The sequence below is a fragment of the Prionailurus viverrinus genome, chromosome B2 (assembly GCF_022837055.1).
Source record: "Prionailurus viverrinus isolate Anna chromosome B2, UM_Priviv_1.0, whole genome shotgun sequence".
NCBI classification, from domain to species: domain Eukaryota; kingdom Metazoa; phylum Chordata; class Mammalia; order Carnivora; family Felidae; genus Prionailurus; species Prionailurus viverrinus.
The window spans coordinates 114,987,665-115,109,560 of record NC_062565.1 but is presented as its reverse complement, the minus strand read 5'-3'; the positions used below and the strand labels follow the sequence as shown (position 1 = coordinate 115,109,560).

General features: G+C 37.4%; 1 protein-coding gene and 1 pseudogene across 2 annotated transcripts; one reads left to right on the top strand and one right to left on the bottom strand.

Moving 5' to 3' along the window:
- Positions 1 to 6,421: 6,421 nt before the first annotated feature.
- Positions 6,422 to 93,152, bottom strand: RSPO3 (R-spondin 3). 2 transcript variants are annotated; one of them, XM_047859471.1, is made up of 5 exons: positions 92,595 to 92,712; positions 60,083 to 60,274; positions 58,349 to 58,495; positions 52,824 to 53,021; positions 6,422 to 6,677 (listed from the first exon to the last, which is right to left on the bottom strand). In XM_047859471.1, the coding sequence occupies exons 1-5, from the start codon at positions 92,689 to 92,691 to the stop codon at positions 6,577 to 6,579; spliced, it is 735 nt and encodes a 244-aa protein (XP_047715427.1). In that variant the 5' UTR covers positions 92,692 to 92,712; the 3' UTR covers positions 6,422 to 6,576. The 2 variants fall into 2 exon arrangements, with proteins under 2 accessions (XP_047715427.1, XP_047715428.1); XM_047859472.1 differs by lacking the exon at positions 6,422 to 6,677 and adding an exon at positions 7,063 to 8,235 and having other exon boundaries at positions 92,595 to 93,152.
- A 28,129-nt stretch (positions 93,153 to 121,281) lies between these two features.
- Positions 121,282 to 121,716, top strand: LOC125166499 (60S ribosomal protein L27a-like; annotated as a pseudogene).
- The last annotated feature ends 180 nt before the right edge of the window (positions 121,717 to 121,896 follow it).

Genomic DNA, 121,896 nt, shown 5'->3' with positions numbered 1-121,896 from the left:
GTTACCACATGAAGAAATTTCCTTGTATGTTAAATACCAAGTGTTTTTATTTTTATTTTCCTAGTTTCCTTTTGTTTTGTTTTTTGTTTTTAAATTTTTTTAAATGTTTTATTTATTTTTGAGACAGAGAGAGAGACAGAGCATGAGCAGGGGAGGGGCAGAGAGAGAGGGAGACACAGACTCTGAAGCAGGCTCCAGGCTCTGAGCTGTCAGCACAGAGCCTGACACAGGGCTTGCACTCACGAACCGTGAGATCATGACCTGAGCTGAAGTCGGATGCTCAACCAACTGAGCCACCCAGGCTCCCCTCCTTTTGTTTTTATTAAACTACTGCTTTAAGAAGTGTAAATAATATTCTTTCCATAGTTTTATATTAAGAGTAGAGGAACTTGCTAAACTATTTCTTTTCCAACATATGCCTACATTAATTTTTAAATCATTGGGTAATATTTTTTCTTCTTCTTAAACTAGTCAACCAAAAAACATAAACAAGCAAAGTACAGGACCAAAGTGGGGAAAGAGGCCAGAGGCTAGGATGATTGACATTGCCACCAGGGAGAGCCCAGTCCCAAGGCTAGAAGTATGTTTTTTTGTTTTTTGTTTTTGTTTTTGTTTTCTTTTGTTTTGTTTTTGGCATAGCATTTTAGGTGAGAGGCAGTGCATGGTTATCAGAGTACCTATAGATAAGGATGAAAGTAAGCACCCCCTCCTTCTTTTCAGAATCAGAAGCTTTGTATTTTCTTTTCTTTTGCTTTCTTGCCTTGCTTTGCCTTGCCTTGCCTTTCCCTTTCAGATACTGAGACAGTCATGGCCAAATGCTTGACTGAGCTGGTATAGAACTTCCTACCTCTTGAGAGGTTGGGAACAACCAAGAGTATGCATGATCTGGGGAGAGAGAGAACATGCACAGTACCATCAACTGACTCAAAAATATTCCTGGTATAGATTAAAAATTTCGTAGTAGCTTATGTTATTATGTCTGAGCACCACAAAATTTGCGAAGTGAAGTGGTGGTGATGTCTCCTGCCCCATTTTTGACAAAGTTCCAATGATAACAGTTAAAGAAAAATATACCAGAAGGAAAGGCTGCATGCTGCATTCTTAAATATGTGGTCACCTCAAGTATTAGTACTTTTATTGACTCCTTCTTGGGAAAGATATGGGTAATTTCCTCTATGAATAAAGTGTCCAGTGAGGTCAACAGTGTGAAGAATGAGGGAAGGCAATCAATCTGTTGCTGCAGCGAGTGACAGGCTAAAAACAATATTAGCTTATATATTTATTGTGTTTATAATTTCAAAACATTTATAAATGTGTTGTATTATTTTATTATAGAGGTAGATGCTCCTATAAAATTTTTAATGAGCTATTAAATTGGTTGAAGAATATATCTCTTACTTAAAATCCATTTGCGATGGAAATTTGATAGGGGGAGCTAAAATAGTAACAGATATTAATAGTATAAAAGCTAGTATATCAGTTAAACCTCAACTAACCAGAAATCTTTGGTAATTAAATTTATTATTTATTCCACTTAGCTTGAAATTTTTTCTAATGCATATTTGCCAATTTTCTATTTTTAAAAATAAAATTTAATCTTCAGTAGATGATTCAGTATCTTGTATGGTCTCAAAATAATTTTCTTTTTTTTTTTTTTAATTTTTTTTTAATTTTTTTTTTTCAACGTTTATTTATTTTTGGGACAGAGAGAGACAGAGCATGAACGGGGGAGGAGCAGAGAGAGAGGGAGACACAGAATCGGAAACAGGCTCCAGGCTCTGAGCCATCAGCCCAGAGCCCGACGCGGGGCTCGAACTCCCGGACCGCGAGATCGTGACCTGGCTGAAGTCGGACGCTTAACCGACTGCGCCACCCAGGCGCCCCAAAATAATTTTCAACAATATTTTTCATTGCATACAACTGTAGATATAGAAGCATAAGATTATTTTTCAAGCTGTTGGCATATCAGATTATTTTATGGTCATGCAATTCTGTCTTCTGAAATTACCATGTTTCCAATTTTCCAGTGAATGAAATATTTTTACTAGTTGAGGTTCTCTTAAAACTATATTTTAATGACTATAAATAAAAATGGTTACTATTTTTTGTCTTCTTTCTTCTTTCTTCCTTCCCTCCTTCCTTTCTCTTCCCTTTCCTTTCCATTCTTTTTTTAACCTGTTTATATGATGAATATGTGGGCCTCTAAAATGCTTGAGAGACAAGATGGGCAAGAAAAGGGGTGTGGCAATTAAAATATTGATACTTATTGTCTGAAGTAGCTGGGAGAAAATGAGGCATTATCTAAAGGAAGTTGTTGGGGCAGGTCCAATAGCAAAAAGACTTGTTGATGTTTCTTCCTGTATCATTTTAATTCTAACCAGAAACTCAATGAAAAGAGGGTCATGTTGGCAAATACCCTGCTTACACTGAGAAAGAACTAAACAGAGCATCAGTTCACAGTCATAAAGGGCTGCAGTAATCCATGACTTTCCCAAGGAGCCATACCTGCTGACGTGCTGTTCCTTTTCTGTTCAAACTATGGTCTTTTCTGATGGCACATATTTCTCATTTTTCCTTACCCTCTGAACATACTTGCCTGCTCCCATTCACTTCCCCACCAGGTAGCCCACAGGCCCTCTGGAGCTCACGCAAAGAGAGACAGACACGGATATAGGCACACACACACATTTATACACACATTCAGAGTTGAGTCTTATCCTTGGTTAAGGCCTTTGTGATTTGACTTCTTAGATTCTTGTTCATGAGGTACTGATTCAGATCACAGGAAAATACTTCCACAACGTGTGCCATGGACATTCTTGGAAAGAATAATAAATATGATTTTAAAGGGACATAATGTAGGGGAAGGAACATGGGCTTTGGAGTCAGCTAGAGCGAAGACTGATCTCCAGGCTTATTGGTTGCTACTTGCGTGACTTTGGACACTTCCCTGTGCCCCAATTTCCTCATTTTTTTTCTTCCAAGATTTTTTTTTTTAATTCAAGGTAGTTAACGTATTGTGTAGTATTGGTTTCAAGAGTAGAATTTAGTGATTCATCACTTACATATAATACCCAGTGCTTATCACAACAAGTCCCTTCCTTAATTCCCATCACCTATTTAGCCATGCCCTACCCACCTCCCTCCATCAATTCTCACTTTGTTCTCTGTATTTAAGAGTCTCTTATGGTTTGCCTCCCTCTCTGTTTTTATCTCATTTTATTTTTCCTTCCCTTCCCCTATGTTCATCTGTTTTGTTTCTTAAATTCACATATGAGTGAAAAAAGGAGATCAATAACTCACTCAGACTGCTTTGGGGATAATTACAGAATATAATTTAGTCAAAGGGTAAATGGCTGTACAAAAGAAGCTACAATTTTATGAACTCTCTATTGTAAGAAGCAACAAATCACCCTTAGAAAGAGGACTTTTCGGGGCACCTGTATGGCTCAGTCGGTTGAGCGTCCGACTTCAGCCCAGGTCATGATCTCACGGTTTGTGAGTTCGAGCCCTGCATCGGGCTCTGTGGTGACAGCTCAGAGCCTGGAGCCTGCTTCGGATTCTGTGTCTGCCTCTCTCTCTCTGCCCCTCCCCCACTCATGCTCTGTCTCTCTGTCTCTGTCTCTGTCTCTCTCTCTCTCTCTCTGTCAAAAATAAACATTAAAAAAAATTGTAAAAAAAGAAGAAAGAGGACTTTTCCTTCCTAATTTGTATAGAAATAGTGCCACTGTTTTGAAAAAGTCTAGTCAGTTCCTCTGCTATTAAAATATATCCATGGGAAAGAGGGGGTGTCTTTATTTATGCTAACTGATAAAATACATATGCATACTTGAAAGTGAGTAATTTCTCAGTTTTAAGAAGATTCAAGACAAAACTTGTGTTTTTAGTTATTATTATTGATGTAATTTCATGGTTCTCACATATATAACTTGAAATTATTACATGTGTACACTTATATGGATATTATCACTTATCATTAGTCAAGAAATAAAATTGATTTATATGTGTGACTTGTGAAAGTAGTCATTACTTTTTTAAAAGTAAATGTGTAAACATTTGAAAAGAAGTTTATTTATTTATTTTTGGGGGGGGGGGAAGGGCAGGAAAGAGAGGGAGAGAGAGAATCCCAAGCAGGCTTTACACTCAGCACAGAGCCCACTGCAGAGCTTGATCCCCTGATCATGAGATCGTGACCTGAGCCAAAATCCAGTTGGATGCTCAGCCGACCAAGCCACCCAGGGGCTCCAAAATTAGTCATTACTTTTTTAGTGATGTTTATTTATATTCAGAATAGTTATATTGAGTGATGACCATTTTAAATATATATATATATATATATATATATATATATATTTTTCTTTTTTTTTTTTGAAGGAGGGAGACAGAGTGTGAGTGGGGGAGGGGCAAAGAGACAGGGAGACTGAATCTGAAGCAGGCTCCAGGCTCTGAGCTGTCAGCACAGAACCCGATGCAGGGTTCCAGCCCATGGACCATGAGATCATGACCTGAGTTGAAGTTGGAGGCTTAACTGACTGAGCCACCTAGGCGCCCCAAATTTAGTCATTCATTACTTTTTTAGTGATATTTATTTACATACAGAATAGTTATTTTATACTGAGTGATGAGCCTTTTAATTCCCCCAACGACTTCGCAAGGTACGTGTTGCCATTTCCATTTTTCAGATGAAGAATGGAGGCTCTGAGAAACCATACAACTGGCTCAAGGTCATACAGGTTATGACTGGTTAAGTAAAAGAACTGGGATGTTAACGCAGACCACCTAACTTTAGCTATGGAGAATGTCCTACTTTTTTTGAGATCTCCCTTTGTGGAGAAATCTTGAAACCTCCTGGCGTTAGCTGTATTTACATATTCCTTTTTTTCTTTTTCAGTGCTATTCATTTCAATATTTTAATAACCAGGAATGTGAATAACTTTTTTTTAAATTTTTTTTCAACGTTTATTTATTTTTTTGGGACAGAGAGAGACAGAGCATGAATGGGGGAGGGGCAGAGAGAGAGGGAGACACAGAATCGGAAACAGGCTCCAGGCTCTGAGCCATCAGCCCAGAGCCCGACGCGGGGCTCGAACTCCCGGACCGCGAGATCGTGATCTGGCTGAAGTCGGACGCTTAACCGACTGCGCCACCCAGGCGCCCCAGTGAATAACTTTTAAGTCAATAACATCATAGTTCAATCTGTATCCTTTAAGAGCCTATACATATGCACTTTTGGGAAAAAGTAGAGTTGAGGAACCAAAGAACACTACCACTGAGGAGTTAGGGGCATCACCCTGAACTAACACAGAGGTCACATGCTCCCCTGCCAGTGATCACCTCCAGCTGACTTCTTTCAGGTTGCACTTAAATAGAAACCCAGAGCACTTAGGTGATTCGCCAATGGTTAACACCTGGGACCAGAACCTAACTTTTGATGATAGAAAAGAGACCACCCTTCAGTTATGAAGCAGAATTTGGAGACCAAGAGTGTGGATCTGATATAGACGGATTTATGTTGCTGTGCACTTTCTCTCCATTTTCTTTGAATCAAGAATTTACCAGCCATCCATTACCATCAATAGTTAAACAGATCCCAGAGACAGAATCAGGACAGAAGCTAATGAGTTCTGTGACTAGTGTGGGAAATTTGCCAGAAGTTGATCATGAGTTTTTGCTCAAAGGTAAGTAGGCTGTCAGTTTGAAGATCACAATGATTCCGTGTGCCTCAAGGTCTATTACAGGTACATTTAAAATTAATGGTATCTTTGTCTTCATTATATTTCACCCAAGATGTGCATATTAATGCTAATTTTCATTTCTTTTTCCTTTGTGATAATTCTATTTTTATTTAAGTGCTGCATCAGGAATTTAGATTATCTGCTGTTGTCTGGAGGATCTTGGGGTAAAAGTCTTGAGTCAAAACCCTTGGGAAGACTTGATAGTCATTGCCACAATTTTTACATCCTTGTTGATTTAGACCATTTTCCAGCACCTCATTTGCAGGCATAGACCTTCCCAGTAATTGCTTTTTGAAAGAATGGAGATATGATAAACATAGAAAGAGACACAAATAATTTGTCCTTAACTTAAGCTTGACTAGATAAGACTGAGGACAAAGATGGTGTCTGAAACCATCCAAAAGTTCTAGAACATGGGAATATACTTCCATTTAATATGGTTTTGTGGGAACATTTTTATTTCTCCTTGGTGATATAAGTTGTAGTTGAGAATAAAATTGTTTTTGTACTTTGGGAATCGATCTAGTTTGTTGAAACACTTATCTCATGCAGACTAGAAAAGAAAACACCAGAATAAGAAACAGAAATGCATCATTCAAAAATTTTATATCTTGGAAGACAAAAAAAGAAACGAAAAACGAATTAAGGCAAGCAGTCTACATGAACAGTACAGTTGGTGGAAAAGGGGTGACCAGAGATAGGCAGCCAGAAGCCAGATTCATTGCCAATTCTTCGGAAGCATGATCTTTAGAGGGCTAGGCAGTGTAGTGGGCAGAGCAATCATGCATCCTTCCATTACAACAGAAGGTTAAGGTGGGCCATGAGCTCCTGTACTGCTTGCTCAGAGATGCCTCCTCTTGCCCTGGGCTGGCTGTGTCCTCTGTGAAACACTGGTGAGGCCTTCAGCTAGGGTGACTTCAATCCCCAAAAGAGATCCACAGACTGAGAAAATATGGAGAAGAAAAGGCCAAATGTTCAAGATGCAGGAGGAACTGACATACAAGGAAAGATGCTAATTTCTAAACAATGAATGGGGAGCAGTGAAATAATTTTGGGAGGCCTATGCATCTATAGTAGAATTTTGTTGAGTAAGAGAGAAGTTGAATAAATATCTCCTAATATCCTATAAGTAAATCTCTATGTACTTACATAAAGGTGGATTCAAAAAACAAACATTGAGAAATGTAATATGTTCAGATTACATAGGATACAGAATCCTCTTTCCTAATTCACGAGTTTGTAAGAGTAACAGCTTTCCAATAAAAACAAACAATAAAACAAAATGAACAAAACTTTAAAAACTATCAACAAATATATTTATTGTGGTGGCTTTCCCCCCTACTAGATACACCTTGTTAGAAAGTAGTATCCCTTTTAGTTCCAGGTGGACCATTAAGCAGGTAATAACATTGTTTTTCCCTCAGAAAACACATGACTTTGCAAACATGTTCTATTCTCCTTGCTCTAGCTTTTGTTTTCTATGAAATCAGAATTTTCTTCTAATAGGTATGATTTTGTTTGTGGAAGTTACAGGTACATGTTTACAGACTTATATAACCCGAGGGGTAGCAGAGGCTGAACCACACAGTGCTGACATAGATTGGAGACCTGTTCCCAGTAATCACAACACTTCACAGTCCTGTAAATCACAGAAATCATCTCCAATGCTATGGTTTCTTCCACATTTTGCCTTTCTCCAATCCCATATGGTATTCTTAACTCTGGTGTACACTCTCATGTTTCTTGCAGAAGGACAGGGTGAGGGCAATAGAACCAATCTTAACACGGTTGTTTCTGTGCTGAGAAATTCTATGATTCCAAATGCCAGGCCCTAGTATCTGAGCACTCTCTAGATCTCCTGGACAAAACAAGGCTGTTTCTCTTCCCTGATCTCTTATATTACTTTGAAAGGATACTGCATCTTTGAATTTGCAGAACTATCTTTCGCTTCTTAAAGCAATAGCTTGAACAATTATTTTTATAGGGAAAAGATGGTGCTTCTCCAGATGTCATCATTACGCTGTTACATCTTATAGCCTATTGATAGTTATGTACAAGATTTCTTGTCTCTCAGGAATGCACAGAAGCATGTAAGATAACCATTTGAAAACATCCCTTCTTTGAACTTTTGGCTCTTTGTTGTTAACTATGCTTGTATGAAGACTATAGCAACTATTTGGAATGTTGTTTAGATTGAGCAGTAACTGACACGTTGTCCATTTGTGGTCCTAATGGCTACAGCACCTGTCCTGGGCATCTGGTTGAGATAGCAGCATCATGAGTTTACAACAATCTCATGGGACCCTCTAATGTACAGTGCTGACTGATACCGATTTCTGTTGTTTGTCTTGGACCTTTCGCTTCTTCTGCTGCTGTTTGTCTTTGTTTTCTCGTTGTTCTGGAGTTTCTCTGCTGGGTTCCAGACCTTTGTTATCAGGTATTGCATCCTTACTTTCTTCTTTATTAAGTTTTTTTCTTTTCCTCTCCCTTTCTTTTTTTCCTAAAATGAAAGAATACACCTTTAAAAAATATACTCAACTATGCTCTCTTTGGTTATTCTAAGTTTTAAAAAATGAGTTAAACTTTTCTGTTGCAAATCGTACTCATAGATACTAAATATCTACTATTTAATTTTTTTTTGCTTTTATTACTTATTTTTGAGAGAGAGAGAGAGAGAGAGAGAGAGAGAGAGAGAGATGGAGTGTGAGGGGAGGAGGGACAGAGGGAGAGGGAGACACAGAATCCGATGCAAGCTCCAGGCTCTGAGCTGTCAGCACAGAGCCCGACACAGGCCCTGCACTCACAAACCGCGAGATCATGACTTGAGCCAAAGTCAGACGCTCAACTGACTGAGCCTCCCAGGCGACACCAAATTACTATTTAAATTATTCAACTACTTTCGATTAAGTCTGTATTATATTTTAAGAAATGTAAACATGAAGCACAAGATATAAGGAAGCAATGGATATATGATAATTCTGAACAGTCTTAGAGGGTTCTATAGTTGGTAATATACATTATAGTTTTGAATATTTAATATGAAATTTTGAATACATTCCTGCCATATAAGAAAATTTTAATGTGTATTTTGCTATCTGGCTCCCATTTAAGGCACTATTTTGTATTTAAATTTTTCCAAGTAGTAGTTACATATTTGCAGTCTGCTGATATAACTGCATGCCATCTACTAAAAGAAAACTGGTTTGCATAACAAATACGCAAATAACCAGGATAACTGTACCTTAGTTCAACACAAATGTTTATATGTTGAAATTAATTTCCTTTGCAATTACATGCAGGGGTGGTGGCAACTATAACTTGTCAATAACCCTATGGTATAAGCTACAAGGGTGGGAACACTGTGTCTCTATCAATCAAATGAGCAAATATTTATTGGATATACACTGGATTCAATGGACGTCTCTGATCTTGAACTGGGTCTGAACTATAGATTTAGTTCATATTCACAGTATGGAGCATTTTAAAAAGTGGAACCAACATGATATTAAGGTTTTGATGTGGGAAGACATACTGCAAGGTAGACTGGAGCCAGGGTGGAAAACTGTTTCATTCTGTTGGTATTGGAAACTTGCTGAGAGTTTTAGGGGAAGAGAGTAATCTGAACAAAGTGCATGAGACTTGCACCAAATTGGATAGACTGTTTTTATTTATTTCTGGACAGCAAATTAACTAAATATTTTATAATCATGTAAACATTATATATATGTATACACACACATACATACATATATATTCTAAAGTGCAAAATAATTTCCGGGGAATGGTGTTGGTAACATCCATTGCTATATATATTCCAATGAGAAAGTACTGAATTAAATCAAAATCATAGGAAATGAAAATTAAGAACCTACTAACTCCTTGATGTGGGACAAATTCTGATAATGTATATCCCCACAGACTGAGACGTGTAACATTTGCAATTAGTATCTGTCTACAAAGGATCATTTTGGACAAAAGTATTTTGGAGACTTTATTTGCATGAGAGAACCAAAATATTTTCATGTCCTGAAATAGGCTGCAGATATTGAATTCAGTGGTTTGGCTTTCTTTTCCTTGAGCTCTGGTTACAGAATCCTAGGGAGCAATATTATTAATACTGCATATATATCCTTAGCCAACATAGTCTCCTTGGATTAATGATTTTAGGCCACAACTAGCTTTGTCTGAGATTATATTTGTAAAACCTTCCAACTGCTTTATGAAAACTTGCTTCATTGGGCTCGACATAGTGCACCTCCAAATTCTAAACTTTAAAGACACTTAACAAAAATGAGAATTCAGACCACTGTAAGGCAGTCAAATTGTTTGGATATGAACAAAAAATGTTAAGAGTTGAATATTATGGCTAGAGCTGAGCTAGTTCTACACTGATTCACCAATTCCATTGTTCTTTTCACTTAAAAGAATATTGCTGGATTGATAAAATTTTGGTGGAAGGAATCCAGGTTTGGTTTTGTTTTTTTCTCATTCTGGCTTTAATTATTAACACCTTTGAAGTGCTGACAGGAACTTAGTAACAAAACAGAGAAAACTGAAGAGTAAATTTATCTTCTTAAATATGTAGCCTAATGTAATTTTCATGAAACTGTACAAACTGGAAGAAAGAAATGCTGGTTTTCATGATATGTGCTTGGTTTTCAGAAGGACATGGCTGCAAAGGTTAGATTACATAATATTTCCATTTGAGGAGCATTTTGGAGGTGTTCAAGTTCAACTCTAAAAAAATGGTCAGTGAAAATCATTCCGGAATTCCATAAAAACTACTGACCCCAAACAAAATTTTTATGGAAATTATCCAAAAGTTCAGTGTTTGACATTGTTCTCTTGATGATGGTCCAATATCTTACAGCTGTGATCTTAACCATAATGTTCTGGATACATAAGAAATATATTGTTTCTTTCTTGGTTACAGATTGATTTGTATGTTTTTTAGCCACATGTGACAACATACTCAACTTACAGTGTATTTCTGCTTATTAGCAAACTGATATGATTATTTCTTAAGACAGGCAGACACATTTTTGGAAGTAGCTTGAAACTCAGTATTATAGTTTTATTATCCAAGGAATAACTATTTCGTCTGGGCGGTGAGTGTAAGGGGAGGCTCTAGTAAAGCAACAGGAAACTAGCACATTGTACATTGTTGTTGCCCAATAAAGGGTGATTGCACAATAGAAGAATGGGATTATTATTTTTTACGCGCCATGTGTTAGTGGTTGGAAACACTAACTACCCTTTTGCATAAATAATATATTTTCTTCTTGTCCAAGAAATAAAATAGAAATGCAGAAGAGTGGCTGCAGTCCATTAAAAATCACGTGCAATTGGGGAAATTTTGTAGGTTTTCATTAAAGGGGACTTTTTTTCTATTCTGCTGACTTTTTATTGATGGGATCAATAGTTGTTTTTATACTTTTTTTTTTGGATAATTTTGCAAACTAGGCATTCCAGTTATCACAATCTTACATATATGTTTGTGTTTTGTCATTCACTGCTTAGGCATGTATACACATGCACACAGGCAATGGAATTGGGTTGTAGAGGGCTCTCACGATTAAAAGAATGTTCATCATCCCTCGATGTTCCAGGTATGAGGGCAGTGTTAGATAGACACTGTCCAAGAGAAATTGCTATTAGCAATCGAGCACATTCTGAGCCTTTGCAGAGAAGCACTATGGTGCAAACATTTGTTTAACAATGGTGTTTTTAAAGTCAGAAAAACACAGTGTTCAAATTCTAGGTCTGTCACCAACGAGTTGTGTGGCTTTTGACAATTTGTTGGTATCTCTCAGGATTAGCTCTCTGATATTTAACATACGGATAATCATTACTACCTACTAAATGTTGTAAAGATTACATGAGATACTTACAATGCACTTAGCATAGTGCTGGGCACACATCAATCATGGGTGAAATAATAGCTGATGTTATTAACTCATTACACAAACATGAATTAAGCCTCTACTCCATGCCAAAATGTGCACTAAAACCTGGGGACACTAATGAGATATGGAGACAGGCATAATAATTATAGTTACAAGCTAATGCTAAAATAGAGAGAAGCATGAACAAGATCCTACTGGGAGCACAGCAAGGAAAGCACTGAACTCTGCCAATGGAGATCGAAAGAAAACTCCCCAGACAGGGTGATGTTTCAGCTGAGCCTTAAAGAATGAATGAACATTTGCCAGGCCACGGAGGGAAAAAGGGCATGTCAGGCAGTGAACAATATTGTCAATGAAGGCATGCAAGGACATGATGAATCTGGGGAGCTGAAAAAAGTAGACTTCCTTGGTTTGATCAGAGTCTATATATAGGACATTACTCAGAGAAGCTGGAACGATATACTGGACTCAACTGCCATGTTGGGAGTTAGTCCTGAGGATCAGTGATACTGAAAACTGGAAAAGGGCAAGAATCAGAATCTGAGAGCAAGGCAGAGTTTGGATATTTCTGTGACTAGTTTACAAAAGGCCAATGGGATACTCTGACATGTGACATTATTTTTTTTATTTCAGGGACACTTTGAAAGTAATTAGAATCCATAGAGGGAGTATAGGCAGTGACAGGTATTTATTTTTGAGCCTTAACTTTTAAGAGTACCTAAAATCTCTGTGCAGACCATTCTAGACACGTGTTATTTAATATTTCATTGCAAACCACTATCATGTAATTGAATACATGATTGATGTTTTTGTGATAGTGAAATTATTTCTTATTAATACAGAAATAATATAGTCATTTATCTAAGCACCTCCTAAGGTCTTCTGCAGACCAGGTTTCCAAGTATAGGTGACTTTGAAAAATACATATTCCTAGGCCCCACCCCTGGAGTTTATGATTCAGTAGCTCTTATGATGGGCCCAGGAACCTATAGTGAATAATAAGTTCATTCCTGGTTTATTCTGATGTGCAGCCATAATTAAGAACCATAGCTGTAGGGGCGCCTGGGTGGCTCAGTTGGTTAAACGTCCGACTTCGGCCCAGGTCATGATCTCGCAGTTCGTGAGTTTGAGCCCTGTGTCCAGCTCTGTGCTGACAGCTCAGATCCCGGAGCTTACTTCATATTTTGTGTCTCCCTCTCTCTCTGCCCCTCCCCTGCTCATGGTCTGTCTCTCTCACTCTCAAAAATAAATAAAAACAAATTTTTAAAATTTGAAAAAAAAAAAAAAAAAGAACCATAGCTGTAGACCAAGAGGAGATCCAATTTCCCTAAATGTACACTCTTAGAATTTATTTCACATCTCACGGTTTCTCATTTAATTTCTTATATATAAAGTATGTTTTTTTCACATACTGTAGCTACTAATTTTTAAGGCAAGTTTTCTGGTTAGGTGTATCTGGAATAGACACCTAGATACAAAATGAAAATTAATTGCAGACTGTCTTTTAAAAACCTGTTCAAATAGAAATATGAGCTAAAAGGAATAAACATGTAAAAAAGAATGGAGAGAAAAGGAAATGGGCCTGAATTATTTTTCCTAAATTTTGTATTACAGATTTAAGTTCCAAGTGAAAAATGAAAACTGGAAAATGCTCAATTACCTTTTAAAATGTAATAGGGTTATAAATAAAAAAGTTGCTCTCCCCAGAATCACAGATGGGATTTATTTGTTGAGAATTAGTCAAATTGTGAATATTAATTCACAATTTTCTGAATGTTTAGAAATGTCTGTGCAGAAGTCTTTATGAAGGTGGCTTCTTGGTGAATTTCTTGCAAGACATCACTAAGGGGAGCCATTGAGCTTTATGGAGCTTCACTTCCAAGGCAAGCTGTTAAAAATTTTCTCAAAAAGCTAAAAATGTATCCCACACCCTAGACTGAGGATTAAAGATCAATTATTATAACTAAAACCAATTAAGTAAATATCCCATTAAAATATAAAGTTTATTATTTCTAGGTCTTTTCTCATTATTGGGTGTGGAATGAAGTTCAATTGGAAATGCATGGTTTTATACCTTAAAAAAGCACAAATGATGTGAAAATGGGGTTAATCTGATGATTTATAAATCTAGAATTGACCTTACTTTTATGTATAGAGGAAGGAAATTCAAAATATTTTTCTTTTTAGTTAATATATCACTGGGGGAATTTTGAAGAGGAGGGGAAATTGCTGTAGTATTACTTCTTTGGCAATTATGATCTAGTAGGTAGATACATATTTAAAGGCTTTTGAATTGTGAGCTATACCAACACAGGACAGCCTGACCCAGTGGTAAAGAACGGGTTGAAAGTCAGACCTTCTCAGCTGTATTATTACCAAGTAGAATTAACTTGAGAAATACATTCAAACTTTTTATCTTTTGTTTTTTAAAAAATAAATTGGAATACTCATTTCCTTGCTATTATTTTAACCTAGGAGTTTATAACAAATATAGTGAAAATATAAAGGAATGGATAGATTTTTGAAAATAGGCACTTAAATTATCCAAACTGAAGTTTAAAGCTACCTGAATTATTTACTCTCTAGTTTAATACCTGAATTAATTTCATTGCATTTCTACTTAACTTCCAAGATGCTTCTGATTAATTATTCACAGAAAAATAATTTAGCATAGCATTACAGACTCCACCAAATGCTGTTAATTTGGGAAATTACCTTGAACCATTTTTGCAAAGATAGCTCTGATCATTAAAACATATTAAGACTGAAATAGCATTTTCCCACCATTCGAAAAGGACTAATATACGAGATGCAATCTATTTGTGTTGCATTCTTTTTGGGAATTCAGAAACAAGATTGCTCTGACTGTAACACACTGAGTATAAATTTTAGGAGGTGAAAGGGATAAACCTAAGTTTCTTAATGGCCTCATACTTCTGTTCCTACTCACTCCTGCACTTTACTCACCAGAACCCACTATGTTTCCTGACCCCATGTATTTGAACATTTACTAGAATGCACTTTCTACATCCCTTGCTCTAACTCAGACTTTGTGTTTAATTCTCTGCCCACATGTCACCCCTTCAGAGGGACCTTCCTCACTCCCTCACCTTTTCTTAGGCTAGGTTATTTGTATTTCTACCCTCTTTGCTCAGTAACTCCCAATTACTAGCCTGTTGCAATAACCATGGTGAAGATGACAGGGCAGTCTATTTCTAAAAATAGTAAGAGTAATGATAAATAAAGTTTAATGGACACTTACACATACCAGGCACACTTCTAAGTGAGAGCGTTGGGTCTAAAAACTCTACTATAACCTCCATCTAATACTGAGGACAATGAGGCTCTTAACCACAGTGCTCTTCTGCCCCCCATCACATCTTAACAGAGCACACTGTGGCACGGCATCCTTGTCTTAGTTCATATTTAAGCTACTGAGTAAAAAAAAAGGAAAGGGTGTGGACTAAACACAACAGAGAGTTTGATAGAAATTATGGTTTAGAGTATACTTTCTTAACCTCTTGTAATTTGAATTCTGAGCAGCAAGTTGCTCATCAGATCCTAACAGCATTTTGAAAGAGATGTTTTATGTCAGCACCATCCAGTCACCACATTCTTGCCTCTCTTCCTTCTTTCTTACTGCTACAGTTTACTTATTTTTCAGTATTTCCATCACCTTCCCAGTCACAAAAATGTAGGATGTAGTACTGTGGGTTTTGGAAATTATTTACATATTATGCCATTTATATCTTATTTAGAAACTTTATTTTACCTCTAAACTACCACTGCTACATTTCTGAAATCCTAATAAAATTATCAGAGATTTTTATATTTTGTTACACTCAATATCAAAAGGGAGAAAGAGAAACTCTAACGATTTAGGTTTAAAAATCCCAGTAAGGCATGAATGCAGTCCCAATATAAATCATTTTATTTATAGCAAACATCATAAATATCTAAAATCACAATTTTTTAGAACCTTTATTTTCATGATCTGCTTTAGTACAATAAACTTTCTTTTGTCAAATCGAATACTTTCCTTAGGAATTGATTATTTTCAGTTTGCCTTGACAGTTTTTCCCTCTGTTGTTTAAGTAATTTCATCACTCACTGAAGATTCAGGATCTGAAATTTTGAATTTTAGCTCTATGTGCTGACAGAAATTTCCACGGCCCTTTCACCCAAGGTAACTCCGTTCCATCTCATTCCTTCTGCTGACCAGAACCTTAGCCTGGACTCTTTGCACTCAAGAGGGACATTAGCTAGAGTCCAAAACAAACTGTTAAAGATACTGGATATTGCATACTATGCATACTAAAATGTCTTCCGGTTGTAAATCATCAGTGTTAAAAGAATAGTTAAAAGTGCAAGGGAGAAAGCACCCAAAGATTTTTTTTTTTACTATTTGCAATATTTACAACCTACTCATCATGAAAGTAAAAGGTATCTTATATTTTAATTTTATAATATTAAAAAAAACATAGTAGGGCATTACAATTTCTATAACTATTTCACTTCCATAACTACTTTAAGTTTAGTATTCTTTTATATAAGCTTATTTCTCTTGAATCAACTACCTTTTGATTAAAATTCATTTGTAATTAGTGTTTGCAATGTTCTTTTTTGTTTGTTTGTTGTTTTCTTTCTTTTAAAAAAATTTTTTTTTTCAACGTTTATTTTTTGGGACAGAGAGACACAGAGCATGAACGGGGGAGGGGCAGAGAGAGAGGGAGACACAGAATCGGAAATAGGCTCCAGGCTCTGAGCCATCAGCCCAGAGCCTGACGCGGGGCTCAAACTCCCGGACTGCGAGATCGTGACCTGGCTGAAGTCGGACGCTCAACCGACTGCGCCACCCAGGCGCCCCTGTTGTTTTCTTTCAATGCAAAATCTCTTTGAGATTCTACCCACCACATTCGGTTAGATTATAAAATTCTTGGAAACTAAATCACGCACATTAATTCATATGTTGAAAATTTCTTGATCTAAGCATGTTTGTATAATATGTTTTGAACTAGATCTTGGATCTTATGAAATTGTATCTATTGGATAAGCATGTAAACTTATTCTGATTTTCACTTATTGTCAAAGGGTGTGCTGGTAAATTTCACCTATTAAATTCAGTCAAATTTAGTTCACTACTTTTACTGTAAAATTCATGGCCAGTTTGTGGAATGAATATTAACTGGTCTCTTAAGGAAAAAAAATCACTCTGCATATAATATTTTGGTGGTTTTATATACTGTTTATAAATTTATAATAGGGGGATTAATGTGTATGTTGCTTTCTTTAGAAATTTAGATAATGGTATGGCTGGCTCCACTATTTAAAAAATGACTGAAGCCTGCCTAGTTGCACTGCTAAATGTCCTTTCTGAAATTTTCAGTTTAGACCAGTCTTCTCAAATATTAATGACTATTTCAAAAAAGTTGATGAGTTTATTTTTTTTACAATTCTCTCTTCATTGCCCATCTGAGGCTTATGCTGCCTGCTGCTATAGACCATCAGCTTATATGGCAAGGTACAAAATATGTCTGAGTCTAAGGAATTTTTATGTCAAATATTTCTTTCACATCGTTCTTTAAAAAATCTATTGCAGCAATTTAAATATTTTTAAAAAACAGTAAAATAACCTCTTTGATCATTCCTATCATACACATATTGCCAGACTTAAAGTATATAAATAGCATCATAAATAGGCTTTCTTATAAAATTATTATAAAACAGAATACATAATTGTCATTCAGACTACTTATCGAGGGATTCCCTTAAGAAGGCTGGAAACATTATTTCTTTAGTATTACAGTATAATTAACTCCTTTGAAGAACTTTTCACATTCTTTGTGATAAATCAGTTTGCTTAATTCTGTGTCAATTTAAATTTTAAATGTGTATTTAACATATCATTAATCAACAATTAAGTTGCAAGTACTGTCTAAAGTGTAGGTTGTGTTGAAAATCTGAGTCTTAAATATTTTTTTCCTGGTTAATTTTATTTTCTTGCTCTAAATCTTTCTGAGTTGACAATCATGCTATTCCTGTCCTCAAAACACATGTTAAAGTAACAGAATAAAGAACCCTTAAATTTGTTGCCTTATGCAATTCATTTACCTTAGAAAACCAAAAACGTCAGTTGTATCAATATTTGATTCTGAGAGTTAATAACGTTTGATTTTTTTTCTGTCCTTATATATTCCTCTCAGGAGGGAACACAGTATAATACCGAGTTTTCATGCAGAGCTTAGAATAACACTGGTATTTGAATTTTCCCCAGTTTTCTTTAGTTAGGTATGTATATAGGCTCACAGCTCAGTCTTTCACACTTGAAATACATGTTCTGGAATTTGTTGAGGGTAAATATCCACCAAATGCCCCCCTCTCTCTCTGTCTCTCTCTTTTATTATTTTTTTAAAAAGAGAATCACTAAGCCAAGAGCACAGTCTTCATCTTTGATGAAATATAGCTTTCCAATTAACAGAAAAGTCCTTCATTTCAAAAGGCTGAACAAAATGCTACTTGAAAATTCATTCCAGCTGGTTAAGCTGAAGAACTGAAAGAATTCCAAGGAAAGAATATTCTCTTGGCATTTATCATTTGATTTTCATTTGGATAAATTTCCATTTGTTCCAAGAACTTGTCTCAGAATTTTGTTCTTCTGAGACAGTGAAAGAAGTGTTGATAGCCATGTAAGACTATGCTGTACTTCCTGCCTAACCCAGATTGTCTACTTGGTTGTATTGACAGAAGGGGGTGCCTCATACTTGCTGACACTTTTGCAGTGATTGATTATATAAGAAACACTGATACTATTCTAATCTCTTTCATCATTTTATGCACTAGTTGATTCTGATGTCTAATTCTCATTGTACCACAGCCCATTCTTTCTTTTCTTTTTTGTTGTTCTATTGGGGAAAAAAATGAAACTCTGATCTGGAATTACATCACAGAGGGAAAAACAACTACCAAATCTCCTATTTAGCACGTGTTACTCAATGATATTTTTAGTAGAGATATTATACACCTCTATAGCTATAATTTAATATTTTCAGCTATTTATTGATTAGCTATGTAAAGCTCACTTTTTTAATGCATCTCATTCTCAAATGTTTTCACCTTGCTTCAGTATTAGAAAAAAAAGTTTAATTACAGATGCTATCTCAAACTATTGATTTTTTTAAAGTAAGCTCCACATATGGAGCCCAACATGGGGCTTGAACCTATGATCCAGAGATCAAGACCTGAACTGAGGTCAAGAGTCAGATATGTAACCAACTGAGCCACCCAGATACCCCTCAAACTATGGATTTCTTAACTAGTATGGAAAACAGAAAAATCTCATTTAGCCTGTATTATATTAAAATTTATAAGAAATAAATTTCATTCATGAGGCAAATAAGATCATAAGCGGCGTACTTATGGTAGATAATGCAAACTGTTTTAAGTACTTTTTATCCTACTCTGTTCGTGCAAATATCTGTTCTTAATTGGAGATACTTTCCACATGCATTTCTATAACCAGCAAGATAGCTCCTTGTAATTACTTCATCAATAGTGGTTACATACACTTGAGTGGAATGCAACTGATTTAATTTCTCTAAAATATTTTAGCAATTGAATGTTCACTAACCTAGAAATATGGACCCTATAATTAAACAAGATTAGTAAGATTTTATGACATCTCATCTTACAGCTTTCACTGTACTCCTTTTATCACTGCATTGATGGGTGTTAGGGTGGGAGAGGAGAGCTGGGGAGGTGGGCACATGTACAGCAAATGTGTGTCTATGTTTGTGTATAAATACAACTATATATGTACATATTTATTTGTTGGTTCCTTTCCACCATAAATGGAAAAGTTCTATTTTTTAGGTGCATTTAAAATATCAATTCAATTTTTTGAAATGTTTATTCATTTTTGAGAGAGATTGAGAGAGAGGGAGAGAGCAAGCAAGCAGGGGAGGGGCAGAAAGCAATGGAGACAGAGAATCCAAAGCAGAGTTCAGGCTCTGAGCTGTCAGCACAGAGCCGGCTGTGGGGCTCAAATTCACAATCCAAGAGATCATGACCTGAGCCAAAGCCAGACACTTTTAAACAACGGAGCCACCCAAGTGCCCCTAAAATATCAATTCAGAGACAAAAAGCTTGTTTTCGCATTTAATTTTTAACATGTCTAAAAGGAGATTCATCTTATTATAAGGGTTCTTTAGATGCTTGAACCTTTATTTATTTATTTATTTATTTAAATGTATATTTTTAAGAGAGAGGGAGAGACAGAGTCCAAGCTGGGGAGGGGCAGAGAGAGAGAGAGACAACAGAATTTGAAGCAAGCTCCAGACTCTGAGCTGTCAGCACTTCGGACACCTAACCGACTGAGCTACCCAGGCGCCCCAGCTGCTTGAACCTTTAAAATTAACAGACTCTGCTAGGCTATATGACTTTTAACTTTTTCTTACCAAACATATTTTCCATATGCTAAATTAACATTTGCATCCTCTTTTTTCTTCACAAACTCAACATGTTGTGAGAAAAAAGAATATGGTCCTCTAATAAGCATTTGATTAATGCAGAAGCAATTAAAGAACTACTTTCATTCTTTGGAAACTCAATCTTCTATATGTGGACTTTCTCTCCCAACATTGATATTATCCCTATGTCCTATTTCTTTGCTGCCAACTGGTTCATTTCCTTCCATTGTTTTGATTGGGTACCTAAGTGTATAACAATATACTATCTGCTGAATTTTTATCTATATTTCTAGGTGCTTTTGTAATAGGTCAAGGTGATACTGAATGATACTTCTACGTTTTGTAATATTAGGAAGAACGTAGTAATAATCGCAAAAATGATGAACTTTTCTTTGTAGAAACTCAACTTTAATTTTGATTCCCTATAAAAATATTTCAAAAGAAACACAATTCTCAGAACAGGTTATTTTGTTGGTGGGTAGGTAATACTGGGGCTTCTAGCAGTAGTTTTCTGATTCATTTGCACAAGTTTGTACACAGAAAACCTTGAGGTCTATGAGGGCCACATACCAGGTACACAGGTAAAGCACTGGTACCGTTGCTCCAGATTGGGGTAGGTTTGCTTTTTTTTTTTTTTTTTTGTCAAGAGCCTGTATGTAGTAGATACTCAATAAATATTTGTTGAAAAACTTAAATGAAAGATAAAGAATACTCTCTTTTCTTGATTTCATGCCTATCATTTTATTTGGGGGAAGGACAGATATAGAGAGATGCTTTGATGTTATTCTTACATATGCAAGCATGCCATGATTACCCAGTATTTCAAACAACTTGTCTTAATGAGTGCTATTTATTATTATTATTATTATTATTATTTTTTTTTTTTAATGTTTATTTATTTTTGAGAGAGACACACACACAGTGCCAGTGGAGGAGGGGCAGAGAGAGAGGGAGACACAGAATCCAAAGCAGGCTCCAGGCTGATCTGTCAGCACAGAGCCCGATGCAGGGCTCGAACTCACAAACTGTGAGATCATGACCTGAGCTGAAGTCGGACACTTAACTGACTGATCCACCCAGGCACCCCGAGTGCTATTTATTATTATGGAGTCCTCAGCCAGTAAGCCACATGTGTTCCAATATGGGCTTCAAGTGACAACATCCCGCTCCAGAAAGCTACATCATGGTCGCAGGGAAATAATTTGACTTATTATGCTCTAGAAGATCATCTTTGGGGCCAAACCAATGACAAATAACTAATGTATCCCTAAGGCTGCTTCAAGAAGAGAAGTTAGAAGTCCAGGTTGCAACGGAGAGGTATCCTACTGTCTTCTATATTGAGAAGGAATTTAAATTCTAGAACAGTTTCAGGGATTTGAAGGCTCTGAAGTTTCACTGAGGTGGGGAATATGGACCCAGGCCCAAACTGGGAATCAGTGGCCTCACAAAAAGTTTCTGAGAGTGGAGAATGAGCAGTAGTGAGGGAGAGGGTGGGAAAGGGGAAATGGAGGAAGAGAGGAAGGGACTTGGATGATTGTGAAAAGTTGAAAGATGGCAAAATAACCTTTTCTTCCTTAAATTGTCTTCTGTAGCAGGCATGAATGATGCTTTATTTGGTGGAGTTGGGAATATAGTCTTCTTTTAAAGTGAAATATGATCCTGGCACGTCTTGGCCCAGTCTTGGAGCTTTTGAAGTGGTACTACACAGTCTCAGAAGTCTGATTTTCCTCTTGATTTTGAGTGACCATGGCTTTTGTTGTGATCTATTAAATTTTGCTTGTAGAGGAATTCCGCCCAAATAAAGGGCCGTTGGGTAGTATGATGAAACTTCCAATTTAAGAGGGTGTAGCAAGGGCAGCAAATGGTATGTGTAATGCAATTAATGGGGAGAGAAAGTCCTAGGAAAGACTTAAACAAATGAGCTAAAAATTAAAGGAACTGTGACAATTCCTGAAGGAATGAACTCTGTTTTACTCAATCTCCCTGAAAACGAACATTCATTTGAATATTTAAGAATCAAATAAGGTGATCTTTGAAATAAAAAGGCCAGCTGAAATAGAAAAAGGTTTTAAAGGGATAAATGCTTTTTGATAACCCATGGTTTTGGTTTTTATTTTCTGAGCAAAGTGAACAATCTTCCTCTGTACCAGAAGACCATGTTGAGGTAGAAAAGGGAACATGTGGTCAGTGATTGTCTATAAGCCTTTCCCTTATCTTCAGGGCATATTTAGGGAAAGGGGTGGTAGTAGGAGGTGATTAAAAATACCTAGGAGTAAAAATACTTACGGCAGATGTAACACTGGCAGATTTGTCTTTCTGCTGTGCTGGGGGTTAGGGAGGTGGTAGATGAAAGGGAAAGTCTTCTCCATTACACCTGGGTCACCCTTAATCAAATGCATTTGGGAGCCCTGCAAACTCTGTTGGTACTTTTTAGTTGCAGCAACCTTGAGGAGTTACACAGATTGTTTACTGGACAGCCTTTCTTGAGTATGAACACATCTGGGTATGGGTGTGTGAATCTGTCTAAACAGACAATGATATCTGTGATTTCTAAAAATCATCAAATATTACAGGGGCACCTGGGTGGCTCAGCAGTTAAGCGTCTGACTCTGGCTCAGGTCGTGATCTCATGGTTTGTGGGTTCAAGCCCTGTGTTGCGCTCTGTGATGCCATCTTAGAGCCTGGAGCCTGCTTCGGATTCTGTGCCTCCCTCTCTCTCTGCCCCCCACCCCCACCCCCCGACCCTGCTCATGCTCTCTCTCTGTGTCTCAAAAATAAATGAACATTAAAAAAATTTAAAAATCATCAAGTATTTCAGAGATCACTCAGATCATAGATGATTTTCACTATCGCTTACAACACATTGTAAACAGTTGTATTCATTATGTAGGTATATTTGACATTTTTGATTCCTACATGGATTAATATATGAACATATTTTACTGGACTTGTTAAGTGTTTTGAAAATCACTCCTTGTGATTTTTTTATACATCTTTCAAGATACATTTCACAGGCTGCTTTCTTCATGAAGTCTTCCCTAACAATTCTCCAGCAAGGAATCAGGGAATCAGGGAAGCAATAAAGTAGAGCTTCTGTGACCTTGACTTTAGGTCTTAGATCTGAGTCTGATTCTCTGTCAAACCATTTACCCATTGTCTATTCCTAATGTTACAGAAATTCTCAAGACCATATTAAAACAAAACAAAACAAAAACCATGTGCTTAAAAATATGTGTGGCATTAAATCAAATATCAAAAATCAGGGGTGCCTGGTGGCTCAGTGGGTTGAGCATCCAACTCTTAATTTCAGCTCAGGTCATGATCCCAGGGTTGTGAGGTGGAGCTGCAATGGGCTCTGGGCCGAGCGAGGAGTCTGCTGAGATGCTCTCTCTCTCTCCCTCTGGCCCTCTCCCCTGCTTGTGCTCTCTCTCTCTCAAATTATAAAAAAAAAAATAAATTAAGAAAAAAAACTCTGAGATGGCTATCCGAAAGTGTGCATTTTAGACTTGGCTATATTACTTAGCTATGTGACCTTAAATGAAGTACTTTCTGTGCTTCAGCTGCCTCATTTATAAATTAAAATGGATTGTTCCTGTTATTCCCACTTTTTGGGGCAGGTGTGAGGAACGAATGATATATATATATAGGTACTTAGAAAATGGAAAGAATTATGAAATTATAACTCTTTAAATAATGATGATGATGGTAACAATGATTTCTGTAAAAATGTAAAATAGTTGAGTGAATCAAGTCACCTTTGAAAATAAAACAGCCTTAATCTGAGTAGGATAAAACCTCAGGGGAACTTCATTCTCTTAAGACTTTTGGTGGAAGTCCATAACCCACTCAAGTCCATCTGCTTTAGTAAAATTGTGAAAAATTTACCTCACATATCCCTCAAATGTGTTATTCTCTCTTCATTCTCATTTAGTTCAAGCTTCTTAATATCTCTGGAATGTATTTTTGCAAAACTAGGGATATTGCTTTTTTTTTTTTTTTTTTTGCTTCTAGATGTTTTCCACCTTGTTGACAGGTTATTTTCTTATAGCACAGGGTGCTGGTCTCTTGTTCCTGTTAGTGTCTTGTTTTTAAATCTCTCTAGTGCCTGTACTCCCAAACTTTATAGAGCATTATGTCTTTCCCTAGCGTGCCTCTCCACTAGCCACACTATGTATCTCACGATTGGTTGGTCATTGTATGCTCTTGTTCTTATGCCTTAGATGCTGCTCCTCAAAGGAAAGCTTCTTGAGCTGGAAAAATTCTAATTGTTCTATAAGAGCCAATAACAATTTACCCGCTTTGTTTCTAGAGCATCATACCCATCCATCTATTTTGCCATTTGTTTATAATCGACTCTCCCATTAAATTATGAACTCTCAAATGAGTCTCATACATATTTGTATATCTTCCTTATCATTTTCCCTTCTAGCATCTAGCACGGGTCCTGGAGTATAGTAGTAACTTAATACATAAAAGCAAATGAAAGGAGGAGTAGACAGTATGTTCAGAGCTAGAATCATGCAAAGCAAGATGAATGGTGACACCACAAGGTTTAAACTAAACAGTTCAATGACAATTCAATGCAGAAACACAAATTTTCTAGGAGGACAAGGTATTTTATCAGACTTACTTTTCCTTTGTCACAATTATATGCTTTGTCAGTTTCTTTATGCTATTTTCAGTAAAGAAATCTTCTCTTTCTGGGGATGATGTGATCCCATAAATAAAATTGTCCTATAAATTACCCCATTTGGGAGCAGTGAAGATACAAGACTAACGTCTACACCGACTATTAAAACATAAGTACTTTAAGTTCCTTTCTGGAGACTTCGATCCAGGAATTAGAGAAGTTGAATTTATTGATAACAGATACAAAATGATAAATTAATCAAAGACAGCCAAGTGTCAAAAAGAAACGCATACTATTTTTTTTAAAAGTTCCTACCTCTTTTCTTTATCCAACACTGTGTGAATCAAAAATGTACTTTTCCTAAAAATTATCTGATAAATTCTAAGCCAAATTGGGAAACAAGATGGGTCCTCACCATTTTATTTTTTTACATATACGGTGAATACATTTTCAGTGTCAATATGTGAACAAGAGTTCCTATTAAGCAGAAATTCATCTGGACTATATCATCTGCAAGATCAGCTTTAACAGAAATGAAAGAATGTGAAAACAGGGAGATTCTTTAAGAATGAAATTATGCCTTCCTCCGTGCGCCCACACCAATGTGGTTACAGAACTTTGGGGAATTTATTCCAATGTTTTCTGCACTCTTGGTGTTCATTGCTTCAGTTCTTCCTATTAGAACCTCCTGAGGTCAGAAAGTTTTGCCCTTTTCAGAGACTTTTTTTTTAGCCGGTGAAGGCTTCTGAGATTACCAGAAATCAAAATGGGATGCTGCACTATGTCAGAACTGCATGTTTAGTCTGCCTTCCTAGAAAATAATCAAGAAAAGTTATATGTGAAAAGACACAGATGCTCCTTTCTCAGCAATATTTTCATACTTTTGAACTATAATATGAAAAAATCTAGTTGAAATCTAGAACAATATGTATTTTGTTTATCCACATATTTTATTGATTTCAGTTAAAAAGTTCACAAAATATAAACATCCTTTAGAAGTGCCTAAAATTATACATGTAATGTAATATAATATTATATTATATATGATATGTAATAGAAGGCAATAAATGTCATGTTATATGGATGTTGACTCTTAGCCCAGCCTGTTTTTCCTTGAAAATTCATAGGCAACTGATATTCTACTATTTATTTTGACTTATTACTTAACATATTTATAGCATGAATGTTTTTATTTATTATTCTTCCAATCATTTCAGGGAACTCTTTGAAGGGATACCCCAAACTAAGTTGCTCTCAATATAATCATATTACTTATCTTTTATTTTTTGATTATGTGCAAAAATAGGGTTCAAATTAAAACAGCTTTAAGACATAACATTGTGTTATGAGTTTAGTAATTAAGAAGCCTGTGTGTATACCTCAGAGATTCTCAAGGAGTTGTCTGTAACATTTATAGTTGTTGTTCGGCCCAAATTCTACAAAATGTCTCCACTTGTCAACTATAACATATAACCTATTGCTTAAACATCTATACAGTGAAATAGAATTAGTTAACATTTTGATATTTGGATCTAAGGTAACTATAAAGGTTCTCTTGTAGGGTGGGCAGTCCTAGAAGAGCAGCTAATTAAATACTTATTAATATTAACCAAGTACCAGCTTCATGTCACACTTCATTGCTAGTTCAGAAATGAGCCAAAGAAGGACTGTATCCCACAGATTATAATTTTGTTTTAAACCGAAGTCTTCACCCTCCCACTGGCTTATTGTTTTTTCTTTTCTTTTTTTAAAATATGTTTTATTGTCAAGTTAGTTAACATACAGTATCTACAGTGTGCTCTTGGTTTCGAGGGTAGATCTCCGTGATTCATTGCTTACATACAACACCCAGTACTCATCCCAACAAGTGCCCTCCTCAGTGTTCAGCACCCATTTTCCCCTCCTCCCCCACCATCAACCTCAGTTTGTTCTCTGTATTTAAGAGTCTCTTATGGGTTTGCCTCCCTCTCTGTTTGAAACTACTTTCTCCCCTTCCCTTCCCCCATGGTCTTCCGTTAACTTTCTCAAGTTCCACATATGAGCGAGAAAGACACAGAGAGTGAGCAGGGGAGGGGCAGAGAGAGAGAGACACAGAATCTGAAGCAGGCTCCAGACTCTCATATATTAGCACAGAGTGTGAAGCGGGGCTTGAACTCACAAACTGCGAGATCCTGACCTGAGCCGAAGTCAGACGCTTAACCGACTGAGCCACCCAGGCGCCCCTGTATCCCACAGATTGTGAGACTGATACTAGGGTAATAAAATTTATTATCCTCTTTTATTGTTCAAACACACAAACAACAACAAAACCCCAATAACAAAACACAAAAGACCACTGTTTGTTTGGCTCTGACTCCCTTCCCTGGACGGCCATTAAATAATTGGCTTTTGAGGAAAAAACACATTTGTAAAGGTTTGGCTTCCTGTGAATCCTTTCTCCATTTATTTTTCATCGCTTGCATTCAAATTACAAAAAGAGAGAAGGTAGATGCAAATATTTTCAATGTACAATTTTAGAACTTTGCAGTTTTTATTTTATCATTTTAGTTTTTGATCCAGTTCTCATTATTCATCCCTATAGTTTGTTATGTATTATATTCACACCTAATCAATAATTCTAATGGAATACAGAATTAAGTTATTGTGACAAGCACCTACTACTGTCATGGAACATTGGGTGTCAACCTCAGATCAATTCTAGATTACATCTGTATCTATATCCTCTTTGTGACAGGGCATTCCTCCCTGCTGTCTTGGGACAAGCCTGCAGGTCCTGCCTGCTGTACCGCCAGCTGGGTTTACGGAGGCCGCAGAACATCGTGGTTGACAGCTACCAGATGAATGCGCCCCTTCTGTACAGCTGAGATATGGAATTGTCATTGGTGCGCATTTAGTACAATTTGGTAGCTGGAAGGCTGAGAATTTGCATTTGTGATATTTAAGAAGATTTTAGTGTCATTGGCTTAGTCCCAAGAATTGGGTAACATGTTATAGTTTTGATGATTTGTTGGTTATTTGTTATTCTTTTAAATTCCCAAGAAATGAGCAAAATATCCAGTGGGAACACTGATGTGAGCAACAGACTTAGCAGTCACTTTTCATGAGACATCAGCCATGGCACATCACATTAAAACCCCGAGGCAGGCCAATTTTGGGTCAGGATTCTCCCCAGTTGGAGAAAGTTTCTGCCATTAAGGAAGGACCAAGTTCAAAAGAAGTCTAGGCTTCTAATGTAAGGTTTGAGAATATTAGTGGATTGGTGGGGGGCGGGGGTGGGCAAACAGTGTTTATAGAAAATAAAAATTTGCTGCCACAAGGAATCATAGGGATTGTCAAGAGTACAGTAATTTAGCTACAAGGAATTCATATTTTACAACAGGTGTCACCTGAGCTAATTTAAGATGAATTTTTACTTTTATTTGAAATTAAATAAATATATAAACCCTGGAGTAGAATATTTCTTCTTTAAATTGTGTCTTGAGCTTTCTCAATGTCCAAACGCTAGATTCTCATAAATTTATCCTAAAATCCTTTCTGCTGACTCCTGAGGTAAAGTTCCTTTGTTTCTTCCTAGACATTAAAATGCAATGTGCTCTTTTGAAAGTCTGTTTTTTTTTTTCACCTGCTGTATTGTGCCAGTAATGGTCATGAAAATTTAGCTGACCTAAACAAGTGGGATTTTAGGATCCAAAGAAGTTGATAGTATTTTAGGTCTATTCACAAAAAAGGAAATAGGCTTCTTAATGCTGGAGCTCCAGCCCTTTTTGTTACAGGCTTGTACTTCAGCTTCCTTTTCTGCTTAGTCATTGCTTTAACGCCCACTCTCAGATTAATTGCATGACCCTTGGAGATGAATGATCTTCCACGTAATCTGAGCCAATGCAATCTGGACAACCTCAGGGTTGGTAAGGCTCCTCTTGGGTGGTTTTCATTTGTTTTAGGAACATTAAAGAATCTCATAAATCTATATTTATTATATTGGTGAGTAATCTACTATAATTAAATATGAAATGCTCAAGACAATGTTAAGGTAACATTGGGGTCACAAACCTTTTTTTATGATGGTTTCATAGCTGCAAAAATACTCTGGAATTTGCTTTTGTCTTTAAGTCTGTATCTGTTCAACATTACAAAGAACCCAAGAGCATATCATCTTCAGATGGGTACTTTATAAGTGTTTTAAAATAATAGTGATGATTTTTGATGATAAATACGCAATACTTACAAGGAAACATTTTAAGATGAATTTTGGAGAGAATATGGTTAACAATACCCTCATCCAATATAATATGTCTTCACTCACCAGTATTAGACAATTTGGTGAGCCAGTCTTAAAGAATACAGTCTTTAAGATTATCCAGATTTGGTGCTAAATCTATTCTTAGTAGTTTTCAGACTGAGACTAATATGGAGATGCAGAAATCATGCTAAGTAATAAAAAAAATCAGCTTTAGTTCATGAGTTTGGAGTCTACGATTTAGAATAGACTGTGATGTGTGCTAAAATTAACCTTTGCAATATTGTCAGGGACAAAAGGGGTTTGTTAAGCAATTCAATATTGAAACAAATGGTTGTTTTTAGAGGTATTTAAATTATCAAAAAGTATAAGATTTTCCAGCACTTTATACTCACTTACAAAAATAATCAATGTTATTAGGTAGTATTATTTGATAACTGAAGCAGCCATCTAACCAATTTCCATTTGGCAGCAATAGATTAACCATATGCAATTTAAGAAAGTAACAGCTGAATGTCTTTCAAACTTATTCTTTAATTCACATGAGCAAAGCTCTTACTGCTTTGGATTTTTGGGAGTTTTCAATATTCAGCAAGATACATATCCTCCCTTGCCCTGAAAAAAACTAAATAATGTGCTTTGGGACGTTGATAAAGGTCCTTCAATAAGGGCCTCTATTTTATAAGTTAGACAAATAAAACAAAACAAGTGGGCACAGTTGAAGATTAACACAATATAGGAGCACAACCATGAATCAAATAATCACAAATCATAAATAACTCTTATACTTGGAAAATGTATATACTAAAGGATGAATAAATTATAGAATGTAAAGAGGGTGAGGTGAGCATTGATTGCTTTCAATAAGCTGGGGAAATCACTTCTTTTCATGTTGAAATGTGCTGTAAAATCTACACACTAAAAAGTTTTGGGGCGCCTGGGTGGCGCAGTCGGTTAAGCGTCCGACTTCAGCCAGGTCACGATCTTGCGGTCCGTGAGTTCGAGCCCCGCGTCGGGCTCTGGGCTGATGGCTCAGAGCCGGGAGCCTGTTTCCGATTCTGTGTCTCCCTCTCTCTCTGCCCTTCCCCCGTTCATGCTCTGTCTCTCTCTGTCCCCAAAATAAATAAACGTTGAAAAAAAATTAAAAAAAAAAAGTTTTAAGATTGAATAAGTTTTCATGCATCTGTGCTTAAAGTCAGGGGTGTAAATGAATGAAGTCTAAGGGTTCCTTATTCATCTGATGGCAGGGCTAGTTTAAAGAGTAAAATAAACCTGCCTAAAGACAGAAAGCTTCTCCATAAATCTAAATACTATTTTTGTTGGACTTGTTTGAAAACTGGTCTAAGATAATTTTACTGAGTACTTCAAATGGAAACCTGTCATATAGCTAAGAATAAATACAAATACATCATAAAACAGGCTTTGTTAAAATAAGGTTGGTGACTATGTTTCCAGTTCTCTGACTCCATACATATTATTTTAAAATACATGGTAGGGGCGCCTGGGTGGCTCAGTCGGTTGAACATCTGACTTCAGCTCAGGTCATGATCTCACAGTCTGTGAGTTCGAGCCCTGCATCAGGCTCTGTGCTGACAGCTCAGAGCCTGGAGCCTGCTTCAGATTCTGTCTCCCTCTCTCTTTGCCCCTCCCCTGCTCACATTCTGACTCTCTCTCTCAAAAATAAACATTAAAATAAAATAAGATAAAATACAATACCGGGTAGAACACACATATTAAACTTTGAGGAAAATGAAGACTAGTTCCATACAAATGGTTCTAGGGAATGTGGCAGCAGTGGGGTCAACCTGAAAACCCACAGAACATCTTCCTATAAAGACAACAGCAACAACAACAAAAAGTCCAGCATAGAAGCAGTTTCATATGTATCTAATTACCCTGATTTCTTAATATTCCACATTTCCCTTGCTGTCTTCACACCTCTTGGTTTTTTCCTGATGGGAACATATTCACTATTCCAACATGAGGCTAAATGAAGTGTTTGTAAAAATACGTGAGCAATGCCAAAATGCCAACCACCAATTTATTCTTATTTCCATTAGGACATCCTTGAATTTGAAAATCTCTAATTATGTTTCTAGTGACTTAGATGGCTTAATAGACCACTAGTAGATTTTACCACATCTTAATTCTGAAAATCTGTACATAATTTAAAGAAACATATCCATGTGTTTCTGACTAACTTGCCATTAAGCTTATTTTGTGAGTTCAATTTCATGTCTAAAAAATATTTAAAAGCCTCCTTAAATTTTTAAGCCTTTGCCAAGAGCAAGGTATCATAAACACACACACCATTAGAAATGGGCTGTTCTTTGTCCAAACTAAAGGCTGTAAATGGATATCTAACAATACTTACTGGAGGAAATAAGTGCTCCTTTTTTTTTTTTAACAAATAGCTTACTGCCCTCTGTTCGCCTACACGGGTGAGCATGCTGTACATTTATAATGTAAGAATAAGAATTTTGTTCTTACTATAAGTTACTATATTCTAGAAGAAATCTTGCACCATTGCTCTAGTCTCAATCTCATGTGCTTTCAGCAGATGTCTACTGCAATTGAGAGCAGCATGTGATTTTTCCATATAGTCGTGAGTTCTCAAAGAACAAACCAAAAGTCATGCTGCATCTATTTTATTCAAACATGCACATCATGTTCTCTCTTGGAACTCTATCCACTTACATCTTGCTTAAGGCTTGGAAGCCTCCTGGGGTGGGAACTTTGCTCCATGTCTGGCATATTCACTGATTCACACAACACTTGGGAGACCATACATACTTTGTAAATTGAATCAAAAATCTGAACGTTTGAAATACGTTTTTTAGTGAATTTCATTTTATGTTTTCAATGCTATTTTAGTATATTTGAATGGGGTATTGATTTTTATAACATTTAAAAAAGCCAAACAAGGATTTTTATTAGTGTTCATATTTAAACATAACCCTGTGAAAAATTGCACAATGCTCTTAGAGCCTGAATGTCACCGACTCTATTGACTGACAGTGTTTTTGTTTAGACAGCATGATGCTGCTAACATAATCATTTACTGCATTTGAATATGATGTTGACAATTTGTGAAAACCATTTGGCTTTAAAACATCAGTGTGATTTGAAGTAAAAGGAGAATCATTGGCCAATTCCTCATTAAGTTCAAGCTTGTTCTTTGAACAACAGAATGTTTGTAAAACAGAAAGACTTAGGAAATTTGGTGGTAGAAACAGAACATTCGCAATTTTATCAGCAACAAAATGACAATAATAAGAAATAATGGATAATTCCAACCACATGTGTGGTGGGTATAATTAGAAAAGGTCAGACAAAAAGAAATAAATGATTATCTTGAACATGAGGGAGGAGTGTTGGAAAGAGCGTGGAATGAGACTGGATTAATAGACAAAAGAGACATGTCCTAATCTTGTTTCACTTACTGACTAGCTAACACTTGTAAGGTAGTTACCAACAGTTTCCACCTCAGTTTCTTGAAATCTCACTAGACTTGGGAGTCAGGTCTGGGTTTGAGTTCTGTGTCTGCCAATTACTATGTGTGACTTTAAGTCCACTACTTACATTCAGTGTCTTAATTTCCTCATTTTAAAAGCAGAATTGATAACAAAAATGCAGAATGCCTGGAATTTTTGAAGGACTGCATGAGTTAATTATGCAAAACTGCCAGGATTTAGGCAAATCATATTACTAAATCACTGCTCAATTGGAAAGAATCTATGTCAATGGATATGGTTATTGGAATCGAATAAGGACTACAACTTAAGCACATTATTTTCCTGTTTTTTGGCTTTTTGTTATATGATTTTGGGTCCATCGTAATTCCTCTGGAAAGCCATTTTTACTTCTTCAAACTAGAAGTCTCATTTCTATTTTAATCATCTTATCAGGTTCCCAGAATAATATAACTAATAACTGAATTACTGTGTTCTACTCTTTAGTATCCAGAGGTGAATAAAGTCCCTTCCAGTTGTTATATTATTTAGTGAGGCTCCATGGAACATAAAGATTTATACCACCTCAGAATTTTGATATTACTTTTTTCAAATTTCTAATTTCAAGAGCTGTACATGTTAAACAATTTGGGTTTTGATTGTGAGATTGATAGTTCAGAACATATTAATGATTCATAAACCTCTTTTCCAGAGAACTGCTTGTGAAATAGGCATTTTAACTTAAAGGAATAGAGTTTCATGACAGTCCAATGCTTAATATGACGAATCAAAAATACTTTTGTATTTCCTATGGAACTTTGGGTGTTTACAGTTAGAGGATTCTGGATTATATGTTGGTAGTTTTATTCTTTTCATTATTCCAAATATATATATTCCAAATATATATATATTTAAAATATATTATATTATATATAAAATTCCAAATATATATATATATTCCTTATATTCAATATATATATTCATTATTCCAAATATATATATTTATGTGTATATAAATAATATATTCATTATATTCAATATATATATTCAAGTCCTTTGTGTCTTTAATTTTTAAAAAATTTAGTATTGCACACACACATTTTTAGTTAAGCAATAAACATCTGTCATCTGCCATTTATTAATATTAATTATAAATGGTCAGTGGCTCATGGGATCCAAGTAAAGCAGCTGAGATTTTTCTAAATTTGACCTCTTAGAGTTTATATAAAAAGTGTTCCTAAGCCCCTAAGCTCCAGCCAAGTTTAGGCTGGTTTGCAACCTAGTATTTTGGATTATGCATTTAGCAATCAAAAAAAGGAGAGATAAATGACAGAAAGTCTGAAAAAGCATTGTGTCCGGGGATTGGGTGGGACCAATAATAAGAAAAGATATTCAAAATGATTCAATGCATTGCATTTATTACAAGTTAAAGGTTATGTGTACAAGTGTATGTGTTAGGAATGTCTTTTTTCCCATAGTTCTGCTGCTTCAGATGTTAATATGGAAGCTACACTTCCATAAATTAGTAAAAGTGAAAACAGATTTGAGGAAAAACCAAGAAACAACAAATACAAAGCCCATCATGTTAGTATTTCCTGAAAGAGCTAACGTTCACAGCTACTTATTTCTTGTCACCCTACAACATCCTACAGCTACAGTATAATATACATTAAGATGTCTGACATAACCTCTGCATGATGCACACTGGGGGGCACACTGATATATTCTTCCCTTCCAAGATTCAAGTAATTTTCCTAAGAAAAAAATACTTTAGTAAAGTGTCCATACAATATCAAGTTCATGTTTTACCTGAATCTAACTGAAAAATATAAAAGAGATTTCATAAGCCATCTTATTTAATGATCGTTTAAAGAGTATTCTAGCATGTGGTAAATTGGTTAGTTAGCAGTACTTCAACACAAGCACTTCTGTATTTTTAAATTATTTTATATTGCAGTAAAATGCAGATGACAAGATTTACCATATTAATCATGTTTAAGTACACAGGTCAGTGGCACTGAGTTCACTGTTGTGCTACCATCAGCACCATCCATTTCCAGAAATCTTTTTGTCTTGCAAAACTGAAATTCAGTACCCATTAAATAGCAATTCCCCATTCTCTGCTACCCCCACTCCCTGGCAACGACCATTCTACTTCCTGTCTCTATGAATTTGACTTCTTTAGGTACCTCATATAAGTGGAATCAAACAGTATTTGTCTTTGTGTGACTGGCGTATTTCACTCAGCATTGTGTCCTCAAGTTTCAGCCATGTTGTAGAATGGGACAATTTATTTCCTTAAAATTTTTTTTAATCGAGGTATAATTGCCATATAACATTATATTGGTTTCAGGTGTTCAACATAACGATTTGTTATTTGAATATATTGTGAAATTATCACCACAACAAGCCTAGTTACCATCTGTCACCATACAAAGTTGATTTTTTGGATTTACTCTCAAGTATATTCTATAATATTATTGTAGCTATCATGCTGTACATTATATCCCCATGACTTATTTATTCTAAAACTGGGATTTTGTACTTTTTAACCCCTTTCACTTGTTTTGCCTACTCCTCTAACCACTCCCTCTGGCAACTACCATTCTGTTCTCTGTATCTATGATTTTTGTTTGGTTTGGTTAGTTGCTTTTTAGAATCCACATATAAATGAAATCATATGGTGTTTGCCTTTCTCTGTCTGACCTATTTCACTTAGCATAATACCCTCAAGTTTCATCCATCATCGATGTTGCTGCAAATGTCATGATTTCATTCTTTTTTATGGCTGAGTAGTATTCCACTGTGTGTGTGTGTGTGTGTGTGTGTGTGTGTGTGTGTGTGGTGTAAATAATGCTGCAATAAACATGGGGCTGTATATATCTTTTCAAGTTAGTGTTTTCATTTCCTTCAGATAAATACCCAGAAGTCGAACTGCTGGATCATATGGTAGTCCTATTTTTAACTTTTTGAGGAACATCCATGAGATTTTCCATAGTGGCTATATCAATTTACACTCCCACCAACAGTGGATGAGGATCCCCTTTTATTCATATCCTTGTCAATACATTATTTCTTGTTATTTTGATATTGGCCATTCTAATAGGTGTGACTATAACATCTCATTGTGGTTTTGATTTGCATTTCCCTGATGATCAGTGATGCTGAGCATCTTTTCATGTCCTCTTGGCCATATATATATCTGCTTTGGAAAAATGTCTATTCAGATCCCCTGAATTGGGGTTGTATGAGTTCTTTATATATTGAGTTGTATGAGTTCCTTATACATTTTGGATATTAACTACCTATCACATATAGGATTTGAAAGTATTTTCTCCCTTTCAGTAGATGATTGTCTTTTATTTATTTTTATTTATTTAAAAAAATTAATGTTTATTTATTTTTGAGAGAGAGAGAGAGAGTGTGAGCAGGGGAGGTGCAAACAGAAGGGGAGACACAGAGTCCAAAGCAGGCTCCAGGCTCTGAGCTGTCAACACAGAGCCCTACATGGGGCTTGAACCTCACAGACTGCAAGATCATGACCTGAGCCAAAGTTGGATGCTTAATTGACTGAGCCACCCAGGTGCCCCAATGATTGTCTTTTAGGTTGACAGTTTCCTTTACTATGCAGAAGCTTTTTAGTTTGATGTAATCACACTTGTTTATTTTTGCTTTTGTTATCTTTGCTCTTGGAGTCAGATACAAAATTTTCTTGCCATGACTTATGTCAAGTATCTTACCAACTATGTTTTCCTCTAAGAGTTTCAGGTGTTACATTCAAGTCTTTAATCCATTTGGAGTTAATTTTTGTGTATGGTGTCATTCTTTTGTATGTAGCTGTCCAGTTTTCCCAACACCATTTAATTGATGAGACCATCTTTTCTTCACTGTATATTCTCGCCTCCTTTGTTATAAATTAATTGACCATTTTTGTGTGTGGGTTTATTGCTGGATTCTCTATTCTGTTTCATTGATCTGTGCATCTGTTTTTATACCAATACCATACTCTTGATTACTTTTGTAATATAGTTTGTAATCAGGGAGCATGATGCCTCCATATTTGTTCTTTCTCAAGATTGTTTTGGCTAGCCAGTGTATTTTGTGGTTCCATACAAATTTTAGGATAGTTTGTTCTATTTCTGTGAAAAATGTCATTGGAATTTTGATAAGGACTTCACTGAATGTATAGATTGCTTTTCATAATATGGACATTTTAATAACAATTCTTCCAATCTATGAGAATGAAATATCTTTCCATTTCTTTGTCTTCTTCAATTTCTTTCATCAATAACTTATAGTTTTCAGTGTACAGGTCTTTCACTTCCTTGGTTAAATCTATTCCTAGGTATTTTGTTCTTTGTGATGCAATTATAATGGGATTATTTTTAAATTTCTTTTTCTGACAGCTCATTGTTGGCATATAGAGATGCAACTAAATTTTGTATACTGATTTTGTACTCTGCTACTTTAGTGAATTCACACTAGTTCTAACAGGTTTTTTGGTGCAGTCATTAAGGTTTTCTATGTATAAAATCATGTCATCCACAAATACTGACAGTTTTACATCTTCCTTTCCAATTTAGATGTTTTTAAATTTCTTTTTATTGCCTATCTGCTCTGGCAAGGACTTCCAGTTCTATGACAAATAAAAGTGGGGAGAGTGAGCATCCTTGTCTTCCTTCTGATCTTAGAGGAAAAGCTTCCATCTTTTCTGTTGAGTTTGATGTTAGCTGTGGGCTTGTCACATATGGCCTTAATTATGTCGAGGTATGTTCCCTCTATGCTTTGTTGAGAGTTTTATCATAAATGGATTTTGAATTTTATCAAATGCTTTTTCTGCATCTATTGAGATGATCATATGATTTTTATCCTTCATCTTGCTAATGCTGTACATTGCATTATTTAATTTGCAGATGTTGAACCACCCTTTCATTCCCTGGAGTATTTTCTTCCTTTTAAGGTGGAATAACATTCTATTGTATATGTATGCACTACATTTTGTTTATCCATTGATCTGTTGATGGACACTTGGGTTGCTTCTATCTTTTGGCTATTGTTAACAATGTTACTATAAACATGGGTGTACCAATATATCTTTGAGACCCTATTTTCAATTATTTTGGATATATATCTAGATGTGGAATTGGTGGATCATATGGTAAGTCTATTCTTAATTTTCTGCAGAACCAGCATGCTGTTTTTTTACTAACAGTGCACAAAGGTTCCAATTTCTCCAGATCTCACTAACAACAAGCACTTGTATTTTTAATCTATTTTATATATGGGGATGTGCATATGATTTCAATAAAGCAGAGGGTTCTGTCACTACAACCCATCTGAAAACTACTTTTCTAATCCAATCTTCTCATCTTGCAAGCATCTATAAATAGCCCAGCAATCTATTACCAGGAGCAAAACAAGACTTGGTAAAACACGCATCAAAAAGGCCACTCTTCTCCCTATGAGATATCTATTACATGCCTCTTCATTACTTTTTTATTTGGTTCCTTTTAGTGACCCTTCCCAGACTACATTTCCAGGGAGAATTCAGCTTAACACTCAAATGTACTTTACAGAATATCTGGGCCTAATTCACTTCAGGCAATGAGAAAAAACTTACTGAGAAAGACCTAACTAATTGAGGGGAGACTCTCTTTCCATTGTAGGAACTAAGGATAGTTCAAATAGATGGATTATTTTGCTGTTTAAAAATAGAGCTGATAAGAAGTGATTCAAAAAAGGAGAAAGCACGTGAAGTTAGTGCACATTATTAAATATCTGTATAGTTCCACAAATTGAATTACTAACATCAACACAGTTGTTAGTGGAAGTAATAATACAACAGAAAATATTGTGTCGGTAAAGCAGAATGATATAGTGAAAAGTGCAATGTACTGGGATTCTCATTCCCCTTCTGTCATTATCAGCCTTGTGACAAAGCCACTTGGGCAAAGTTGCTTAATCTCTTTAGGTCTTAGTGTCATTTATTGCCAAAAAAGGATGAACCATTTATCTCTAAGGTGTCTTTTGACTTTCTTATTCTGATGTTTCACATGGTACTACTATTATACAAGAGGAGTAAGATTAGTCCTAACATACACATCTTTTTAATTACACCACCAGAGGCAAAAGTGAGTTTATGAGGGACATGGGGCAAGATAGCTTATATGTATGTATACACGAATATATTACACTAGTAGTGTATCCAGTACTGTCTAATACACAAATGCTGCCCAACAAATGTTTATTGAATAAACACTCACACATTTAAGATTACAGTATCTAACAAATTTTTTAAAAAATCAGCAACCTAGAAGAAAAAGTTGTCATTATTTAAAAGATAAGAAAACACACTATAGTCAAATAAATAACAGAGTAAGAGAAATATTTGCTATATACTTGACAAAAGGTTGATATCCCTATTATACAAAGAGTTCCCACAAATGATTCAGAAATCACTCAACAGAAACATGGGCAAAACATGTAAATAGGTGTTCTGTAGAAATGCAAATAACTAATAACCATGTGATTAGCCTTATTCTTAGTCAGAAAAATGCCTATAATAAACAATAGGATATCATTGTTAATCCATCAGATTGGCAAGAGTTTAAAGGACTAACATCATCTAGTTCTGGCAAGGATAATAAAAATAAGCATGTCTGATATACTGCAAATGTGAACTGTTAAAACCTTTTTGAAAAAATAATCTGGGGGAGTAAAATTTAAATTTATATTTAAAATGTGCACATCTTCTGATTTATCCATCCAATGTTTGGGACTCCATTTTATATGAGAGCTCACACTTATGAAGTGCTTGTCATGTGCCAGATACAAGTCTCAGAGTTTTATACACACTCATTAGCTCCTCGCTATAACTCTGAGATATGGTCACTGTTATCATCCCAATTTTTCAGATGAGGAAAATGGGGTATACGAAGGCTAAATAATTAAAGTTATAGAGTTAGTTAAAAACACAACTGAAATTTGAATATAGGTACTCTGGTTTCAGAACCTGTGTTTTATTTTGTTTATATATTATTTTTTTAAAAGTTTATTTGTTTTTGAGAGAGAGAGTTGGCTGAGAGAGAGGAAGAGGGAGAATCCCAAGCAGGCTCCACACTGGTGGGGTGAAGCCCAATGTGGGGCTTGAACCCATGAACCGTGAGATCATGACCAAAGGTGACATCAGATGCTTAACCAACTGAGCCACCCAGATGCCCCTCAGCCTGTATTTTAAATACTATGATATATCTCACCCCTTCTACCTTTGATGGAAAGTGAGTGCACAAGTTCACTGACATTATAGAGATTTTAATTATGGTAATAAAAGTAAAAGGGAACAAAATTTACTATCCATTACACCATTATGGTATTGTATCTTATACATAATGTAGAGTGTATACCGTTATTGATATTAAAAAACAAATGCTTTTGTGAAAACTAAACAAAAACACTTAAAATAAACAGCAAATCCAGAGTGGAACTGAGATGGTTTTGCCTTTCTAGCTATTTTAGTACTTTTTGACTTCACCAAGCTGACATTGCAAATATTCAACATATTTTGAAGACTGTGAACATGAAAAGAACACTTCCACAAGGAGACAATTCTTGGAAAATTGAGGAAGGCTGCAGGGATGGGAGGAAAGGATGATAAGGCAGAAGTGGAGGCATTAAGGGCACCAAACATGGTCAGAAGCCAAAGGGCTGAGGCAGAGAAATTAAATAGAAAAAATCCCTTTTCCTACACAATTCAAAGCAAAATGACAAATTGAACAAGTGTAAATCTACCAGAGGTTTGCCCATGAAATACTTTAGTAAACTGTGTTTTAGCTATTTAAATAAACCAAATTTGAAAGAAAACAAATCCCTTTATGATTTTGCTGTTGGTTGGATATGATATACATCACATCAGATGTTTATAGTATGTATTTATTATTCTGAGGGGTACTTCACTATCATATGTACATATTCCATAAATAATTAGCTATCAAAATGGCATTATGCTAATTACATTATGGAAAACTAGGTTATTATTTCTGTCAATTAGGATAATAAGATTGCAATTAATTAGATATTAACTGTTGATCTTAAGTATGCATATACTGTATGTCTAATTTTTGAAATTAGCAATTATTCATATTTCCCAAGTGTGTGATTAGTTATGTTTATATTCCTTAAAATGTGGTATTATTCTAAATATCAGTGAGATATAAGTAGCATTATACTTCTAGACATTAAATTTTATGTAATGCAAAAATAAAAATAATATCTTATTTAGAAATGTACATGTCTTGCATGAAGATATTAAATGTAACTGGACTCTGTTCAGAAACTCTTTCTTAAATCTGATCCTTTGCACAAATAAGAAAAGCAGGCTTTTTCAGTAGAAACAACAAATAAACAAAACAACCCTTTACAAGGCATATTTCTCAATTACGGCCGTCTCGGCTCACAGAGGCTAGAGTTATGACCGGGTGTTGTATACACAGTATAAACACAAGAGTTCAGTAATTAGGTTTGAGTTAATTTTAAAGTTCCAGTGACCTGGTGCATAATCAAGCAAAAGGTCATTACCCACACTGGTACATTTCACACAGAACACTCAGCAGCTAGAATTGGACACGTCTTCACTTTAGCTTGCACAAATCAATCCCAGAAACCACTTGTAGGAGTTGTGGATTCTTTTTCTATTCATTTCAGGGCCACTTTACTCACATAAAAACGTTTCCAGCAAACCAGAGAAATCAGAAAACAAATTAGTTAAGTTAAATTATTATTAGTATTATGCTGGACATGCCTCTCTAGTCTAAAACAGAGAGAGTAGAACTTAGGTTACTCTTCCTCACTTAAATTTTTTTCTTCATGAATAATATTGGACAAGGATTACCCTACAGAAGTGTATAAACCTCTCAATTTTAACATTTTGAATTTCTTTTTTTGAAGGAGGTAATTTGTAACATTTTGTCAGCCAAGCATCCTTATATCTATGTAGAACTACCACTCAGAATAGCCCACATGTCCCTTGGCTTCAAGGGTGGGCATGCAACCAATTGGCAGACCAATCATAAGACTCTAGTTCCCCTGCCAGTGATTGGTTCAAAGGGAAAGACATGTGACCCAAGCAGGGTCACGTTGAGTCCTTTAATGAGAATGGATGAATAAATACTAGAAGGGAGAGCACACTATCCTTTTGGATTGAGAACAACATGGATATAGAATTAGGGCTGCCCAGAGTCAGCTTTTCTCTTGAATAGAGAGAGGTTCTGCAGCAGAAGAGAGCAACACCAATTAACAAAGAGAAACAGAAGCAGGATGAATTGAAATGATGAGAAAGAGCAAATGATATTGTTTGAGCCCTTAGAGCAAACTGTGCCTAAGCCAGTAGCTTTCTTATTGCTTAAGTTAATTTGAAATCTGTCATTTTTAACTAAAATGTTGGATTTTTTACGTTTTTAACTAAAACTTTGGCTCAGGTCATGATCTCACGGTTCGTGGGTTTGGGCCCTGCATTGAGCTCTGTGCTGACAGTTCAGAGACTGGAGCCTGTTTCAGATTTTGTGTCTCCCTCCCTCTCTGCCCCTCCCCTGCTTGCATTCTCTCTCTCTCTCTCTCTCTCTCTCTCTCTCAAAAACAAACAAAAATTTAAAAAAGAAAGAAAAAGAAAGAAAGAAAGAAAGAAAGAGAGAAAGAAAGAAAGAAGAGAAAGAAATAAGGAAAGAGCAATCAATAGACATAGAAGGGAGCAGAAACATACTGGATTAAGAGGTTTTGATGACTTTACAATTCACACTCATTTTGTACATGTTAATAATAATAGCCCACTGGTGCCAGACTTATGCTTGGATTTGTCCATCATTAAAAATTATACCTCATTCTATTTGGGGTCTGGTTTGACAGCAATGTATAAAGATTACACTGTTTGAGTGGTGCATTTCCATTCATGATGCTAAAAATGATATAGTTTTAATGTAAACAAGGTTGAGAATGTTTCTGTTTCAATGATGTCACAGAATTTAATTGTAATCTGGTTGTATTTGCCTGGTCACACCTCTTGGGAGGCCTGACTCCTTTCTTCCAGGCTACAACAATCTACAAAGTTAGCCTATAATGCTTCCATGACGAAGTTGCTGAAGTAGATAAAAAGAGGACAAGATAATGATCTATGGAAAGAATAATTCTTTTGTGCCTTCAAATGTGGGGTGTCTTCTCTGCCAAAGAGGTTTCAGCAACACCAGCAGTTTCAAGGAGTGACTGTGTTAGGGGAGGTGGGAAGGAGGACAGAAGCATGAAAGGGGGAAGTGTCTTTTTGCTGGAGAAATGTTTACTTTGTAATTAGCAAAGGACAAGAAAGCTCTTTTGGAAACTGTACTTGGGGGTCCAGAATTTAAATTTATGCTGATGCTCTCCGAGTCTCTCTCTAGGGAACCCTCCTAATTGGCAGGGATCTCAGTTGGCTAGAACAGGCTGCAAATGAAGCCAAGGTCTCGGGGTCATTTCTCCAAAGGGCCCGTTAACTCAGCTCTGTTCCATAGCCACAAGCTGTATCTTTAACCCTGCTTAGCTGTCTTACAAACACAGATTAGCACATCAACGTGGTGGTCACAGAAGAAATACATATATTCGCCTTGAGACCAAAACAAAAGTAGTCAAAGATATTTCATTTTTGCCAGCATAAACGAAATGTCTGTGACTGTGTTAGCAAACTCCAGTCAAGACTACAGCTGCTGATGGAGGAAACTGCAAAGATGAAAACTTAACACAGTTCTATGCTAGGAGTGAGGTGATCAAGGCAATCACTACCTTGTGGAATGGCATAAATCATGATGCCAACATCTAGAATAAGATATCCATGATGGCAGGGACTTTTGCCTTTCTTGTTCAGTACTATATCTTCAGCCTGGCACATAGCCAGTGTTTTTTAAATAAATATTTGTTGAATATGAGGGTATCTTGGCCTGGATTTTTATTTATTCTTCCTATTCCTCTCATTACATACAAATTGGAAAGAAAAATGGAAATAGTCTCCTATACAACATCTTCTGTATTAACTATTGAGTGTGTTTTTACAAAAGAAGAAACAGTACCTTAGAAAGTATAAAAAAAAAAAAAAGTTGAATGAATGGGCAACCACACTCATCTAACTGCAACCAAGAGAAAGACCTCGTGGCAGATGGCAAAAATGGTTACAGCTCTCCACCCAATCTTGTATACGCAAGCCACCTTGAAAAGTAATTTTGCAGCTTCTCCCACCAACAGGTGAAATCTATTTCTTCAACTCTTAAATCAGGACTGACCTTATGACTAGCTTGATAGGCCGACAGCATATGGTGAAAGTGAAATCACGCTAGTTCCGAGCCTAGCCTCAAAAGGAACTCCTCATACTCTCCCTCATGGAACCCTATAGATCCCCTTCTCCATCTTATTGATGATAGAAACCAAGCACAATTTCCTGAGTTCTCTAGCCAGCCAACCATGTGAGGAAGCCCAGCCAGAAGTGCATAGTGAGTCTAGGCCTGAATTGCCCACTCACATTTGTTGTTAAATAAATGGTTGTTGTTTTAAGCCTCTACATTTTGCGGTTATTTGTTAGGCAGCAAAAGTAACTGAAACCCTCATGCACAGGCAAGATCATTTGCTTGCTTAGGGACTGAAGAATGCTTTTGTATAGTACAGCTACTACTCTATTCTGACTAGTGTGTGCCATGTTACACACACTAATGGGTTGAAAAGCATTAGTTATTTATAAACATCACAAAAAAGACGTATCAGAAAATACAGGCATTTACAAGGATAATTTATCATAAAGACTTTTTTAGAATAGGGATGCTAAGGTATATACCAACAAAGCAGAGAAGCCTAAAAATGATTCTATCACCATAGCAAGGAAGGGACTGCACAGATCATGCTAACACTTGAGTATGTCCTACCATAAGTATGTTCACCTGACTCTGACCACCGTGGATAATGTGACAAATATCCTGGATAGCCAGAAAAATGGAATGAAACTTGGCATTCATTATAAAGAGATTATAACTTCTGGTTGAATGATAAAAACGGTATAGTGCCTAGGATTGCAAGGCATGAAATAAAAAGCTTCTCATTTCCTACAGAGCTTTTCCTTTAACACTGAGAAGTTTAAGAGCATACAATAGGATTAGAAAATATGTTAGAGGTTGGGGTGCCTGGGTGGCTCAGTTGGTTAAGTGGCTGACTTCAGCTCAGCTCATGATCTTGCAGTTCATGAGTTTGGGTGTCAGGCTCTGTGGTGACAGCTCAGAGCCTGGCGCCTGCTTTAGATTCTGTGCCTCCTTCTCTCTCTGTCCCTCCCCCAGATGTCTCTGTCTCTGTCTCAAAAATAAATAAAAAATTAAAAAAAATGTGTTAGAGGCAAGAAACCTAGTAACTGTCATTTCATTTTTTTCAACACCTTTCTAGGTGCTCTGTTTTATAGAAGGGAGTAAACTATATATAGTTTACTCTGTTTTATAGAAGGGAGTAAACTATACATAGAAAGGATTGTGGCATGGTTTTCAACCCACAAAACTGGGCAGCAGAGAATGATTGCAAAGATCCTGCCATTGTAATATCAATACCAGGAGAAACAGTGAAAAAGGTTGTGGCCTGTCACAGCAGCTGTAACTTTCTTTTATCTGTGTGGGTAATGAATTAATGAATTATGACATGTATCCATTGAGTTTGCAAGCTAATTTGATGCTTCAAGGATTCAATGGGACGCTGGTTATTAAGAAAAGGAATAAAAGTTGAGTAATATAGCTAAGGAGAAAAAATAATAATCATATTAAAATAAGGAAAGAGGCCTTGAGTGACCATGACTGAAAAGTATCTGAAGATGAACTGTGAATTTATGGGATCTTTAGAGATGAGTAGTGCCTATATCCTTCAAAAAAAGTAGTACACCTGTACTATTTTTAAAAGCCTAATATTTAAATTAGGTTGAGGTATATATAAACTGTAATCTTTCAATCTATAACAACCACACTCTAGGTCTGGTTTTAGTACTTACAAAATTCAGAGGATAAAATTTTGAAGTATTAGGTTGAACCATCTGAAACTGCTAATATTTGGCCATTTATGACCTACAAAGTGACAATTTCACATGACTCTACCTAATAGGGAGAAGAGTGTTAAAAGACAAGAGATGGGTATAGCTGTATGATTAGTTTTGGTGAAGACAAAGGTAAGTGGTGATTAAACAACTGTCAGGCTTCTCCAGTGAGGACATTAAATGAAAAAAATTGGCTTAACTTTTGAAAGGAGGTACATACATTTATACCAAGAACCACTTCTGTGAGAGGGAAGAGTGTTATTTACTTCAATCGACTACCTTTCTTGCAAGTTTTAAATATACCTGAATATTTTTGTGCTGGAATATTTTAAATCAAACAATACTAATTTTTTAAAAAATTGATTGTTGCCTTTATATTGGGAAATGAAATTTCCCCCTCTGTCCCACTATCTTGTCCTTCTCACCAAAGAGGCACACCATATGAGGTTTTTCATTGATGGTAGCTGGTCTGCTACAGAATTTGAACAAACAATATGTATCAGTAAGGACTGGATAGGCCCTGAGAAGGGATAACAAACAGAGATTGTTAGGTTTATATCAAGGTTTCTCATCCTTGTATGATTAGCAGATAATTTTTGCTGTGTGCAGCTGTCCTCTGTATTGTAGTAGAACAACATCCCTGGCCTCTACCTGCTAGATGCCTGTAGAGTTTCCCTCCAAGTTGTGATAATCAGAAATGTCTCCTGGGGAGCAAAATCATGTGTGGTTGAGAATCACCACCTCTAATGCTGTTATCATTTCTGCTCCGTATTTTCCTGAATATTTTCTGACCTATCTCAAAGGGCTAGTCTATTAATTAGGTGTAGAGAAAGAGCAGAAAACTCCCATCCTTCAGTGCTAACACAGGATGAGTGTGTAGGCCAGCTGGTTGTCCTCCATGAGGTGAAGGTGGGGAGAGGACATCATCCAAATACTCTAGCCAACTGGCACACTACAAATTTGAGCTAATGAATGCATCCAGTTGAGTTCTGATGAATCGTTCTGGGAATCTTTGCTAAATGTCTTGTTTTGAATTTGAATGCATATTTAATACAAATTCTTCCTGCAGAAAACTCAACTATACTGGAATAGTTGTTATAAACACTTTAAGAAGTAACCTAAAAGACAGAGAAGCAAGCCTAGGAACAAAGCAGACTCATTTTTTATTTGCTTGATTTTTAAAAATTGACTTTGCTGTCATTTTAAATACCATGCTCATGATAAAACATAATGCATATTTATAATACTGGTATTTGAAGAAATGGTTAATTACAATTATGGATTAGCATGTAACATTTTTCCTTTATGTGAAACCAAGATGACTTTTACAACTTTGCTTTTAATTTGGAGAAGGCACATAAGGCGACATATAATATATTCAAATAATGCAATAATTCCCTACACTTATTTAATCCCTGGGAATGACTCTGGACACTTTACTTACAAGACTACCTCATTTTATTGCACATTGCTGTATTGTGCTTCACTGATATGGCATTTTGTTTGTTTGTTTATTTGTTTTTGGTTTTGTTTTTTTACAAATTGAAGTTTAGTTGCAATCCTTCACTCAGCTAGTCTATTGGCACCAACAGCATTTGCTACTTTGTGTCTCTGTATCATATTTACCCCTGCAATATTTCAAACTTTTAAATTATTTTTGTGTTTGTTATGGTGATCTGTGCTCAGTGATCTTTGATGTTACTATTGTAATTGTTTTGGGGTACCACAAACTGCACCCTCACAAGACAGAGAACCTAATTGATAAATGTGTGTGTTCTGACTGTTCCACTGACTGGTTCTTCCCCCATCTCTCTCTCTTCTTGGGTCTCCTTATACCCTGAGATGCAACAGTACTGAAATTAGGCCAATTAATAACCTATGATAGCCTCTAACTGTTCAGGTGATAGGAAGAGTCCCACATCTCTCATGTGAAACCAAAAGCCAGATATGGTTAAGCTTAGTGAGGAAGACATTTTAAAAGCTGAGATACACTGAAAGCTAGGCTTCTTGTGCTAGTTAGCCAAGTTTTGAATGAAAAGGAAAAGTTCTTTAAGCAAATTAAACGTACTGCTCCACTGGACATATGAATAATAAGAAAGCAACATAGCCTTATTGCTGGTATAGAGAAAGTTTTATTAGTCTGGATAGGAGATCAAACTAGCCATAACATTCCCTTAAGCCAAAGCCTAATCCAGAGCAAGGCCCTAATTCTCTTCAATTCTATGAAGGCTGAGAGATATGAAGAAGCTGTAGAAGAAAAGTTTGAAGCTACCACAGGTTAGTTAGTTCATGAGGTTTAGGGAAAGAAGCCGTCTCCATAACAGGAAAGTGTAAGGTGAAGCAGCAAGTGCTGATGTAGAAGCTGCAGCAAGTTCTCCAGAAGATCTAGCTACGATCGTTAATGAAGATGGCTACACTAAATGGCTGATTTTCAATGCAGACTATCCAGTCTTCTATTGGAAGACGATGGCATAGGGTTTTCATAGTTAGAGATGAGAAGTGAAGCCTGAAAATGAGACTGAATTGTTGCAGTCTCATGATAAAACCTGATTGGATGAGGAATTGCTTCTAATGGATAAGCAAAGAAAGTGGTTTCTTGAGATGGAATCTACTTCCAGTGAAGATGTTGTGAACATGGTTGAAAGGACAGCAGAGGATTTAGATTATTACATAAACTTACTTGATAAAACAGCAACAGGGTTTGAGAGAACTGACTCCAATTTTGAACGAATTCTACTGTGGTAAAATGCTATCAAGCTACAGAGAGATCATTTGTGAAAGGAAGAGTCAATTGATGTGGCAAACTTCATTGTTGTCTTATTTTAAGAAACTGCCACATCCACTCCATCCTCAGCAACCACCACCCTAATCAGTCAGCCGTCATCAACATTGAAGAAAGATCCACCACTAGCAAAAGGATTACAACTCACTCATGATGATTGTTAGCACTTTTTAGCAATTAAGAATTTTAAAATTAAGGTATGTACATTATTTTTTCAGATATAATGCTATTGCACACTTACTAGTGTGAACTTATAGTGTGAACATAACTTTTATATGTATTGGGAAACAAAAAAATTAATTTGACCCATTTTATTGTAATATTTGCTTTATTATGGATGTCTGGAACCAAACCCACATGATCTCTGAGGTATGCCTATATTTTCATTTTAATAGTTTCTTTTCTCTTTCTGCTAGGAAGGATGCTATTTCCTCTTGAATCAAGAAAGTACACCCTCCCCCATTTCTTCCATGACTCTGTTCTTCTTTCTCCTTTCTATCCCAGATTATGTGCTACATATAAGTAATTGGTATCTTTTCATACAATTAAATTTCTTTCATTCTTGTGAATTTCGTTAAAGCCCAATATCTATAGGAAATTCTCTTTAGTTAAAGAAATGTAAAAAATGAATGAGAAACATGTTTAGTGATCCTCCTTCCTCTGACCTCTCAATGCCCCTACACACACAGTATCACCCTTTGGCATCAAATACAGGCACATATATATTTCCTGTCCTGTTTCACTTCCCCTTATCTAAGATGATGATGAACAGTTTATTAAAAATTCATAAATGTAAGTTGACAACTGTTGAACATGCATTTCCTCCTTGTTTACTTCCATTTCAATACATGGTTTTAATGCTCATGTGAAACTAGTCTATACATTAGCCTTTATACTCTCTTAAAATATATTTTATACAGCTGACATTTCAGATATATAATTTCATTGAGATAGGCTCAAGCTAGACAATATTGCAATGGTAATAACTTCTTATTAAAGTTGGAAATTGAGGGAGAAGTTAAGACTGATTAAAAGGCAATATGTCAGGTAAGGGAAATAATCTTAGAAGAGGCAAACATCAGATAAAAATTTAGGGGGCTACAAAAATTACATTTATATCCTTAGATTCATTTATTAGAACTAAGTATGAGAAGAATGTTAGTAAAAAGAGTGTATGTGTGTAAGATTTTGCAACCAATTTTTTTCAACATATATTAAAATACATCTCACAACTTGAAGAATTCACTGTTACTAAAAACTACTTCCTTCAATTCAGCTTCTTCTTTGTGTACATTTTGAAAAGTCATTTCTGGATCTTATCATTCTTCCCCAGAGACCTTGCCTTTGGCAATTACAACACAGCAGAAAAAAATCCTGAACACATGCTCCATACCTTTTCCAAATATGAGTTATCTACCTCTGTCTATTGTGAACCTCTTAGAAAGGGAGTTTAAGTTTAAATTCAAGATTTTCAGGCTAAATTTCATTTTATTTTATTTTAGTTTATTTTAGTTTTTTTATATTTTATTTTTTAAAATTTACATCCAAATTAGCATATGGTACAACAATGATTTCAGGAGTAGATTCCTTTGTGCCCCTTACCCATTTAGGATGAATTTTATTTTAAAAGCCTTATCTTTTAGTTTACTCATCTAGAAATGCTGAAACCATGAACATAAAAGATCTTATTTATGAGTCTATAAGCCAATGGTAGGAGAAGTCAAATCTTTTTCACTTTATTGTAATTGTCTTCTTATAGCTTCATAAGTATTTATAATATATATCTCAGAATTTAAATGAGAAGACTCTGGGTAACATTATTATTTTGATATGATATTTGATATAGTGGCATGCCCAGATTCATAATTACTTTGCTATTTGATTTCTTCATGTTCAAATAGAATGTTTGTTAAGTTATCATTAAGAGAAGCTAAGAAAACTATTAAGTTAGGGAAGTAAGAAATGAAGGGAGAAGTGGTATCCTTCCTATCTTAAATTTATGAGCCACTAGGGAAAACATTTTTGAGACATATATAAAGATGAATAGAGATTAAATAAAAGTAGAACTAAATTTGAAATTTAATTATAAATGTGATCCATATTTCCCACTTGGTAGTCTACGCATTATCAAATCTGAAAAAGAATAAAGCTCCTAAATTTTTCTAGTTGTATAAAGTTCTATTTGTAAATGTAACTTATCCTGCTCATAAAGGAGGAAAAAGGACCAGAAAACTTTAAAAAAATGTTTATTTATTTATGTTGAGAGAGATAGTGGGTGTGCGTGAGGGAGAGGGCCAGAGAGAGGGAGAGAGAGAATCCCAAGCAGGCACTGTCAGCACAGAGTCAGCACAGAGTCAACATGGGGCTTAATCTCACCAACCATGGGATCATGACCCGAGCTAAAATCAGGAGTTGGACACTTCACTGACTGAGCCACTCAGGCACCCAAGGACCAGAAGAAACTTAAGCCAACCTTATGCCATAGGTTATTTTAAACTTCTTGTGGCTTTATTTGTCTTACGTGTGGCTAGTTTTAAAAACTGACATTTTCAATGTTAATATTTAAGTCAAGTGCCAGGAAAATATATTAGACCATATTCTCAAATAAAAGAATTATATCATAATTTAATTTTTCTATTGGATAAGGTTTTCTTTACTTCTATTTTAAAAGTCAAGTATACTGAATACTGATTAGTGATGTAGAATCTTTGTGAAAGTATAATGTGAGCAAGGACCACCTGTAAGTCATTAAATTCCAAGAAAATTTAACAAACATAAGTAAGTGTACAGCTATGGGAGTTTACCAACAAGTAGAGTGATGAAATATTTGATATCCAAATCCAACTTTTAAAATTTAAGATGTTTTAAATTAATTGGTAACAAATGCCAGAAAGACCTAGCCAACTTTCATTCCTTAAACCTAATTTTAATCAAAATATCCTACACATTTACAAAAGCTTGAAGTTCCCTTTAAAGTCATCCATGTCTTTAAAAATTTTATCACATTAATTACTTGATTACTAATAGCAACATCAGGCTGGATACATCGTGATAATGGTCAACTCTTTTGATATAGTGAAAGACATTTTGCAAAGTACCAGTGACCCAAGATCTTTCTTAAATGAACAATGTTCAAGTTTGCACAACAACCTCCTCTCTGTTCCCACTAAATTTTGTTCACATATCTATAATCTCCCTTTTGTATATGATATTGCTATCATCTATTTAAACATCTCAACCCTCCATTGGACCCTGCATATACCTTCAGGATAGGTATACTACCCCATTCAGTTGTGAATTCCCAGGACTTAGTGGTGTGTCTGGCCACAGAGTAAAAATTCATTGAAACCATGTTGAATGAATGAATGAATGAATGAATGAATGAAATAAGCACAGGAAATCCAACTACAGAGGCAGCCAAAGTCCTTTCAAGCTGCAATTCACTGAGGATCATTTATTGGCTCAACAGAACTACCAATAGATATATAAAGCTACATAATATCTTTGTAAGCAGTGGAGTTGAGGACATTAGTGAGAAAGACAAAAAAATTCTATTTTAAAGATAAACTGCAGATCTTCTAAGTGGAAGTTAACTACCCTAAAACATTATATTAAACGGTATATTTCTCCTTGGCAGTCATAAGACTTCAGAATAAGCTCTGACACAGAGTTATTTATGATTGATCTAATAAGTTCTGTAACTTAGTTTACAAAGTTAGTATAACATGAAAAAAAAAATCTGGGGATCGAACTTCATTAATGCTTATATTATATTTATAAAATGTGGCCTTGGTCATTTAGTTCAAATGTAAAGTCAATATTAAAAACATATATTCATTTAAATGTTTAGGGGTGCCTGGGTGGCCCAGTCGGTTAAGTGTCCGACTCTTGATTTCAGCTCAGGTCATAATCTCATGGCTCATGAGTTTGAGCCCAATGTCGGATTCCATGCCGATGGTGTGGAGCCTGCTTGGGATTCTGTCTCTCCCTCTCTCTCTGCCCCTCCCCTGCTTGCTCTCAATCTCTCTCTCAAAATAAACAAATAAACATTAAAAAAATATAAATGTTTAAAAAATACTAGGTAACCTTTAAAATACATTTAGCTAGAAAAGTTTATAACCAAATTGTACTACTTTGACGGTAGGCAATGAAAAAAGGAGTAAGTTCATGGCTGGAGTCTCTTCACTATGGTCTTGTACCAAATGGTGTTTGTTAGAACTTGTGCTTATGAGGCTTCTCAAACGTGTTCTAGGCACCAGGAAGGTGGATGATAGGAAAGATAATGACCCAAAACAAAAAGGCCTAAATATCTAATGCAGCCTCCTTCATCAAGATTTAATTAACATACTTCTATAATTTTGATACCAGACTCCCATTTTTTAAAAAAATCGCATATCTATATTCTGTAATTTACAGAGAGCATATGCTTTGGTTGGTACACATTTTGGAGTTTTAGACATGACCAATAACACTGTTTCCTAAGAAATAAAGTGAAATTTGCATAAAATTATGAGGCTTCAAATAAGTACATTTTGTTAGTATGATAGTACCTCGTTCTCCCTTCTGACACTTCTTTCTTTGCACTGTACACTTTCTTGTCTCACTGGTGGGGGGACACAGGTTACCCTTTGCTGATGGATGCTGTGTTATTTCTCGGACCCGTGTTTCAGTCCCTCTTTTGAAGCCACATGTTTTTCCTTTCTTCATGCATGGACTCCAAGGACTCCATTCACTGGCCTCACAGTGCACTGAAACAGAACAGCAGAAACAAACTTGCTCAAATTCTGAGCAGAAATCCTGTAGAGCAAACTTGCGCAAGGTAACTTAAAGAAAATGAAAATAAAGAGAAAGACAGGAATAAAATGTTTTCACATTTGTAGTGCTCACAGTGCCAGGTAAACTCATTTTTGCATTAGGTTTACTTTTCACTCTAGATTTGTTAACCCAGGTACTAATCTAATTGCTCACAGTTGACCGATGCTTTACAATTTCTAGAGCACTGCTCTAATTTTTGATTGATCCTGACCATAACTTGATAGACTAGTCATTATTATGTGCTATCTTTAGTGTACGTCTTTAGTATGCAACAGAAGCACTTGGAGGGCTTGCTGAATGAACTAGACCCCACCCCTCGTGAGAATGTGCATTTCTAACAATACATGTGATGCTGATTTGCAGGTACCAAGAACACACTTTGAGAACTTCTGTGCTAGAAAATGGTTAAGCAAAAAATGCATCCAGGTCGTTGTCTACAATTCACTTCCTTTTCTGCTTCATGTGCAGTTGAGTACTTAAATATTATTATTTAAATTTTTAAAAAATTTTTTAAAATGTTTATTTTTGAAGGAGAGATAGAGCAGGGGAGGGGCAGAGAGAGAGAGAGAGGGAGGGAGGGAGATAAAGAATCCAAAAAGGGCTCTAGGCTCTGAGCTGTCAACGCAAGGCCCGATGTGGGGCTCAAACTTAAGAACTTGAATCATGACCTGAGCCAAAGTCATACACTTAACCGACTGAGCCCCCCCAGGTGCCCGTAAATATTATCATTCATTAATGGGTGTTCTTCATGCATAGCAGCATGTATGTAAGTGGATTCTGGATCAACTTCAGTTGATAAGCTGCTTCTGGAATTAACTTGAAGGAGTGATTCCTAAGCTGAACAGATGTAATTTCTATAAAGCTTCTTTTGTAGATTTTTTCCCTTTTCTGTATATTAATACCTTCTTTTTAATCATGGCTTTCCAAGGTCTTATAGCAGATTTCTGAACTTCTAATGAAAATAAATATCTGCAAGATGCTATCATTTTATTTATGTTCATACAACTTCCTAATTTACAATAACTGAAATAGCTTGCAGCAATAATTCTTTCAACGATACAAGATTCTCTTTCCACAACTTTCCATTAACCTTTCTTGCTTCCTTCTGATGAAAAAAAATCCTTATTTTAGAGTGGAATGCTATCTTTTATGCAGCCTCAAAAAATATAACCTAAATGTTTTAGAAATTTAAATCCATTTGCCATACATTTTTTCCATGTTTTGTAGTTACCATCAGGTATCTGAATGTAATACAGAGTTAAATGAAAATGACTAGATAAGTTAATTTAAGTTTCTGTGAACGGAAAAAAATGAACTTTACTGAACCACTCCTATACTAGTTTCATGTTCAGTTATAACATGATTTGAATTAAAGACCAGAACAATGAAGTCACTTACTGATATCATAATCTTTTGCCAGTTAGGACGTATCTCCCATCCTGATATTAATGACACAAAAACAGTGGATCTTTAACACAAAACAAATAAAAACACCTCTGAGAAAGGAAATGGAAAAATTAAAATCAAAGTTTGTGAGCTGTCACTTTGTCCAGTATTCATTTAAGAGGACTAAAAAAACAAAAACAAAAAGAAAAAACAAACCAAAAAAAAACATGATGTGAAAATGACTAAGAACTTTGGGGCTTCTTCACAATTGTAAAAGTAGTCTAGGAAAATGGATATTTAGACTTCAGAAAATAAGATTTTTAAAATTACAATTATGAGTCCTCAGTCATATGATATAAATGGTTCTAAAAATTAAATTCTAATGACAATATTAGAGAATTCCATTGAGGAAGAAAAAGAGGAAATATTTAAAATTGATGAGTTCAGATAGTAAAAAGCTCTAATAAGAAGGGATAGTTAAAAATCCTTGAGAAGAGGAGAACTTTTCCTAGAGAAATACTATAAAATGAACCTATAATGTTACTGTGTAAAAAATATTTCTGGAAAATTGGAAACTTTGAAAAACATGTAAAGACAACAAAAAGGATGATTTAAGTTATATTCAGGTCTGAACAACATAGAATTGGGGCATTATTTGGTTAAGAGGTAATTAAGAAAAAAACAAAATTACACCCTTTTTCTATTCTGTTTTCTGTATTAAGGACAATTTAACACTGGAAATCTTAACACAGTTTTTTAAAGTTTATTTATTTATTTTGAGAGAGAGAGAGAGAGAGAGAGAGAGAGAGAGAGAGAGAGAGAAACAGGGCAAGTGGGAAGGGGCAGAGAGTGGGGGGAGAAAGCAAATCCCAAGCAGGCTCCACACTGTCAGCACAGAACCCAATGAGGGGCTCAAACCCACGAACTGTGAGATCATGACTGGAGGTGAAATTATGAGTAGGGTGCTTAACCAACTGAGCCACCTGGGTGCCCCTGGAAATCTTTAACTATTCACTAATGAAACAAGGGTCTCAAAAAAGTAATTGGCTTCCTGTCCCCAGAAATGGTCATGCTGTGATAGATCATCAGTCTACAAAGCTATAAAAGGAATTCTTGAATTGGAAGAAAAGCTGAACTGGATGTTCTACCAGTAAGGGCCTTAAGACAGCATTACTCATTTGCTCTCATTCTTGTTGACTAACTGCATGGCTACACTGAGAACATAGCAAGGGCATGTTCCTTGCTACTCACAGTTTAAAGCTGGATATCTCCCTCTGTGACTACTTGAATGAGGCCAACTCTCCCAGAGGAGTGATGAGGATGGCACAATGACAGTGCAGAAAGGAAGCAATATCTACAGCATAAAGTAGAAGAAATATATTCTCCTATAAAATTGGGTTCAGTGGACATTTATGCCTAATAAGACAGAAAACCATGAGGAGTGGATATTTTGAGGCAGAAGTCTTTCACCCTAGCTCTATATTAGAGTGGTATTTTCTCTGTTATGACCTTTCCTCTTAGTAATAATCAGGATAAGAAACAAGTCACATAATGTAGATTTCAGGAAAGAGAGGGAGGGACACATTCTTCAAAATCTTTGGTGAACAACAGAGAGCTAGAGTCAAGGTACTAATAATAGCACTGACAATAACTCACACTGTGTCCTTGGAGTCATTATTTCAGCTCTCCGGGTCCTAGTTTCATATTTGCTAAAGGAATAGGCTTTAATGTCCTTTTGTGATAATCAAACAGGTCATCATTTTTCATGAAATCGTGGCGCAAGCCTCAGTCGTAGCCCACCTACTACTTGTTGGCTAGAGAGCACATGCTGGGAGACATCCCTTACAGCAAGCAACAAGAGCTGGCTCTCAACAAAACTTGCGGATTTGCACTGTGTCCTAGGTGATTTATACCTAACTGTTCAATGAGCCAGATTCGCTAAACGGGTTTTAGATTTCTAATCCCTATTCTAAAATATATAAATTTCTTAAATTTCATTGTTTTAAGAATATTTTTTGTCTAAATAGTAGTATGGATTACCAGTAAGCTTTACTGGCTAATCTAACAGTGCCAAGTGCTAAATGCTCTCTATGATAGAAAAGCATTAATACATTGAAGATAAATAGCCTTTCAAGGACTGAATACTACACTTTAAACAACTAAGAAAATCTAAACATGTGCCCCTTTTTCTGGGTAGAGAAATGGCACAGACTTTCTGCAACTCATCCTGATTTTCTGTCCTTGAATACTCCACAGAATTGTTTCCTATTTTTTCCACAGTTTGGAACTTATTACCTTTAGTCATCAGCCCTTAGGACTTAACAGAGATGAACTTGAAGTGCTTTCTCATGTACGTTTTACCCTATTTCTAACTAGTTTTTCTGTGTCTTTATTGACTAGAAGGAAAAAAAAGAAGACTCAACCAAAATGAGCCATGAAATGTTGTTTTCCAGATGCTTTTGAAATTATCATTAAAATATCATCTATTTGTTTCATTCTCTTAGAAACTTTGTTTAAAAATGAGTGTTTTCTGTTTCAATTATTTCTGGACTTGAAATAGTTAAGTCACCACTTTCTAGTTATTGCTCCAGCACTTTCGATTCTAACGGGGGAATCTATCTGTGGGGACCCCAGGGGAATCCTGGAGACTATCTTGTACTGAATCAGAAGGACATTTGTGTGCATATGCCAATATCAGTGCAGCATCAAAGGTTCTTGTAGCTCTTGCCCAGGGGATTTTGAGATTTAGTATGCTGTTTTCCCATTTGGTTGAGCATCTGCTCCCCAACTGTTCATCCAACTCGTCGTTGTAGTAGCTGCACAACATTTAAAAGGGAGAAATAAAGCCTGACAGTGATCTGTTATTTAGACAAACAACTGGTCTGAGGGACCTCCCCTTCAAGAACTTCAGCCTGCATTTAATCAGACCCTATGACTATGTCCTTCTGTCAGTTTGAGTAAGTCCAAAATCCTCTCCTTGTTTCTGAATACCTGTGCAAGCAGGACATTTCAGTAAAGCAGGGTGAGAGAAAAAAATGAGATTTTTAACTGTATCAGTTTTATTTCTGTAGGTGTTTGGCTCATCTACTGAGTACCAAAGGGCTATATCCAGAGAATGTTTCCTGCCTTTAAAAAACAACTTTGCTGGGATGCCTGGGTGGCTCAGTCAGTTAAGCATCTGACTTCAGCTCAGGTCATGATCTCATGGTCCATGGGTTCGAGCCCAGCTTCGGGCTCTGTGCTGACAGCTCAGAGCCTGGAGCCTGCTTTAGATTCTGTGTCTCCCTCTCTCTCTGCCCCTCCTCTGCTCTCTGTCTCTCTCTCTCAAAAAGTGAATAAACATTAAAAAAAAAAAACAACTTTGCTCACTGGTTGACATTAGACCTAAGTGTTATGTGAAACTCATGTCCTAAAGTGAAAATTTAGTTTAAGACCAAATATATACATATACATATACATATATATATATATATATTCATATATTTATCTTTATCTTTATATATGTATGTGTGTGTATAACATATATGATATATACTTGCACAAAGTGTGTATATGGTAAATTACTCTAAATAAAAGTTCACTAAATAATTATATGAAATAAATTTTTAATGATCAGACTATCCAAAACAGTTATTACACTCCCTAAGAAATAATGGAGCACCCGCGGGGTGATAAACTGTACTGTGATACATGCTGGCTAAGGCTGTGGGAGCCCTGTTAAGATGGTATCTTTGTAAGGAAGGATGAAGAAAGCCTCTTGGAGATACCCCTTCAGGTTCTTGTGAAACAGAACTCTGAGCAGCACTTCCATGGAGACTGACATTATCATCTGAGGTGTTTATCCTCCCCTGTAAATCTTAGAAATCCTCCTCACCAATACTGACGCACTCCATGGTATGGTTGTTGGCTTCCAACCCTTCTGGGCAATTGTCAAGGCACTTTCCAAGGTGTAAGTAAAATCCATTTTTACACTTTGTGCAGAAATTTTTGTTGAAACAAGTATCACAGTCAGCTTTGCATTCTGAAAGAGAAAAAAAGAAAAGAAATATGCTTTCATTATCTTCACTTACTTATTGCTGGTCAGGGTCTGTATGCTTACAACACAGGCACATGTGACTTTTGTGTCAAAACAATTAGGATTCAAAATTATTTTTCTAAATTAAATTATGGATTCCTCCACAGTCATTTAGTTGATGAACATCAATCATTGATTTCAAAATTACTGTACTGAGAGTCCTACGAAAGAATTTTTGGCAATGTCTACTGCCAAGAATGTTTATAAGACCGAGTATCCATTTATATAAAATAACAGTAAAAAGTGTTTCGTCAGAACTTTAATGAAATATACTAGATATTGCTTTAGTGCTATTTTAGAGGTCCATTCATTCATTCATTCATTCAAGAAGTATATGATTGACTACTATGTGCCTAGCACTATTCTAGATAGTGATTGACATCAGTGCACCAAAGAGAGATAAGGAGTTCACAAAGCTTACATTTTACGAGGGAAGACACAATAAACAATGACAATAGCTGACCCTTATATGGTGATTAGTAAGTCAGATATTGCTGCAAATATTTTACAATATTAAGTCACTTCAACTTTACAATAACCCAGTGAGGTAGCCCTGATTATAATTCCCATTTTACAGGGAATTATAGAAATTGAGACTCAAAAAGTTTTGAAACAAGCCCAGATCAGAGTGATTTTTGAAACCAGGCAGTCTGGTTCCAGAGTAAGAGGTGGTCTGGAAAAAAGAACGACAACAACAAAAGGTAGGGAAAAGGTATGGAAAATGAAAACAGGAACAGTTTGATTATTGTGAGTTAGCTGGTCATGAAATACCTCTCTGCAAGGTGATATGTGAGAATATTGAATGAAAGAAAAGAACCAGCCAAGCAAAGATGTGGGCTAAGAGCTTTCCACGCTGCCAGAATAGTGAATGTAGTACAGTCACTGCAAAGGCTTTGAGGTGGGAAGATCTCGCAAGAAGGCCAGTGAGGTCAGTGCACAGTGGATGAGCTGCAGTCATAGGAAATGAGTTTGAGAGGTAGGCAGCTATATGTGGTGCCTGACAGAGGAATGGTATTTCCTAAATCTACATTTTGAAAGGTTACTCAGTCTACACTGTGAAGAGTAGACTTTCGGGGTCCAGATGAGAGGTGATATGAGAGCGTTTTCAACATTTATTTCCAACAAATAGATAAATGTTGTAGTTGTTATACTGGAATTTTTCTTGAAGCAAAAATAGCTGAATTTATTCTTTAAATCATTAAATGTTCTGATAGTAATGGGATGTTGTGACAGTAATGGGAACTCAGATGGCATTAATGCTTATGGTAGTTTTCTGTAGGTTACGTGAGTAATAACCATGTTCTCAGTGTTCACTTTTATGATGGGAAAAAAAACCCCACAAAACTTGAGTGCTTTTTATAAGAGGTGAAAATCTTCCTGCTCTGAGGGCTAAGTCCACGTATGCTTTAGCCTTATTATCAGGTAAATATTATTATTAACTTAACACCGAATATCACAAATATGCTAGAGGCCATTTCAAATCTGGAAAGTCCCTAAGGGTGAGATAAAAACATAATTCTGTGTAACACTTACTTGTACATTTATTTATATCTGGATATCGAGTTCCATAATATCCACTTGGACATGAAGAGAGACACACTCCAATCTGCTTCATGCCAATTCTTTCCAGAACAAAAAATAGTCTGGGCTTACATGACAAGCATCCATTGTAATCTGAACACGTCGCACAGCCTCCTTGGCAGCCTTGACTGACGTTAGGATGCACTGAAGGGACAAATGTATAAAGACAAAAACAAATGTTAAATCATAAATATAGAAGTTCAATGACATTCTCTAGGCAGAGATACATTTGTTTCACTAGCTTTCAATTGGTGGTAATGTGTGAATAAGTTGGGTTTTTTCCCCTCTCTTTTCTGTGATCTAGTATTTCCCTTAAATATACACATATATTGTTTTTAATTTAAAAGTTATTAAAAACTTTAAGTGATTAAGTTTGGGCATTTGGAAACTAAGAATATACTGCCTCAAACTATTTATGGATCATATATGTATTTATATGTAGTGAAATATTCTCATTGAACTAGCACCCTGGCTGATTGGAGATTGGGTAATTTTGAGCTTATTCCCTAAAATCAATGTATATTAGCTTTGCTCGTCATTTATGCAATGGATGATAAGCACGTATCTAATTTCTTCAAGCAAAGATGACAACATAGAAAAGGCTTAACTTGAGTAAGGACACTTTGTTCTAGGATATCTTTTTTCATGTATGGTCTATTAGAGAACACAATATTACTCTTTGATCCATTGCAAATTGATTCTGAAACTATGTAGCTTCTTGGGACTCCCCCACCCCCATGCTTTCTTAAAATATTTCCTCTCACATAAGTTTAATGTTTATCAGTTCAAACTGATACCATGATGACAATGTGATACTTATCTTACCAGTATTTCTACAAAATAGAAATACTGGTGGCTATTTATGGCTATTTATAATAATATTTATAGTTTATAATATAATATTTATAATGTTATATATATAATATATAATAATTCTACTTCTTCTACTCAAGTATGTATTTGGTGAGGGCATGACACTAAAGACTACTGCTACACATACCCCTAAGAATTCTAAGGTTTCCAAGAGTCATCAACATGTGTGGTGAGCTGACTATTCACTAGCAAATCTGAACAAACATAAACAAACATGTGGAAGAGTCATGTTTACTTCAGATCCTCACAACGTTAAATCTTCTTATTACTATCAACTGGTCATCAACATCTATGTGTGAGCTGGTGTAAAATTGCTGACTAAAGTACATCTCTCATGGAGCTGTTGTTTGGGATGATTTCTTCTCCTAATGAATTCTGTGTTCAAATACACTATAAGTAGCTTTATTGTTCCTCTAGGAATCCAGAAGGCAAAAATTCTGACCTTTATAAGAAACAAAGGTTGATGCACAGGAGTGCAAAGGCACCCCAGTGTATTTCTGATTTCTTTTGTTGGTAGTGGTGTGTGTGCGTGTTGGGGTGTGATGGGCCTTGCCATTATCAGGTCTGTCTTCAGAGTGATGTTTGGTTCTTGCTAAGTCCTTTACTGCAAAAACAAATCCCACCAGGCTTAGTTAGAAAGGGTACCTACAAGCCCAATCAGCCTTACCACAGGGGTGCAAGAATTAGTTACAGAGAGGTCATTTGGTTGACCAGTGTCCTCTGCTTAGAGGAAAGCATCCCTGAATCAGCCACAGGAACCACAAGCAGCTCATTCTCATTCCAAGACGTTTTGTAAATAAACTGAGGAAATGTGGGGGGGGGGGGAAGGGAAGTCTGCTTTTCCTGTACATGCTCCTCTATGGGGTGGGAAGAATATATAAAGTGGCACAGGAGGTTTAGGCATTACAGGACTTGGGGAACTTGTAAGTGAAAACTGTTCTCCAAGTAACAGGGTACTTTTTCATTGCGGTAACTCATCATTGGAGACTTACAGAAAATGTGTTTTCTGTAGGGAAAGACCATAAAAAGGAAAGGGATGAAGAGGGCTTCCTGTGCTCAGACTCTAGTTTGGTCCATTTTAGGAAGCAAGATGTGTAGTTAAAAACCTGTGAAATCTTCTCATAAGAACTGTCTGTGGAGAAGTGGACCTCAGTTTGAAGGAAAGTCACTTCAAGCCCAGGGCACTAAGTGACTCTGAGTTTGAATGAAATTAGGTTTAACTGGCCCACAACAACCTATCTCTATCTCTGAAATGCAGCTGCCCAAAGGAAACAAAACTATAATTTCAAGCACCTTGAAACTTTTGTCAATTATGATACAACTTTAAATCAGTTATGAGAATAAACATGATTTACATATGTGAAGCCTCAAAAACTGATGTACCTTAAAATAAATTTCACTTAAAAATGGGTTTTGGGGATGCTGGGTGGCTCAGTCAGTTAGGTGTCCGACTTCAGCTCAGGTCATGATCTTGTGGTTTGTGAGTTCGAGCCCAATTCTGGCTCTCTGTCATCTTGGAGCTCACTTCAGATCCTCTGTCTCTCTCTCTCTCTCTCTCTCTCTCTCTCTCTCTCTCTCTCCCTGACCCTCCCCCACTCATGCTCGCACTCTCTCTCTCTCTCAAAAATAAATAAACACTAATTTTTTTAAAAAATTGGTTTTGGATGTTTGGAAACTTCTCCAGGAAAGAGCTCCATACAGGCCCAATGACCTGGTAACAGTTCCCATCAAAATTATGAGATGTGACAAAGTACCTCGTTTTCTTTAAAACTTTTACTGATGAAATCTAGCACAATCAACTCATAACGTAGCGCTACATTCCTTCTGCTTGCTTCTTTTTCATATTGTGCCTTTTTAGACAAAATTTTTTGGCAAAATAGATTTTTGAAAAGTAAAGAAGCCAACTTTATTTCTTCAGAAAGGGTTCAGTGTTATGCTGTGGGAAGTGAGAATAAGTAAGACTCTGAAGCTCAGATTCTAGGATTCTAGATTTTTTTTACAGTTGAGTAGAGTAGTGATTGTTTTCTTGAATGCTGTGTAAGGGTCACTCAATTTTTACAGACTGTATTACACAACTAGATACAAATTCCCCAAACTTCATCTTAAGGGGAGGTTTTACTTTTTACATGAAAACCACAGAAAACTTTGGTCTGGATTGACTGTAACAATTCTTTCAGCCTTAAAATCTTATGATTCTAAGACAGAAAATAGAATTCTGCTTTTTCATCCTTCTTCCTCTTCCATTCTGATAAAAACTTCATTTTGTATTTCCTAATCACCTCTTTTTAAAAAATGTTTTAGTACTATTAGTTTATACAAACAATGGAGGTATTAATGGTGAGGAGGTTTCATAAAATATCTAAGGTTTAAACTTAATCTTAGAAAATAAGTTGAAGTTATAAGTATGTAAGTGACCATCATGAGGCCAGAGGAGGGAACACCCCAATTATCCACATCAGGAAGGAGACTGGCATGAGTTCAATGCATCTGATGCGTAAAGAGTGGTTAATAGAGATATGAGGAGTATCAAAAAGATTGCAAGCACTGGGTAGATCTAGATTATGGAACCCTTTGTGGTTTGTGCCAAGGACATTATTCTGTAGATATAAGGGATTTCAACCTGGTGGGTGACGTGATCACTTTTGTATTGGGAAGGTGATCTCCCTGGCAGCATGGAAAACACAGAAACTAGAAGACTAATATAGTGATCAAGGTAAAAGACTGGTGATAGCTTAAAATATAGCAAAGGCAGGGTAATGTGGTAAGGAAGGTATGACTATTCCAAGGATATTTAGGAGGTGGAGTCAGTCAAATATGGTGACTAACAGAATGTGGACCGAATAGGAAAGAGGATTTGAGAAGGTGTGTTTTGAGTTCTAGCCCGTGAGTGAATAGAAGAGAAGAGGGACTTCTGGGGGAGTAAAAGCCTGCAGTTGGAGTGTGGGGGCAAGTACACAGAATAAAAAAAGTCTAAAAATATAAACATGGCTTAGGATCATTGATTTTGAAGATTTTATGAAATATCCAGAAAGTGATCCTTAAGAGATGGAACTTAATATTGTACTGGTTGCTAGAGATGTAAGGGTGAGTCCCTGGCTGTAACTACCTAATTAGAGAAGACATCTGAAAGAGAGAGGAGTTGAAGAATGCCAGAAGAAGGAAACATAGTCCAAAATAAGGGATATTTGGTAAGAAAAAAAGACATATTTTCAGTTGATTTTTAACAATACTTTGCATTTCTACACCATTTTTGCTTTCAAAGCATGCATCTCGTAGAAAGCTAAATTAACTCCTTATTAGTAAGGATAGAAGCCATCACAATTATTTATCTTGAAACCCCAAACTAGGACTCAAAGAAATTCTGAAACTACAAGACAAATAGCAGTTGATATCAAAGGTTAGAACCTAGATTTTTGATGTCTGGTAACAATCTGTTCACATATATAAGTAAACTCTAGCTATGTAACAAGGGTAAATCTGAGTGGAAAAACAGTCAGAAATCATGAGGAAGTTAAATTGGGACTTTTTTTTTTTTTTTTTTTTACAAATGTGTCAAATACATGGTAAAATTGATGTATCTTTCCCTAAAATTGGGAAAGAGGGAAGCATCTTTTCTTAACTTGTATACAAAGGTTAAGGATGAAAACAGTATATATTAGTGTGTAATTTAAACCAATTTTCAGTGTTCAGTGTCTGACCTGTTAATATCCCTTGAATAAGTGACTTCAATTTTCCTAGCTGTTAAGCTTTCCTACTATTTCTCTATTTGGTAATCTTACAATGCATAACTGACGCAATGGCTCATAAAGCTATTGTCCTGAGAGTTAAATCAACTTTTTTGATAAAAAATCCAGAACATAGAGTTTTAAATGGTAGAGCATTTGGTAAATACACAATCTTTGGCTAGTTATTTTCATTTCTTACGATACACTAAACCAGTTGCAGCATTGAAATTTAAGTTATGTTTCTGTAACAATTTAAGTACAAGCTTCAAGGATTTGCTTTAGTTTAATCCCCTTCTAAACCCAAACTGCAAATGTAGTCACATCTATTATAAATTTCTGTGTGGAAGAAATTCAATATTGCATGCTGCCAGTTACCTCTGATGGTCATTTATTTGTGGCTAGAGAATATCCAGAAGTACAGAATTTAACAGAATTTATAAAAGGTTTGATTGAAGTTTAAAGTGCTAAGTACATGAAAGTAATGTACTGAGATTTTATAATTCAGAGAATTAAAAATAATAAATTAACAAATGTGATAAAAGTTAATTTTTTAATAATAATAATTAAAAAAAACCCAAATTCTTCCTAAAGCATTCTTGTTCTCACAACATTCACTGCCTACTTTTCTCTATATGGTGGCCTTCGGAGACAGGGTAAGGAGAAGAGGCCAGTGGAATTCTATAAGCAAAGCTATTTTCACTTTTGTCCTTTCTTCCATGTCCTCTTCTTTTGCAAGGATGTTCACATTGACTTGAAGCTTCTTGAAGGTAGGCATCTGGTCAGTCTTGATAATGTCTTCATAATTTTATTGATAATTCCCAGCTTCTACACAGGGCAGCTGCTTATTAAATGGGTTATCAGTGAAGAGTTTTTTATTACTGAAGAGACAAAGGCAGTAAATATAAAAGATAAGCTACTTATTTGTGTTTTTAAAAATAATAAAGATGTCAAAGAGGTAAACACTTAATAGAAAGTATTTATGATAACTGATTTTAAGTGGGATGTGCCTATAAACATCTGGTAAAGGAATAAAATTTCAAATCATATACACTTTGAGGATGCTTAATTATGAAATAAATCATTCAAAATAAAATAATAAAAGTTTTTCTAGGTGTATTTATTTCAGTTATCTATTCACCTAAAGAAAATGTAGACTTATTTTTTGCTTATGTAAGGATAGCACATTTCTATCATATCATTTCTAGATATCTATCATATCTATCATATCATTTCTGTCTTGATTATTATGGAATCATTTTTAAGTTTAATATAGCATTATGGTCATGGAACGAGATGTTTCATGAGTCCTCTGAATGTTTGGAATTATTCACTTTAAGAAAAATCTAGTGTTAAAAATTTGAATTACTTGGCAGTCTCCTTTAAATTCTATTGAATCAGCCCCAGAAAATATTGAGAGTCAATGTTTCTTATTTATTCATAAGTTAAAGAAGCCAAGGCAGAACAGACAATGCCTAATCTCCATAATCATTTGTTAGGTATAGACAGCACAATATGAGAAGCTGTTTGAATGGATATAATTACTTACTGGTACACAATACTCCTTTATATTCTCAAGTGATGATAACTGGATCAATATAGGTCTGTCATAGTCCTCCAATATTATTTCTGACTAGTAATTTGTTGAGAGAGCCATATGTTTATATGCACAAACATATATAGATTTTGATATTTCTGAAATACAGTGTACCATCAGATGGTGTGTGCATATGTATATATATTGTATATGTAATTAGACGCACGATGTGCACACACTCTATATAGTTTTTAATTAAAGTCAATAGCACAGACATTAATTGACCTGAAGTAGTTAGGATAATAGAGTCTGTCACATCTTTTGTCCCAGTGAATCAACCTTGAACACTCTGAAAGTTTGTACCCACACCAGTGGGTTCACAAAATTCCTAAAGTCTCAGAGAGGAATGTATTCACCAGCTGCTGAATAAAGCTCAGTTAGGGCTCCACCATTATTATGTGGGGAAAAAATACTGTTTTTAATGGAAACTATTTCTTTGAGAACTTGGAAAATCTTTCTCTTTCTCTTACTGAATAATAATTTCCTGAAGGGAGTCTAATATTTATATTCTATAAATACTTTAAAATAAAACCACAGTAATAACACAGACCTAACATTAAACAGCAATTAGCTAGACTTTCCACTAAAATGAAGCCAGCTCAAAATATTAAGAAAATGGCTAGCAAATGATGGCAGATATAGAATTCCTGAAATCTAAGCTATGATGAATATTTGGTAGCTAGATGCCAACTTGGTGGCCAATGGCTGGGCTTTGTCCATCCACAGTCTACAGAATTAGGACTAGAAATTAAAGGCAGCTGAAAGGGGCTGCATTATCTGTACATTGTGAAGACCATGATTAAGGTTTTCAACACAGATTTCTGATAACTTACTATGTGCCTAACAGTACACATGATATAGTAAATGTAGGAGTGAAGACATCTAGTTCCTGATTTTATGATGTTAATCAGTTAGTAAGCAAGTACACAATTAGATGCTTAAAGATTGTGATGGATGGTGTGAGTGAAATAAACAGGTGAATAAAGCAGGGAATAACTCTGGGGAACTACTTTACACATAGCGGTCAGGAAAGGCACGTTTTAGAACGTCACTGTTGAGCGGGGACCTAGAGAATGAGAAGCAGTAAACTATGAAAACCTGAGGGAGGGAAGATATCCCAGGTGGATCACCAGCACGTGCAAAGATGTTAAGTCCATGAGAAAGAACCAGGCATAAGGAACAGCACAAGGGGAACCAATGAGGTTGCAGCAGTGGTATGCGATGAGGTTAAAGAAGGAGGTAGAGCCAGATCCTAAAGAACCGTGTGGGCCAATGTAAATACCTGGGATTATATACCAAGTGTATTTAGACTTTGCGTTGCTAAGTGAATATCAGAAGGAAAGGAAAGAACACATTTTGCCTGACATAGTTATTTACTTTAATTTTTGTTAATTTTATGGATCATAAAATGGAACCAGCAACTTGTGTTCCTTGGAAACATGTTGTCTTAACAATTTTTATATTAGAGGAGAATGTTCTAACTAGCTACAAGATAGAGATTTACACTCTGATTCTTATCTTTGAAGAGAATGTACATCAATTTACATGTTCTTTGCTCTTGGAAACATTTCACTTCTCCTTTGTTTCTCCTATCTTTCTCTAGCAATAATTTGAGTTTGCTTTGGGGTTTTACATTTTCATTCTTTTTTTATTGGAGTGGAGTCATTCTTTTTTATTATAGAGGTGGTGGTAAAAATACACAGGAAAATTATGGAATTCATAATAGATCATAAGAACAAATAAACAGAATAAAAAATAAAATATTTTGTAATCTTGCATATACTCTTTCATGCATTTTTCTGAATTCTTGCCATTAGTGATGCATATTGACAAAGTTTAGGTAATTTAGAGCAACAGCATTATAATTTTCACTTCTAATATAATATTTCTTTTAGAATCTCTATATTCTGTTCTTTTTTCTGTTAAATACATTAATAATCTGTGGGTTAATTCCCAAGTTCATTCTTCAAAAGTAGTGAAAGCCATATTAGTTTTCCTGTGACCTACCAGATAACTATAGTTGATTCTGCTGTTGACACTGCAACAGAAAGTATTTGTAGAACCAAAAATAGTGTTTTTTTCTTGACCACAAGTAGAAAATCTATCTTAAGGTTAATGCACCCTGCTACGGGTGTAAAATGTAAGGTACTGAATCAGCATCTCCAGCTGTTGCTAAGGAAGGGAAAGCTTCCCCTTTTCCAAGTGGCCATGTTCCCAAGTGGAGGTGAATAGAGGACAAGAGGGAGTGGATAGGGGTAAGGGAGACCCAGATTCTGTAGAGAGCCAGGACCTGTTGATGAGTTAGTGGGTGGTAATAACAGCATTTTTTCATGAGACAGATCCAACAGTGTTCATCCAACAGTGGGAATCATTATGTACTCTGGTCTGGCTGAGAGTTCCATTCCTTTTTTTTTTTTAACGTAGAGAATTAATTAGAAATCAACATAAACAGAAAATGTGATAGTTTAATGGTAATGAATCTGCATGGGTGTGATTCCATAACTACTAAGTTTGCATTCTTGAAAGAAACAAACTTCAGTTTGTGCTAAAAACAAACTCTACTTTGTTATATTATGAATAAACTTGGATCTTCTTGCCACATAGCATGCTAGAGCAGCATATCTGATGGCTAAAGCCTTAGTGTAAGCAAACAGCAGGCGAAAGACTTGTGGTATTTTAACAGGCACAAGAAGATGTGCAAATAGAGGGCATATCATTAAATAAATCCAGCTTTATGGGTCACTCTAAAATCCTGAGCAGAAAAAATAAGTGGTTTTTTCTCGTAGATTCACAAAATTGCTGGCAGAACAGAAGGTGCTAGATATCCACCTTTGTGCATACGATACATTTTTGTGCATGGTTCACTGCATCACTACCTCATTCAGATATGGGCCTGCACACTTTCCAGAGCAGCACAGGGACTGGGAGGTAGAGAACTGGCTTTGGATTCATACACAGTTCTGACATTTACTAGCTGAATAACCAAAATTGATCTCTTCATCCAGCTACTCATTTTGACAATTAAACTGTCCAACATCTACATGCTTCTAGTTAGTGAGCATCCAAAGTTGAATAAAACCAATAATCTGTGTCAAGGAGTTCACAGTCTGGCTATTTAGACAAAAGTTGAGTAAGCTTTTTGAACCTAGGATTTCTCATCTGTAACAGGGGAATTTCTATTTGAATTAAGTGAGATCATATGTAAGCACCTAGCACTCTTATAGGCACTCATTACATGTCAGTATGTAGAAAGCATTTCGTTTTACCCAAGAAGTACTAACTATAACCTTGTACTAGTTCCACTCTTACTCAAGACAGCTGTGAAGCTTTACTCAATACTGACTCTCTCAAAACCCTTCAAGTAAGAAAACTGGAGAGAGGGCAGAATGCTGATGCTTCTTTCTAACACAGGTGATTTGGGGAAACTCAGGGAGCCTGGAACTCATTAACAGTCACAGGAAGGGGCTACTTTTTAAGGACCACAGACACAGCTTTTAATGAGTATCAGATATGGTAGTCTTACACAACATTCTGGGCAACAAGTTCTCTGGGACTCTAGCAACCCACTGAAAACAAGGGGCTGCTTAAACAGGCGGAAAGAGGAAAGGCAAACCACATAAATGATAGCAGAATGGTGTAGAGATCCTGAAGGTCTATGCCAGTTAAGTTCTAAGACTGTACCGTGTGTAAAATTGAGCTGAAGTACTTTTTAATAATGTGAATGCATAGACTTCATTCCAAAAGATTCTGATTCAGGAATGAAAAGGTGAGCCTGGGTAGTTGCATCTATATGCAGCACCCCAGGTGAATGCAACACCGGTGATACAGATACCCCACTTTTAGTATCACATCACTGCTGTTTTCACAAATAAGTACTTATTCAGTGATTACTCTTCTAGGACTGAAGACAAAACATGGTCTCTAACTCAAGAAGCCTAAGATATAGTTAGTATAACAGTCTTTTCATATTTTAAGGCCCATACATATACAGACCAGAAACGTAGTGCAACAGAAATTACAAGGCAGGAGCAATTACTGATGGTTGAGGTATCTGAAGATGCCAGCCTGCAGTTAGGAATAGTTATGAGACTTGAAGGAAAAGAAGAACTTAGACAAATGGGAAGCGGGGAAGAGAATGTTATGAGCAAGAGTGTTATGTATGAACACATAAAGAAGATTTGGGAGAATGGTGAATATAACTGGGGAATTTAAGAGGATTTTACAGTTGTTCCTTCCCTCTTAACTTTCAGATGAGAACACTGTGGTCCACATAATTAATTAGCTTCTAGCTGACAGAATCAGAAACCTTTGAAAGTTTAGAGGGATTTAGTTCAAACAGCTTCCCCAGAACAGTCCATTTAATTACGTCTAGTAAAACAAATCTTATGATATTTGGGGGAAGCCAATATATTTATTTTACAGCGTCTCTACATATTGAACATCTTAAAGCCTCTCCCATTAACCTGCCTGTCTTTCAGGAAGTTCTGGTACCATAGAACACACCCAACACATTTTCTCCTTTTTCCTTAAGATTGTTTGTCAAACGAAGCTTGGTGTTTTGGATGGAAAGGTGGATAAGACCTAGGAGTCTGAAGTACAGTGAGAGACCATAAACAAAGTAAAGCCAGGGTGGTAAATATTATGTACAAGTCGTTGGCAGAAAGGAGACAACTAACCATCTGGAACCACCTACTTGGGAAACCTGACATCCAGGCTGGATTTTGAGAAACATGAGGAAACTGGCTAGGGATTTCAATTTAATCTTATATATAACTTGAGGGAACCGTTTATAGACAAATCAGTGACATGATTTAATTTTGTTTTAAGCAAATACTCTGATGACAAAGAGAATAATTTCTGAGGAGGAGACACTAAAAGTTGAGTTATTAAGATATTATATTCTTACCTGGCACTGCTATTAGCTAAATTAGAATAGCATTAATGGGAAAATGGAAAAAAGAGGGCAGGGTTTTAAAATTATTTCCAAAGAAGAATAGGCAAGGTTGACAGGATTTAACAATCAATTTTACATGGGTAAATGAAAAAAAATCTGTAAATGGGTAAGCGAAAGAATAATATTGATTTGGGGGTTTCTAACTGGGGAGATCAGGAACAAAATGAGGTAATTAAAGGCGATAAAAGGAAAAAGAAATATCAAACTAGAAGGACAGGTGACTGAAGGAAGGAGAAAAGTAGGATTATATTGAGGTCCTAGGGGATTGGACTTGTCTTATTGTCGCTTTGTATCCCAAACTCATAGCCCAGGACTAGGCATATAAATGGGCTCATAATAAACCATAAAGAACAAATAAACCCCTTCATTTTATAAAAAATAATCCCCTCCCCCAAATCAAGAACTGAGACTTAGGAAATTTTGGTGACTTCACAAGGAAGGATCCCCTAGCCTTAGTGGCACTCTTCAGAGGTTTTTTGATTTCACTAAAATGTAAAATTTATGGAGAGAACTAAAGAGAGAAAAAATTAAGACCAAACATGAGGAGATGAATAAGAGGCTAAGGAGTTTACGTGAAGATAAACAAGGAACTGTCATGGATTTGAAAAGTTATGGAATTTGAAGAAAAATTCATGTGTTGGGGCGCCTGGGTGGCTCAGTCGGTTGAGCGTCCGATTTCGGCTCAGGTCATGATCTCACAGTCTGTGAGTTCGAGCCCCGCGTCAGGCTCTGTGCTGACAGCTCAGAGCCTGGAGCCTGCTTCGGATTCTGTGTCTCCTTCTCTCTCTGCCCCTCCCCTGCTCATGCTCTGTCTCTCTCTGTCTCAAAAATAAATGAAAATATTAAAAAAGAAGAAAAAAAAAGAAAAAATTCATGAGTTCTAGGAGTTTGGAAAACAAAGTTGAGGAGATTCTTCTAATACAGCATTTCAACCATCACACCTGAGCATGCACGAATTTAGGTATGGAAGCCAAGAGTTTTCCAAAGCCAGACAGCTAAAATGCTGGAGTTAACCTTAGTTTCTTACGGCATCAATATCCGATCACATTTTCCAGAGTTTGATATCATTCCCTGATGTTCAGTGCTGGTGAGTAGTCACTGTGGAGACAGGACCTAGAAAGTTAGTCATGAACACTGCCCAGAGTAGGAGCAAAGACACCAAAATTCCTCTGATTTTCCACCTTCCTCACTGGATAAGACACATTTTCCTGTGGTCCGTTAGAAATAATCACTCTACATTGAGACTACAGAGCCAAAATCTTTTGTTACAAAAAAGAGATACAACCTGGCTCACTTTGCATCCTATCGCCACCAGGCATGTTGGATTGTACACTGTATCATGAGAAGGCAACGCTAATCAACTTTTAGAGGGAGCTAATTTCAGAATCCAAATTCATTACTCTATATCTAACAAAAATACTAATTATAGACAGTGAATAGCAAAATGGAAAAGGTCTTTTTTAAAAAACCATTTCACAGAGTATTACAGTAGCCCCCCCTTATCCACGGTTTTGCTGTCCACTGTTTCAGTTGTCTGTGGAAACCATGTTTTGGGAGCAGGTGATCCTTCTTCTGACACAGAGTCAGAAGGTCAGTAGTAGCCTGATGCTTATGTCATTCGCCTCACTTCATCTCATCACGTAGGCATTTGGTCATCTCACAGCATCATAAGAAGAAGGGGAGTAGAGTACAATAAGACATTTTGAGAGAGAGAGAGAGAGAGAGCACATTTACATAACTTTTATTACAGTATGATGTTCTTATTGTTCTATTATTGTTCTATTATTAGTTGTTATTGTTAATTTCTTGCTGTGCCTAATTCATAAATTAAACTTTATCATAAGTCTGTATGTGTAGGAAAAACCCAGTATATATAGGGTTTAGTACTATTCCTGGTTTCAAGCATCCACTGGGGAGTCTTGATGTGTCCCCTACAGATAAGGAGGGACAACTGTATATTACAAAGAGTCTCTATTTTTAGTGTCTTTTAGTTTATAAAGACTATTAGGTGAGCCATGGGCTTAGAGTTTTATTTTTAGATTTGAAAGCATTTTTGGTCAGTCTTTAAAATAGCTTATTTAGCAGTCTTTCCCCACAGCATCTCTTTCCCCCTGGATGGGCTCACACATGAGTACTTAAAGGGAAAGAACCTTAATGATCCACCAATTCACCTTGTCAGCCAATAAGAATAATCTAATTTGTGAAAAAGATTTTCCCCAATTTATATGCCACTATTGTGAAATCCAAAGACATGATACTAATAGGAGGAACTTCACAGAAGATAAATGGGGATCGTGGCCATGCAGGAAAGGCTGTGGACTTGTTGTAAAACAAAACAAACATGCCCCTATCAGAAATTTGAGATTGAGTTCTGCTCAAATTTACTAGCTTTGTGATACTATACAAATCACTTAACATCTTTTGAGGTTCATCTGTAGAATGAGAATGGTAAAACCCTGCTCTGCCCATTTCACAAGGGTATTGAAAAAATCAAATAAGACAATGTTTATAAGCTGTACAAAATTATATTGATATGTTATAGTTAATAGTGGGCATAAATGATACTCTACCAACTCAGGGCCAGATTTGAATCTAACCATTCCCAAGAAGAGAATAAGAATACATTTGATGAGAAAATTGACAGCTATATTTGATGATAGTATGTGTAATTTATTTGTTGGTTTAAATTGTGCCCCATCATGACTCATGTTAGACTAAGGCAACAGGTTATAGTAACTTTTTAGATTTGGATCTCATGAAGCACAGAAATAAAGAGATTGTGAAATAAGTGTTGATCCAGCGAGCAGATAATTCTCTTTGAAATGACCATTAATTATACAAATAAGAATCAGATTGCCAGAAGATCCACAGAACACTTCTTTGGAAGGCCAGCCTTGGAACTCTGTGTGGCATTTTGTGTTACAGAACAGCAAGCCACAGGAGTTGTTTCTCCTCCCTGGTCCACTACAAAGTGACTTCAGTCGACTGACTTACTTCTCTGGACTGTCTTTTTCTTCTTAAGTAATATGAGGGGATTATGCTGCATACACTGCTTCCCGAAATCTTCCTACCTATGAAAACATGCTGTATATCAAATCCACATGTGCTCCTTCTCTAGTATTTTCTATTGAAATGGCACCAATCCAGTTGCTAAAGCCAGGAGTCTAGGAACCCCATCTCTACACACTCTTCCCTATGGATTCTATATCCTTAACCAAGACAGCTCATATGTTTCCATTTCCCACCACCACTACTGCTACCATTTAGCAATTACACTATATATATATATATATATATATATACACACACACACACACACACACACACACACACACATATATACACACAAATACATATATATGCAAATATATATATATATATTTAAAAAATTTTTTTATTTACATTTGAGAGAGAGACGGAGACAGAGACAGTGTGCGAGCAGGGGAAGGGCAGAGAGAGAGGGAGACACAGAGTTTGAAACAGGCTCCCAGCCTGAGCTGTCAGCACAGAGCCTCCATGCGGGGCTTGAACTCATGAACCGTGAGATCATGACCTGAACCAAAGTTGGATACTTAACCAACTGAGCCACCCAGGCGCCCCTGGAGTGATCTTTTAAGAACAATAGTTCTGATCTTATCAGGCCCCTGCTTTAAAAACAACTTAAAGCCTTCTCATTGCTCTCCTCAAGCAACCACTGCTGACAACGCAATTTACTCTCTCTCCAGTTCATTTCTTGTCTGAGTAGCCATTTGTGGTACCATCTCAGCTGTAGAGAGAACTCTCCATTTAAAACTTCTCTGGCTTTCTCTTCTTGATGAAAAGCAGAGTGTAACGGGAAAGCTGTGCTTTAAGTCAGAAGATCTGGGTATACTCTCACTTGTACCATTGTTGGCTGTCACTTTGGTCAGTTCCTTAATGGTTTTGAGCCTCAGTTTCTTCACTTATAAAATAAACTATATCGTGAGATTGTTGTGAGGTTTATAAGAGATAATACATATAAAAACACCTGGATATTTACCTTTCTTTACTCAAAAGCTTTCACAAGTTAGCAATAACACACAGAAAAGAATTGGATCGTGCTATTTTCAAGGTTCTGAATTCTGGCAACTGACATCTTTAAAGCTATCAATTGATGTTAGGAAAGGTCATCTGCAGACTTACATAAGAAATCCAAATAACATGTTGATATGAGTTTACCAAACTGGTGCTTTAAGCAGATCACACGTTCCATGTAGTGGTCAAGGGGTTACCATAAAAGGTTTGAAAAATGCCTCTGTGAGATGGACAAAAATGCACTATTTTTAAACATACAATATTTTAATATTTGTTTGGTAAGAGTAATTCCAGTTAGGGAACTAGTGGGAAAGTTCAACTATAGAAATTAGTCAATGTGCCGAAAATGGAAATTTGCTCAGCTAAACTATGCCACTCCATTACAAGCTTTACCTAACAATGCCAACTGCGTTTACAGTACGCATAGCATACTTCCTATGATTGTCACAAATGTCATGCTAAACGATGGCTCTTATTCATTGGTCGTAAATTTTCAGACAAGATAATACTGGGAGGCCCAATAAATTCCAGTGTTTTCAGTTGATCTTCCTTCCACCTTCCTGCTTCGTCCTCACTCTTCACATGCTATCTGGTACCCTTATTTCTCAGAGAAAAATCTGAATGTGCGTTGGCTCATTTATGAATGATCTCATTAATTTCCAATTCTGTTTAAACAAGCCTTAAGAAGAAATGCTATACAGCTTGGAAAGAGTGTCTAACAGCTCTGATTTATCTTCAGCTGAATAATGTTTAATTTGAGTTTTATATTTTCTTTCCTTAACCACTGTGACATGCCACAAAGGCAGGTTGTATGTGTGCTTTGCTCACTTTTGTAATGTCAGAACATCCTAAATGTTCAATAAATGGTTGTTGAATGAATGAATTTATGCTGTTTCAATGAGGACTAAGTTTAATCTCAAATTTTCCTCCTATTTTTTTTCCCCAATAGAATTTATTTTTCACTGGTTAGCTTTAAAAACTTATGGTCTAAAAAACTCCATGAAAGTATGAGGAGAAACTCATGCCTTTGAATTGAAGCCCTAAGTCCATACTGAAATTGTGACAGACAACTATCTACCTAAGGGAACAGCATGCTACAAGAAGGAAAAGGCAGAGTTCTTTGATTTTCCTGTTGGAGGAAATATTTTGCAGTTCACATTACATCTCCTGCTTTCAGATAAGTGAAAGATTATGAGTCTCATTTTATAGTGTGTGCAATGGAATCGTAGACTAAATAAATGTTTTCTCTAAATTATACAGCAGAATATTATTAGAAAACAATCTACCTGCCCCCTAATCTGGGATTTCTTGAACTATAGTCCAAACTCAAGAAGATCTAGGTCTAAAAATGGCAATTAGAAAGATGTTATTTTTCTGCAATGAAGGTTATGAAGTTTCCATTTCTTCTCCCTTAAATATCTTTTTATTGGGGTGCCTGGGTGGCTCAGTTGGTTGAGCGTCCGACTTCGGCTCAGGTCATGATCTCATGGCTTGTGAGTTCGAGCCCCACATAGGGCTCTGTGCTGACAGCTCAGATCCTGGAGCCTGCTTCAGATTCTGTATCTCCCTCTCTCTCTGCCCCTCCCCCACTCGTGCTGTCTCTCTTTCAAAAATAAACATTTTAAAACACTTAAAAGTATGTATCTTTTTATTAATTTCTCTGCTAAATTTGGATGAATGTAGGATTCAAGTGGCATTCAACTAAAGACTCAGCAGTGAATGATTGTTATTACATGATTGAAGCAAAACAAGGAAAAGTAAAACCCCACTGCAGATATTTTAACATTATTAACATAGCATCTTTTTATTTTACATCTTTTTATTTACATAGCATCATAGTGCTTTTCCACAGGGGAAAAAAAATCCAGGGCTCCTGGGTGACTCAGCCGGTTAAGCGTCCAACTTTGGCTCAGGTCATGATCTCACAGTTCCATTCGTGAGTTTGAGCCCCTTGTTGGGCTCTGTGCTGACAGGTCAGAGCCTGGAGCCTGCTTCAGATTCTGTGTCTTCCTCTCTCTCTGCCCCTCCCTCTCTCACACTCTGTCTCTCTTTCCCTCAAAATAAATAAACATTAAATAAGCATTTAAAAAAATCCGACTCCTATAAAGAAGGCAAACTGCATATATTAATGAGAAATCTTAGTGATACCAGTGAAGGAAATGAATTAAAATTAAAGGTTTTTTTTTTTCCCAACGTTTATTTATTTTTGGGACAGAGAGAGACAGAGCATGAACGGGGGAGGGACAGAGAGAGAGGGAGACCCAGAATCGGAAACAGGCTCCAGGCTCTGAGCCATCAGCCCAGAGCCTGATGCGGGGCTCGAACTCCCGGACCGCGAGATCGTGACCTGGCTGAAGTAGGACGCTTAACCGACTGCGCCACCCAGGCGCCCCTAAAATTAAAGGTTTTTAGATTATAGTGGAGGCCTTAAATCATCAAAGGCAAGGAGAAACAATAACTAGTCTACAGGATGTATACCTTTTCTAGTCAAGTATGATAGTAATCATCAATAGTGTAGAATTAGTTTTAAATTCAGTCAGTGAAGGCTCTGATGCTTTAAATTACTTAGCTGTGTTATCCCTTAGCACATAATAAATACTTCGAAATGCCATGCAAACAGGAAGGCACAGAAGTGGAACATGAGTGTGCTTCTACCCCCTGAGGTAGGGTACCACCCTATTTTAACAAGTGGTATTTGTATAAGCACTAGAGCCTAGCTGTTATCCCTTTTAATAATATTTAACAATATATAAACCAGAGTTATATCAGATAGGATCTCAGATCTATTATTACTTTGTTTTGGAGGGAAAGGGAGAAATAGCTAAGAACTGCATTTGAACCTGCTGATAAAGAGATCTGTAATTACCGTCCCCCCCCCATCTTTTATAAACCATTAAAACACCAGTAGCAAATTTTTATTATTTTCAATTTAAATTAACTCATTTCTCCTACATTCTGTGCAAAGTAAACCATGTCTCTACAACAGCAACTTAAGACAATATTTTTCAGTTCACATTACATAAAGTTACATGTAATTCCTGTCTTGATTCTTTTTCCCTTAGTCTTTTCCAGTGTATTGGAATCTGTGCATCAGATAGCATAAGGCCTGCTGTTGCAAACATTAATAAGATCTATCATTTAGGAGCAGTTACTTACACTTTGTTTAATCTCTAATGGAAAGGATTTCTCTAAATATTTACACCAGAACAGTTGTCAGAATGAATCCTGCAAAATTGCTGGCATACTCCCAGGAGCAGGGAACTGGTAGGGGGAGGGGAGATTCCTGGTCTCTGGTCGTATAATTTTAAGCAGCCCTAGAATTTCAGGGAGCTGCTTGATAGAATATGAAGGGTTTGTATTAACAAAAAGGTACTTCAGTGTGCAGACCAATTCAAGTAAAGTATCTCAACAGCCACTTTCATTTATTGCTCTTGTAAAAATGACTCTCCATTTGCTTCAGGTTTAAAGTAAAGGGATTATTTAGGTTTCAGAGACCCAGTAAATGAATTGTATAGGAGAAGAGAAACTTGTACAAGAAGTGAGAAGAAGCACCAGACTTATTCTGTGCAATAGTTCCCAATGTGCTTAATACATAGAAATGACTTTTGGTTCCATGAATTGCTGAGTGTGAGTTAGCATGCAAGAATTAGACAGGAGAGAACTGAAATCTGCCAAGATAAATGCAGCAGTGTTTTATAAATTAACTCGGCTGTCTGTGTGTTTGTTTTTTCTTTGGAAGATTCTAAAATTAAGACTGTTCAACTCATCTTCGTAGTAGTTTAGAATTTTGAGAGTGTTTGAGGAAGTGATTTGGGGCTAGGGTAGGGTAGAGAAAATATCCTACGTTGGAAAATCCTGCCAATTTTCATTTAAAATGTGTTCTTACCTGAAGTACAATAGTACTTTTGCCCCTCAGCCTATTTAGTAATTTGGTTAAAAATTATTACATAAAGGTTTCTGGGCTTGTACATTCTCCATTTATAGTATGGATAATATATTAAGTTCAGAGGCAGTTTTTAATGAATTTCTGGAATTTCAATGAGATGTGCACATGGATGCTGAAAATGGCAGTGGTAGCCTGAAATGGTTGGGAATTTCTTTTCCTGGAACTGTCCTTTGATTTATCAGAAATTAAACTTTGACGTATGGGCTCATAATGCTCACAAGTCTGAAAACAGATATGAATCAGGGCTGGGCCCTGGAACCTCAGTAGTGGGTAGAATGGCACATGCTATTGATTATTGATACCAGGGCCAAGTATGCATCGACAAGATCCTGTAAGTTTAACTGGCTTCCTAGGAAATCCCACTGATCTCTGTTAAAAGCTTGGGTCTACATCAAGCCCTGGATAGAACTGGAAAGCTGGGTGGATGTCTCGGAAATGTGCTATAGGAAAGAGAGACTGTCTCCTCTTTATGGAAGAGGCTAAGAGATACCTCAAGAGTTATTCTGAGGATGGCATGAAGTGAGTGGGTGAATAGAGGTCAGGGTGGCTAAAGATGCCACCTGTGGGGTTTCTTGTTACCAAATAGTAATGAAGGCCCTTTTGGACTTAGGTCAACAAATTGGTCATAAATTAGAAAGACAAGACTGAATTTTGTAAGAAACAAATATTTAGCAGCTCAGTATGTGCTCATATAGCTTGTGGCCAAGCAGCATTTGTCTCTATCTTTTGTATTTCATGGCAGAAATGACATGCCATCCAAAGGTAGTGACACAAGTAAATAGAGGTCACAGTTCTACTGCTAAATTTCCAAAAATTAAATTTTTCTATTCTTAGATTATCTCATAGTCAAATTCAAGACCAAAGAAAATAAAATATACAGTGCTACCAAATTGGTAATATCATATTGTCTAGAGGTCATTGTATCTCTTCAAGGTGCACAGTGCATGAGGCCAAGGTTTATTTGCCAAATGTTACCTGGACATTGCCACTTGCCAGAGAATGCTGGCCAGAAAAAGAATCTGACTGCCTGCCTCTCTACGGATTTAAAGTAAGCAATATCTCCCAGCTACATGTTTAAACAAAAAGAGCTAGTGATCCAAAGTCACAGAAGTATTGAAATAATCTGAAATTATTCTGAATCATAAAAGAATGTGAAACTTCCCCCCATTTAAGGACAGTGAACAGTGGGAACTCTGTGTCTTTGTACAATTAAAGATCCATCACATAGAGTGACAGAGTATCCTTTTTGGATATTTGAGGCAATTGCCAATAATTTCAAAGGTGAACTTTCACTTAGGTTATTAAGCACAGATATATTTGTGTTACGTGAATATTTTCCTACAGAAATGTTTAGCAGTCTTATAACTTCTAACATATTACAAGTTTAAAATCAGAGCACCACTTATTGATAACTTCTCCTTAGCTACTATGGCATCATGTTTCTAAGTGGTATTCTTTTCAGTACAAGAAATTGTAAGTGTACTCTTGGCCCTTTCCTAGCTCTGGAGGTTTTAGAACCCCTGTCCTGGAAATGTACTATGATTTTCTTATTTCCAAATGTTACTTCAGTAATATTATATCTAACTTGAACTTAGGATGTTTACAAGGATCTCTTCCCTTCCCATCCTAACCAGACACCTCTTCTACAAAGCCTCAGAGTAAGCTTTTTAGGTTCTTCTCATCTACCGAGGATGGGAAGGAGAGTACTTGCAGAGCAGCACGAGCTCCTTGTGTGTGCAAATGCACCCCTGCAGGCAGACAAAGTGGTTGTCAAGTTAATGGTGACATGAACTGCGGTGTATACGGTGTATGCCAGTGGCACAGTTTCATCTCTTGCTGCTTAGGGTGAATAATCTATTGACGAAAAAAAAAGTGGTGGAAAAGCACTGTTTTCTGGTGGATTTCCTGCTCTCTGTAACTCATGATTGCTCCCAATCCTTAGGGACAAGTAACTAGGTCTGACCACAGAGCAATGGCTCGAGTGTGCTGTGATGACCCTCCTCCCAAGAAGCCTGGCTTTCCTCAGTCTAATTACTTTTGGCAATTGTGGTTATTGGGATTTGGCCTGGTGACTCACTAGAACCCAAATTCTCCCAAGGAGCCCCCTTAACAAGCCGAATTAAGTCTGACAGGAAGCCCAGACTTCCACTTCACTTTTACATGGAGATTTCCCTGGTTTATGACAAGGTTTGAAAATCCTTCATTGACTGGAAAAGAATAATAGATGAGATGTAATGAAGATAACCACCCACAGAAGAGCACATTAGGACAGAAGTAAAAAGCAGTAAGTTCATAAGTAAACAACCTACCACAAAACTTAACCCATTAACATGGAGTTAAAGTATGCTATTTATAGTAATTTTACTCACCAACAGTAGTCAATCTAAAGTTAGTCAGCAATTGTTGAAACTATAAAAGAAAGGAATGTTTATTTCTTTTAGGCAGTTTTCTAACCATTACGTGTGTTCTAAAAACAAAAAGGGCTCGAGGGCACATTACCAATCACTTGGTAAGACATGAAAACGATGCAGTTGTTTATTATTAAGAAGCTTTGAAAAAAAATTTTGGTATGGCTGATACCCCATCTTCTATCCATTTACTGCCTCACTCACCCACGGAGGAGTTCAGCAGCAAGCAGGCTCTCCTCTGGGTGCACGTCGCCCAGCAGCAATGTTCTTGCCCGGTGAAGTCAGTGTTAAACACACTATCGTGTCCTACTGTGTGCACTTTGCTCTCTTTTCTTAGACTCTTCAGCTGAAACAATTCTCTGTCAGATAGTCTGGTGTGTTCTGGTCAGTGCCACAGGTTTAATTAACAATACTCTATTGATAAACAATATGGGGCTATCAGACTACTTTATATTTTAAACTACTACCTGCTCAGAGGACATATATCTCATCTCTTGTCATGCCTCACACAAGTGCATTTTTTCTGTCTGACCCCCATGAAACTGGCATTGTTTTTAACAGCTGCTTGGCTGTAATAGTTATTCTTGTTTTTAAATGTTTACTTATTTATTTTTGAGAGAGAGAGCCTGAGAGTGGGGAAGGGGCAGAGAGAGAGAGAGAGAGAGAGAGAGAGAGAGAGAGAAGAGAAGAGAAGAGAAGAGAAGAGAAGAGAAGAGAAGAGAAGAGGAGAGAGAGAGAGAATATCCCAAGCAGACTCTGCAGGGTCAGCACAGAGACCGACTCCGGGCTCGAACCCACGAACCATGAGATCATGAGCTGAGCCATGATCAAGAGTCGGGAAGCTTAACCAACCTAAGCCACCCAGGTGCCCCTGTAATAGTTACTCTTGAATTAAGGGTTCAACAGTAGTTCTCAGTCTTGGGTGCAAATTAGAATCACCAGGGCTACTTTTGAAAATACAGATGTCCAGGCCCATCCCCAGAGATTGTTTCATTTGGCCCAGGGTGGAGTCTGGCACTAGCTTTTTGTTTTGTTTTGTTTTAAAGATTCCCCAGGTGATTCTAATTTGAAATCAGGGTTGAAAATCACTGTACCAAGGCCCATAAAGCAAGAATTTGGAGTGGAGGTTACTGTTAATACTCATGGTAAAAGTAATGTAACTAGCAGATTTTATGAAACACCGTAAAGATAACTTTTCTGGAAAACAAAAACTAGCCAGTGAAATATCTATTGTGGTTGTAAATTACACAAAAGGTTTTTGATATTTAACTGCAAAATTATAGACTTTCCCATATCCTCATGCCTAAATTAATCTTCTCCTGGATATGCACACGGTACATGAGAAGAATAATCTCAAAGTATTTCATATAAGATGTGCTACTCTATTGCTTCTAATGAAAAAATCAACTTTTTATTTTTAAACCAACTTTTTATTTTTAAAAACCATCAGTAGGGCAAATTTAAGGAAAGGGAGCAAAGGGGTAGAAATAAAGAAAGAGAAGTGGGAGAAAGTACTAAAACACCAGAAATGACCTCTATAGTAAATGTTGGGGAAGAAGCTGTGGTTTATTAAAGGAGGAAGAAGAAAAAATGAGCAAAGAGAGAGTAAGGGAAAGAAAAGGTGAGCTGAGGTTTGAGAAAATACACCTATTACCGCCCAAGTAATAATCCCAGGAGTCGAGGAGATGTGAAGAAATCAGGGAAGGACATGGGCTTTGGAGCCAAACCTGGGCTGAAATCCCAGGTCCACCACATTTTTGTTGAGTGCTGTTAGGCAACTAACATGAGACTATTGGTACCTTCCTTACAGGGTAAGTGTGAACACTAAATGAGATAACATTTGCAAAAACATCAAGTATAGGATCTGGCACTCACAGGTGATTAAAACATGGCAGCTATTTTTTTTTTAAAGTTTATTTATTTTGAGAGAGAGAGAGCGAGCTGTGGAGGGGCAGAAAGAGAGGGAGAGAATGACAATCTTAAGCAGGCTCCACACTGTCAGCACAGATCCCGATGCAGGGCTCCAACCCATGAACCATGAGATCATGACCTGAGCCAATGTCAAGAGCCGAAAGCTTAACCAACTGAACCACTCAGGTGCCCCAAAACATGGCAGCTATGTAGATAATAATCAGAATCTCAACACTCATGTTAATAAGTATAAATGTATAGTAAAATAACAAATATATGAATATAACAGTGGTCTGAGGACTACGAAACTATAGTTTGCCACAAGGCATTTACACTCACTTTGGTGTGACATTTTTGTCTCTTTCCTATCAGTAAAATGTGACCAATATGCCTTTCCTTCTGTGAAAGCCTTTATCAAGATGACTGTGTTCATACCTGTGACGTCCCTTTGAATCAGAAAAGAACATAACAATGAGAAAATAGCTGCTCTTTTTCTTACCAACTTATCAAGCATATGTTAAAAAAACAGTGTTCTAAAATAAGCATCTCACAAATTCTGTTATTTTATATTGTGTGGTGGTGGTTTGTATTATGTGGTTATAAAATGGGGGCTGCTTTACCACTTGCTTTCAGGAATGTGCTTTGTATTGGGGTATAATTATAAATATGCTTACCAGCTAGTTTTCTGAGGACAGTTTTTAGGAGTGAATATAGTGCATTGCATTATTGTGTATTCATTTTAGAAAGATGTTTTAACATAACTTAATTGAATCCTATGCCCAAGCCAAGTGCTCAGAAGAGAACTAGAAGAACAGACACACTGGAAAACACTACCTGTTTCTGATACAGAAGGTCAAAATTGAATAGGAGGAGAAAGAGGGTGGGGTCCTAGCTGTTACTAGGGCTGGGTAACTACACAGAAGAGATGTTGCAGAGGGAATCCACACACTGTCCAGAGGGACTCGGCTCCTTTAAGTTCCGCCCTATCCTCAGAACCACTGATTATAAGACAGCACAATTTGGAGAGAAATCTGCTTGAAAGGAGAAGGCCACTGTTATGAGGAGATGCTGTTATGAGGAGATCCCAATGGAATGATTTTTTAAAAAGCATTTTTTACACCTTATGGGAACATATCTTTCCTTATCATAAAGTTTCTTAAGTCTCCTGTGATCTGTGGCTAGGTAAGACAGTTCCACAGGTGATAAGATTTCCAAGTATGATGTCCAGTTGCATGATTTGGCAACTTAAAATTGCAGTTGAGGGGCACCAGGGTGGCTCAGTCGGTGGAGCATCTGACTCTTGATTTAGGCTCAGGTCATGATCCCAGGGTTGTGGGATCTAGTCCCAAGTCTAGCTTCACGCGGAATATGGAACCTGCTTAAGATTCTCCCTCTGCCCCTCTCCCTAACTTGTGTTCTCTTTCTAAAATAATTTTTAAAAATGCAGCTCAGTGACCATTCTCTTATAAAAATGAGAAGCTGCAGTTAAGAATGATATATTAGATTCTTTAAAATACAGAAAGTACCTTAATCTTATTTTGATTCTACCAATAAGAGTGAGTCTCAGTGTCAGCTATGCAAACCCTTTTAATAATAAATACGGCACCACTAGATTTTATTTCGTGCATTCAACTATCTCCTTTATGTGACTGCAAAATACTTATCTTCAGCCCTGACACTCTGAAACTTTGATTCTGAGCTACTAGATGCTCTACTGGCCCTCAAACAAAAGATAGCTCAAAAGAAAAATAAGTTTCCTAGTCAGTCTGCTTCTCTCACTTTCCCATCTTTTTGTTTATCTCCATTACTTTTCCATTCACCCAATTCTGAGTCCTTATACTACAAAGTTTACCGCCAAATGTGTCCATGTCTTTTCCCTTCATATCCAATTAGTTGCCAAGACCTATACATTCGATCAATAGAAAATATGTGCTGTATACACACCCTTGCTCAATCAGTCACTATCATAACACAGGGCCTTATTATCTTAAACCTGGGCCACTGTAATTGCTTCTTCCATTCCAGCACAGGCCACTTCTGAAAGCCTGCCATGGTAGGGGAGCTCTGCAGGATCTCTCTAGCGCATTCCAAACCAGCTCCCCAGGCACCCCAAGACTCAAGGACAAGATAGGCCTGCTGAAGACTGAGTATGCTGACTGGTGCTATGGATACAGTTTTGGGGCACTAGAAATTGTGAAGAATGAAATATCATAATTAATTCAGTCTGTACTTTGATAAGGTACTTACAAGTTAATCTTTATATGCATTTGCTTATAATAAATGAATACTTATAGTTGTTTGCATTCTCAATCTTCATCCACTAAACTTAGTTGAAAAGGACAACTAAGTTTAGAAGAACTGTTTAACTCCCTAGCCATGATTTACGTTCTCAAGCCAAAAGATGATAAGTTGAAGAGACTGTAGGAATCACTTACAAATTTTCAATCAACCACCCTATTTCACAGATGAGGACTTACAACCTAGTGTGGTAAAGGGACTTGCCTGTGTCATCCAAATATTAGTAGCTATGCTGGCTCTAGAACCCAGTTCTTCTACTTCCCAGTCTACTTTTCCCCACCACACCCTGGGGATTCTCCCTCATTGGCATCTTAAAAAAATTTTTTTTTAACGTTTTTTATTCCTGAGAGAGAAGGAGGCAAAGCATGAGTGGGGTAGGGGCAGAGAGTGAGGGAGACACAGACTCTGAAGCAGGCTCCACACGGGGCTCGAACTCACAAACTGCGAGATCATGACCTGAGCCGAAGCCAGAGGCTCAACTGACTGAGCCACCCAGGCGCCCCTCCCTCATTTGCATCTTAGGTCCCACTCTCTACCATGAATTTATGATGCTTGCTATTCATCAAATTCTTAAATGTCAGATGGAATGCCAATCAGGTAGTGTTTCGAAGACTGGACTAGATTTTTGCATAAGGCATAACGACAGCTAAAAGCTATTAAATACATATTTAACTGGGCAATCATATTCTGTAGTACCACTGAATTTTCTCTATAAAACTTCCAGAAGAATTTTAGTGACAGCAGATGGCAACTAGGTCCTTTGCCAAGATAACAAAGAAAGTGGAAATGCTCTTATCAGATCAGAGGCACCTGTAACTGTATTTTTAAAATGAATTTTTGAAATTATTCAAACTTTTCAAATGTGAAAATGTAGGTATTTTGCTCAAAAGTTTCATATTGTTGCAAAGTCTTTGGAGCAGAAAATGGGATTTCATGGTACTCAATGGCACTTGGACATTAAACATTCTCAGCACCCCCACAATCCTTGAGAATGGAACATTCCATTCTTTTTGGTATTGCTGGATCAGTACTTTAAGCAGAATGCTAGTATATTCCTGAATGGAAATATCTGATGGGTGGGATTAAATAAATAGAAAAAATGGGCAGTAAATTTTACAGATGTACATTTCACACTTCATGTTTTGCAAAGCATTTCAAACTTACTAGGTTGTCCAACAGATGGTAAATTTAAGATAATCCAATCATTTTAAACCTGAAGAAAAAAATCCACAATTAAGAAAGCAATCCACATTTTCCCTCAAAATCAAAAAGCAAGCTAAAAAAGTCTATATAATTTATGATGCAACACTTTTCAAATGATCATTCTCAAAAGCATGCCAATGTAAAATGCACTGTTCAGAGAAGAAATAGCTCTAACCAAGTAAAACATGTAATTTCAACACACTGTCTTGCATGATCCTTACCATGCTCTCAGAACTGAATGATGTTTTCCTAATGGTAACCAAAGTTGAATCTTACATTTCATGAAATATAATACCCACTCTGATGGCATTTCAAGAATTCACTACTTGGAAAAGGATTTTTGGGAGGTGGGATGAGTGGACAGTGGGAAAACAGGAAGAAAGGTTAGGACAACATCCAAAATGAAACATTTAGATGGAGATAAAGCAGGAAAAGATGATTTAAGAAATAACAATATGTAGAATAGTTTTATTTTTTGACACCTCATTCTTACAATTTCAGAGGGACCATTTGGTCTTTAATTCCATTTAAGGTTCTGACAACTGTACACAGTATATACATAGAATTTAAAAGAATGACTGCATTAAAATATTAATGGGAAAATATTTTTAGATATTTAGTAGCAATCTAGAGATCTCTGTCCAGATTGAAATAGTCTAAAATGATCAAATGACTAATAAATTTGTTTTGCAGTATCGTGACATGTATGGTTTCCCCATAATAACTTGAAAATCAAATGTAAGTACATGTTTTAATTTCCATTCATTGCTTTCTGGGGACCTAATTTGTAGAATATTAAATTATGTGTAAAATATTTAGTGGAGAAATGATCTAGCAAAATTTTTCTACTTACAAGTTGGAATACTGTTCATATTTCATGCTTAGAGGAACAATGAAGTGATATTAAGTCAATTTCACACTCATTCTTACATTCTTAATTACTTTTCGTGGAATAGCTCGGGATTAAAAACACAATATTTAAAAATTAATCATTCTTAATGTTCTAAGTAAAATCCTTCTATTAAAGTAATAAACAAGAAATTAAAATAGTTAACAAAAAGATATTTTAAGAAATAACTCTGATAGTATAATAGTGACTATATCAGAATTTACAAAAATAAATGTCTTTTGAGTGTCTTTAGATACTGCCATCACTGCCTACGAGTTTAAATTTGTTGCTTTGATTCATAGATATCACATGATAGGTTGCAGAATATATTTTCTCCAGCAAATTTTACTCATGTCTCCCATCTATTAAACAATGTTTCTCTCAAAAACAAAGTAGACTGGTAACAAAGGTAGACAGATAGGAAAACGCATTGTAGCCAATATCCAAAACATGTTTCCATTCAAAACTAATACTACAAATGCAAAGTAGAATGAAATATTTTTTCTATCCTATAAGTTGTTATTTACTAGAATTAGCAGTGTAATTACCAAGAGTGTATCAGAATCCCAAAGAATGGCTCCACATCCAAAACAATGTCATGAGCAATGGCCAGAGTATTCTAATAAGATGGCTTTTATTTTTTTTACCATTAAAATTATTTGTCCTGTATTCTTACTCCTTTATTTCAGATATACTTATGAAATATTTTTAGAAGTTTCGCAGATTGTGCAATGGAAGCCTTGTAATTATTATGCACGCAATGGCTTTTCACAACTTGTGTGTACCTAGAATCCAGACAATTAAAATCCAATTAATAGATGTATACTACAAAGGCATATGATGTTTCTAACAACAATCTTCTGGAATAATATGATCCTACAATGTCTTCTAAATAACCAAATAATGTTATTATATTTAGCAAGCTTCACTATTAGTATACGTTATTACTGTTATTACTAAATAATTAATTTTTTGACGTTGGTTGCTAATGTAAGTATCAGTCCAAAAATCTCCAGTCAACCAGAACAGCTTATTCCTCAGACAAAGTGGATAAATGATGGTCTGGAGACCATCAGATTTATTACTTGACATAACTGACATTTTCTCTCTGACATGGATCAGCAGGTAGTGTAACTAGCAGGAGACAAATTCTACCTACTAGTTGTATGGCTTTGTATAAGTTACTTAGTCTGTTTTTCAGAGTCTTTCTCTGTAAAATGGGAATATTAATGCCCGCACTTCACATTACTACTTAGGGGTCTGAATGAATAATTCAAGTGAAAGTTTAATGTGCCAGTAAGGTATTGTGGTTATTACCATTATGGTAGATATGACCTTTAATTTTATTAGCATATAATCTGAAACTCAGAAGCTGACTTACTAAGTGCAAAGGCTGAGCTGGAAATGAGTTAAGAACTGGATTTGGGTTCTTGATTTAGCACTGTACTTAAAGCCAAGCCTTGCCTCTGAAAACATTGCTGGTTGGGAGTTTTAAGTAAGAGTTGCATTTCATTCTTATCTTAAATAAATTAAAGTTAGTCATCTCTAGAAGCTGTATATGAATCCAAATAGATAAAAAAAGGTTATTGTGTATCTGTTGCACCCATAACTCCACATATATTTTTAAACTACACAATTCATGTTTAAAGATCACTAGTTTTCACAAAGTACAGACAAATGGTACAGCAGTTGTGTCAGGAAAACAGGAGAATACTAATGTGACTTCATCTGCTACATCTGAGGATTAACCATGGTCCCTTACACTTCACAATACTTAACACTGCAAACAAATGCCGGTTTTTTTTTGGCAAGAAACTTTTCTACTAAAACATTCAAGAGATCACTTAAAAAACTTTGAAAAAAACAGCCCTTACACCTTAATTTTCTATCTCTTGTATCCTTAGTTAAGATTTTAAAAGTGTAGAAAAGTGAAGCTATTTAACTACAGGCCAAAAAGGATACTCTTAAATGTTCACATTAGCTGTCTCTTAGGAAAAATAGTAAGGACCGCTTTTTTATTTTTTTCCTAAAATACCTTTGACTACTACCTTATCTTTCATAAAAGTTTTTCCCCTAGACCGTAATTGAAAAAAAAGTTTTACACATTTCCTTCCCAAATTTCCAAAGAAACGAGTATATGTACACGCAATTTGGCCTTGAGTTGCAATGGACATTTAACAAAGATCTCTCCTTACCCTCCACTCCTTTCAGATTCTCCAAAAAATCATACTGCACCTGCCAGGAGCCTCGTCTGTCTCCTCAGAGGACGCAAGGGGTCGCCCCTCTCCCAGCGTTGCACCAGCAAACCCAGCCGCCAAGGCCGACTCCAGGGCTAAGAAGCAAGGAGCGTCCCTTGTTATGGGAGCTCTCTCCCAGCACCACTCCCACAGAATAATTGGAATTTCAACCCAATGCCACCCACTCCTTCTCTCATCCCCGCTACACAACCAGAGGGCGCCTCTGACTTGGCCTTGAGATGGTTAAGGAAGTCGGAAAGCAGTTCCCCCTTTGACTCTGTGATTTCTGCCTAGTATGAGCCTAGAGGTGCGTCATCCCTTGCTCTCCGCAGCTTTGGGGCTGCATCACAGGGCAGCTTCCCGCACACTTGTCCTCGGGGGGCAGGCGGGAGGGTCAGCTGGGAGAGGTAGGAACGAATGGATGGCCAGTTTTTTTCTCCTGTGTCTTCCTTCATTAACAGGGGTCCTTAAACAGCAATCAGAGGCACCTCTGCACTGACGCTCGGGACCCTGTCCCGCCCCAGAATTTGTGCAGCTCCTGCCCCTGGGGTCCTTGGTGGGGTGATGGAAGTAGTGGGTAAGAGCAGTGTAAAGCAAGAGGCTGCCTTTAGGCCCGGCATCCGTCTCCCAACCGACCAGAGACGAGATTGCCCCATCCCGAGGAGGAAAGGAGGCAGGGACCACCAGGGCGCAAGGGCAAGGCTCGAGCCCCAGGCCGTTCCTTCTGTGAGGCGGCCGCACGTCTTGACTGAAAGGGTGGATGGAGGAGTTACGAAGAACACAAACCATTCAGAGGCCAAGAATAATAAATCGGGTGCCCTGACATGTTTAGCTTGGGCCCTCCTGCCCCTTGCTACGCGATCTCAGAGGCGGGTGAGACCGAGCCGGATCCCCTGGCGCTTGGGCCCAGCTACGTTTTTTAAAGGCAATTTTCAGGTGAATCAGACCTTGTCTGCCCGAGGCGAGTGGCACAAAGGGAGCTTTCAGGGGACCCTCACGTCCAGGGGCAGGGCAGCGACAGCGCAGAGAAGCGATTACTAAATCTCCATCTCACACAAGCCTGTGCTGTGTCCTCTGCGCTGCGCCCGCGCCCGCCGCGAGAGGCTTCGCGGGTCGGCGCTCCGAGAAGGGTCCGCGCGCCGGACGCGTCGCCGCCAAGCGTCACTGGCTCCCCCGCGGCGGAGGTCCGAGGGGCCACCGCAGTAGCGCCGCTCTCTGCCCCCGGCGAGCTCCGGGAAGGTTTCTCCCTCCCTGACCTTACCAGCGTCCCCCACGCTGGAGCCAGGGTCGCCCCCGGCCCTGCTATTTGCGACAGACTCCCCACGGGGGCACAGACGCCAGAGCACCGGGCTACCCGGGCGCAGGGAGACGTGCCATTCTCGCGCCTGTCTCCTAGTTTCTAGAAGACGCCACATTTCAGACAGACCAGCCCGTGTTGAGGGTGCCCTGGGGGTACCTGTTTAATTCAAGCCAGGGCACTGTTTTAAGACGCCTTCACAAGCTAACCGTCCAAGGAAAAGGAGTCAGGATAAGGGGCAGCTAGGAGGCGAGCCTAAGTCTTTGGGGGGAACCCCACCCTCACGGGCCCCGTCTGCCCCAGGGGACCCTTGAAAGAGCCTGAGACGGTAAAAGCGCTCACGCGTGACGGGCAACATCGTAACTGGAAACGCTGCACCTCTGGCTCCCAGCGGCGGGTTCCGCAGTGCCTACTCACCCCCCCACCCCGCCGGCGGAGTGGAATCGCGAATGGCTCAGCAAGCGCGCAGACACGCGAACCCCGAGCGTCCCGCGTGCCTTTCTGGTCTCTCCGTGCGCGGTTGCGCGTAGCGGCCGCGCAGGCGCTTGCTCGCTGGCTCCCAGGCCGGCCCCGCGAGCTCTTCGCAACCCGAGCTAGTTCTCCCTGTCCGAGGCGGCGGCGTGAGGTGAGCGAGCGCCGCGGCCGCGCCTCCCCCGGCGCTTATTCAGTGGCCAGGGGCAACTCGCGGGTCGGGCGTCTGGGATGCTTGGGGCTTCGGGCCCCCGCCCGAGTCACGGAAGGAAAGCACAAATACCTAGAGCTAGTCTAACGAAAGACAGAACTTTTCCGCGAACTTGAAGTCACGAGGGGGCGGGAGCCACGTTAGCGCCCGGTCCGCCCGCTTTGGCACCCGCGAGGATGCGGAGGAAGACAGGGGCGCGTAGCGAGAAGGCGTGAGAGACGCCGTCAATACCGGAGCCTGGACTGCCGCCTTCTCCCGGAGGCGTGGGGTGCTGGGCGGGAGGACCGCTGCAGCTGGGAGCTGACTCTGGACAAGCTAGGAGACCCGACAGGTGAAAGCAGCGGGAGGGAGCAAACGCGTAAAAAACAACAAAAACAAAAAACACTGCACTTACTTCTTCGCTGCCGCCTTCCCCGGGAGGCGTTCTGGCTGCCGATGTATTCCATAAAGTTCAAAATGATAAAAAACCAAGAAATCAGTCGCAAGTGCATAGTAACCCAGTAATGTTTCCCTTCCTTTTCTCCTTTTTCTTCCGTTAATTAAATGTTTTAGAAATATAGGTAGGTGTTGGGCGTACAGAGAGGGAGAACGCAAGCAGCGGACAACTTCTCCCCGCAGATCCGATAGGCTTGCTGGGATGGCAAACGAAGCGGGTCGGGTGCAGGGACACCAACTATTGTACTTTCAAATTGTCCGAGCCCTGGACCCCGGCGGCTCCGCAACGGTGGCTGTCAACACCGCGAGCGAAGGTTCCACGAGCAGCGAGCGGCCTCGCCGGGACGGCCGCAGGTAGCATGGTGAGCGGCGGCGGCGGGTGGGATCCGGGCGGGGGGCGGCGGCGGCGGCGGCGGCCCACTGGGCTCAGAGGTTGCGGTGGCTGTGGCGGCAACGGCGGGGGCCCGGGGATCCTAGGGGAGCGGGCGCCGTCGGCACCGCGGCCATGGCCAAGGGGCGGCGGAGAGACCCCGAGCTGCTTCTGCTGTTCACGAGTAGGAGCCGCTCCAGTGGTGGAGGGAGGGAGGGAGGGAAGGACGGGACGAGGGAGGGGGAAGAGGGGGATGGCTGCGGGGGGCGGGGGGAGCTCGGGGGCGGGGAAGGAAACTGCTGGAGCAACAACCCTGAGCGACCTCAATAACTTTCAATTTCAAGAGGGAAAGAGGGAGCTGGAAAAGTACAGGCGTTGCGATTTGGCAGAGGGACGGGAAGAGGCGCCTAAGGGGTCCCGGGTCTGCGACGGAGCATCTCTGGACACTGCAAAGAAGGCGGAGAACGCGAGCCGGGGGGAGTGGGGGAGGCACAGCGTGGTGAGGAGAGCCCCCTCAGAAGGCAGCTCTCGCGGGGAGAGGGGTGCGCGTTCGCGCTGGGAGTGTTGGGGCCGAAGGTCCGGCGGGCGCCAGACCCCCGCCCCCCGCTTCTGAGCCCGCTACTCTCCGCGGCCCCAGGCTGGGCGCACCCCGCTCTCCCGGGCAGAGCTCCCCAGCTCCCTCGCACCTCCGCCCCCAGCGCTGGCGCTCAACGACTGGCCCCAAGGCAGCTCTAACCTCGCCACCTAGGCAGATCGCCGGAGGGTTTCTATCTGCGGACTCCTTTCCAGTTTTCTTGAAGACCCTCTCTGTAGCTTTGCTCCCTTTCTTTCTTCCTTTCAATAAAGGCAGCTGCACTTGGGTGCCAGGAGGCTGGTCCGGAGGAGCTCCCTGGGCGCTGGCGGTCACTTCGCCCTCGCGTTACCTGCCCGGAGTGGGTAGGAACCAGCGGTGTGTGCGTTCAGGACCGTCCCTTTGGACATTCAATTGTGTTGAGGCTTTCTTCCAAACTGAGCCTTTGCTGCTGCTTTGGAAGATTCCTCCACCCCTTAGGCAGTTCTCTCCTCAGTCTGATTGCCCTCGCTTGGCGCGTGCTCTCTGCCTCACCCTCCGTCTCTCAATCTTCAGAGGATCTGTTGTGCAGTGTGGTTTCTCATCTAGAGGGCAGGGAATGATATTTGGAAAGACTTTTTCCAGTCTTGGGGGAGGAGGGGAGGGTCCACTACTTCCTTCTGTTCCCAGCGCAGGTAAGGGCCGCATGGCATCTGGAAAATAAGGTTCGCTGGTCCACCCAGGGATGGGAGAACCGAGGGCCGGCGTTTCTGAGCGGTATTCACTCTGGCTGTTATTAGTCAGTGGTAAGCTTCCCACCTCTTTTCTCCACTAGCACAAGTCGATGAGCTTCCAGAAGTTACTGAAGAAGGATTTAGTTAAAGTCACAAGCCCCCAAAGTGATTTTAATATAAACTAGTAGGTAGTTGTATTTAATAATATCCTAAAGACAATACTTTGTAACCTTACAGTTTACACAGCCCCTGAGAGGTCACTTTGAAAAAGTCCCCGACTCATATACACCTTGCTAACTGTTATGCTCAAATAATTTAGGTTTGGAATATAGCCAAAGCCTTTCTGGGAAGCAAGTAAGATTTGTATTTCTCTCTTTTTCCTCCATTTATAATCCCTAGACTGGATTGTCTTCTATTTATGTGTTTATAAATGAGAGGGATAAAAAGGTCATTGCTCCTACCCATCCCATTTTGCAAGCTTGCAGTACTTCAAATTGTATGTCTCTGAAGTCGTCAATGGTGTAGTTGTTATACATCCCAGAGGAGAGGACTGAGGAGATGAAGTGGCCCAGAAGCAAAAGGAAAGGAACATAAAATACATTCTTGTTAAAAAGCTAAAAAGTAGAAATTGAGAGGCTGGCTTTTACCGGCTAATTCCTTAATTAAATATTAATTACTTTTATACCTGTAGTGGAATTTTGAAGTTAGATGTAGTTTTCTTTAGATTTCATATTATGGGGAAGACAACAACCGCCTCAAGATTATTTTTGACTTATTTTTAAGAATTGCCATTTGCCACATTTCTTTCTCTGGTGGAACTGTATTTTCTGTACGTTGCATGCATGCATGTGTGTGCGTGTGTGCGTGCGCACACACGCACGCACATACACACACACACATATACTACCCTTTTTTATCTGTTGCATGATGTCCAGTTGCAAATGACTGAGTTTATCACTTTGAACCAGAAAGGTTACAGATAATAGGACACTTCCAATAATGATTATCCAAACAAGAAGCTACTCTATTTTTCTGTGACCGTCCCAGTCAGCTTTGCTTTCCTTCTTACTTAATACCTCAGATCCTGAATATCTGCACCATAAAATGTGGGGGATTTAAAGGCTGTGGGAGGCTCCCTTTGAAAAGGACTCCAGAGACGGCCTTTCTAATCCGGGATACTTGAGCCGGATGGGATGAGATTGCAAAAGGGATGTAAAAAAAAGCAATTTGGTGAACAACTTCAGGGAAATAAACATGAAGAAAGACATGTACTTTTCACTCTGTATTGTGCAGACATATGTTAGTTTGGATGAGAATATAAATGGCAGTGTAAATAAATAAACAAGCATAGAGACAGGCTGCAGTTCTTGGGCTATCCCAGGAAAGAAGTACTAGATGCTGTGTGCAGGGAAAGCTTGTCAAGGAATAAGCACTGTTCTGAGGGAACATAAGGAAAACATTAAATAAATGGAGAGTGTATTCTTTCTCTCTTGACGCTATGCTTTAGAATAACTTTTTCTTGATCCATGTTACCGTACTATTAAACGTGTGTTTACTTGCCTGGCTGAGTCGTCCGTTCCCTCAACTGTCCTAGCAACTTATGGAAGCATGCCATGGCCTATTTTGTGCAACATAGTACCCGCCACCTTTTTTTATAAATCAATAAAATGACACTCATAGAAGTCTGTGGCTGCCAATGTATTCCAGGGCCCAAGCCTAAAGCAAGTTACAAGCCATAGGCTCAGCATAGAAGTCAACGTTTGCTTGTTATTTTTCTCCAGAAAACATTCAAGTCCCAAGGAGTTTGGATAACCAGGAGTTTAGGAGAGTCAGCCAGGAGAATAGAATAGTTTTGGATAAAGATGGGGGACTAAACACATCCAGACTAGTTACTACAACTTCTCATCTCCCCTTTACCACCTCCCCTAGCAGGCAGTGACAACAGTAACAAGTTATTTTTGTCCATGGCAGGAGTGGCATTTTAAGGAAAGAAAATGATTGTCATATTGTTGAATCCATACTCAAATATGTGAAAGGGGGTGTGCTCCAGAAAGAGAGCAAGCCCAATCATTTGGAATGGGATATAGCTAGTAGTGATGAGAGATGTTTGGCAAAGTTCAGGCTGACATCAGTCATTATACCACAGAGCTAACATGCAGATCCTGAAAATGCTCAGCTCTCCAGTTACTCAGATCTGGAGGCATCTGAATAAGTGAAAACAGGGTATTGCTGGTGGGGTAACTGACGCAGCTAGAGGTCATCCCTGAAATGTAGAGCAGACGGCAGCATTTAAAAGCCATTGAAATTAGCAGATGAAGGACAGCTACTATTCTTAGAGCAAGAAATAAAGAAGACAGAATTATTATAACAATTTAAAAAAATGATTAAATGGTTATATAGCATTAAGAAAATGAGAAAGTCAAGACCCATGATGGATTACTTTCTGTCAACAAGAAGGAATGTTCTTCCTCCCAGATGAAGTTATAGGACACTTACAAAACTGGTGAGCACTGTCTAGTGTCCTTATTTTTAAAAACTTCTTTCTTTCACAAATAAGCTAATTGCTGGGCTCATTTAAAAGCGAATAGCCAGTAGTATTTAATGTAAAGAATTTAATACCTCAGAAATTTTTGATTGTAGAGCCTTAATATAAAAAGGCTGTGTGTTGCAGTAAGAAGGGCACTAGACTAGCAATCTAGGGACCAAGGTGAAGTTCTTGTTCTGCACGTATCATTAGGTTTCAGGTTTCTTCATCTGAAAAATGAGAGAATTCAGTTAAATGATCTCCAAAGTGCCTTTTAGCTCTGAAAATAATGACAATATATCCAAAAAAGAAAGGCAGTCTTGTAATTGCAAATGTCAGTGCTATTTCTAGTTATGTGACATCACAGCTTTCACTTACAGAATTGTATTTAATTCAATAGGCCCAGATTTAGAAACCTGCTTGTAAACTTGTTGATTTTCTGGAAATGCTTAACCCATTACAAGAATCCTAGATGACTCTGGCCTAGCAAAATGTGTCCAGAACTAGTTTACTCTTTCTAGATGTCTCTAGACTTTGGGACAAGGTAGAACAAATTTTAAGCCTCAGATTGTGGGCAGATGGTTGGAGTGGTTAAGGAAAAGGACTTTTGAACCTCCTGGAGATAACCACTCAATCTCAGTTCCTGTTTTCAAAAATCTATAGATGAGGAAGGAACAGGGATTTCATTGAATGAGGACTTTCCCTTTTATTTCATGCTATTCCTTTCTTTTTCCTATCTAAATCTTTGGATGAGTATTTATATCCATGTCTCTTTTGCCTCAAGAAACTCTCAGAAAGTCAACAGTGAAGTTTAAGTGGCTGTGGTTGCAGCTTTAGGTTGAGGGCTTACTATCAAAGACATAAAAGTACTATGAAATGGAGAGTGCAAGGTTAGGGGAAAAATCATTTTCATGAGCATTTATTTTTAAATTTTTAATGTTTTTATTTAGTTTTGAGAGAGAGAGAGAGAGACAGAGCGTGAGCAGGGTAGGGGAAGAGAGAAAGGGAGACACAGCATCAGAAGCAGGCTTCAGGCTCTGAGCTGTCAGCACAGAGCCTGACATGGGGCTCGAACCCATGAACCATTTGATCATGACCTGAGCCGAAGTCAGACATTTAGCAGACTCATCCACCCAGGCACCCCTAATGAGCATGTTTTTATGCTTGTTTTTGCATGTGTTATCTCAAAACAGCCTCAAAACAGTTGTTTCATAGAGGAGACAACTGAAGTCAGCAAGGTAAAGTCACTTGCCTAAATTTACATGGAACTATTCTGGTTATTTTATATTACCCTGACATCTATTTTCTCTGTCCTCCGTGATCCCAGGATGTTGACTTCTGTGGACCAGTCATCAGAGCTTTCCTCTTCTGCTTTCTGGTTTAGTTCAGTCAACGGGGACACCAGTGGGAGCATGCAAGGAAAGAGTGATTCTGCTCCCTCCCTGCTTTGGCATCATTCTGGAAATCATTGTATCCCTCAGGGTGACTGAGGGCCTTTGTCAAGCAGGCCTTTTCCATGGCTTTATCTCTCCCAGGTTTTAATAACACCCTCTAATCTCCCTGCCTCTTGAGGCCTAGGAGTGGAAATGGCTTCCCATTGTTCCTAGTCCCTGGGCTCCTCAACATCTCCTGTTGTATCCCTTAACTCTGCACTATCATAGTCCTCTTGTAAAAGTATCTTCCAAAATTTCTTGCTGGGTTCTTAAGTGACCATAAGTATCAGATCTGGGACTTGAAACCAGCTTGCCTGGTTTAAAGTGATTTTTATTTTTTTCTCATGTCATCTGGCCTTTCCAGAGAATGCACCCTGATTAAAACAGAGTTGGATGAAGGGGAGGGGATCAAGGGAGACTGGAGGGTTACAACCCAGAAAGGCTTATCAAGGAAGGCCATGGGCACCCAACATCAGAGTAAGGTTGTGGGCTAAGCCAGAGCGAATAACTAGAATCAGAACGTCAAGGAGCAGACCAAAGTTCATGTTCGAAATTGTAGCCCGGCATTAGAAACAACATGATAAAGAGGAAGAGAAGGAGCAAGGCAGGACACAGCAGCAGCAGCAGATGACATTGATTTTAAGGCTGTTTTGACTAAGTCACTTTTTAAAAATTAATTTCTGCTAGATCTAAAACTCATCTTGAACAATTCATAGGTAAGTAAGGGTGCCTTGTTGGGAAGGGTAGTAAAGTGTGGTAGCTAAGGTAAATCGGTCATCCATTCATCCCACAAATGTTTGTTAAGGCTGCTTGCTATGGGTGATTCCAGGCTAGACAAACAGAAGTTTTATTTATGGCCCTTAAGACAAGAATATTGAAGAGATGACTTTATAGTTCGTGCTCATCTTCTGGTTAAAAGCAATGTTATAGTTTATAGCAAATAAAATGGAGTGTAGAGGCACATATGGGTATGCTCAACAGCAGGCTTTAGGAAACATCTCTTTAAAGCTCTTCTGTTAGGGGCGCCTGGGTGGCTCAGTCAGTTAAGTGTACAACTCTTGATTTTGGCTCAGGCCATGATCTCACAATTTGTGAGATCATGCGTGGGGTTCTGAGCTGACAGTGCAGAGTCCGCTTGGGATTCTCTCTCTCCCTCTCTTCCTGACCTACTCATGTAAGCATGCTCTCTCTCAAATCAATAAACATTAAAAAAAATAAAGCACCTATATTAAAAAATAAAACCCTTTCTCCATCTATGTAATTAGCTATCATTTATGGTTTACATTTGTTACTACTGATGTGTTTGGGTAACAAATTTTGGTCAGCTGGTTACTCTTATTCTACATGTGGTGAACACCATGCTAGTTTCTAGAGATACGAGACTATGAACAGTAGTTCACATAGCCCTGCCCTCAAGTAGAAAACCCTCATTGAGGGAGGCAGGTGTATAAACCATTGAAGCTTTCATGAAATAAATGCTGTGTGATAAAGTCTACGTGGTATGTTGTGGGAAGAGGAAAGAGAAACAATGCATGGGGATGGGGTGTAGAGATAAACTCTGTGTCTAAAATGTACCAGCATTTAAAGGACTTGATGGTGTGTCTTACTGTAGATAAGGAAAGACTTTTTCCTTTGCTTTAGACTGGTGCTGATCTCAGAGGTGGAGGTATAAGGTCTTCTATCTTGTTTTCTGGAAGTCAGTGGTTCCAGTCAGCTGCCTGCTTGCTAGGGAGGCAGATGTAGTCTGGAGTAGTATCAGGACTCCTCCTCCTTCAGCAATTCAAGGTGGCTCAATATTGACCATGTGGGAGAGTTGTTAATGGCTGATACCTGTGTGTGTTGGGGGGGGGGGGTCTTTGTAGGTTAATGATTTGACCAGCTTATTGTAGATACACTGTGGGTAGATTCCTCTCATGTGAGAAAAAATGACTCTTCATTTCTCCTATTTCCTACAAGTGTTTGAGTGTATTTAGAGTAACCAACAAAGAAACGAGGATCAGCCTTCCTAGGTGTCCAGCTGCTCTCATTCTCTTGCCCCAGCCTCATGTTCCACCATTCCCCATACCTTCTAGAATTCCTTTGCAACTTGTTCTCCCCAAACAATGTTTTATGCCCCCAACCTTACCCAGAATTTCCCTGCTGAACCTTATCCCTTTGGCTGTCTAGACTTCTCCACATTAGCAGATTTCTACTCTGAAACCTAGCCCTAGGTCACAAAGTAGTGATTAAGAGTTAGCTTAGTTCTGCCCTCTCTCTTTCTTCTTTTCTTTCTAGGAACCCATTTTAATTTTATGTTGTCCCGTGGGGTATGCCACAGATGTAGGGAGTTACAAGCCATTATGAGGAATAGAAAAGGTTCTCATTGGCTGGTGCCTCTGACATTTGCATGCTAGCCTATTTATCTTGTTTTCCTATTGCCTCAGTGAGAAGTATTCTGTAAGAAAATGAAGGGAAACAAAGGATTTTCCTCCCAGGGAGCTTGAATCCTGTTACAAATTGCTGTAATGACCCCTAAAATTTAGTGCCTGAAATTGTTGACTATTCATGGCTTCTCACAGTTTTGTGGGTTGACTGGTTCTCTTGCTGGTCTCTCTGCCTATGCTTATATGCTTCATTCATATGCTATTCAGCTGGTAGGTCATTGAGTGGGCTCATCTGAGACGGCAGAGAAGGCAGGCCTCTCTCCTCAGGTGGTTTTTCACCCTCTGAGCATGGGCTCTTTGGGGAGACTGCAAAGCCCTTTTGAAGCTCTCTAGTGTCATTTCCACTACATTCTGTTGGTCAAAGCAGGTTACAGGGCTGGCCCAGACTCCAAAGTTTACCCAATAGATGCCATCTTTTAATATGAGAATTACTGGCTGTTTTTAACCCATCACAAAGGTAATGAAAAGGTTATTGATCTCTATATAAAGTCAAGCTTTCAAACCCTTTGGGAGGTCAGAAAACTGATACCAAATTGAAATAAGAAAGCAAAATGAGACTTACCATATACTCTATTTGTAAAGAGTATTCTGGTTCTAGATTAGTTCTTTCTTTGGATTGAGTTTAAATTCCAGTTTTGAGACCTCAGAATATCAAATCAGTACAGACTACTTTTGCAATGATGTTTTGGCATTAAGTCCATTAATAGGTGTTATGGTTTGCAACTCACTGAGAAAAAATTGCTGGAGCATTCTGATTGTGGGAGAAGTCATAAGGACTTTCTTCATATAGAGGTAACTTCAGCCTGTTTTCCTTCCTTTCTTTTTGGTCTCGAGAGCTAAGATAGCATTACTAAAAATTTGTGAATACAATCTACAAGTCTCTTCATTAAAAAGAACCACTGTGTACATGCCTTCTTGCTGGGAGGCCTTTCTTTTGTTTACTAAAATTGACTGAAAGACTTGTCATTTTAGTGCATAAGAACATGAAACTACTATCTTATTAAATTCCATAATTCTAAGATTTAATGAAATAGATACACTGATTTTGCCCTACAAAATAGATTTACCAGGGTTTAGGAAAGGAGGCAAGTAAACTAATGGATTTATTCCTTGGCTGTTAATTGATTCTCTAACTTAAGAATGATAATTGATGTTGCATAACTTTATGGGGAATTTTCATTATTTGTGGTCATAAGAGTCAATATTTTTTGTAACGTTACAAATTACATAAAATATGGTCATTGATGATTTTGTTAAAGATGCATAGTATAATAGCTAGAAATTCAAGGCCAGACTAACTTCTAATAGATAATAACTTGAGGACGTTTCCCCTAAATAATGATACTGATATGTATAGCTGGCTTTCCTCTGTGTGTGAATGTGTATGCATATTTTCATCTATTCTTATTGATTAAATTATGTATGTTCTGCTTGAAATCATCACAACTAGAAATTTATTTTAAGTACAAATACTCTCAAGAAAGTGAAGAACTGGTGGATTATATTAATTAGATTGTTTTCTTTGTAAGAGATCTCTGACATTTGGCAAAGGGAGAAGGTCCAACCTGTGCAGGGGCATTATGGAATGTGAGTATTTAGGAGATTTGCATCTAATAAGGATGGTTAGTGATTATGGGAGGTGAAAAATGAGGGCAGAAACCAAAACTGCAAGAAAAAGCAGCAGCAGAGGGGAGGTGTGTTTTAAGGATGAACCTAGTTTTCTAGGGATCGCCCAAGAAAGCATTAATAAAAATTTAATTTAGACACTCTGTTGCAATCTCCTTAGTGTAGGAAGAGATTGCATTAAAGATTATAAAATGTGTTGTTCTAAAAAAAAATTAAAATTCCCTGACACGACTCATCTGAGTAGGCATGTTCTATGACACAGGAAAATTATCCAAAACGTGCACTGAAGATTAAAAGTTGAGTACAAATGCAAATCAGAACCATAATGAGTTATCACCTCAAAGCAGTCAGAATGGCTAGTATCAAAAGACAAGCAATAACAAGTGTTTGCAAGGATATGAAGAAAGGGAGCCCTCCTGCACTGTTGGTGGGAATGTAAATTAGTGCAACGACCACTATGAAAAATAGCTTTCTTAAAAAGTTCAAAAAGGGGGTGCCTGGGTGGCTCAGTCGGTTAAGCGGCCAACTTCGGCTCAGGTCATGATCTCGCGGTCCGTGAGTTCGGGTCCCGTGTCGGGCTCTGTGCTGACAGCTCAGAGCGTGGAGCCTGTTTCAGATTCTGTGTCTCCCTCTCTCTGACCCTCCCCTGTTCATGCTCTGTCTCTCCCTGTCTCAAAAATAAATAAACGTTAAAAAAAATTAAAAAAAAAAGTTCAAAAAGGAAATACCATATGATCCAATAATTCCACTACTGGGAGTTTGCCCAAAGGAAACGAAAACACTAATTTGAAAAGATATATGTACCCCTATGTTTATTACAGTATTACTTCAATAGCCAAGATATGGAAAGAACACAAATATGTCCATTGACACATGAATGGATGAAGATGTGAGATGTGTGTGTGTGTGTGTGTGTGTGTGTGTGTATAAAATAGACTATTACTCAGCCATAAGAAAAGGATGTGTGATTTGTGATTACATGGATGCACCTAGAGGGTATTATATTAAGTGAAGTAAGTCACACAAAGAAAGACAAATACCATATGATTTCACTTAAATGTGAAATCTAAGAAACAAAACAAGTGAATAGACAAACAAAAAGAAACAAACAGACTCTTAAATACAGATAACAAACTGGTGGTCGCCAAAGAAGAGGTCGGGGAGGGATGGGAGAAATAGGTGAAGGGGTTGAACAGGAATAAGCTTTCAGTTATAAAATACGTAAGTTATGGAAATGAAAAGTATAGCATAGGGAATATAGTCAATAATATTGTAATAACTTTGTGTGGAGGTCTAAGTATATAGTTTCACTAAAAGTCATCGTGAGAAATCAGCATTTAAAAGATTTCCTTATCAGGGGCTCCTGGGTGGCGCAGTCGGTTAAGCGTCCGGCTTCAGCCAGGTCACGATCTCGTGGTCCGTGAGTTCGAGCCCCGCGTCGGGCTCTGGGCTGATGGCTCGGAGCCTGGAGCCTGTTTCCGATTCTGTGTCTCCCTCTCTCTCTCTGCCCCTCCCCTGTTCATGCTCTGTCTCTCTCTGTCCCAAAAATAAATAAACGTTGAAAAAAAATTAAAAAAAAAAAAAAAAAAAAAAGATTTCCTTATCAGAAGGAAGTGGGAGTGGAGCCTTTCTGGAACCAAAATGTCCATGAGGACCTTATAATCAAAGGTCAGAAGAGGAACAAAATTCCTCTCTATGCTGGTGGGACCTAATATAATAGTTCAAGAGCAAATTTACTTGGGGGCCAAAGACATCTTGTACAGCATTCAAGCAATGGGTAAAAAAATGACCCAAAGAGGTTTCTCTATATTGCTGGCCCCGACATGTCCTTCTGTGGTAGCCATGGGGCTGTTCAGCAAAGTTAAGTGGAGAATGTATACATGAGAGCAGAAGTGACACTAAGTCACTTGAAGATAAAAGTTTTAAGAGTCAAGGTTGGTTTACCACATTCTCTTTTTAACATTGTGATTGATGATCATGGAAGCACTTGACAAAATTAAGCCTTCATCAGATTAACTCACTGTGGGACTATGGTGAATAGCCCTCTCACTCCCTAGCCCCTGCTGACTATGCTGGACATATTGCATGAATGAGAAATATACTTTGTAGTTATTGGGTTCTGAGGTTTCCCTTAAGTCAGATTCTGATTCCTTCCATCAGCATAGAGCCTAGCATAAGCAAACCAAAATGAGTATGCAGAAGGGTAGTAAATAAGGGAATTAAAGTAGGCAGTTTGTATTAAGATAACAAAGAGGGAAGTCATGGATCATTTACAGAATAAGATTCAATAGGTCCTTACAGATAATGGGCAAGACTGAAAAATGAAACATCTGGATCCCCTGGAATAAATATATTTTCTGTTGTTGGATTAATTGAATGGATTCTTTTATTTTATGTCCATTGTTAAAGAATGATCACCTTAAAAATTTATTTATTTATTTTTGAGAGAGACAGAGACAGCATGAGTGGGGGTGGGGAAGAGAGAGAGGGAGAGAGAGAATCCCAAGAGGGCTCCATGCTGTGAGCACAGAGCCTGATGTAGGGCTTGAACCCAGGAAACTGTGAGATCATGACCTGAGTTGAAACCAAGAGCTGAACACTTACCAACTGAGCCACCCAGGCACCCCAAAGAGTGATTACTTTTAATACCAAGTTGAAATACATGTATTTTGGAGAACTTGAAGGGTTTGACGTTAATTTAGTCTTTCACTCTTGGCAAATGTTCAGTCTGGAGCCACAACTCCCTTCCTCAGAAGCGTACAGTATTGATGTGATCATGGCGCTCTGAACCCCCGAATGCTAAGGGCTTTTAGGATCCTTTACATACAGGGCTATGTGCTGTGACTGTCAGTCAGTGGGGGCTGGAGTACAATACGGAAACCTGCTTGCCAGTTGAACCTGCGGTAGGAGAATATTTAAAGCATGTCTGAGAGAGGAAAGTGTATATACTGTTTTTAAAGACCTTGGGGGAGTTTCCAATCTTCTATGTAGGCTTTTAAAGATGTAGAACAAATTTCATTTCTCATCAATGCAAGCTATGCCAACATCCGGTTTCTGTGTTGAAATTTCAAAAGGAAACTAGAATCTTTGCCTAGAAACTGGTAAAACTTCTGATTTTTAATGAATGTTTTAGCTTAATTTGGCTTGCAAAATTCATAAAATTTGAGAACTGTAAGAACTCTTAGAGATCATCTAGTATATATTATTTTATTTTGTATATGAAGAAACTGAGACCCAGAAGCTTAAATGGCTTGCCCAAGGCCCTGTGGTCAGTGCTGAGAATAAAATGCACTCCCTTTCATGAGTAGGATACTTTTGATCACACCAGGATTCTGAATGCTGTTTCATCACTCATGCTGCTTTAAAAATTTGTATCCTTTTGTTTCATATCAATGGAATTTGAGAACAGCTCATTCACTCACTAGTTTATTCATTCATTCACTTACATTTATGTAGTATTTCTTTAGTATCTTCTTTGGGCATTATCCTTAATTTCTCATTATCATTTTTCAATGAAGAATTCTTCATAGAGTTTAAAATAATTATGAATTTACTCATATCCTTGAGTTAGACACTTTAATTTTGGTTCTTTTAATAATTCTTTATTGATATTGATATACTTGCATTTTTAAAGTCTAGGGTCAGGTGAAATCTGAATATAATAGAAGGAAGTTCTAATATTTCTGCATTTACTTTTAGAAATAAAGCCCATATTTGTTTTTATGATAGAGAACTTCAATATAAATTTGTTGTACAAGTGGCCCTGTTTTTATTTTTTAGTCATACTTAAGGAAAAAAATTATAACCTGCCCAAATAAATAAGGCAATGTGTTTATTCCATGTGTTAAGCTAACTAATACTATTGAAATGTATCCATTTATTTTCAACTTCCTGCCATATACAAAAATCACTTGGACTCGGCTTCCACACTGCCAATTGGTGAGAGTGCTGAGTGTCTATGGTGTGGGCAATAAATTCAAGTTTATTAAATGTTGTGAAAGTGCCACAGAAGAAATAAAGGGCACAGGTCTCCAGGATGTCATAATTTAGTCAAGAAGAAGATATAAAGAAATATAGAAACAATGAAAATTTTATTTTACATATACTTTCTCATCCCTAGAAAAAGATTGCTCTTTAGTCTACAGATGAGCAGTTCAGTCAAGGTGCCAGTCTTTGAAGATTTGAGCGTTAATCCAGATTTTGAAGCAAATCTCAGGGAGATATAGGGAAAGGGCAGTTCAGGTGTTACAGTTATTCCTGTTCAAAGGAAAGACTTAGGCTCAAATTCTCCTTCTCTGTCTTTTGAGACCAACTGAATGATCCACTCTGTGCATATGCCCCCTCACCATGTTCAGATTAACATTCAGGGCCAGTTTCTGAGAACTCACATTTCAGGCTCTACGTGAGGCACCTATGGCATGTTGTCACCTTTGTTCACCTAATAGTTCTCCCATCTAGGCAGATCAGCAGGTTACTCTCAATCTTCCCTTCCATGCTATTCATTTTACTCACTACTGGAATCTAAAATATATAAATAATGTGTGTGGGAGAGGGAGAGGGAAAGGGAAAGTGAATGAGTGAGTGCTACCTCTAGCTCTGGCTCCAGTCCCAAAGATATCACTTAATAGTCTTAGGTACTCACATGTGGTCCACAGACCAGCACCACAGACATCACCTTGTTAGAATGCAGAATCTTAGGCCCCACCCTAGACTTGCTGAATAACAATCTACTGACTCATTGTAACCATTTCCCAGGTGATTTGTATGCACATTAAAGCTTGAGAAGCTGCTTTGGGGGAGCTTTTAAACGTACTGATGAATGGGATCTATTTCAATGCAATTAAATCAAAATCCGCTGACTGGGGTATCTGTATGATTTAAATACTTCCCAGAGTTTCTAGTGTGCCAACAGAGTGAAGCACATTGCTTTACTCTTTCCCGAATATGCCTAAAGATAAGAATCACCTACAGCTCTTATTGACAAAACAGATTCCAGAGTCTAGGTCTGGGACCTACTGAGTCAGAAATCAGAATTTTCAGTATATTGAACAAGCCATTTATTAACAAGGAAGCCTGGGAAACACTGGTGATCTTATGGTGTTCATTCCTTTTATCTGGTAATCTTGTGGGAGATCATTTTTGTCTCAGAGCCTCTCTGTCCTTTCACTAAGTGACAGGAGGGGATGGACTCACAAAGCAGGGAGGTCAGCATGGAAAAGAGAGAATGTGGGATAAGAGTCCAAAATATCTGATAGGGTGGGAGCAGAGGTGGAGGTAGGACTCAAGTGAGGCATCCCTTTATCTTTTTTTTTTTTTCAACGTTTATTTATTTTTGGGACAGAGAGAGACAGAGCATGAACGGGGGAGGGGCAGAGAGAGAGGGACACACAGAATCAGAAACAGGCTCCAGGCTCTGAGCCATCAGCCCAGAGCCCGAGGCGGGGCTCAAACTCCCGGACCGGGAGATCGTGCCCTGGCTGAAGTCGGACGCTTAACCGACTGCGCCACCCAGGCGCCCGTCCTTTATCTTTATCAAGAGCCATTGCTACTCCTAGATCAGTGACTGATTCTCAACACCTCTAAGTCTCTTTGTTTGGGAAAGGGCTGGTGCTGAAAGGGAACATTTCAGACAAGATAACCATAGTTTCTAGGGGAAGAGAGAGAGCAAATCAGAATGGTTAACTTGACTCTGAGTCTTAGGATTTACTATGAACAGAAGGGGTAGGGACTCTTCAGTACTGGGAAAAGCTGTCCTTTGGATTCCTTTTACTTATATTTAAACCCCAGATTGAGGAATATTGATTTCAAGAATGGGTAGTCTCTTTATTGATAAATGTGACACAAAGGGAAATAATACATTTCTAATACTGGTGTGGATAACACTTATATTCAACACATCTGCCATCTTGATATAGAACACCAGGTTGATTTGACAGGTTATTTCTTAATGAGATTCTTAGCTGTCATGCAAGATCTTGCATTGATTCTGAGAATTATTTATATTGTGTAATAGGAAAATAGCCTGCATTTTAAGTATTTATATATTGAAATATGTGGAGCATTCTTATAGGTGTTACAGGTAAAAAAATATTAGAGGATATGGCTCGTACCTCTGAAGCACTTAAAATTTGTTGGCGTGGGTAGGAGGGATTGGTATCAGAACTAGGATGCACAAAAAATAAAAAAAAACAGTGGAGCAGAGCATATATTGAAAACCAATGAGAGATTCAGACAGCATGTGCAAAAGAAGTTGAGGGTGCTGTTACGCCTGCCTGTGGGTATTGTGCCTTGGGCTCTCCCTCTAAAAGATGGCTATGTTAACTGGGAGGGTGTATTGTTTCATCACCTGTTCTCATTTTTAACTTTAACAATTATTTAACTTCTCTGAATATCAGTTAGCTGAATGCAAATGCTTCCTGGATTTCCCCTGGTGCTAAACTTAAAGGTACTTCAGAGACACAATGAGTTATCTTATCAAGTTTGAATATCTAGGGAAATTACTAGACACTAAGATAATTAGCCTTTGTAATATGCTTGCAAACTGGACATTTGGCAGATAACTATTGTCCTGCCTTCTCATTCTAGCAAGGGGTTGTGATTTCCCGACAAAGGCAGAGGAGTTGCAAAACAGCAGGACTTTGCTACAGTCAGTAATTAATGAGGTGCTAAAAGTGCCAGAGCAGAGGCTCCTAGACGCAGTGTGTGACTCAAAGGGATAAGAAGCCCCCAGAATTTCAAACAAGAGTGTCACTAAAATAAACAGAAAGTCAAGTAAGTCTAGTCTGTGGAATGGGAAATGGTCTCTTGACATCAGGAGTCATCATACAACTGTGTAATACAATGTAATAAGGATTAGTCACTACATTTTGCAACTTGTGAAAAAACTGTAATTTTTTTCTCAATCCTAAGGAAAGTGAGCAATTATCTGCTTTGCGGTATTCAAGGAAGCCAAAATGAACTCTTAATGCCCCATAGTGTTCAAATAAATAACCAATCTGTTACAGGTTCCCACCAGCATGACTTTCCCCTGCCCCTTTAATGTATATTAATCAATCAAGTTAATTATTAATATTAGTAGACAAGCCAAAGCACTTTAGTAATCAACTAATAGCTGGGGACCCAAGGCCTAATGAGAGCTTTCTGTACTGGGAGGAACATTACTGAGAGAGAATGACATAAGGGTTAATTTTGGACTATGAGAGCTGCCTAAAATGGAATGTGTTTTCCTGCAGAGTGGAATTTCTGCATCCATTGGGATGAGTGTTAAGATATTTTCAAATTAAGGTTTTTATGGTTTTTTCTACCATGTTATTTCCAAGTTTCTTTAAGTACACTAAATTTGGGGGTGACAGGTAGTGAAATAACACTGTAATAGGGTCTACCAACATAGGCTAACAGAAGCTCATTTAACAGAGCTCACTAATATACATGGAAATCCATATCTGTATTATCTCTATATCTATATGTTTATAAAGCATATACACATGCACACATACTGTATATGCTTTATGTATATTCCTCACTAGAATGAGAAAGGACAAAAAAGATTGGATGTAATTTGATTATTCTAGCATGGATATTATTCCTCTGAGGGATTTCATAAATACTTCTCTAATTATTGATGTATGGTACTTAATGCTTCAGTGAAATTGAGAAAAATTTTATGTTGAACAAGTCTACCTTAGACCGAGAATGCAAAACACATGAAAGAAATCTCCTAAATGTGTTCAAAGATTAGGATTTTAGGAGCATTAAACAAGTTATTTGATTTTCTTTTTTGCAATATAGAACAAATACATGCATATCCTGCCATAAAAGAACTTATGACATTTTCACACTTGCAAATGAATAATGTTTATTATATGTATGAAAAGCTGAATCTCATTGAATTGGGTTAATGAACTTTCATAGAAATTGTAGAACATAAGTGCTTCACAATAGGTTTATTTAATTTGGTAGCATTTATTAAATGCTAGCTCATTAAAAAAATATAACCTGCCTCATACTAAAGGCATTACTGTGAATTTGGAATTTTAATACTTTAAATTACAGAGCCAGTATTTAATGATGTACTTTAGAGGTCTCTGGTCCTGGTACCAGTAGGTGAATGAATTAGAGGTATAAATCAGTAATTTACTCAACAGAAACATTTTAGCTCTATCCATTAAGAAAAACTGAATTGTTTTTGCTTTTTTTTTTTTTAAGAAAACTTATAGATTTTTCAGGAGAGGGAGAGTATTGTATCAAGAACTTTCTGTGTTTTAAACTGTGTATTGAAAAAGAATTTACTGGATCAAGTCTTTTCCTCCAACATACTCTAGAGGGAGTCAAATCTAAGAAAGTTATGTTTAATACATTTCAACTGCTATTGGTTCTTTTTAGAAAATTTCTTGGTGGCAACATTGTTTTCACCTTCCTAGTTAAGGTCTAGTCTAGAAGTTAGTTAGAACCTGGGAACTAACAAGGCCATGGTAGAGACTGACTCCCTAAAAGAACCAATTAGCATCTTACCTAGAAAATACCCTCTTCCTTGGTCATAGACTGCATGAGTCAGCCTGTGAACCAATGCATATTTTGGCATGAATGGAGAGAGAGTGAGAGGTAGATGTGGAGCAAGAGAGCATTTATGGCCCAGGGAAAATCCTTCCTCCTGGACTGGAATTATAAACTCCACACTGTGAGTCTCAACACTGCCATTAATTAGCTATACGAACTTGCAAATACCATTTATCCTCTTTGAAGTTCAATTTTTCAATTCTGCTAAAATAAAAGGTTGAGCCAGAAGGTTTCATATGTAAATGTAATTATATCATTTCAACAGAAGATAGTTTATGGTTTGTCTAAAAGCATGCCTTGAAAATCTGAATATAAGCCAGCAGCTCCTAGAAAAATCATAGAAGTCTAGCATTTTGTTCTTAATATCCTGAACATATACACTAAATATACACAACTAGACTATATGTTCTCCTCCTCCGCCCCCCCCCCCCCCCAGTACATCTTGGACTTTTTCAAGTTTGCTTCTTTTATTACAATATTTCTTTCACTTGGAATTCTTTCAGTTTTTCTCCATAATTACATAAATGGTACATGTTCTTCAGGGTTCTACTCAGCTGGTATGTGCTCCATGAAAAATGTCTTGCCTCTATGATTTCTGCTTCCTCTGAGCTTCCCTGGCATTTGCTTTAATTTTTAATTTTTCTTTTGACATCTTCTGCTTTGCATTATAGTTTTTTTTCTGGATGCATCTTACCTCTTCAACAAGGCTTCAAGCTCCTTAAGTGTAGGGATCCAGTGATCTAAACTTTACATTCTTCATTTTAAGCAACATGGCTTGCCTATAGGATATGCTCAACAAAAATGTGCTGACAGAATGAATAAAAGAAAGCTATTGAAAAAGAACACCTTTTGTGAAAACTTATTTAAGAAGATATGGAGTCTATTTTGCTGTTACTAATTGCAGTTCCTCAGGCTTCATATTTGAATGGTGACACAGCTTCTGTGTTTATGAGGAAATTAGGTTTATGACATTTGCTTTCTAGGAATTAAGGGGGGAAATATTTTATATTTCTTTTTCTTTTGTACTTTACATATTTATTTCTAAGAAGTCAACAGCTTCAGTTTTGGTCTGTGGCAACTCTAATTTGATATTTACTCAAAGGAAGCAGATTTTGAGTGAATGTTTTTGAGATTTGCACATTTTCACACAATCTCCTGTAGGTGTAGCCCTCAGAGTTGAGGAGTAGTCAGCATTTTTCTCATAAGGTACCAATTTATTTCCATATTTCAGTAGGATCAAATCTCCAAATAGAGATGGACCTGGAATTAGAAATTCTTACATTTAGCACAAGATGTGTTTTAGGATTTTGCTTCACATTTTCTTACTTATTGTTGTAACTTTGATTTCTGTTTTTATGCCTTTTTGCTATCTTCCTACTTTCATTTCTACATTTTGTTTTTTCCTTATAGCCCACAGCTACAGCAAGGCATTGTATACTAGGTGCCCAATACATACTTTATTTTGCTTTGATTCTCACTGTTCCTTTTGCTTAACCAGGGTATGGAAAATTCAGGGAAATGAGTGACATATGTGGACTATTTGTCCTTTTTTTCTTCCTTACAGATACCTCCACTCTCAGTGGCCTTTTTCATTACCAACTTTTCATTCTGTATTTAGTTTTTCTGTATTTCTTTTTCAAGTGGCTGCCATTCTGTTTCTTTCAGGTATTAGCTTTCACTCTGGGATCTGCTTCCCCTTGGTAATTAGGAAGGCATAAATCCCTGATGATAAAATATTAAGGGGTGGGATTGAGATTTTTGAGCAGGAAGGCCTTGTGCATCGTCATGTCCTTCATATCATCCTATGAACATCGATGGCTTTACCAGTGGCTATGGGCAGAATGTTCTTCCTTCTACTGATATTGAATCTTTTCGACTTCATTGTAGCTTTCTCAACTCACAGCTCAGCTCAGCTCAGCTTAGGGCTAGAGGCAGAGCTCTATCCAGGTTACTTAATTTTTCTTCTGCTTACCCCTTTGTGCCTCTCTGGACTGATGTGATGACTGGGGTAAGAAGGGTTTATCCCTATCCAAAAATATATCTGAAAATTGTATCTTATGTTAGTGGTTACAGAGTAGGATCATTGACCGATCATAGAGTTGGAAGTGTCAAACAAGCTAATGTTAAAGGTCAAAGAGAAATACAAGAGTTAAAGAGGGGATAGATGTCCTGCAAGGATCAGCTCTGGTAGGGGTTTTTGGAAGCCTGGATTTCAGTTCTGTCCCTGGGATTTATGTTCCGTTCAACTGCTTTTTCTGGCGTTCCATTGAACTGAGTAGCATGGACTGTGCAGTATCTAACAGAAACATAGACTGCAGACAATTTGTAGTAATATTCCAGCTTAATTTCTATGTCTTTATTGTAGAATGGAGATGTTTCCACATAAAATCAAAGTGCCAATATGAAAGAAAACAAAACTTCTTTCGTTTTTACAATAAAACTTTGAGCATAATTTCCTAATAGAGGTAATTAGCATCATCCATGATTTTGGAGTCTTAGTTTCTGATCTTTGACAATTCCTTTAACAATTTGAGGTGTGCCTTTAATGTAGACGAATGTTTGAGTACTGAAGCCAGTGTGACACTACTAAAAAGCAGCCGGCTGTCTACTCTTATGGCATGGTTGGTATCATTCTTTTCTCTTGATTTCTGAACTACTTCAACTTCAGGCTCGCTCCTTATGCTATTGATACAGATATAAGTGGTGAGAAAGTATATATATATATATATATATATATATATATATATGGCCAATATTAATAGAGTAGACATAAATTTTATCATGGAATTGACCTACTGTTAGTATTTCAGTTTATATTGTGTCATCATCGTTTTTTTCTTTCTTCTTTCTTCTTTAGTTTCTTTATTTCCCCCTTTTTTCCATTTACTTATTTTTTGAGAGACAGAGAGAGAGGAAGCCTGGGATGGGGGGCCAAGAGAGGGAGAGACAGAATCCAAAGCAGGCTTGGCACTGTTAGCGAAGAGCCCAATGTGGGGCTCAGACACACAAATCGTGAATCATGGCCTGAGCCGAAATCAAGACCCAGATGCTTAACTGACTGAGCTACCCACATACCCCATCTTCATTCCCCTTATTACAGAATGTAAAGATGTATTAACTTTTATTTGTTCAGTTGTTCGTTTTAAATTCTATAATTAGTGTATTAACATAATTTAATACACTGACAGTGGAATTAAACATTCATGTGCCTTCCCCCGTTCACTTGGCCCCATCTGCTTCCTGGGGTCTTGGACACTTGATCAGTGGAGATCTCCATCACCCTGTGAAGTCACCTCATTCTCAAATACCACTTGCTGCTTCTGGTTTCCCTGACAGGAAGTCGGGCATTATTGCAACTGATGAGGGGAGATCTGCAGCACCATCTAAACTATGCTGAACTCAACTAAATACATGACAGTTCCGTCTCTTCCCACTGGTTCTGCATTCAGATGAGCACTGAGTATTGCACATAAGATCTGTCTTTTCCAAAGATTCTTCAGATGCAACGAGTAACATGACCCAGAAGTACAGGGAAGTTAACTTATGAGGAAAAAGTTGACCACTGAGGAATAGGAGATGAGAGTGAGCTGATTCTCTAGTCTACTCCCCAGCCCACCCCCAACTGTTTCACAGTGCAGATGTTCCATGTGGCCTGCCAGGACATGTCCCCAGCTATGCTTTCCCGTGAAGCCGTGCCAGCTCCTTCCTGCCCCATATTGTTTTTGCTTTCCTTACTTCCCTGCCTCATTTTCTGGTTTTTCTTACTCCTGCAGCCCATTGACTATACTCTTCCCCTCAGTCAGGCATTAAGATCCAATCTTTACCTTAACCTCTGTGTTTTGGGAAACCTGGGTTTTGACAGATATATTTTTATTTTAAAATAAATCCCATAGAGATTTATAAGATATAGGAGTAAAAAAAAATAATTCCCATTCTTTTTCCATTTTTCCAGATTTTGGATAGACACTTTAATATATTTAAGGCAGATAATAATATGTATTTTTTTGCTTTGTGGAGTTTTTTCATATAAATGGAATAATCTTGTATGTATTTTCCTGAGTCGATTTCTTCATAAAACTATGACTTTTGGACATTGTTCTATGCCAGCGTATAGTGTTCTTTCTCATTTTTTAAAACAGTATTCCGTAGCATGGATGTACCATATTGATTTAACCCATTCCATTTTTAACTCACATGTACATGTTTCTGATTTTTTGGTGTTACAAATAATGCTGCAATAAGTTTTTTGGAAATGCTTGTCTGGAATAGAGAAATATGTAAGATTGTTGGACATGAGTGTTATGCACATTATACATTTTACCAGCCACTCTTAACTCCTACATCTCTCATCATCTGTATATATTTTTACTGCGATCAATTTCACTGATTTTTCAAACTCAATAGCACTGGATAATAAACCTCTACTTATGCCATGCCCATACATGAAAGAACATTTTGTTGTTATTTTAATTTATATTTCCTTAATTAGGAGGACAAACAGCTTTTCATATTTCCTAGTCCCTAAAAGTTCTTCTAAGAAAGTCTGTTCTTATTCTTCCATAATGCTATCTTTTGGGCCCACATGTATGATGGGCTCTATGGGAATTTTTGACTCTTTTGAGCCCTTCTTGCTACTGAGGTACTGATTTTTTTTAAATTGACTTTTATACAAGATTATTATTAGCAAATATTTTTTGTGGGTTCTCACTAGGTTTTACTATCAAGTAAATATTTCTGTTTAACTTTATGCCTCATAGAGTTCAACACTTAACCATCATTTTTAATGTGATTGCCTATAAAGTTCCTTATTAATCTCTGTTTCCAAAAACATTTTTTTATTTTAACTTTCATTATTCTGTTATGGCACAAACAATTGCATACTACAAAAGTGGAAATTAAAAAAAAACACCTTCATACATGTTAAAATTTTGCCATAAAACTTTTTAGACATTTTCTATGAATATATTTGCAAAGATGCACATTTTTTCAAAAAATGCTTTACATAATACCTATTGTTTTATAGCCTGCTTTTCCCACTTAGCTGTGTAATGCAAACATTTCTTGAGTATATCTGTTTTTTTCAAAAGTGTTGCAAGGGAGGGATACTTCTTTTTTTTTTCAGTATATGAAATTTATTGTCAAATTGGTTTCCATACAACACCCAGTGCTCATCCCAAAAGGTGCCCTCCTCAATACCCATCACCCACCCTCCCCTCCCTCCCACCCCCCATCAACCCTTAGTTTGTTCTCAGTTTTTAAGAGTCTCTTATGCTTTGGCTCTCTCCCACTCTAACCTCTTTTTTTTTTTTTCCTTCCAAGGGAGGGATACTTCTAAACATTAGAACATCTTCAGTTTTGCCTTTAGAGATGAATAACTTGGCTCAATATTAAACTATTGGGACAGAAAGTTTTCTCTCAACTCTTTTTGCCAATTATTATAGGAAAAAAAAGAGCTGTGTCAGCTATTCTTTTTCTTTTCTTTTTAATGTTTATTTTGAGAGAGAGAGAGAGAATTTGTGTGAGCACATGGGAGAGGGGCAGAGAAGGAGAGAGGAAGAGAGAGAGAATCCCAAGCAGGCTTCCCATACTCAGAGCAGAGCCTGACATGGGGCTTGATCTCATGAACCATGAGATCATGACCTGAGCCGAAATCAAGAATTGGATGCTTAACCGATTGAGCCACCTAGGCACCCCAAGCTATTCTTTTTCTTTATAGCCATCATGTAAAATTTTTGTCTACACTATTTTTACATTTATGGATAACAAATCCATAATGTAACTTATCAAATCTTTTATCAGTTAAATTTCTTTTTTGTTACTTGACTGTTTCTTTTCTCTTATATATATATATATACATATATATGTATATATATATTTGTATATATGTGTATATATATATTTGTATATGTGTGTGTGTATATATATATATGCATATATATATATATATATATATATATATATATATATATATATATTTGAGAGAGTTAATAGCGTAGTGGCTAACAGCAGACTCTGATGTCAGATGGCCTTGATTGTTATTCTCTCCCTACTAACTTCGTGACCTTGGACTAATAATTTTTCCTGCAGTTTCTATATCTATAAATATGATGAGGATGGATTATTGAGATAATTAAGTGGGTAGAATGCTTGTAAAGTGCTTTAAAAGATGCTCTGTGTTAACTATTGTTGCATTCTTAGATTTTTTTTTAAATTTTGCCTACATAGCTATCATTTAAGTTTTTTTCTCTTTCCACAGTATTCTGGGATATTTCAAGCACGTCCACTACATCACTTGTTTCATTTCTCACAGTGTTAATATCATCACTTGTGTCTTTCAGTGTAGATTTTAAATCTGTTACTGCATTTTAGCGGAAACAATCCTTTCTTACCTAACCTATATCTTATATTAACTTAATATATATATTAAGTTAAATCTAATAATTACTAAATTATCAAAATTCTCTTTCTTCCATTGGAGCTTACATTTGGTGTAACCTTTCCAGAAGTCAGCTATCTTTTCTTTTTGTTTTTGTTTCTCTTTTTCTTTTTTGATTTATTCACTCTTGGTATTTGGCAACACAGCAGGTATGTGCCTTGCCCTTTGGTCTCCAGAGCCTGTTTACTTTAGTGATGGTTAAGTCCACTTCCCAGACTTATGGTTGTAATGGCCAGAATTTGTTCTTAGTTTTTACTTTCTGCAACTGTTTATCTAGTGTCACTATCTAAGATGTGATTTACCTTTTCATTCCACTGCCTTCTATGACATTTTTAGCACATACATACATTAAAAACCACAATCTTCAATATCCCCTGCTTCCACAAATCTTGTCTCTACCTATACTTGTCATGAATCACTTGTAAGAAGTATACTTTCTAGAAATAAATGTGTCATTACTATTGGCCCACACTCTATTCCCTATCCAGTTTCCAGTTTCTAGTGCAGGATTGGACTAGATGTAGAAAACAAAGTCCAAATGGTGGGTTGGGATGTGGAGTGGGAAGAAGCCCTCCACCTGCTTTGAAAACCTGCACTTAGAACTAGGGACGTATAGGTATTCCTTCTGGAGAGTACACTTCTGATCCAATGAGTTGTGATGAATTAGTTTCTTACCTAAGCATCTACTGCATAACGTGATACATGGTAGCTACAAATGTGTATTCCTTCTTCTTCATTACGGTGGGCAATGCCACTGACTTTGTATTTAGTGAGGATTCTTCCCAAATGCTTCCTAAATCCTGGTGTTAGTTTACTGTCAGTCTTAGTTTCTAGTGTAATGTTATCTTTTCATTTCCTTTAGATGGTGAATAGTGAGATTTATCAGATGCTTTCCAGCCTTTTCATACTGAATTATATGTGTATGTTTTAGAAATAATGCTCGGGTATCAGATAGGGAATAAGATTGAGGAAACAAGAATAGTTAGTAGGCTACATTCATGATTTTAATCCTAATGAAAAAGACTTGAACATTAGTAAGAGGACTAAATAGAAGAAAGATTGAAGAGAGATTTGGTGGTATAATGACAATGCTCACCCATCAGTTATTTGTCACGTCTGGGAGATTGATGAATAAGAAAAAGGCGCCGACAGTGGCTAACAGATTGTAAATTGCACTATTGATTCAATAATTTAGTGTGGCGAGTGGGTAGCTTGCAGGGCAAGAAACTTAAAAATTTAATTTTTGACATGTTAAGCATATGGAGTCTGCTGAATGTGCATTTGAAGATATTCAGAAGGTAGTTGTAACTATGGATCTATGGTTTAGGAGATCCGTTAGAATAGGAGCTATGGGTTTGGGAATTACCAGCATATGGAAATAGGATTAGAGTGAATAAATGTTGTTTGCAAGGGGGCAGATGATAGGGAAAATCAGGACTGTAGGCAAGGAGATCAGTTAGAATGTTCAGTAGTCTAGGAAAGAAATTATCACTGATTTATCCAGAACAGTAATAAAGTAAATAGAGGTAAGATTAAACTTTCAGGAAGCCTACTTTGAATGTAGGCTTAAAAACAAGGTAGGGAGGTTAACTACGTAACTGGAAGAAATCATCTGTTTGGGCTGTAGCAAGTGTAATGGAGCATTGAGCCTAAGGAAAGAAGTGAAAATTTGGAATGTCCAACATGAGTGAATAGGAGGCAGGGATAAAGACCAGGGGCAAATGAAACATTACAAGCCCCAAAGAGGCCAGAAACCAGAAATTTGTAGGGGGGGGGGTCCCAGTTTTTCACAATAAGTGATTTTCATCTTGTTTCCTGGTTAACAAGGAAGAAAGTAGATTGTTGCACTGTTAAAAGTTTGCAGGTTTTCTGGAAAGGTGCTACAAAACGACCAAGGACCATGTACTGGGAAAAACACATTAAAAATATGAGGCTATAGGGGTGTAGGTTGTGTAGAGAAGCAACTAAAGCAATGTATGTTGGAGATGGAGGATACATAGTTAATATTCTAGGAGAGAAAAGTGAGAGGTAAAGGCAATAGAGACCTTAATTTGGTTGAAGATCGCATGTCTTCGTTTTTGTAAAAGAAGTTCAGAGGAGGTTAAGTTGCAATGAATGGTAAAAATGAGATGTTTGTATTTAGATTTCATTTACTCAGTTTCTTTCCATCTAGGGCAATGCTGGATATCAAGTTCAGACCATATATGAATGAACAAAAGGTGGCTTTACGGTCTGAAGCAAAGAATAATAGGATAGTGGTACATTCTAGGATGTGATCTTTCCATTTTTGTTCATGTGGCCTAGCATCACCTATATAGATCTATGCAGAGTTCTTAGTTGCAGTTTGGCAATGGCCTGATATATCCGTGTAATAATTATCCTGTGTGTAATAATAGAGGTGGCTGTCACAAGGATGAACCCCAACAATAAATAAGTCAGATGACTGCCTGATGCTGTTTGATGGCTGAAGGAAGACACTTCAACATCTTTATTATCTGTTTACCTTGGCTATGCTATCTGAAACTTTCCTTGGAATACTTTCCTTGGATTCACTTTCTCAGAAATAGAAACCTCATGATGGCAGTGAATTCACAAGGTGAATTCACTTAGCAGCACCTTTACACGGGCAGAAAAGAGTGACCAAGTCAAAGTGCTGCGTGCATGACTGGAGGATGAGGATTATAGTGGTTACAGCAAAACCACAAATTATTATTGCTATTAGTTTTAATATAGGCTAGTTTTTATATTCCTAGTGCCTTACAATTTAATAAAAATGAATTATAAGAATGAGTCTAACCACTTGTAATTTTGCTTTACTTTCAACTTTGCACAAAGTATAGTAACGTGTATGTAAATATATTTTATATAGATATAATATTTATAAACATTAAAAAAATATTTATAGGTCAAATAACTTAATAAATGTAGCAAGTTAAACCAACTAACAACCTAAATATTTTTGTTGGAGTGCCAATTTGAGTGTGCTTCTCTGATGGTCTGTTTCCAAAGATAACTGCCTACTTTAAGTTCCTTTAGGGCAGGGATTTTGTTTTATTCATCATTTGGTACTCTGTGGTAAGGAAAGTGCTTTAAATATAGTAGGTGATCAATGACTTTTATTGCACGAATAGAAGAGAGTAAACAATTATAAACTAAAAGGAAATTAGTTTCAAATGTAAATTCTAGGGGAACACTTCCATTGATAGAAATGAGAATCCTGCTTCTTACCCAGGACCCTATCATGCAGTCTTGAAGAAATGAAAACTGTGAATTCTAATATGTAATTATTGAAATAAACATTTCATCTTTTTTGTGACACCAAGTTAATAAGTAAGCACAAAAATCTGGTCTTGGCCAATTTTGGTGTGGCCAGGAAGATAGCTTGACTCTTAACAGGGATTAGTTGGGATAGGCACACTATTTCCCATTGTCTCTCAAACCTTAGTCCTCTCCTCTGAGCTCGGAACAGCCTTTTTGGCGATAATGCCTTTGTTTTTGAGTAGGAGGACTTGTTAGACCACAAACTTCCAGACTCAATTTTTGTATATCCTGATGAAAATTCTCAAATTTCTCTACTGAATGTAAACATATGTGCAATGTGTTTAAATTGAAACTTACTGAGTTTTGGCAAAATTTCCCTCAAGTGAATAGGGTGGTGCATTTGTATTGATCGAGTTGTTTGGGACATTAAAGTGATAAGACACAATAATCTAAATTTGGGATATACTAGTATGTCTGCCTCAGGCCACGACCTGTCCTGTCACTTTTGCTCCTTCTGGATTTCTCTGGAATTTACTGCCCTTTTTGCCTATTTCTCTGACATTTGACTTAAATCCCTTCATTTTGTTGTTTCTTTTGTATTTACATATTATGACCTTTCACCCTCTCCATTTGCATCTTTCTCAAACTATATTCCAGGGTGGCTACCCCAATCTAGATATAATGCTGATAACATTAAAAAAATGAATTAAACTCTTTTGTATGGGCTGCTGACATGCCATCCAGACTGGGGAAGACCCAGAAACTTTGGGGCCACGTGAACCATGGCCACAGCCAAATTGGCAAGCACTGGAATCACCCGAGAGGCTGAGGTAATCCTGGTGGCATGCATCACCACAGGATCAACGTTGGCAAGTATCACCCAGGTTACTTTGGAGAAGTTGGCATGAGGCATTACGACTTAAGGAAGAACCAGAACTTCCTCCCAACTGACATTCTTGATGAACTGTGAACCTTGGTCAGTGAGCAGACAAGGGTAAATGCTGTCAAAAACAAGAATGGCGCTGCTCCTATCATTGATGTGGTGCGATCAGGCTACTATAAAGTTTTGGGAAAGGGAAAGCTATCAAAATGGCCTGTCATCATGAAGGCCAAATTCGTGAGTAGAAGAGCCAAGGAGAAGATTAAGGATGCCTGTGTGTTGGCTTGAAGCCACATGGAGGGAGTTTCATTAAATTCTATCAAGTGCTTTTCAAAAAAGTAAATGGATTAAAAAAGTTCCAAGGGACCTCATAAAAAGCACCATGTAGATATGGTTCATAATTCCCAGAATTTTTAACAAAAGGCTTACAATCCTGATCTAGACAAATGTAAATATGACAACTGAAAA

Bases quoted from the DNA above. Each gene is read 5' to 3' on its own strand.
- RSPO3 (XM_047859472.1), bottom strand. From the start codon at position 92,691: ATGCACTTGCGACTGATTTCTTGGTTTTTTATCATTTTGAACTTTATG. The intron at 58,496-60,082 runs GTAAGTGTTACA...TTTCTCTTTCAG, and splicing joins AGATATAAATAAATGTACAA to AATGCAAAGCTGACTGTGAT. The intron at 8,236-52,823 runs GTACTATCATAC...CTTTCATTTTAG, and splicing joins GTGTCAGAAGGGAGAACGAG to GAAAAAAAGAAAGGGAGAGG.